Genomic DNA, 139,105 nt, shown 5'->3' on the forward strand with positions numbered 1-139,105 from the left:
AAATAAATGATTAGTGAGGAGTACTTGTAGGCGTTGCATATGTGCAGAATAAAGAAAATAAACACTGAAGAGACTGACTGTGTTTGATTGAATAGTCGGATTTTTGCAGCAAAAAAATTAATTGACATCCTCCAGAGTGTTTTGTCAGTCTCACTGTAGAAACTAATCAGAATGCAGACAGCCAACTCTGCAGCTGCCAAATAACTCATTCAGTTAATTCAAGACAAAGCATGAATTCCTGCTAATGAGGGAACTTCCATTAATTGGGCTATGAGTAAAAACAAATGCAGACTAGCTAGACCATTGAGTGTGGAACAAAGCAGTGTAACTTCTTACTGTAGACATCAGTGCAGCATGGAAAATGTCCACAAGTAATGTAGTTTATTTGAGTGCTGTGGAAAACTGATTCATATTCTGGTCACAGTAGGAAAACCTTTGCAAAAATCTTTCATAATGGGTGTCCTTTGTAAAACTAATTAAAAGACAGTGGAACAAATCTGGCGCTTCTCAGAAATCTCAGCCTGCTGAGGCATTCCCATAGAGTCTGTTGTACTGAGGTGACAGGTACTTTGAAAGAAAATAACAGTCATAGGGGTTGTTTAAAAAGAATAGTTGCAAATGCATTACTATAGCATTGCGTCTGGAGTTTGCATGTATCATGTACTTTATTTGTCAAGAACTCATTTGAGGTGTGAAGAATGCAGAAACACTGATAAGTACAGCAAACGGTGGGCAGTGAGGTAGCAAGCAAAAACTACTTGTGACTGTAAGACTCCATGACTCCGAGAGCCAAGAAGAAGTCTGCAGGCTTGAGAGCAATCTCCATCCGGGCCCCGGTGCTGTGAAATGCTCTGCCTCCGGAGATAAGATCTGCGGCCTCAACGGAAGTTTTTAAATCCTGCCTTGAAACCGTCTTCTATTCAATAGCTAATGATTGATGCCCACCCTAAACTTTTATCTTCCTGTCTTTTCTGCTTGGCTGGTGGTGATTGAGGGAAGTGGATGAATGAAGATAAGTCAGCAGACCAGCGTCTGGACCTGAAGCATGTCAACATCTGCATCGACCAGCCAGCAGATATGGAGAGCCACTTTGTTGCTGTCATGGATTCATTGAACATTTTTACAGGCTCGAGGTGCCATTGCTGTCAGGGACTTTTTGGACAACTTTACATGCTGGAGGCATCGTTGCTGTCATGCACTTTCTCTGCATTTTTTTTCTTATTCAAGTTTTTATGTTTGATGCTGGCTATGTTTTGTGTATTGTCACCAAAAGCTAAATCTATTGCACCCTGGTCATCCTGGAATGGGGATTACCACTTGTGAGGTCAATTCTCAAGGTTTCCTAATTTTCTTATGCTGAGGTTTTTTAGTTTATCCCTGCCCACATGTTGGTTTAAGATCAGGGCATGGTGTAATTGTAACCTGTACAGTCTTTTGAGACATATTCTGATTAAGGGCTGTACAAATAAATGTGACTTGAGTTGACTTGAACAATCGTGATCCAAGTCGTAAACCCAAACAGCAAAGGCGACAGTCCAAAAGTTCATCAGTCAGTACATATGTTCTGGAACAGCAGGTAAGAGTTTGGTGCACTGGAATAACAATAGGATGGGATAAGAGTGCTTGGGACGTGACATAGAAAACAACAAACTAGCACAGTGCCAAGAAGACAGAGTGTTTAAATAGTAAAGTCAAGTCACATTTATTTGTATAGCCCTTATTTATAAGATGTCTCAAAGGACTGCACAGGATTAAAATTACACCATTGCCTAGTGACAAGAAAGAGTTGTGATAGGAGGGGAAGCAAGGCAAGTGCCAACAGCTGTGAGACGGAAACTATCACCTGGAAGTGAGTGACTAAATAAGGTAAGGTATTCTGACCACAGTTCTCCAAAAGAAAAGTAAAAACCTAAGTATATTTGCAATGTTGCAGATAGGGTTCTGACCAAAATATTGTGATCAGAACAAAATATTGGAGCTAGTATGAAGCATTTGCTTTTAAATTTCGCCTGTCCACCTATTGCACTGGATGACGGTAAGAAAATTATGTTTTCCAAATTAACCGATGCAGACAGATATAGGACAGGTTAAAGGGCAAAGACTGTAACACATTTTTGTCTTTATTGCTGCAAGCAATTGGAATAAAGCAGGGGTTGGAAACCTCCTTCAGCGCAGTCCTGCATGTTTGGGGAGTTGCTCCAAGAAAGGTGATTATGAGAAACGTTACTGTGTTCCAGCTGAGTTTGCTTACAAGCTCATCATTTATATCCACATGAAGGACAAGGACAAAGTTTGCCCACTCCTGTAATAAGATATCAACACAAGTGTTAAGTAGGTAAGTGCACGTGAACGATAGCAATGCTCTTCCCTCCTCATACATTAATTAAGCAATTGAGTTCCGAATTCTGTTTTTGACGAATATTTTTTAATCTTACTTAAATATTTTCAATGTACATTTTAATTTCAAGAAGCTTTTATGTACTTGGTCCCCACGACAACAGCCATCCTTGGTCCTAAGTGTCTGATTTTGCTGTAAGGGTAAAGGTTGCACCCACCAATGTAAGAATATAGTCTGAAACCTGTGCTCAAAAAGTTAATCAATACAAATACTTCATAAAGAAGATTCAAAGTAAACTAATATTCAACAAGACAAAGCAGGGTATCAAACATGACCTGGTACATGGGACTGTGGACAACACCAACAAAAGCTGTGACGTAGCAACAGGAATTGACAAGGACAACAGCCTGACAAAGAGAGAACGTAAACCAAGAAATAACTATAAACATACAGTTAATAACCACACAGCTTTTTTAGTAATTTACACTGAAAAACACTTCACTTGTATCCAATTTAGATATTAGTATGTAAAACGTTAAGTAATTGTTTGCTGGTGTTTATTGTTTCAGCTCTCACAGCAAATTAAGGTGACTAATGGTGAATGTGCTACATGCCACAGATTTCTGGTGAAAGTGACAAAAGATATAATTCACAAGTTCCAGTTCTTGAACATCCAAGCATAATGACTGTTCAGAACTTGATGGCAGTTTCATTTTAACTCTGGTTATCTACAATAATATTAAACTTGTATTAATTCAGCATTGCACTTCGACATTCTAGATAGAAGAGGGTGTTTTTGTTGTTGTCTGCCGAAGAAGGGATCTGGTCTTTCAGCACTCTGGTCCGTCAGCCAGTTGCCCTTGAAAATAGAATGGTCTACCACTTATCAACATTTTGGATTTTTTAAATTTAACAATTATCTCAAGAATCAAGTATACACCCGATTCATTTTTTCCTCAAGACACGTATGAAGGAACGTTAAATCGGAATCTAGTTGAAGACCCTACCAAACATCTATTGCAGCCTGGTCATCCAGGAAGGGGGATTACTTCATGTGCGGGGCCTCCTCAAGGTTTCTTAATTTTCTTCAGGTTTTTGAGTTTTTCCTTGCCCTCATGTAGGTTTTAGAGCAGTGGATGGTGTAATAAAAGTCTGTATTTTGCTACAGTATATCATATGCGATCTGTGCAGCCCTTTGAGACTCCTTGTGATAAAGGATGTCACAAATAAACAGAACTTGACTTGACTTGACATATGCCCTATCAAAGTGCTATATGATGATTCAAAGTCATGAATACAAATATACGTAATAACAAAAATCAATAAAGGCTTGTCAGTATTTTAACCAACTCAGTGCAACACAGTGTAGGAGTGCCTTACTTTTCAATAATCCCAAAGCTTCCTGATGACAAATGACGTCAAATGACATTTTAAAAAATTGTTCTGGCTCTGTATTTTGTGTGGGTGTGTGCGAGGTTTGTGATTTGCAGAGGTTACGAAGGCAACAGTTCATCTGTTTCGGCAAATATAATCCCCTAGAAGATTACACAGCAGTTTGATAGACTGTTTTAACATGAGGGTGATTACACGTGGAAGCAAACCCTATCAGTTAGAAGCAAAAATGATGAGATTAGCACAAAGAGAATTATTTTTTACATGACCCGTTTTGACTACATCAGTGCATGGAGCACAGAACGCAATGGATTTTGCAGTAGAAATACCGCCGGTGATGCACATGAGGAATCTGAAGGCTACATCGCAACTACAAAAGCCGATGGAAACATTTTATGCCACAAATAGCAAGAGAAAGCAAATATCTTCATACCGACCGACTATGTGAGTATTAATGTGTGCAAATATGAAACATGCCTTATTAGACCCACCGATACACACATGCGCATGCAAATTTTGTGTCGTGACACACTGACTCACAAACAACCACAAGGGAGCTAGACTCACCCACGAGACAAAGCTACAGGCCAAATGTGTTTAGTGACTCTTTTACCCAGACGCCTTTCCACGTGATATGAGGGCTAATGCGATGTAATTAAGAATGCTTCACGCCGACGCGTTCAAGAAGGCTGACACACAACTTGAGGCAAAAAGTTACACTATTGTGAGGGCAGCATAATATAGTGGCTCTGAATATATTGTTGCAATGGAGCAGGTGCTGTAATATGCAATGTGTTAGTCTGAGGACAGCAAAAGCAGTGAGTTAAACACATTTACGTACTTATGTTACTGAAGACCAAAAACTAGGACTCAGAACGGTGAAGAGTATGAATCATGAGTGTAGTCCAGGTCAGAAGTATGTATGGCTCCTAATTTAGACTCTAAACTCTGGACAAGGAGCCACTAGTTTTTTGCTTCGACTATGGTGTGGCTCATCTTTTTTAATTTTTGTGGTGGGAATAATATTTTCCCTACCAACAGTAGACCAATAAAATTAATAAGAAGTTCACAGAGGTAATGAAATGAAATAAAATGATCTGCATTTATATAGCGCTTTTCAAGTCAAGACTTCCCAAAGTGCTTTACAGTGTGCTTCACATTTCCCAATAGCGGCCGTGCAGCCCTGTAAGGCGCTAACCTGCATATTGCGGGTATTAGGGGTTCAGTGTCTTACCCAAGGACACTTCGACATGTAACACGGAGGAGCCGGGAACTGGGATCTCTTGATCCCAAGACGAGCGCTCTACCTCCTGAGCCACTGCCGCCCCCCTTAAATTGTATGGTTAATCACAACTTCTGTTATTGTAAACCAGGCACTTGTACTAACTCTCATCTCTTTCAGTGATAACAAAGGAAAAAATATGCTTATTCTGGTCCAAATTTTCAATAGGCCAGTTTTGTTCACATTCACTTTCAGTGTTTAAAGAAAAATGTATGTATATTTATACCTTTTTGTATTTTTCAAGTTTCTGGCCCTTTTTTACATCCCATACCAGTCAAGTTATACGTTTTTGTACGATTTTTTTTATCTATTCAAATTGCGTATGTACAACGATTTTTTAAAATGCTTTTTTTAGACCAATAATTTCTTGCCCATTTTGCTTCTGATCAGCTCAGTCACTGGTAGCAGAATACAACGTCATCATGGTCAATCAAGCATTTATTTGGTCAATGAAATAAAGTGGTTTACACGAGTTATCTTTGTTTTTATACGACTTAGTTTGGTCTGTAGATGGGTGCCACAGTAACCCATGATGAATGAAAACGATTGGTTTGAAACAACTGCATAAAGCACTTTTTAGATTGCAGGGAAATATGAACAGAGCGATTATTGAGAATATAGATGGTCCATTTTTTCTGATTTAGTCTGATTAGCTATACACTAATTCAGCAAAAATACATGTAAAATCAGCAAATTACTCGAACTATAATGGGCTTTTCTGATGTATGTTGCTTTTACTACACATGGATTTGTGACTATAAAAGTACATGAAAAACAATGAACTCTCCAAGGATATGTTAGGCAGATGGTAACTGTAAACGCCTGAGGTATGAGATAGTGATGACAGAGTTGGTCTCATATGTTTTGAAGGCCCCTGTCATAGTAGAAACCTTTGAACAAGTTCATGTCCCCCCAAGTTATAGTTGATGCATGGTTGCGTTCTCTGTGTCTTTACCAGTTTCTCACTTTTCCATAAATCTTTATTTCATTTGGTTTTTACTCATTTGGTATTCAACTGCATGACCATATTTTTACCCTCAATTTCATCATAGCTTGTGATATGAAAAGGTTGTGTTCTTCGCGTCTGCTTTCATCCCTGCATTCTGAAGAACAACGTCCACCTGCACACCCCGTAAACATCCCCACTCTCTCCTCACCTGCACCTGTAATGCCACATGGTCCTATTATAATTTCAAAGAGGGACAGAAGGCTATTGCCAGGAGAAGCCGTCGTTGAAATGCCAAGTGCGTTTGAAATGGACAGACATCAAGAGTGTGCCTATTTCATCATGAAAAATGCATCACGGAAAGTCACATCTGGAACATAAGCGGGTCATCTCGGAACAGATGGGGCTCACAAAGGCAAATTCTGCCGGCAAGCAGTGTTGGGCATGTTACTGAAAAACAGTAATTGGCTACAGTTACTAGTTACTTAATTTAAAGAGTAATTCAGTCTCCCACCAGATCACTGACAACAATGAATAGCGCATTCATCTAAAAGTAGATATATAGTTACAAATTACGGTAAATACTCTCATATAGACCACCTAAAAGTGGTTTTAAAAAGCCACATAATGAAAGAAAAGAATTAAAATGTGTACACCAACCTGTTGACATAGTAAAGCCTTCATATTTCTTGGCTTCGGAAATCTTGAGAGCTTGCAAATGAACAAGACTCTTCATATTCATTTTCTCTCTGAGCTTCAACCCACTTAAAAATCTCTTCAATTTCTAGGTACTGTCCAAGACGTTTTCCTTTATTCTTCTGGTATGGTGGATTGCAAAAATAATCGTAATTATAAAAAGACCAAAATTCAGCACACTTGGACCGTTAATTCGGTGCTTGCGTTTGCCCGATTGGTTTCCTGTTGGTTTGTTGTTCCTGTATAAGCCATGCCCCCCTCCTCAAGCACTGCCTACCATTGGTACTGGTGACACACAACCAAATATGCACATGTAATCTAACCCCTTGATTTATTCAGATTGAATTATATACCGTATTTGTAGTCACGACAGCAGAGTTACAAAATTTTCTTAACGTGTAGCAGTACTCGTTTTCGAGAAAAGTTATTGAGTTTCAGGAACCTGTTACCCATGTATTCGTTATCTGGAAGAATCCGAGCACAATTTGGGTTGGCAAAGACTTACGCATAAGACACACAAGGCGACAATTGAACTTTTTTGTGCCATACCCTCGGTGATATAATTTTGTCAGCCATTTACCCCTATGTGTGTTATTTATGGGTTGAGTATTGTTACGTTTAGTGTATACGGAGCCAAGACCAGACTATGGTCAAAGTTAAGAAAGGAGGTTTATTGTGGAAAACAGAAAGAACTAAGGGGGCTCCACAAGAAAAGAAAAACACAGTCGTTAAATGTCACGGATAGCAAAGACAATAAACACAAGTAACCACGCAGTTGGCAAAAGTCCAAAAAGTCCAAGGTCAGTTGAAGGCGAGAATAGGGGAGCTGGCAAACAAGTGCTACGACATATAGCACTCCAATAGCGTTTTCTGTAAGAGGCAGTCGATATGTAGGGATGCTATGATCCAGGTAAGGAGTGCATAGATTAGATGCAGCTGTGCATAATTTTGCCACTCCTCCCAGGTTGGCAAAATAAAATTTGTTGTTCTTGATGAGTTCTTAAAAATACCATTCTATTAAAACTTCAATGGAGACGATAATCTGCTCTGGATTCATTCTGGCTAGCTTAACAGATAGTTAACATGATGTGATCCTTAATCAATAAATTTAAGAGACAGAGTGCAGTGTAGGATTTTTTTGTGAAGTGTCAATAATAATTTTGTATAACAGGGAACATAAACAATCATTTTAAATTCAGTATATACCTATATACAGCATAAACATGCAAGTAGCTATCTAAATAAATGTAGAAAAAATAGAAGTCTATGGTTACCTGTTTAGCATCCAAATTGTTGTCAGTAATTAGCTTATAACAACGCAAAATCCAATAAAAGGAGTCTTAATCTTAAAAATGTACAATTTGTTGAAGCTGTCATACGCCAGGTTCGAATAAATCAAAAACATTCAGGTTTTGTTATTCAGAAAAGGGTGGAATGCATTCTCTGGGCTGGATGTGATCATGTCCCAAGGGGACGAGTTCAAGTAGAGAGGTGCTCAAGGTATGTCCCACAGGCAGGAGGCCCTGGAGAACACCAAGGCCATTTTAGAGAGAATAAGTCTCTAGGCTGGCCTGGGAATGCTCTCGGATGAGGTTTGACAGCTGAGGCTGTTACACACATGAACCAACCCCAACATGGTGCAATAAACAGGATGGATGACATCGGAAACAATACCTAATGCCTCTACCATGTTCTTCACCTATTAAATGGCTACTACTGTCAAGAACGCACTTTTGGTGGCGTGGAAGAAAAGTGAAGAATCATTGATTAGTACAGCATACTGCGGTCTTGTGTTCGGGCAGGGTATCGAGGCATCAATCAGGGTCCAAGATGCAGGCAAGGAGTTTGTTTTTCAGTAACTCCAAACAGTTAAGGCGACAGTCCAAGAGTCCGCGAGGCAGTACTCGTGATCTGGAAGGCCGGGCAAGGCTACTGTGTGCTGAGACAAGCGTGCTTGGCACATAACATAGAAGACAACGAACTAGCACAAAGCCAAGGAGACAGAGTGTTTAAAGAGTGATGAAGGCAGATCATAAGACAAGTGACCGCAGAAGTGAGTGAATTAAACCCCGGAGTGACCAAGTAAAGTATGGTCAGGAGAGATAGCACAGGGAGAGAATGATGGAAAAATGACTTAAGTGCAGGATTATGACAGCTACAATTTATTCAGTACAAATGTGGGCAACACAGTCCTCAAAATACGCATTTTCTGCATGATATTTTGAGGCTTTCTCTTCTTCAACACGGGTGATTCCAATCACCAGGATCATTAAGCTCATGCCAGCCTGCTAATGAGCTAATAATTTCTATCATCTGAGTTGAAGAAGATAAACTTTTAAAAACATGCAGGAAACGTAGCCCTTCATACGGGTTGCCCACCGGTGTGCGAGCAGTTTATCCCATTTGTACTGTATCTTGGAAGAATGAATGCTATATCATGCACTGAATTAGGTAAACATACATTGGAAGTCCCTCAAGTCTAAGAAAAAAGGAAAGCCTCTTTCCCCTTGAAATAAGGCACAGAAACAGATTAATGAAACGTATGTGTAAGCACACATCGTACAGTGGAACCTCTGTTTCCGAACGCCTCTCAGTTCGAACAAATCGGTGTCCGACCAAAAATTTCGAGAAATTCTTGCTTCGCTGTTCGGTCAAAAAATCGGAGTTCGAACGCCGGTAATGCGTGAGTGCGTATGCTAGGGTGCAATGCTGAGCGGCGTACGGGTGTTTTAGCCCCTTATTATGCCTCCGGAGAAAGTCAGTGCAAGCAGCAAAGTTGCTACAGGTGAAAAAAGAAAAGTAGTGCGTACAACTATTGCATTTAAGAAAGAAATAATAGGAAGGAGGTGTGCGAGCGCATTCTGCTGACCACCACAAAGGTAAGAAATCCTATTCATAAGATTACGATAACGCGAACGTACGATTAGCCTGGGTTAGCTTTAAGTTTACGTTAAACATTCAGGGTGTTGAAAAGGAGCCCAACATTGAGGGTGTTGGAACGGAGCCCCCTTTCCAATAAACCGCTTACCGTATTTTCCGCACTATATGGCGCACCATGTTATAAGGCGCACCTTCAATGAATGATATATTTTAAAACTTATGCCATACATAAGACGCAACCCATTATAAGGCGCTATAAGTGCATGCTGGTTTAAGATCAGGTAATTGTGCAATTTTGTAATTGTAATCCTGTGCAGTCCTTCGAGACATTTTTGGGATTAAGGGCTATTTACGGTAAATAAATGTGACGACTTGACTACAGTAGAGAATGTAGTTACTTTATGCAACCTCTAGATGTTGCCACGCTCAAGGGAATGTCAACAAAACATTCAAAAAGGTCAAACTTTATTAACAAACAAGCTTTCCACAACTCCATTCACTCCCAAAATAAATAAACAGCCGTTTTATTATTTTCTCTGAGGTAAAGCATTTTCGTGACACATCTTTGAACAACATCGACATATCATTTTATTTTTTGTCCATTTAGTCAACACGCAAAGAAAAAAACGTCTGATACTGTTATTTTAAATGAAACGTTAGTGCAATCGCAATAAAGTGACACTCGTAATGTGCAAAAACAACGAGTGCAAAGCAATAACATAATAACTGTAAAATGTAAAACGTAAACACACAAAAGAAAAACAAAGATCACTCTATAAGCTCCTCATCGACGAATCCCTCGAATTCTTCTTCTGCTGTGTTCGAATTGACCATATCTCAGTGAATGGGCCATCCAACACGTCCGGTGTTTTTGTGCCAGCGCTGTTGCCTTCATACGTATAGTTATCGTACTGACACTTCTGCTTGCCGCTCTTTGTTGAACAACCCACTGTTCAAGTGTCTCCTCTAACTCTGGCCATCTTGCTTTATTGCCACGGAAACTTTGTTGAGTTTTCCTTACTTGGCGGAGGTTATCTTCATCCTTTCTCCACTTCCGTACCATCGATTCATTTAAGTTTAACTCTCTCGCTGCCGCTCTATTGCCGTGTTGTGCTGCGTGACTGATCGCTTTGAGTTTAAACTCGGCGTTGTACGCGTGTCTCTTAACAGGAGCCATTTTCTTATACAAATGCACGTATGAAAGAGAATCTCGCTCTCTCTCTCTCTCTCGCTCTCTCTCTCTCTCTCTCAAACGTGACATTCTGAATAATTCTGCGTTTGTTTAAGGTAAATTGTGCTTTACATCTTCACCAGTCATAACCCTGGATTCAGACAAATACTGTATTTGTTGAATATGAATTAAGCAGTTTAATGGGGTAGCCATTTTGCCACTTAGTAAACAAATACAACACGAGCCCCGGCAACTACCAATCGTTTAATATTTCCCAGTATGCACAGCGCGAAAAATGGAGTCGGCGGCTGTTTCTCGTAGTTGCGAGACCTTGCGAATTTAATATTGAGCCATATATAAGGCGCACTGTGTTATAAGGCGCATGGTCAGCTTTTGAAAAAAAATAAGACTTTTAGGTGCGCCTTATAGTGCGGAAAATACGGTACTTGTTGTGGAGACCCAGGTGCTAAATGACTTGTAAACGACCTGAATTTTTTATTTTTACACATTCATGTTAGGGGAATCTTTCGTAAGGAACATTACGATAACGCGAACGTACGATTAGCCTGGGTTAGCTTTATGTTTACGTTAAATATTCAAAGTAAACATTCAGGGTGTTGGAACGGATTAAAAGGATTTACATTATTTTAATGGGAAAAATGATTTCGGTGATCGAACAAATCGGTTTTCGAACAGGGTTCTGGAACGGATTATGGTCGAGAACCGAGGTTCCACTGTACATGCATAACTCTCTGACACAGCTCTTCATAGTATGTATTTACAATGACCTGCTTACTCTATGAATGACAAGGAATGCTTTGTGACATACGTCGTCTTAGCCCAAAGCTTCGCTAGATGACCTTGTTTGTCGTCACCGATTTGTTGTCCCCTGCAGCTTGATGATTGCACCGTCGCTTCGATATGACTTGCCCCCAAATGTGTATGCTGAGGACAACTCCCGTTTTTTTTCCCCAACAGACTGAACAGTATGTGACACATTCCCTGGCAGCGAGCACAAGTCGTGTTCATTTGGAATTTTCAATCATTTCTTATCAATCTTTGCTGACCCCGCAGCGATGACGACTGGTGTGTTCCTGGGAGAGAAAATCGAATTTCACCAAACACACACTAGCACATATATTTTGGTGCAGGTATAGGTCGATGAGTGAACACGAGTGCAATCTGCATGTCACATCAGAGTGACAAGCACAAAGGACACGTCAACCATGTCGGGACCCGTCAAAGAATGACATTTAAATGAGCCTCAGATTGATATTATGACCTCGAACTTTAGAAGTACATGCTACACTTTTGGTAAGCAAATACTGAGGGAGGGCAGTATGTTTGATCTAACCTTCGACGTTATCGATACCAAGTGAATGTTTGAATCGGATTGGTACCATTCTCCTGGGATTGACAGTGCCTTTTATAGAAAAATCATTGTTGAATAATTAGTGAATTGGAAGATTGTACAAAACTATTACTTTTGAATTGGATCAATTGTGTTCAGACTTTATTTGCAGAATTTGTAATGCAGAATTTGTTACATTGCTCTCCTTTTTGGTTTGACTGTCTTAAATTTAGTTCTGAAACACTAGTAAAAGTATTTATATAGATTTTTAGACTGTTAGAGGGACAATGTGTATTATATGACCACTGAATGCTGCTGTACTGTGTAGTGCAACATAAGACGATTGCTAAAAGCACAAAGAAGAATACCAACTACGTTGACTCAAAGTGACCAAAATTCATCTTGCTTCTTCTCTTTTGTTGTCCAGTCTTTTTGATATTTTTGGAGTACTCGTAGCAGGAAAATGGCCATGTGAGCTCCATCTAGGTCATGTTTTGTCAAATGAATGAAGATTCCTCAACCTGTGAGTATTTAAAAATGCATTTTTATATGACAGTTCATGTATTTTTGCTTATAAATTAAAACAATATTGTTTTTTCTTTAGCGAATGAAGTTTTTTTTTACCACTAGGAGGCGCTAAGTAATACATTGTAGTTTGCATTGTAGTTATTTAAAAAATAAAATCGTAAAAAACATTTTTGTGCCTCAAATCTTTTTGCCGTGTTTATTGTAATTATAAACTATTTCAAGAGAGGACGGGTTCAATTATTCACTGACGATTCCAAGCAAAAAGTATTGATTCTGAATTGATTGATAATACCATTGTATTTATTCATTCATTCATTCATTATCTGCACCGCTTATCCTTGGTAGGGTCGCGGGGGTGCTGGAGCCCATCCCAACTATCTTCAGGCAGTGGGCAGTGGGCAGGGGACACCCTTTTACAAACCCTGAACTGGTTGCCAGCCACTCACAGGGCAAACCTGTATTTAAGTCAAAATCGAAACCAAAATTCCCAGTATTGCCCACTTCTAACAAATAACTTGATGCTCGCACAACAGATATCTTCCCTTTTGCCTCCTGTTAAACCCAGGATACCCCAGGCAGCATTTTACCATGTACAATAACATGATGGATTTTCCATATGCAGATTTTTACTCCATGTCTGTTTTTATATTCTCCATTTGCCGTTTCCAACTGAGGGTGAAATGGGGATTTTCTGTATCTGTCCGTTTAAGAGCATAAAACATGCTTTGACTTTGCCACGCTCAGCTTGTTTGTGCTGACGATAGATAAAATGTTTCCACAGTTCTATAAATACCCAAAAGAGTGAAATGGTGTGCCGCACTATAAATAGTCCGACATGAAATGGTTTTTGAAATTTGCACAAGCTGTGGGTTTTATTCTTAATTTTCGGGTCATATTCTTCCCATCAAATACACACTATTGTAGATGTTTAATCAATTTTACAGAGGTATTAAGGGCTGCCTGTTTGACGTTGTTTTAATACTAGTCAAGTCAAGTCACGTTTATTTGTGACGCCCTTAATCACAAGGAGTCTCAGATGGCTGCACAGACCACAGATATGTAACGGGTGTAATAATAACTTTTATTTTATTGAAATTCCTGCTAAAATATGTGTATAGTTTTTGGTAAATGTCCTGCAATGCTGAGTCCAACAGTGCCATCTGCTGGTATGGGGTGGGGTTTGGTTTTGGCTTCTAACATGTGACCAGGAGGCGGGGTTTTGTCAGTTTTACCAGAGTACTACAAAGGTAAGACATATCTTTTGGTGCTCCACAAAATAAGTTAATTTTAAACTTTATAACCCCAGCTGACAAATCTCTCACCATGCATAGTAATGTGATTGATATTGTCAAGCTGTTTAGGTTTATTTTCGTTTTGTTTCTGTTTTACTAAATATTAATTCCCCTTGTAGAGATCAAAGAGATCAGACCCAGCAGAAAAAGCTAATGTTGTGACTCATCAATTTGCAGGTAAATTGTACCCATTTTTATACTCATTATTGTTTTTATTCCTATTTTTCATATACATTAAAAAAAAGGATGATGTTGGTTAAAATTCAGAGTAAAGAAAAACATGTTGAATTCATTGTAAACGTTAAAAATCCACTATACGATCTCTTGTTAAAAGTATCTTGTTAAAATGCAAAGATTTATAAATGTATTGTGATATTCTAAAATGTATTTTCTGTAAAGTGAAAAGACAGCTCTTTGATATGCTTTGTTGTCAGTTTTACCAGAGTACTACAAAGAGATCAAAGAGATCAGACCCAGCAGAAAAAGCTAATGTTGTGACTCATCAATTTGCAGAACTGTAATAATAAAAATTTCATCATCCAGTCCAGCGTGAATGTGGATCTTTGGTGGGACACGTACAACGCGGTTACATTGGTGCCGTGACCCGTGACTTCTATCAAACTCGCCGAACCGAGGACTGTCCTACCTGCCACATGAGCTCACAGTATTTGAAATTTTAGTTACATGAGCGATATTGTTTAGCTCATTACAGTGCAGTGTCACAGTGATACGAAGGCTGCTGATTTATTTTGTGATTTTGACTTATTTACATTTTTTTCTGTTAATCTTTGAAACATGTTTAATCAGAGCAATGTGTTAGCTCCACAATTTGACACACCTATTCACTTTGGCAGGGGCAGGGGCATGTTTACCCCCATCCCCTCTGATAATAGTTCTACCCCAGGTGGTGCGACACATAGAGTAGAGGCAAGTTCCAGTGTGAGCACCCATAATGCAGCTGACCAACATGCTAGCCTACCTTCACCTCAGGTCAGACCCACATCTACGCCAAATTCCACGAGTGAAATTTCTGAGGGTTTAGCTGATCACATGACAAATATTATTCAGGAGATAGGACATAAATTGGCTGATAGCATATTCTCAAATATACAGTCACATAATATAGTAGCTCCTAACGCTGCTGCCACACAAGATGTAGCAAACAGATTGAGTCAGGTGGTTACGCAGAGAAAGGTTAAGGAACCGCCGTCATTTATTGGGGATGGCTCAGACTCAATAACAATACATGAGTGGGAAGATCTAATGAGGACATTTATAAAAAGGAGTGATGTGAGACTTGAAGAGCAAGCAGAGGAAATCCTTATACATTTGAGAGGAAAAGCTAAAGATGTAGTTAGGTTTAGCATTAGAAACAGTAATATAGACGTCCATACCCGCCCTGACATGATTTATAGTCTTCTCAGGAAATACTTTAGCTGTACCAAGTACTCTGCTGTCCCTTTAGCTGACTTTTATTCAACTTTGCCCAAAGACCAGGAAGACCCCTATGACTACTGGCTGAGACTAAACAGAGCAGCTGACCTTGCCTCTGAGTGCTTGAGAGAGCAGGGCAAAACATTTGACAACCCTGAAATAGAGGTTACTCGCATGTTTATTAGGAACTGCCCATGCAAGGAACTGTCACTCACTTACAGATCAAAAACCATCGAAAAGTGGTCAGCATGTGAGGTACTAGAGGTGCTGAATGAATACCACGCTGAGAAGAGCTACAAAGCAGATTCCCTACAACAACCTGCGAATAGAGCGGAAATTGCCGTACACAAAGCTGAGGTGAACCATGGTCCAACCCTCGTGCACGAGCCACCTCAGACTTCGAGCCCACAGTATGTCTCTCTAACGGACGTTATTAGTATGTTGGAGAAAGTTCTGATACGTGTTACCTCGAACCAGTTTCAAGAGAGAGGGGGAGCTCCAACCAGGCGACCTGGAGCCAGAATAAATGGTTTCACTGCCAAGCCATGTATCATTTGCAAAGAAGTCGAACACAGTGCTCTCTCTCATTGCCGAGACAAAAACCTTTGCTTTCACTGCCATGCCCCAGGGCATTCTCGACGTGATTGTCCAGTGACGAAAGTTGTCCCGCTGCCTCAGGGAAACTAACTGATCTGCGCTTAGGGGAGAACAGTGCAGATCAACTGAGTATACCTCCCACCACTAATGTGAAGCCTGACATGCAAGACAATAAATCAATTTATGAGTTGTATAGCAACAAGATACCTCCATCGAAGAAGCTGATCTTTCAGGGGTTTCAGAGAATAGCGGAGACTGACGAACTGTTTTACACACCTTTACTTGTGCAAGAAGGCCCCACTTTCAGAGCGCTGTTGGACAGCGGGTCGATGGCTTGTACAGTAAGTGAGGACACAGCTAAGTACCTCCTGCAGCAATTCCCTGATATGATGAGTTACACGGCCGATGATTATGTCATTGTAGGCTGCGGTGGACACCAAGTTTCTCCCAGAGATATGTACGACATTCACGTCACAGTTTACGGGTGCCAAATGATAATACCAGTAATGGTGGTGCCAGGCCAGACAGAACAGATGATCCTTGGCAGCAATGCCATCAAATATATTTTGACTCAATTGAAAAGTACTGATGGCTATTGGAGATTAGTTTCCACTCCTGACAACGGTCTGTCCGATAACCACAGTCAATTCCTGTCAATGCTTTCCAACACAGAGAGATGGAGAGGTGATTGCATTCCAGACAAGGTAGGGACAGTAAAGATCAAGAGTTGCGTGACGCTGAATCCACGGACCGAGTACGTTATTTGGGGCAAGTTACCTGAGTTGGCCGGGGCATCAGCGGGCAGCACAGTGGTCGTTGAGCCAACCCAATCTAAGGCTGCGCCCAGACAAGTCCTTGTCGGACGAGTTGTTACTCCACTCTGGGGAGATGGATGGGTGCCTGTTAAAGTCTTTAATCCCACGGACAGAGTTGTGGTGCTGAGAAGAAACAGGAAAATTGCAGATGTGTCTCCTTGTATCGCAGCGGAAGACCTGCCCAATGCAGAGGAGGTCAAGTGCAACGTGCAGAGTGTACAGAGCAAAGAGGTCCGACCCAGGTCAGAAGAGGACATGATGCGTGCATTGGAAGCTCTGGGACTGCAAGACATTGACCTGAAGTCATGTGAGGTTTCGCTGCAGTGTAAAGACAAGCTCCTTCATATCATCGAACAATTCGAGTCAATCTTTTCTCGCCATAAGATGGACTGTGGAGAGGCCAAAGAGTTTGTACATCGTATCCACCTTGTTGATGATAAGCCGTTCCGTCTACCCTACAGACGTATACCACCAAGTCAGTATGAAAAACTGAGGACGACTCTGAACGAGATGGAAGAGAAAGGAATTATTCAGAAGTCGACTAGCGACTATGCATCTGTGCTTGTTCTCATATGGAAGCGGAATGGAGAACTAAGGGTATGTACTGATTTCAGAAGGCTTAATGCAAGAACCATAAAGGATGCCTACCCACTACCGCATCAAGCTGATGCTTTGGCCGCACTTGGGGGAAATGCCTTTTTCTCCACAATGGATCTGACGTCAGGCTACTACAATGTCCCCTTGCACCCTGACGACAAAAAGTACACGGCATTCTCCTCACCATTCGGCCTTCACGAGTACAACCGGCTCCCTCAGGGACTTTGCAACAGCCCAGCAACATTTATGAGGATGATGATGTCAATATTTGGTGATCAGAATTTCATGAGCCTATTATGTTACCTCGACGATCTGATGGTGTTTGCCCCCACAGAGGAAGTTGCACTCCAACGCCTGCAGATGGTGTTTACTCGCCTTAAGGAACACAACCTCAAGCTCGCACCCAAAAAGTGTTTTTTCCTCAGACGGACGGTGAAATTTCTTGGGCATGTCATCAGTGAGGATGGAATTCGGACTGACCCCGAGAAAGTGAGAGCGATAAATGACGTACAAGTCGCTGATCTAATGGAGTCGGATGGCAAGACGCCATGCCCTAGTAAAATCAGATCTTTTCTAAGCATGGTGATGTATTTCCAAAGCTTCATTGAAGCATGTTCTGCGAAGGCAAAACCTCTGTTCAGGCTCACATCTGAATCTGGTGACAAGCATAAGCGCAAGAGAGCCCGCAAGAAAGGTCAAGTGAAGCTGACGCCTGCAGATTGGTCCGATGCATGCCAGAACGCCTTTGAAACACTGAAGCACGACCTCGTGACAGGTGTCACTCTGGCCCACCCAGATTTTGATGCGCCGTTTATTCTGGCTGTCGACGCATCCTTTGATGGGATTGGAGCAGTCCTGTCACAGCTGCCACCTGGTGGAAAAGTAGCCAGACCAGTCGCCTTTGCAAGTAAGACGCTCTCTCGCTCCCAGCTCAACTACCCTGCACACAGGCTCGAATTTCTTGCCTTGAAATGGGCGGTATGTGATAAATTCAGCCATTGGTTGAAAGGAAGACACTTTACCACGTGGACCGACAATAACCCACTTACATACATTTTGACCAAACCAAGACTTGATGCGTGTGAACAGCGGTGGGTAGCGAAGCTAGCTGCATACAATTTTGCCCTGAAGTACATTCCCGGCCCAAAGAACATCGTAGCCGACGCTCTGAGCCGTGAGCCATTTGTACGGTCATGTGTGGGTCATCGCCTTGTTACCGAGCCCTATACTTCGCTCTTGGACCAAGTCAACAGGGTGAACAACAGTACTGTGCAAGAGGTGTTCAGAGTATCCAACAATTGTCACGCTGTTGTAGACGAGAGTGCTGGGACATCAGACGAGTCAGTAAAAAGGGCAATTCCATCAGGCTCCAATGGTTCTGTGACATCAGAAGAGGTTGCTGCTGTCTTCAGTGCTCAGTCCACTGGTGGCGTGGGTCAAGTGATGGGAACAGATGCCAACTTCAATCTTCTGCAGAAGGGAGATCAGTCAACGGCACTCCCACAGAGTCAGCTTGTTGGTTTACAAGAACAGGACAACACAATAAGCAGAACCATGTACTTTGTGCATAGACACAAGAGACCTACCAGGCGTGAGAGAGCTGTCGAGTCGCCTAGTGTGATGAAACTACTGAAGCATTGGAGCAGACTCACCATACAGAATGGAATGCTCTACAAAATAAGGAAAGATCCTCACATGGCCAAGAAAATCTTCCAGTTTGTGGTGCCTGATTCATTGAAACAGAAAGTCCTTCAAGGTTTACATGACTCAGCAGGTCACCAAGGCCAGAACCGTACTTTGTCTCTGGTGAGGCAACGATTCTTCTGGAATGGCATGGAACGTGATGTTGTGAATTATGTCAAATCCTGTCAGCGCTGTGTAGTAGGGAAAACACCGGAACCACACAACCATGCACCACTCAAGAACATAGTCACCTCTGAGCCTATGGAGTTGGTCTGTATAGACTTTTGGACTGCTGAGCAAGAGAACAAGTCTGTAGATGTCCTGGTCGTAACTGATCATTTCTCCAAGATGGCGCACGCCTTCCCTTGCAGAAATCAAACCGCCAAACAAGTTGCTCGCCGTCTGTGGCAGGATTTCTTCCTTGTCTATGGTTTCCCACGGCGTATCCACTCTGATCAGGGAGCTAATTTTGAGAGCAAACTGATCAAAGAGCTTCTAGAGATGGCAGGGGTGCAGAAATCCCATACCACTCCATACCACCCCATGGGAAATGGTATCGCAGAACGATTCAACCGAACATTGGGAGATATGATCAGAACCCTTCCCCCTCAGCCCAAAGCAAAGTGGCCACAAATGCTGCAGCAGCTCACATTCTGCTATAACTGCACAGAGCATGAGACAACAGGGTTTGCACCGTTTTACCTAGTGTTTGGTAGGATCCCTCGTCTCCCTGTCGATGTCATGTTTCAACATGCTAATACCAATGATGCTGTTGTCAGTTACTCTGACTTTGTACGCCATCTGAAGAAAGATCTACATGAAGCTGCTCAAATTGTACAGAGGAATACTCTCAGAGAACAGACTCGTCATGCCAAGCTGTACAACCGTAGGGCCAAAGGATCACCTCTCGTCGTGGGAGACCGGGTGTTGATCGCCAACAGAGGTGTCCCGGGGAAACGCAAAGTTGCAGATAAGTGGGAGTCAACCCCGTATGAAGTCATATCAGTCAAGCCTGATCTCAATGTCTACAGAGTCAAGGATTGTCTGACGGGCAAAGAGAAGGTAGTTCACAGGAATTTGCTGCTCTCTGTTAGCTTCTTGCCCTGTGAGGATGATCTGGCCAGCGAATCTGAACACTCAGAGTCTGACGCTGCTATGCATGGAAGTGATGTATGCCCTGATCTACCTGACGCGGTTGAAAACAGTGATGTCCGTACAGTAAACTGGGTGATACAGGCAGGTGAAGAGCAAGTTCATCCAGAGGTAGAGGATAACTCACTAGACAGCAGATCTGATGCCCAGTCCGACTCTCGCAGTGTTGATACATCCAGTCGAGGAAGTCAGCACATCCCCGAACAAGATGCTGACCATACTTCAAGTGACAATACGGGAAGCCCATCACAGTGCTCTGAAAACATGATCCCTTTGGGTATGGGTCTCCCAGACGAGACCCCATTGAACACTGACCATCTGGACGCAGACTCCCCTGATACTGACTGTTTAGACTTGACTGCCCCAGACCTTCAAGCTCAGGTTATTTGTGCTCAACCTAACCGTTATGGTCTTAGGGTCCGCCAGTCCATCAGGCCTCCTAGTCGTCTTATTTGTCAGATGAATGACCATGTGGTAGGTGACAATCCTCTGTCCGCAATATCTGCAAGTTCCTAGTTTAAGTTCAGTAGAGATGCAATTTCAGTTTGAGTAACAAAGCTTGAGTAAGAAACAAGAATTGTGCCTATGTGAGCACTTACAACTACAGGAACAATGTTTGATATTTCAGAGATGTAACAGGCATCTTTGAGTCTGTGCTTAGTTAGGAGTTTGATCGCCTCCTTTCTTTTCACACTCCTTTTTGGGAGAGTTTTAGAACTGACATGCACTTCAGTTTGTTCCTTGTAATACTGTACCAGTTTTCGTGTCCTCTTTTTCATCAGTATTTGCTTTTTTGGCATGTGATTTTTTTTTATGTTTAGTGTAGCACTCCCATATTTAGCAGAATTTCAGGGGGGTGTATGTAACGGGTGTAATAATAACTTTTATTTTATTGAAATTCCTGCTAAAATATGTGTATAGTTTTTGGTAAATGTCCTGCAATGCTGAGTCCAACAGTGCCATCTGCTGGTATGGGGTGGGGTTTGGTTTTGGCTTCTAACATGTGACCAGGAGGCGGGGTTTTGTCAGTTTTACCAGAGTACTACAAAGGTAAGACATATCTTTTGGTGCTCCACAAAATAAGTTAATTTTAAACTTTATAACCCCAGCTGACAAATCTCTCACCATGCATAGTAATGTGATTGATATTGTCAAGCTGTTTAGGTTTATTTTCGTTTTGTTTCTGTTTTACTAAATATTAATTCCCCTTGTAGAGATCAAAGAGATCAGACCCAGCAGAAAAAGCTAATGTTGTGACTCATCAATTTGCAGGTAAATTGTACCCATTTTTATACTCATTATTGTTTTTATTCCTATTTTTCATATACATTAAAAAAAGGATGATGTTGGTTAAAATTCAGAGTAAAGAAAAACATGTTGAATTCATTGTAAACGTTAAAAATCCTCTATACGATCTCTTGTTAAAAGTATCTTGTTAAAATGCAAAGATTTATAAATGTATTGTGATATTCTAAAATGTATTTTCTGTAAAGTGAAAAGACAGCTCTTTGATATGCTTTGTTGTCAGTTTTACCAGAGTACTACAAAGAGATCAAAGAGATCAGACCCAGCAGAAAAAGCTAATGTTGTGACTCATCAATTTGCAGAACTGTAATAATAAAAACCTCATCATCCAGTCCAGCGTGAATGTGGATCTTTGGTGGGACACGTACAACGCGGTTACAGATAATAGAAAACAACAGACTATCATTAATCCACTCTCTGATCTAAAACCTACATGAGGGCAAGGAAAAACTCAAAAAACCTCAACATGAGGAAAATAAAGAAACCTTGAGAAGGGACCGCACATGGGGTAATCCCCCTTGGAGGATGTTGCAATGACAAATAATACACAGATATTGTCAACGTGAAATATATTTCATTTATAAGCTATAGAATACAAGTGTGTTTTAAGCCTAGATTTAAACAGTTCCACTGATGTTGCAGATCGAAATCTCAGGGGGCGGAGCATTCCACAACGTTGGGGCCCGAATGGAGAACCCTCTCGAAACCTGCGGTTCTCTTCTTGGCTCTTGGGATCACGAGTAGACCAGCATTTTCAGAGCAAAGGCTCCGGACCAGAACATTGGGGGAAATTAAATCTGAAAGAAAGGAGTGAGAAAGTCCATGCATGATTTTCTGCAGCGAAAGCGGTTCCAAATCAGGACGAAAGAGCACTCCACCTGGACTCATCTGACGTGAGGAAGACCCTGAGAAGGGTCAACACAAGGAAGGCTCCAGGCCCGGACAACATTCCGGGGCGGGTACTTAGGGAGTGCGCCGATCAGCTGGCTTGTGTACTAACAGACATTTTCAACACCTCGCTAGACCAAGCCAAAGTACCATCATGCTTCAAATTTGCCAACATCATCCCAGTGCCAAAGAAACCCCAGATCTTATCACTCAACGATTACCGGCCCGTTGCACTGACTCCTATCATAATGAAGTGCTTTGAGAGACTGGTTAAAGAGCACATCACCTCCAGTCTCCCCTCCTCATTTGACCCCTTTCAGTTTGCCTACAGGACAAACCGCACCACCAGGGATGCCATCTCCTCTGCGCTTCACCTGAGCCTGACACATCTAGAGGAGAAGAACACCCATGTGCGGATGCTGTTCCTGGACTTCAGTTCAGCATTCAACACCATCATCCCACAACATCTGGTAGACAAAATGAGACTCCTGGGTTTCAACACCCCCCTGCGGAACTGGCTGCTGGACTTCCTCTGTGACAGACCCCAATCAGTGCGGATAGGAACAGTTCAGATGTCATCTACCTCAGCACGGGCTCCCCCCAAGGCTGCGTCCTAAGCCCCTTGCTGTTCACCTTGATGACACACGACTGCGTCCCTAGGTCCGCCACAAACCACATCGTGAAGTATGCTGACGACACAACAGTGGTGGGCCTCATCAGGGATGACAACGACCTGGCCTACAGAGAGGAGGTGGAGCAGTTGGTGGGCTGGTGCAGGGACAACAGCCTGGTCCTGAATGTCGACAAAACTAAAGAGATCATTGTCGACTTTAGGAAAAACCAGCCCAACCATGCCCCACTTTGCATCAACAACAAGGCTGTGGAGGTTGTCAGCAGTATCAAGTTCCTAGGGGTGCACATTACAAACAAACTCACCTGGTCCGTAAACATTGCATCACTGGTTAAGAGGGCACAGCAGCGCCTGTACTTCCTGCGGAGGATGAGGAGAGCCCACCTGCCCCCACCCTCCCTCATTACATTCTACAGGGGCACCATAGAGAGTATCCTGACCAACTGTATCTCTGTGTGGTGTGGAGGCTGCAGCGCTACCGACTGGGGTAGTGTGAGGAGGGTAACGAGGACAGCAGAGAAAATAATCGGGACTACACTTCCCTCCATTCAGGACATTGGCCAGAAGCACTGCCTATCCCATGCAAAAAACATTACCGGGGACCCCTCTCACCCCCATCATGGACTGTTCACTCTGCTAGCCTCTGGGAAAAGGTACTGCAGTGTGCGGTGCAGGACCACCAGGCTCCACAATAGTCTAGTCCCCCTGGCCATTAGACTGTTAAATGGTCAATCTAACATATAGTTAACTTAAATCTAAACGGCTGCTAATCTGACTTTTGCACTACTGGCAGTTTTTTTTATAGCTTGCCACTCCTTGCACATTGCTCTCTGCACTATTGTAATTACAGCGTTATTGTTACAGTGTTAATGTTACTGTGTACCTGACTTGTTAACCTGACTGCCCATTTTGCACATCTGGTTAGCTACTCTTCTTGCACTATCGGCACTATGGTAAAATACTACACGTAGCCAAAATACAATAAAACATTATTTATATCTGTACATTCAAGGAAACTGTGGGGGTCAGATGCATCGACATTTCGTTCTGTATACACGTGTACTAGAATGACAATAAAGTAGATCTGAATCTGAATCTGAATCTGAATCTATATCACCAGCAGAACCTTAAAGTCACATCTTAAGCTAACAGGGAGCCAATGCAGGTTAGCTAAAGTCGGGGTGATGTGATCAAACTCTCTTGTCTTAGTTAAAAGCCTCGCTGCAGCATTTTGTACTAGCTGAAGGCTCTTGATTTTGGACTTCAGGAGACCGGAGAGTAATACATTACAGTAATCGAGACGGGAGGTGACAAACACATGAAACATAATCTCTGCATCGGACTGGGAGAGCATAGGGCAAATTTTAGCAATGTTGCAAAGATGAAAACAAGATGTTCTAGTATTATTAATGGAAGAACAGATTGGGGTCAAATGTGACACCTAATTTTTGACTGAGTCACTCTGGGTGATATTACATTTGTCAATGTTGGGGGCAGTTTTTGAGAACAAGTCACGACATTTAGATGGACCAATAATTAACATTTCAGTCTTTTCAGAGTTAAGATGTAAGAAGTTGAGTGACATCCTTTCTTTTATCTCTGTGAAGCATGCCTCCAAATTTCCAGTTTGGTGGGGCCGATTCCTCCATCGGAAGATACAGTTGAGTGTCATCTGCATGTACACCTGACACCTGACGCCAGTAGCATCGCACGTGATTGGTGCTAGGTGTGCACGGGGCTAGTAAGCCCAATAAAAAACCAGTGGGGAAACTTTCTCAGAATCTTCAGTTGTCTCATCTATTGTGTTACAATGGAGGACACGGACGTTGTGGTTGGTTTATACACCAATGTTTGCAAATGTTTTCCCCAAAACCATCAACGTTTTCATGGCATAGTTCCAAGGTTGCCTTTATTCTGAGTTTCTTAAATGGCTGGGCTACAAATTGGGCTATGTCAGTGAGCAATGCATACTAATGTTTGCTTATAGCACCAATCTTGCACTTTGGTGAGGCTGAATCGGGATATTTCAGACTAGTTAACGAAAAAAAAATGGCTGTACTGGAAAATAAAATGACCTAAACTATTGTTTACTTCCTTGGAGCATCATTTAGTGAGAAAATTCACAACGCTATATTTTTGAAGGGTTTTTTTTGTGCGTGAATGTTTTAAAGATGATTCTTTTTAACATTGCAGAAACAACTAATAAGCAAACGATTAGAAAGAGTCAAGTCAAGTCATGTTTAATTGTATAGCCCTTAATCACAAAGAGTCTCAAAGAGCTGCACAGATCAAAGACTATTGCAAACTACAGACTATTATGACACCATCCCCTTATATTGTCAACATAAAATATAGATTATTCATGTTTGAAACACAGTTCTTCAAAACAATTAATGTGTATCCTTTTTTACAGGTTTATAGTTATGTAGACATTAAGAATAAGGAGAGAATATGTCAATTTTTAACTTGAAGGAGTACAGAAGATGACCCAAATTCCAATCTGTTCTAAAAGCCCTCCCTGATCCCTTTCTCTCACGTTACAAAAAGTTTATCCGTCCCAAAGGGTGTGGGTATCAAAGAACAGGAACATGATTTACCAATATTGACATTGTTGTAAACAGTGCATAATAGTCAAAAAAGCAAACAATGGTGAGGTATAATAGTCAAAATAATACACTGGCATCCTATACATTCGCCTGTGCTGGTGTTCAATATTAAAAACAATAGTAAGTGTTAAAAATTTATTTGGTCATCAAATGACTTAATTAATTCATGAATTTATTGTTTGTTTATTTATATTATTATTATCAAAAAATATCTAGTTATTTTAAAGACCTGTGTAAAATCACAAAACTATTTCTACTGTGTAGAATACAAATGGTTTGAACATTGGGATAAAAATAATCAGTAAGGATCGGTTATTTGACTGATAAGGCCACAATCGGCTGATTTACTAACTTAACTCGTTAATACATCAATATGAATTATGTAAACTTTGAGGTAAAGAGAAAAGTAAATGTAGTTGGAGTTGACAAATAACAACTACTCTAAGCCAGTAGATACGAGGATCCCTAATTTTTCATCAAAAACTGCATTATTTGACCGCCACGTATAAAAAATTCATAAAGGTTTCTTTTCATGTGTTGCAATAGTTCAACTTGACACCAATCCAATTCTTTCGTCTTCTTCTTTGAGGTTCAAGGAATTCAGCTTCAAAGTAAAAAACTGCAATGTCCAATGCTTTCTGTCTTCTTTATTTCATTTTTCCTCTCCTTGTGCACTGCGATTTGAATGCATTGGCTGGTACTGTTAAAGCATGTAGTAGCATGTAAATGAAGAGCTCCAGTCATTTCAGTCCGCCTGTCTGCGCATGTAGGAGGGTTTTCCATCATTACCTTGGTGGCAGAGTAGCTTTTGAGTCAGAGAAAGCGAGAATTAGAAGCCAATAAAGTAGAAAAGCACGCTTCTGTATGCTGATGAGTTTTGCAGTCTTTGCAGTAATGGGTGATAGAACGGCACTTTTATCCCTTCTCAAAATGTATCTTTTGTTCATTAATTTTTTCATGAAATAATTTTGAATCTATTACATATTATTATCATATTCTTGTGGAAGGGTGTGCTTTTGCTACCATTTTGAGATCATGACGAAGACGTGCACATATTTACTACTGCGTCAAAAAAATGCGAATGAGGGCTGTGTTCCATAAAATGTGAGCTTTATATTTCTAGAAAAGCGCACGGGGTCCACCATAGTGTGGAGAATAGTGACAAATTGCAACACAGACGTGTAAAGTTGTATTTGGGGCGCATGGGTTTTGGAAAGAGCAGCTTGCCGTGTTCTTCAGTGCCGCTATGGAAAAAGAATACGAATAAACTACACTGTTTTTAAAGACATGTCTTTAAAGTGTTGAAAGAACCTAGCAGCTTGAAGTCTGGAATTTATGGTTATTCATCATGAGATTAAGGAATCACGAATTAATAAATTGAAGTGTTGCTCCTTCAAAATTATGAGACTGATACTTATTAGCGAGCAAAGCCTTGGTTTAGTTTGCGATCTAAGTATGTGGATGGATATGTGTTTGTTTATTCGTTTGTTTGTTTTTCTGTTTGTTTGTGTGTCTGTCTACTTAAGAAAAGGGGGCCGGAGTTTAGAGATGACCACCATCTTACATAGGCAGCAAGGTAGGTTTCCCTAGATGTGAAAAATGCAGAAAAAAAACGGACTCAAATGTTTTGGTTTTGTTAACTCAGCATTCTTTCCGTGAAGACATTCCACTCTTCCAGACAAGAACGACATCGATATTAACACCAATTTTACAGGCAGGTTGACTCAGATGTGAAAATTCCCCCCGAAAAGCTAACTTGGTATTTTTGGTTTTGCTGAATAAGCAGCTTTCTTGGAAGGACACTATATTCTTCCAGACCAGAACAGGTTTGGCCATGATCAAAATCTTTCACAAGCATGCAGTTGGGTCACTCTAAAGGTGAAAATGCCCCAAAAACTGACTCAGCACTTTTGGTTTTGATGACTCGGCAGATTTTTTAGAAAGACATTCATCTCTTCCAGGCCAGAATAACATTCAATTTCAACACAATGTTTTGCAGACAATTTTAAGGGTTGACCTACTGTATGTGTTAAAAAAGCCCCCAAAAAGTCAACTCAGCACTTTTAGTCCTGTTGACTTTTTTCCAGCAAGACATTTTACTTTCCTCGACCCGAGCAATATTGAATATCAACACCATATATTATCGTCAGCCTGGTAGGTTACCCCAGGTGTGAAAAGAGCTGAATGGTTTTGGGTTCTAATATGAGTGATACTCTAATGGAACACAGCCATTCCAGTTTTATAGAGAGGGCATTCAATGGCTTCTTTTGAAAATCTGGGTTAGTTGGAATCGTCTGACTCAGAAATCTGAAAGCGATTTCCCTCCAAATATAAGATAAAAACGCTACATTGATAGGTGATTTCTTAGGAGCTTCTTTGCAGAGTTATGGAAGTGCACGGCATTTGAGGAGACAGAGGTAATTTGAATCATGAATACAATAAATGGAAGAAACTGTGCATACGAGCGTATCAATAATTAAGCCTCACAACTGTTCTACATACATTTCCCTCAGTTGTCACATGCAGTCACCAGGGAGCGGAGACAAGACAATGTCACACTTTGGGAGTTAAAAGAGGGGGCGTGAAGGAAGAATGTGACAGGAAACCTAGCAATTTTCTATCATCAGCACATGTCACATGATCAAACATACAGTATGATTGCGGAGCGCAACAATGTTGTTAACCTTGGCACTGCGTGAACCGAAGGGAACATGTAAAATGCATGGAGAGGCTATTGTTGATTAAAAGGAGGCGCCTTGTTCTCCCTACGTATGTCAAATTCAAAAATCCTGTTTCAACAAAAGCCCATGAAAGGTGTTTCATTGAGGATTTTATGACAATGAAACAAAATTTTAAAAAATGTGAGTCACTTTACAACACACTTTTTGTTAGGGTCTGGTACGCTTACTTCCACCAGAGGGCGCCAACTGGGTTTGGAACTAGGCACAGGTGTGTCCAATCAGTACACACATGTCCCAAATTTACTTCACCCTTTATAAGAACATTTTGGACAGCACACATTGCTGGCTTATTGCATTGACATGTTTGTTTCTTGGTTCTAGTTTGCACATGCTGTTAGTAATTTAGTGCTCACTTGTTTGTTTGTGACTTTGTTCCTTCCAGTTTCAGTCTTTGTTTCTGGTTTGGACATTGTCTGGTTTGATTTTGTTAGGCCATGTCTGTTGTTTTGTGACCTTTGTTTGTTATCTTGTTCCTGGTGTTGTTATTAAAGACCACCCCTGCCACAATTTCTGCTCCACCCATATGGGTCTGCCAACATTTTTTACACTTGGTCTAAATTCTGGCTACTGAATTGAATGTATTGAATATTGTTAGTGCCAATTGTTTTTTTTTTTAACCATGCGATATGTTGCATTATGGGAAGGATACCTAAGTGTGTGCTTTCCAATGTGTCCAAGAAGATATTGCTTTTATTCCTTTTTCTCGATGGCCGGAGACAACCTGAAAAAAACAAAGAGGAAATAAAAATACAGGAGGTATATAAATGTCTTATGGCTGGTAAAAAGACAACTAAGTTTTGCTCTTCTTGCAAGAGACATATCTTTAAAGTAAATGTGCCAATGAACTTTCCATAGGTGAGCAAGTTTTTGTATTTTGAGTTGGATAAGACCAGGGGCAAAGATGAACGTACTAAATCGATATTCCTCTTAAATATGCATGATTCGAGATCTACATATAAATCACTTTATTTGCTCGGCTCTGTTTTTTTTGTGGGATTGAATTCCATCATTTCGTTTTCCCTTTTCCTTATCTTATTCAGGGTCATGAAGAATGCAAGTCCCGGGAACAATTTCATTAAATAAAGGTTTAAAAACTTCTGTATCTAACCTTGACTTCTGAGTTGTGCCACATTCAAACAGAAAGCACTGAGTTGTTGGTTCCGGGACCACTTATTTGATTGAGTTAAATGAAGTCAGTGAAGTTTCAACAGGCTCGACTGGTTTAGTTTTTCTTTATCTTATTTTGGTTTTAGGTTGCGTGGAAATTTTACTATTCGACCGCCAGATATCGCTGTGTTATGTATTGCAACCGAAAACCGGTGCTTCAAAGCACAAGGACCAATCAAGACAAACTGTGGAGACTCAAAGTGACCAAACTACACAATTTTTTTCTCATTTTTTAACCAACTTTTCTCAAATATTTTGGTTTTGGGGGTACATGTATCAGCAAGTAGGCAGATAATTATGTCAGCTCACTCTAGACATGTTGGTTTAAGATCAGGGGATGGTGTAATTGTAACCTGTGCAGTCCTTTGAGACATTTTGTGATTAAGGGCTATACAAATAAATATGACTTGACTTGAAGCCCGCAAAAAAATTCTGAGTATGTCAAAAAAGCATGTCTCTAGGTTATTTCTAATCCAAACCAAATGCTATCGCCGGCCACTACAGGGCCGTGTTGGGTTCGTATAGTGTAGTAAGTTGGTCCGAGTGTAAAAATGAATCAGTCAACTGTTAAAACAAACCAGTTAACACATTCTATAAGAAAAATTATTTTTCCCCATTGTTGGTGAATAAATGTGTTGTGTGCCAACCACATGTCCATTATCTGCTCAGTAGAGTCGCGGGGGTGCTGGAGCCCATCCCAGCTATCTTCGGACAGTGGGCAGGGGACACCCTGAACTGATTGCCAGCCAGTCGCAGGGCACATAAAGACGGACAACTCACTCACTCATTCACACCTAGGGAAAATTTGGACCGACCGATTAACCTGACTTGCATGTTTTTGGAATGTGGGAGGAAACCGAATGCCCGGAGGAAACCCACGCAAGCACGGGGAGAACATGCAAACTCTGTACAGGAAGGCTGGTAGCTGGATTTGTTCCCATGACCTCAGATTTGTACTGCAGACGCACTAACCACTCAGTCGCCGTGCCGCCCAAAAAACAGGATATCCATCCATCCATTCATTGTCTGCACCGCTTATACTCAGTAAGGTCGTGGGGGTGCTGGAACCCATCTTTGGGCAGTGGGCAGGGGACACCCACACGGGGGAGGCTGCGGTACCTGGACTCGACCCCTGAAACTTCACACCGTGGGGCTGCGCGCTAACCACACAGCTGCCTTGCTGACAACTACATGTCAGACACAAAATAAGAAGATAAAATAACACAATTGGCACATTGAGCTTACTGTAACCACCATTTATAAGGGACTCGGAAATAAATAAATGAAAGGATAATTCGACATTAAAATACATTTTTTAATTTGATGGGGAAACACATTTTATTAAATATCTGATCAAAGGACAACATTTCCAGATAAAATTAAGTACCGTATTTTCCGCACTATAAGGCGCACATAAAATCTGTTTTTTTTTTTTAAAGCTGACTATGCGCCTTAAAATCCGGTGCGCCTTATATATTGATCAATATTGAATTGCAAGGTCTCACTTCTAAGAGAAGCAGTCACCGACTCCATTTTTCGCGTAGAAGAAGAAGTGCGCTGTGTATACTGGGAAATATTAAACAACGATTCTCTTTTATTTCTGTGTTTGTATAAAGACCCTGAAATGGCTCCTATTAAGAGACACGCTTACAACGCAGAGTTTAAACTCAAGGCGATCAGTCACGCAGTAGAACACGGAAATAGAGCAGCAGCAAGAGAGTTTAACACTAATGAATCGATGTTGCAAAAGTGGAAGAAGCATGAGTATGAACTGTCTACGTTTTACATTTTACAGTTATTATGTTATTGCTTTATTGTTATTGTTTTGCACTTGTTATTGTTTTTGCACATTACGAGTGTCACTATATTGCGATTGCACTAACGTTTAATGTACCATAACAGTATCAGACGTTTTTTTGCGTGTTGACTAAATGGAGGAAAAGTAAAATGTTATGCCTTGCTGTTGTTCAAAGATGTTAAAGATGTGTCACGAAAATGCTTTGCCTCAGAGAAAATAATAAAACAGCTGTTTATTCATTTTGGGAGTGAATGGAGTTGTGGAAAGCTTGTTTGTTATCTATTAATAAAGTTTGACTGACCTATCTGACTGTTTTGTTGACATTCCCTTCAGCGCGGCACCATCTAACGGTTGCATAACGTAACTACATCCTCTACTGTAGCCAAGTCAAGTCACATTTATTTATATGGCCCTTAATCACGAAAATGTCTCAAAGGACTGCACAGGATTACAATTACAAAATTGCACAATTACCTGATCTTAAACCAGCATGCACTTATAGCGCCTTATAATGCAGTGCGCCTTATGTATGGAAAAAGTTTTAAAATATATCATTCATTGAAGGTGCGCCTTATAACACGGGGCGCCTTATAGTGCGGAAAATACGGTATTTTAATTAGAGAAAATGAATTGTTATTCCTTGTTTTAACAAAGTTCTAGTAAGAAAAACATCAATAGTGAGTGCCGATAGCCACTCTTTATCGTTGCTCACCTTGAGCAGAACACGCAAGCATGCGTAGACAACAGACAGAACCTGCGATTATGATAGCAATCCTTAGCACAACATTGCTTGAATTTAGGAAACTAAATCTCTCCTTTTCCTCATTGACTTCACCTGTGATGGTGAGAGTCACAGTGGATGAAAAACCAGAACTAGACGAATTACAGATAGGTTTTTTTCCCCCCTCCTATCAAAGCCGCGGTAGGAATTGGAATGTTCCTTTGACAGTGGACTCATGAACTCTGAGAAACCAGCAACACCCATGGATTTGGGATTCCCTGAATAGTAAACATTGGAATTGTGATCCTTTTACCTTCATTTGAATTGTCAATAAAATTTGAAGTGTGTTATTGTGTGTGTGAGAAATATTTTGCAAAAGGTAAGGATGTTTATTTGGCTTTCATGGAGTTGGAAAATGCGTATGACAGAGTTAAGAGAGAGGCGTTGTGGCAGGTGATGGTAATGTATGGAGTGGGTGGAAAGTTGATGGAAGCATTGAAGAGTATGTATGTGAACAGCAGAGCATGTGTAAGAGTAGGGAGTGAGAAAAGTGAGTGGTTCCCTGTGTTGACTGGTGTGAGACAGGTGTGCGTGAAGTCACCATGGCTGTTTAATCTGTACATGGATGGTGTGGTGAGAGAGGTGGATGCAAGAGTATTTGGCAGAGGTTTAGAGATGATAGATAACAGTGGAACTGAGTGGCAGGTAAGTCAGTTGTTTGTAGATGACACGGCGCTTGTGGCTGATTCTGAGGAAACATTGAGAAGGTTGGTCATGGAGTTTAGAAGAGTGTGTGATAGGTTTAAGTTATGTGTGAATGTTGGGAAAAGTACGGTGATGAAGTGTTCACGTGATGGAGTGGACATGGCGTTAGAAATAAGTGTGCATGGACAGGTGCTGGAAGGAGTTGAAAGCTTTAGGTACTTGGGTTGTAATGTGGCTGCTGTTGGTAATGGAGTGCGAGGTACTCCACAGATTAATCAAGGAAGCAAGGTTTTTGGTGCTCTGATGAGAATGATGAGCAACAAGAGTATGAGAATGGATGTTAAAAGGGGACTGTATGAGAGTCTGATTGTACCAACTGTGTTGTATGGTGCAGATATTTGGAGCCTGGCCGCAGATTTGAGAAGGAAATTAAATGTTTTTGAGATGAAGTGTTTGAGGAGTATGTTAGGAGTGACAAGATTGGATAGATTGAGAAATTAAATTGTGAGAGACAACTGGAGTAGTAGTGGAAATGAGCAAGCGTGTGGATGATAGAGTACTCGGTTGGTTTGGACACATGGAGAGCATGGATGAAGAGCAAATGTTGAAGAGGATCTACAGAGCAGAAGTCAATCGAAGGAGACCAAAAGGAAGGCCGCGATTGATGTGGATGGATAGTGTTATGAGTGCTCTGCAGGAAAGAGGTCTAAATATAATGGCAGCTAGAGCTCTTGTTGGTGATAGGAATCAGTGTAGAGGTGTTGTGAAAGGATAGTGGGATGTTTGGACGTGTTCTAAGGGATGGGCAGGGCACCCGTGTGATGCAGCAGGGGTAAACCAGTGAAAGCTGTTGGGCCCTGCTGTTGAACACAAGAGTGTGTTGTGTCACCCTGACCCGAGTGACATGGTCGCTTTCTTGTGTCCTGTTTCATCTGGAGGGACGAAAGCATGACCAACTTGGGTGCCGAGGTGCTTAACTTGTTTGGGTGTTTGGGCATTTGGGTTGACCATGGTCCAAAAATGTTTGTGTGTGTTTTTTTACTACTTTTCCCTTTTATCCTTTTATTTTTTAATTTTATTTTATTGTCTTTATTTTTGTATGTGTTGTCTTGCTGTCGGTCACCCCTCTCGAGGTATATGACCAGGGTAGATAGATGGATAGATAGATGGATAGATAGATAGATAGATTGATAGATAGATGGATAGATTATTGTGTGACTTTAAATTTTGACGCGAAACAGATTTAAGTTGATTATAAAACACTACCTTTGCGCACAAATGTACATATTGCAACTAATAATAGGTTATAAACCAAAATTAGAGTAGACGACTGGTCATTAAATTGAAATAAAAATAAAGGGTTAGGAAACCGACATGGACAAAATTTATAATTTCTCATTGAACACCTTAAACCAAATAAGAGTTTCCTTCATATGTTTTCATTATACGTTGTCAATTGTCCTGATCCTTGTTTATTGACGTCTTTTGTTCAAATACATTTTGACTCCTGTGTTTCCGCCATTCGTTTTACCACTCACCAAACATCGAACTAGTTCAGAAGCTTTACTTCCAACTTCTAAACATTATAGGTAATACACTATGAACATATTTCGACCTGCGAAATTAAAGTATGCTGCAAGGTGTCGAGTTAGAAATAAAGAGTCGCCTCAGTAGGAGAGCTATTTCTTACAAGCAATGCTTTCATTTCACCACCTATGAAAGTATCCCCAAAACAGCCTCAATGTTTGAAACGCGACGGGGTTAAAGGTGTGTTTTTATTGGTGCAGTGTGTATAATCGAGACTTAACCAGGCTTGAAAGGCTGAAAACTCTCCCAACCACAGGTTAAACCCCTCCTGCTAAAACTGTCAGCTTATTGGCATCTGCCTGGTGCTGATAACTGCTCAGGTGCCCCCTCCACTTTATAGAAGTGCTGAATAAAGCTCCTACAAGCTTTGTGCAAAGGCATCGAGAAACGCGGCCTAGTGTTTTTACTGGTCTCTTTGAAGCGCCTTAAAATTCAGCTCAGGATTTTCCTGTCGACGAGCTCTCGTGTTTACCTCTTCGAAACATCAGCGCAAAGTCGGAGTAGTTGCCCTTGGGGGTAGCTGACGGGTTATCTGTCTTTGTTGTTTAGTTTGAGGTAGAGAGACTCCTCGCTACTTCGCGCTTCGGTTATCGCCGCTTCATTGCTTTGCGGATTTTTAATTGAATTGTCTTTATTGTCACTGATTTTAGTCTATTGTGCACTGTTTTCTGTGGCAGACAGCACACAACAAATGCTATCACGGGGGAAAGTTGTACGTGTGTGTGTGTGGGGTGCCTGGACTGTGTGCGAGACCGTGATAGGCTAGTGTATCCTGTCAGTCAAACAGCAGGGGGGGCGCATAAGTCAATGTGGCCACCCAAAACAAATTATGGAGCACGGCGACAACTGGGTTTTAGGGGCTTGTTACATTGAAAAAAGATTTAATCAATTAAATCAGACTATAAGGTAATCACAAGAGCGCAAAGAAATGGTGATCGCCAGTGGGGGTTTCCGTGGATCGTTATTGGATCAGGTAAGGGACTAGGGTGGCATCGAAAGAGAAAGCAATAGCGATGCTGAATATTTAGCCTACTGCTAAGCAGTGTTCCCTCTAAGCTGCGCGCGTGCGCAATTGCGCACTGCTCGCACATTCTCAGCGCACAAGAAAATCTAGCCAGTGCACAAAAATGAGGGCTCAAAATTACTAATTAAGAAGCGGCCTAAGTCAAAATTACAGTGCATAAAGGTAAAAATACAAGGGTTCCCCTGATGTTGTGTCCTAAATGCCGTATTTTGAAGTCAATGTCAAACGAAGTTGAAAAGTAAAGTCAGTAGAGTTTGTCGAGAACCGGCTTCTTCGGCTCGGCTCACTAAAAGGAACCGGCTCTAAACGGCTCTTCAGGTTGTTTTTGCGTCTTTAATCCCAACATGACCAAATATTATGTAAAACTATGCACAAAATGACTTAAAAGAAGGGGGGAATAGAACAAAAAAGAAAAAAATACCAAAATGAAAAAGTAGTGAAAAGCTGAGAAAAAAAGAAAAGAAAGAAACGTAGGAAAAGAGTAAATAGAGAACAAAAAGAAAAAAGTAACAGCTCGGAAAAAATAAACACAATGAGACTTTTTTAAAGGAATTTAAAAAAAAACACGTAAAAAAGAAGAAAAAGTTTGTGTTGCATTCAAATAATTTCCAATTATATCAAGTGAATCTTGTTGCCAACATTGTACTTCCACTAAAAATGTGATTAAGTACAGTTCTGTATCTTGCAACTGACTAAATAAGCCCCCCAAAATGTTGATATTATGCGACAAAATATATCAGGAAAAAAAAAGAAATGGATATCTTGTGAAAGAATTGTAAGAACAAACGATGTTTGTCGGCCGTACAACCTTTGCAATAGTACATGAGTCAATTCATTCAAATGAGAAAAATAATTTTGCATTGCCGGAAACTCAGCAAAATGTCAAGTTTTGGACATGTTTGATAATTAATCATCTTGCCACACTTGGGATTATGGTTGCTCACTGTTGTTTCAAGCGTTGCTCACCGACTTTGTGTGAACGCTCAGACCCGTGGAAAATTAGAGGGACCATTGCTGCTAAGGCTACGTAACAAACCACCACTCCCGAGCTTGTATCTCACAATAAAAAATTTCTTTAGGCTTAAACTTTTGAACCCACTGTTAATTTTTAAACTGTAAAACATCAATATATTAGTTCAACCTTTTTGCAATATGCACTTTGGCGCGGTAAATTCTGTGATTTATTTTGAAAGAAATTTCTCGTAAAGAGCATTTGCGTAGCAACCTGTCACGACCAAAACGGAATCAGGACCTAATTGCGTAATGTTAACAAGTTTTATTGATAGAAAGAGGAAGGGCAGCGCCCGCGATACAGTGTTTGCTGGACGCGGGAAGCAAGCCGCTCACACAATCGGATCTTGATCCGAATAGGGAAGTGGAACTTCTGGAGCGGGGATGGCGGTGTCGCGGACGGAAAGACAGGTCGATAGCCGGGACAGGAGAGCAAAGGTGGTCGTAATCAAAAACAGGTCGGAGCCGGAGACAAACGGAGAGATCAGGAACGGACAGGGTGGAAAAACGTTAGCAAAAACGGGACAGGTGGGAGTCAGGGTCAAAATGCTTGCCTTGTAACAACAGAGGTTCGCTGATGGACTGACAACCGGAGAGCGACAGGACTGGGCTTAAAAAAAGGACAGGGAACCAATCAGGTAGCCCGCAGAGGCTGGCGCCATATGAGCGGGCACAGGTGATGCTAATCAGTAATCATGACACAACCAAAATTTTCAATCAATTAAACATTTTTTCCAAAAAGAAATGTCATATGGAACATACACATTTTCCTTTTTACACAGTGATCTGATAATTCCTTTGCTTTGATAATGATTTTTGGACATGCAGACTTTCCCAAACACTGTGGTATCCACAGATGGGATACAATCTTTGTTGGGATCCCTCACCAATTGGATATTTGAATAACGCGCAGATAACAAGGAGATATTACTCCAACATATTTTGCATAGTCACCAGGTAAAATAGTTTGATTGTAAATTTCAATCAATTCAAAAAGGGGGTATAGATGGCCGACCCTATCAAATAACTGGAAAACCATTATAATATTGTTGTCAAACCACTGTTGATTAAAAAGAGATTTATGGTCGTATAAAATGTCCTGATTGTTACATCTACCGTATTTATGCAGAGAGAAATTGTGTTGGAAAACAAGAGACCAAGAAAGAAAACCCTATCTGTGGACGGAAGACATTCTTATCGGGATTTTATGAATAGTGTTATTACAAGCCAAGAAGAATTGTATGCCACCAGGGGTGTTGCCATAGGGGGGCAGTGCTCACCCACAGATATGCTCTGCCCACCCAAAGAAAAGTGGATGTAGAAAAAATGAAACAAAAGAAGAAAAAGCAAAAAAATAAGCATAAAGCTTGGAAAGAAGAAACAAAAGAGGAGAGAAAGCAAAACACAAATAAAAAATAAGGAAAAAAGTAGGACAAAAAAGATCAGTATATTAGCAATAATAATGTAATATTATGCACAAAATAATCAATAATTATTTTTTAAATAAATGAAAAAGAATTACCCTTATATTAAATTATAATAGCATAACAAACTGCAAAATACAAGAATAAAATCAACAGTTTTTTTTTAAAAAGCTTGAAAAACACTGGAAACGTAAAAAAAAAATATTTACAAATCTAAAAATACGATAAAATCCAAACCAATTTAATGACAAGGGGTGGAAAAGGGTAAATAGAAGGGAGCTGACTGTCCACTGTTTTAAATAATTAAATATCAAATATGCATTTGATATTCCCTCCTAAGACTCATGTCTGGTGACGCCGCTGAATCCCACCCAGTTTGGACAGATTGTGGAACGGCATGGTGTTCCAAATAGAGTCAAGATTTGTTATCAGGTGTAACTAACACCAAATAGATCTGTAATGAACAATTTAAACTTCCAAAATCAAGAAATTGCAATAATCCTTTTTCTTATAGTTGTCTGAATCTGGAAGTCTACCCAACGCAGCGTACAATGCATGGTGGACAAACACCCTCTTGTGGTAATATTTGCGAACTACACTCTGATACTCATCCAGCTATACATCATCTGCACAGCTTTTCCTCGGTAGGGTCGTGGGGGTGCTGGAGCCCATCCCAGCCGTCCACAGACAGTGGGCAGGGGACTCTCTAAAATGGTTGCCAGCCAGTCACAGGGCACACAGAGACAGACAACTCACTCGCTCAATTTCAGGGTTGGGTAGGGTTACTTTAACTTGATTACTTTTGGATTACTCCAATACCAAATATGCTAATAAAAGACAAAAGAAAAACCAAATATGAATAAAATGACTCAATTTTGTGCAGGCTTGGGAGGTAACGGAATACATGCAACGGCAAAAATGATGTTGGCAAGCTGTTTGGATTTATTTTCATTTTGTTTCTGTCGCATTTTATGTTAGTTTTGCCGGAGATCAAAGAGATCAAAGCCAGGAGAGAAAGCTTACCACGTGTTGTGAGTCATAATTTTATTCATATTTAGTTTATTTTGTCTTTTATTAGCATGTTTGCTATTGGAGTAATCCAAAAGTAATTGAAAGTAATCAAGTTAAAGTAACCCTACCCAACCCTGTCGCTCATTCACACCTAGGGACAATTTGGACTGGCCATGTTTTTGGAATGTAGGAGGAACGTGAAGTGCCCAGAGGAAACCAACGCAAGCATGGAACACGCCAACTTAGCAGAGGAAGGCAAGTAGCTGGATTTGAACCAGGGACCTAAGAACTGTGCCGCAAACGCTCTAACCACTCATCTGCCATGCCGCCCTTCGTTAATCCCAATTACACAAAAATATTAACCCCTTTAAGAAATTGTGACCATACATGTTTTAGGCGTCACTTTACCAAAACAAAATGTTTCTGTCTGCTTCCATATTCTGGTAGCTGTTAAACCAGAGAACTAAGTTCTTCTGTGGGGCCGGGTCGAGACTTTCTGTTCTTAGTATTGGATACAAATGTTTAGCTTTTTTCGGAATTATTCGTGCTCACACAGCCTAGAATATTAAATAACCCAATATATTACATTCATGCATGAAAAAGGGATCTTTTCTAAACGCAACACACACACACACACACCTGCCAACACTACCGCTTTAAGCATCAGACTACAGCTTTTAGTCCCCTTAACCCAATCGGTGCCATAGAGTATAAATACGTTTTCAGAGGCATTGCCCCTAAATGCCAAACTGTAAAAATATGTTTTTTTCTTATTTTATTTAAAATACAAAAACTATTATAAAGCTTTTGGTGATCCTCATCAGTGGTATTGAGACTCTGGGAATAATTTGGGTATGATAAATCACTCTTAGAGATGGCATTATTGGCTTTGATCATATCTTGGTCCACAGATCATGGCAGCCTAACTTCCTTTTCCCGCCGAATGCGTGTGTGTGGTTGGCCCAATGCAGTGAGTAGACGTACTGAAGCAGTGTGCTGAGATTTGCAAGGCATGGACAAATGGGCAAGAACTTTAGGAGAGCTTTTTCTTTTCAAAAAAAGATGACAAAGTCCCATCGTCATTGTCTGGTCAGAGAGAGGGACCCAAAGCATGCCAACATCTGCATCGACCAGTGGGCAGAGATGGGACTAATTTACAGGCTCCAGGCGTTGTTGCTGTCATACACTTTCTGGACAAATTTCAAACATATTTCCTATGTATTCTTTTATTGATGTTCACTGTGTTTTGTGTACTCTTACCTTATGCTAAATCTATTGCACCCTGGTCGTTCTGGAAAAGGGGATTACCACTCGTGAGTCCCCTTTTCAAGGTTTCTTGTTTTCATCGTGCTCTGGTTTTTGAGATTTTCCTTTCCCTCCTGTTGGTTTAAGATCAGGGGATGGTCTAATTGTAATCATTCAATATCCAGATCCGGCTCACAGCCCATATGATTGACACACCTGAGTTAAACAACCTTCAGCTAATGTTTATAGCTAGCGCTACAAGGCTAAATTACTACAGTTCCGAAGTTTTAGTTCCTACACTTACTTTGTAGGACAGACAGACAGACAGACAGACAGACAGACAGACAGAGTAAGGCAAAAGTGATGAAAAAAGACGAAAAAAGCAATATTAAAAAAAGAAGGAGAACAAACACAGAATTGTCTGCAAAAATGCATATTGAATAATCATAAGAGAAAAAATATCTCGATGGGAACCGGCTATGACAGGGAGCCAACTACCGTTATTCTCTTAGAGGAGCCGGCTACCGTTGTTCACTTAAAAGAGCCGGCTCTCAAAGCCGTTTCGTTCTTGAACGCCACACTCGATTGTCGAGAGTGGGCGGGTGCAGAGTGCGCTCGATATACTGCTCCGTATGACAAGAACCTACTCCAAATGGCAAACATTGGCGAGTTAATCTTTAAAACGTATGGAAAAAATTCAATTGTTACTACAAGTTTATTACATAATGCTTATAAAATCTAGGAATCTCTGAATACTCACCAGAACCCATGGTTTGCGTTTTATATATGGATAAAGGTGCCGCCCGTTTAGACATTAGAGGTAGTGATGTAAATCAAGCCAACCTTCCCGACAGCGTAGCACGCGGTTGATAGTTTGATTTAAGAAACTGGAACATCAGGTGAGTTTATCGGACTGTTTTTCCCAAACCATTCATTCATTATAAGCGCAAATGTGCCTAATTACCCTCCCAGAATCTTTTAAAGGAGAATCCACTACGTTGACGATCTGATTTTTGGAAATGTCCTTCTCTGTGTTGATTAAATGGTAACCAAAACTTTCCAACGTTTTATTTTACTCAAACGCAGCGAATAAACGTGATAGTACCGCCTTTTGTGCAACAAAAAAGTCACGTCAGCGCATTGGAGTAACTCATTTTCCTTCCTGGTATGCTTACGTGGCGGTCATGTTGGTAGGGGCGACTTCTTTCCAAGATAGCGAAATTTAATGAAACTCCGTAATTTGTTTTTATTTTTTTGCGGCTTTAGTTGTTGTTTATTCCAAAACGTGTCGTGTACTTGAACGATTTTACTGTGGTATAAGTGATGAGTGTTCGCGATGGACCCTCGACCAACCTCACATATAATTTATAAAAGACTAGATACGACACGCCTCTTAAAACGACGTGCCTACTGTGAGCCTAAACTAGTCGGGTCAAACTATTCAGAATCGCTCAGTACATGTCGACATAGTGTAAAAGTTAAAAAGAAGTATGTGCTTATATGCTGCCTATGAATGGATTCCACGCCGTAACATTGAGTCCCGGGAAGCTGGAATAACATTTTATAGGCAAACATGTTTTTGCCTCTATTTTTACTTAAAGTGGGTCTCCGTAAATTCAAAATATTCGACTTGCTGACGCCATCTTCTGTTTGAAATTATCATAGCAGCCTCTGTCAAGCTGCTCGCGTACTTGACTTTTAGTCCATTCATCCATCCATTCATCCATTATCTGCACCACTCATCCTCAGTAGGGTCGCGGGGGATGCTGGAGCCCATGCTGTCTTCGGGCAGTGGGCAGGGGACACCCTGAACTGGTTGACAGCCAATCACAGGGCACACAGAGACAGACAAGTCACTCGCTCATTCAGACCTAGGGACAATTTGGACCGGCCATTTAACCTGACATGCATGTTTTTGAAATGTGGGAGGAAAGCGGCGTGCCCAGAGGAAACCCACGCAAGCACGGGAGAACATGCAAACTCCACACAGGAAGGTTTGATCTCATGACCTCAGAACTTTGCCTCACACGCGCTAACCACTGCCCCGCCATGCTGCCTGACTCTTAGTCGTACTTGCAAAATTCACAAACTCTTTTTTTTTTCATTTTGTGTCGAGAGTTCACCTTACTCTCCCCTTTACTCCAGCCTAATGCGCCCCTTGCCTGAAATTAAAAGAAAAAAGTAAGATTAAAGCAAATAGGCGCCGTGAATTCTGTACAAATTTTTAAAAGTTCTTTGAACTCAGTTGGGCTTTGTTATCTGATACCCAATAGAGAAAATATTTCATTTCAAACCTTTAAGGACACCTGAAACTAGGCACCCCACCTTTAATCTTGTTGAGAGCTTCAGTAGCTCCAAAACCTCTTGGTGGCTTACATTGTTTGAATGTTTTTGTTTTTTTTTAATAAGTTTGCACCACATTACCAAACTCTGTTTCCTATATATACATGGTGGAAGTGAGAGATAAAACTCATATAAACCGTTTTACCGCTTTATGCGGCAAGTGACCATCAATTGAGTAGACATCAAAACTAGATACCAGTCTTTATTTAACATTGTTTTTTTTAAGTCACGCATTCTTTTTAAAACTCTTTAAATATCCTCTTAAAAACGTTTTTTGAATTTTATCTTTTTTTTCCAAATGGTTGAATTTCAATGCAGTTGTTTGTAACTTGTATAATTGTTTATACATTGTTTTTGATTTATTTTTTCCCCCAAAAAGCCCATTTTGTTCTTTATATGTGTAAATTAATTTTAGGTTATAACAGCATGTGTTGACTAAAAAGTTATCCGCATGAAAATTGGTTGTAAAATATGCTGGTTATGATTTATTTTTAACAAAAGAAGAAAGCAATTAAAGAAAAAGGAGATAAGAAAAAAGGAAAGCTAGGAAAAAAGAAGTAAACAATCTTTTCCAATTATTCAATATGCACTACAGCAGTACAGTGTCCCTCATTTCTTTGGACAAAAATATTGGTAACAAATAGAGACTGACTTAAATTGACTCATGGACTTTACACTTATTTTAAATCCAGGCTTAAAACAAACTTAATTCTATAGATAGATAGATAGATAGATACTTCAATCATCCCCGCAGGGAAATTCACATTTCCAGCAGCATCCTTTCGTTGAGAACAATACATTAATAAAGCAAAAGAAATACAATATACAAATACCCAATGTGACGTGCTAATACCCACTGTAGCGTGTTGTATAGAGTATTTAAATAGTGCTACATAAAATACACACTGCAATAAATGTACGATAATATGCAATGTAGGGGGTGTGGTTTAATGTGGGCCTTTACTCCGCCGCGTGGAGTTAAAGAGCCTCCTGGCATGAGGAAGAAAAGATCTCTTCAGTCTGTCCGTGGTACAAGACAGTGACAGCAGTCTGTCGCTGAAGCTGCTCTTCTGTCTGGATATAATGCTGTGTAGTGGATGTGATGAATTGTCCATGATTGACCGCAGCTTTTTCAGTGCCCGTCTCTCAGCTACTGTTGTCAGGCTGTCAAGCTCTGTGCCCACAACAGAGCTCGCTTTCCTCGCTAGTTTATTGAGACGAGAGGCATCCTTCTTCTTGACGCTGCCTCCCCAACACGCTGCCGCATAGAAGAGGGCGCTTGCAACAACTGTCTCGTAGAATATTTTCAAGAGCTTTTTGCAGATTTTATAGCTTATGAATGACCTACAGTTCAATGTTCAATGACAATTTCTGTGTATTATTTGTTTTTGCAACATCTGTTGCAGCCTGGTCATCCTTTTTATTTTATTCTTTATTTTTATTATATTATACCTAAATGATTTTATATTTTTTATTTCTAATTTCATTGTTTGTCAATGCAACATCCATTGCAGTCTGGTCATCCTGGAAGGGGGATTACACCATGTGCGGTCCCTTCTCAATGTTTCTTCATTTTCCTCATGTTGAGAATATGGGAGTTTTTCCTTTCCCTCATGTAGGTTTTAGATCAGGGGATGGTCTAATAATAGTCTCTAGTTTGCAATAATCTGTGGTCTGTGCAGCCCTTATAAGACTCCTTGTGATCAAGGGCGTCTCAAATAAACATGACTTGACTTGACTATTGTATTGCATTTTAAAAAAAAATTATTTTGACGGAACATAGTTGATTTATTTAGGCGTGCATTGAGAAATATTTTGAGCGTTCAAATCCACTAATTTGAACCCTTTTTTTAGTGTTAAACTGCTCTTGAATCTTACTTTTTTTCTTTTTAGGTGAGTAGATCATTTTAGCTTAGTTTTTTGTAAGTAGGGCAGCACGGCAGTGCAGTGGTTGGCGCGTGTGCGGCACAGTTCTGAGGTCATAAGATCGAACCTTCCTGTGCGGAGTTTGCATGTTCTCCCTGTGCTTTTGTGGGTGTTTCCTCCGGGCACTCCGGTTTCCTCCCACATTCCAAAGACATGCATTTCAGGTGGATTGGCCGGTCCAAATTGTCCCTAGGTGTGAATGAGCGAGCAAATTGTCTGTCCCTGTGTGCCCTGTGACTGGCTGGCACCCAGTTCAGGGTGTCCCCTGCCCACTGCCCGAGAATAGCGGGGATAAGCGGTATAGATAATGGATAGATGGTTTGAGAAAGTTTAAGAACCTCTAGATCACAGGTGTCAAACGGGCGGCCCACGGGCCAGATCAGGCCCGCTAAGGGATTGAATCCGGCCCGCGAGACAACACTCAGAGAAGCGCAAGAGAAAAACAAGCTGCAGGTTGAAATATGTCAACTTGATGTTGCCAAAGCCAAGTGCCTCTCACAAAGACACTGTACTTGTATTTATTTCTCTCTCTCTCTTTCTTTTCCACCTCTTTTCTCCCACTCTGTCTCAGTCTCTTTCACTCTCTTTGTCTCTTTTTATCTTCCTTTGTTGCTCTTTGTCTTTTTCTCTCTGTGTGTCTTTTAACCTCTTTTGCTCTAACCTCCTTTTTCCCTTTTCTCTCTTTTCCTTTCTCTCTTCATACCCTTCACGCTTTCTTTTCTCTTTTCTCTCCTTCTGTCTTTCTATTTTTCTTTGGATTTCTTTCCTCCTCTCTCTTTCTTTTACCCCTCTCTGACGACTTTTTATCTTTGTTTCTCACGCTCTCTCCCTCTTTTTCTTTATTTGTCCCACCCTCTCTCCTTTTTCCTCCCTCTTTCTCTTATTTCTTTATCTCTCTTTTTCTTTCTCTTTAATCTACTAGTCCGGCCCCCAACAGAATGTTTGTTCTATCGTGTGGCCCCCGAGTTAAAATGAGTTTGACACCCCTACTCTAGATGAAGTCTCGAAAACAGAGGAGCCGCCTGGCAGTTCAAAAAGCTTTTGTGGTGAGCCGAGCTGAAAGATCCGCGTTTCTAAAAAGTGACTGAACATTGCGCATCAACAATGACGTAGTCACGCAGATAGGTGAGGTCACGTAACTACGTAGTCTAATTCTGCGGGCTATAATTAAAATCAACCACACTTGTTTCTTTTATATATTAATGGCTTGGGGATAAAGAAAAACACCAAAATACTAATTTTAAAAAAAATACAATTACCTCAGGGTCATTGCGCATGCGCAAATGTGGCGCTAAGAGCTAGGCTAAACAGCGAGTTCCTCTGTTTTTAAATGAACATTTGGCGCATCAAAATGAACGAGCGAGCGGGACCAAGTAAGAAAAGAAAAAACTATCACTTTCATATAGAATGGGAATCGGAGTTCTTTTTCACAATGTCCTTCTCGAAATGCATTTGCCTCATCTGCCGGTCTACCATCTCGATACCAAAGAAGGGGAACGTGGAGCGACATTTTCGGAGTCTTCATAAAAACTACGACGCCGATTTCCCACCAAAAAGCGAACTGAGGAGGAGGAGGGTGGAGGAATTAAAATCCCAATTATTTGGAGAGCAGTTATCTTTTACGCAATATTCTACGAATGCGAATGTCGCCACTGAAGCATTGATCCGGGTGAGTCATCTTATGGTGAAAAATCAATAGGTCTCTCCAAGACATACATGCTAAGCGAAGCAGCCTTTTTTCTTCTATTTTTCGATTCGATTATCTCGTTTTTTTGTTGTGTTTCGACCTCAAAGTCTTGTAACAGAAAGGGGGAAAATAGGGTGATTGTAAAGGTGGTCTTCTCGTTGTTGTTATCTCAAATCAATTTAGTAATACATGTAAACACAGTTTGTACGAGAGCTTGAAATCCTTAAAATGCTTGAATTCTAACGTTTTTTTCAAGAACGACAAATTCTTGAATTTTGGGTGAAGTGCTTGTAAATGGTTGGAATGGTCAATGACACCAAATCAAACTACTGGGCTGGGCCTACTGAAGCTAAGAAAATACTGGACAATAATTGTCTTCATTAACATGAAACCAGACTGGAAGTCAGCTCTTACACCTTGACTGCTTTCTAGCGGCTGGAAGGAGCATTAGATATGTACGAGTGAAGAGAGGAAACTACGTTACATATTGTGGTGAAGGACAAGTTTCTATGAAATTTGGTCTTTAAATGTAGAATAAACTGCTTGTATGTTGAATAAACTGCTTATATTTGGGGTTTAGTGTAGACTGGTCCTTTTGCCCAAAAGGACACTCCAGTGTTTCCCATACCATATAAAAACCCCGGCGGGCCGCCTGGGTCTCATTAGTCCATGCCAAGGTCTCAAACTTGTATTAACCGCAGCAGCACATTGAGGTAATGCGGGTAGCATGACCTTGGACGCGCCCCCGGGCACTCGCCCGGATCCCCTAGACCAAACTCAAATCACGGGTGCCAAACTAGTTGGAGAGAGAAAGAGAGAGAGAGATCCAAAGAGAAATTGAAAGAGAGAAGGAGAGACAAGGGTAAAGCGAGAGAAAAGAGAGAGCAAAATAAAGTAAAAATACACACAAGAGAGAAAGAGACCAAGCAGGAAAAAGAAAGAGTGAAAGGAGAGGACCAAATAGACCAAATAAGATAGAAAGTGAGATAGAGATAATGAGAGAAATGAAAAAGAGAGAAGGAGAAAAAGGGTGTGAAAGGGAGAGAAAAAAGTGAGCATGAAAAAGAGTAAGTGAGAAAAAAAAGATCAATAGTGACAGACGGATAAAAGAGAGAAATGTAAAAACGGGTGCGTTAGGATAAGAAAGAGAGAAAGGGTGAAGAAAGAAAGATGTACACAAAGTGAGAGAGTCTTCATTGACTTGAAAAGCGCTATATAAATGCAGACCATTTACCATAAAAATTAATAAAAAAAGAACAACTCCAGTTGCTTTGCGAGTGGCGCCTAGCCTTGGCGACATCAAGTGGTCATGTTTAAAACTGCAGCTCATTTTTTTTTTCATGCGCCTCTATCGATGTTGTCTCGCGGGCCGGATTAAAATCCTTCGCATGCCTGATCTGGCCCAGGGGCCGCAATTTAAACACCTTTGCCCTGGACTGTCCACTCACCGGGTCTCAGAAAATTCTATGGAAAACACTGCACTGTGTATGAAGAAAATTAGGACAACAGAAAATTCGATGTACCATTTTGAGTCGACCGATATATTCTGTAACATGTTTTTGTCTTTTCAGATAAAAAGAGAATCTGACATGGCCTCAGAGTTGCGAGTTGGCTTCATCGGTGCAGGGAACATGGCCTTCGGCATTTTGAAGGGAATTTTGTCCGGTAAGTATTTCTAAGATCGCAAGCCAAGTAGGTGGTTGAATGCGAAGGAATTCTTATTTTTGTTTTTGTCACTTAAGGCGATGTTCCTTCGACACATGTCAAAGTTAGTGCACCATCTTCCAGGAACCTCAGACGCTTTCAGGTACTCTTTCCTGCATAGGATACAATTTTATTTTGCAAGCTTTCAGTAATAAACTTATTGTCTACAGACTGCCTATTCTCACATAAAATAGGTGATATGGCCAAAAAAAACCTCGCTTTTGAAAGTAAAATCTCAATTTTATCACTTTTGAATAATAGTACAGTAATAATGACAATATACAATGTATTTTAAGCCAGCTGTCTTGAATCAATTTAATGAAACTATTGCATAATATACTCAGGGTTCGCACAGGTTTTTGAAATCCTTGAAAATGCTTGTACAGTGGAACCTCTGTTTTCGAACGCTTCTCAGTTCGAACAAATCGGTGTCCGACCAAAAATTTCGAGAAATTCTTGCTTCGCTGTTCGGTCAAAAAATCGGAGTTCGAACGCCGGTAATGCGTGAGTGCGTACGCTAGGGTGCGATGCTGAGCGGCGTACGGGTGTAGATCGCTCTTTTCCTGACCAACTGTTATGGCGTGCGGACGTGCTTTGTTTTGCTTTTACTTTTGATATAGGTGTACGAAGTGTTTTAGCCCCTAATTATGCCTCAGAAGAAAGTCAATGCAAGCAGCAAAGTTGCTACAGGTGAAAAAAGAAAAGTAGTGCGTACAACTATTGCATTTAAGAAAGAAATAATAGCAAAATATGAAGGAGGTACGAGTGTCTGATCTTGCCTGCGCCTTCTGCTGACCACCACAAAGGTAAGAAATCCTATTCATAATTCTTTTCTTTATCCTTTTTTTTATTTTTACACGTTCATATTAGCGGAATCTTTCGTACGGAATATTACGATAACGCGAACGTACGATTAGCCTGGGTTAGCTTTATGTTTACGTTAAACATTCTAGGTAAACATTCAGGGTGTTGGAACGGAGCCCAACATTCAGGGTGTTGGAACGGAGCCCAACATTCAGGGTGTTGGAACGGACCCCCCTTTCCACTTGTTGTGGAGACCCGGGTGCTAAATGACTTGTAAACGACCTGATTTTTTTATTTTTACACGTTCATGTTAGCGTAATCTTCCATACCAAAGATTACGCTAACGCGAACGTACGATTAGCCTGGGTTAGCTTTATGTTTACGTTAAACATTCAAGGTAAACAATCAGGGTGTTGGAACGGTTTAAAACGATTTACATTATTTTAAATGGGAAAAATGATTTCGGTGATCGAACAAATCGGTTTTCGAACAGGGTTCTGGAACGGATTATGGTCGAGAACCGAGGTTCCACTGTATTTTAATGAGTGGAAAAGTGCTTGATTTTTGGGTGAAGTGCTTGTAAATGCTGGGAAATTTTGCTATGTTTCTCTGCAGTCTGAATCAATAGACCATGCTTAAATGAAGGAATATAAACCAAGTCTGCTTAAAAACGTTGCCGGCACGCTTGCTCTGGTGGCTTTGCTTTGCCATTGCATTTCTTCTTTCCTCATGATTAACAGCAGTTGGCATTGTCTTATGAGGCGTCATCGCCCCCTACGGGTCAGGCCCAAGAGGACAGGAGTATGCTACACTTAAACAGGGCACTAATAAATGTTTCTTAGCTCAAGGATTGCATACAAATGATGGATATTTATTATGGGCCAGGCAAAAAATAAGGTAGCATTTCCTAGCTATAAAATCTAATGAAGAACTTCCTGTATCTGTGAAAAAAGCGAAATATTACCATTTTTATACAAGCCCTTTATGGAGTTTATGGATTTTTCTAGCCTTAATTTTGAAAATTGTTTGGGTTGAAAAATATTATTCTTTACTGCAATCGGTAATACAATTTGCCTCTAAGTTTTGCTTTAGCTCCACCATAAATCTTCTTTTCTCTGAAGGATGCTGGAATTTCCTACACTGATAAAAAAATAATAATAATAATTACGTTATTACTTTGAGTTCTCATGACTGATCCTAAGAAAATTGAATCAATGAACCAGGGTGTTTGAAATAGCACGCATAATTTATTACCCAAGAGAATCAATGTTAGAAAAAAAAGTGGGGAGGGGAGGCGCTGGAGATTATGGGAGTTTTCAACCGCTGAAAATTACTTGCACAAAAAGAAAGTTTCCACTATAATGCTAATCGATTTGGGGAGATTCCCTTGTACAGAAAAAAACGCTTATTCCCAAGAACCAGCAAACATGATTTTAAATCTGAAACCGTCCTCTTATTCGTTGTTGCTTAGAGACTTGGTCTTGTGCTCTGAATGTCTCCAACATATGACCCATGTACTGAACTCAAGGCCACAGTGCAGGCCCGCACGGCCAACACGCAATGAGTCAGCCAAACATGTAGCAGAAAAGAGAATGGCCATTGTTTAGACAATTCTTTTAATAAGGACCAGTGATACTCGACCACATCACGCCCTCATGGGTGTGATCTTATATATCTGATACTCGCAGTATTGGGTGACGGTGTTTGAAATGGCTAAACTTGTTAGAAAGCCAAGGAAGTGAGAAATTTTCGTATTGTTCTGTACTTTTGAATGTCCCTCCAATCGACATAATTACGTACGGTGAGATCGATGTTATCAGATTTCATTATGGTACATGGTGAATTAGTACATTTGGGAACTGTCCAATAGGGGACGTCGTCGTTCCATCCATTCCAAAGCTCTGAATCACTTTAAACAAAAAATGTGGGAGTCAATTTTGCGCGGGGCTTATTTACTCTGCAGGATAGAGATTTGCAACAAAATATTTACACACCTATTGTTCATGCGGCCATAAACATGGTGTATGAATCGTGAATAGGCATGTATCCATTTTCCTCCACATTTTAAATGTCATATTTTTTCACCAAACTTTTGTGAGATATTGTTGGCTCCTTCCCTTGAATTCCACTTCCCTGTTGCAGATGCCTCCATCAGACCGAAATTAAATCACACCGTACATTAATTTCAGGAGCTGAACATCGCCACAACTCACTCCAACACCGAGGTTGTCTGCAGTTCTGATGTCATCTTTATTGCAGTAAAACCTCATTTAGTTTCAACGGTTCTTAATGAGATCTCGCACAATATCACTGACAGACACATCATCGTGTCAGTTGCAGCCGGAGTCACCTTGTCCACCTTAGAAGAGGTAAGCATGCATCCTGTGATCTGTTAACATTGTTTCTGTTAATTCATTGGAATTATTTCATCCTTTCTTCTCACCTCCTGTACAAAGCTTCTGCCTGTGGGTTCGTGTGTCATCAGGCTGATGCCAAATCTTCCTTGCCTGGTCATGCAAGGTGCACTGTTATATTCTCTGGGAACTCATGCTAAACCAGAGGATGCATCCCTACTGTCCTCCTTGTTGCAGCGCTGCGGTTTAGTTGAAGAGGGACCCGAGGCCTGGATCGACATCCATACTGGTCTAAGTGGGAGTGGAGTTGCCTTTGTAAGTGCTCAGTTAAATGGCTCAGTTTAGTAGAGACATGTCAAACATACAGCTTGTCGAATGATTGAATCCGGCCTGCCATAAATTAATGAGTACATACGCTGCCCTACTTACGAACGAGAGGTTCCGGATAATCGTTCGTAAGTTGAATTTGTTTGTAAGTTGCTTCAGTTCTATATTATGTGTTTTAAAGGTTTATATAAGTATGTGTAAGGCTTGTATAAGTAACCTGTATTGTTTTGTACTAAAAATAAAGATTTCATAAAATAATATGCTCTTTAAAGATAAATAAAGTTAGGTATAACTTACTTTTGGAAGATGGGCTTCAACAGTTAGGCTACTTCCTACTCCTTGATGGAAAGTGGCCGAAAAAAAAACCCCAATCCAACCATATTCCCAACCACATCAAGCTTTCTTATTTTACTTTCATTTCAAATTTAACGGCTCGCCTCTTTACACTTTACGCCAACCATATTGAATGGATGCACGAGATATTAAACAATAAAAATGTCAAAGTTCTTAGCCTGCTGGAGATACAGTACACGTAGTACTGTATGTTTGCACGCGAACTTGGTAGTAGAAGCCGGATTTCTTCTTCGGGGTGGATATTGGGTGACCTCTCAGCACCACCACCCGCCGGTAGCAGCGGAAAGAAGCACTACAGTACTGTCTTGTACTCTGAAAAAGGTGCACAATACAAAATCTTACTCAAGTAATCTCCAGATATTTTTCGACATCTGCAAATTTTTTTCGTATCTACCTTTTTTCTTAAGTCAAATGGTCCTAAGTAGGGGAACGTCTGTATGCTAAAAAAATAAGCAAGTCTCTAGGTTGTGTCTGTTAAAAGTAATACGTTTTTTTAAATTCTCCATTCAAATAAGCAGCAGTGGAATAAAATACTAGTTTCAAGTCAATATTTGTTGTTGTTGTTTACATTATAAAAACAATTTTAAAAAATTACAAAAAGCGTTAAATACGTTGTGTTTAGAAAAGATCCCTTGTCATCCGTGATCATAATATGTAAGGTAGGTTACTAATGTAGGCTGAATGACAAAGCTTAATACTGTAATACAAAGCTAAAAAATTGAGGTTGACATTCTTTCATTGATTCGGCCCAACTGAGAATAAAGTCTAGATCTAGAGCCAAACTGTTTGACATCTCTGCTTTAGTACTATAGTTTACTCTAGGGGTGTCAAAATCCTTTTCACCAAGGGCCACGTTATTATATTGGCTGTCATCAGAGGGCCTGGTGTAACTTATAAATGTAACTAAATGTAATTGGTGTGTCAAATAAATGTAACTACTCCTTCATGTCAAGAAACTGGTGTTATTAAATATTCAAGTCACAAACCTTATAGTTTCATTGAAAAATGTCACTATACGTATAAATATCAATGAATATAGCAAGTTATAAAATACAGTGATGCCTCTGCATACATTATGAACTACGAAAATATTTAGATAAAAGTTTAGCCTGATGGGGGAGAGAAAATCCAAGTTACGAGAATTTCCAAACTTTCAAGTCATGTTATTAACATTTTATATATCTGATTACTATATTTTTATGTTCGATTACTATTTGAATATTTTTATAGATTATAGATAGGATTAACTTGGATGCTTTTGGGAGGCTGGGAAATAAGTCAATAGGTATTCACAAATTAATGTATGTACAGACGCTCCCCTACTTATGAACATTCGAGTTACGAACATTTTTTTGGCGATGTCGAAAAATATTCAGGGTTTGCTTAAGTTCGAGTTTGTATTGTGCCCCTTTTTTCAAGTACAGGACAGTACTGTAGTGCTTCATTCTGCCGCTACCTGCGTGTGACGCTGTGAGAGCTCACGCAGTAACCACCCCGAAGAAGAAATCCAGCTTCCTCTTCCTAGTTCGTGTGTAAACACACTATACTGTATCTCCTGCGCGCTCAGAACTTTGACATTTTATTGTTTATTATATCGTGCATTCATTCAATATGGTTGGTGTAAAGTGTAAAGAAGAAGCGAGCCGTTTCATTTGAAATAAAAGCGGAATATGGAAGCTTGATGCGGTTGAGAAAATGGTTGGATCCCTTTTTTTCGACCATTTTCTACCACGGAGGAGTAGCCTAACTCTCAAAGCCCGTCTTCCAAAAGTAAGTTAAACTCAACTTTATTTATCTTTGTAGAGCATATTATTTTATGAAATCTTTATTTTTTTTTAGTACAAAACAATACAGGTTACTTACATAAACCATAAACATACAAAATATAGCCCTGAAGCAACTTCTGAACAAATTCAACTTACGAACGATCATCTGGAACCCATCTCGTTTGTAAGTAGGGCAGCGTCTGTAGAGGTATCACTGCATAAAAAAATCTTAGACATTTTAGTATTATTTATTATTTAATTCCACATAGCAGCACGGCGGCGCAGTGTTTAGCGCGTGTGCGGCATAGTTCTGAGGTCATGAGATCGAACCTTCTGTGTGGAGTTTGCATGTTCTCCCCATGCTTGCGTGGGTTTTGTCCGGGCACTCCGGTTTCCTCCCACATTCCAAAAACTTGCATGTTAAGTGAATTGGCCAGTCCAAATTGTCCCTAGGGGTGAATGAGCGAGCAAATTTTCTGTCCCTGTGTGCCCTGCGACTGGCTGGCGACCAGTTCAGGGTGTCCCCTGCCCACTGCCCGAAGCTAGCTGGAATGGGCTCCAGCATCCCCGCTACCCTACCGAGGATAAGCGGTACAGATAATGGATGGATGGATAATTCCACATAAGGATATACAGTGGAACCTCGGTTCTCGACCAAAATCCGTTCCAGAACCCTGTTCGAAAAGCGATTTGTTCGAACACCGAAATCATTTTTCCTATTACAAATAATGTAAATCGTTTTGATCCGTTCTAACACCCTGAATGTTTACCTTTGTTTACCTTTAAGACACAAATAACATAAACATAAATGTAACCCAGGCTAATCGTTCGTTCGCGTTATCGTAATCTTCCGTACGAAAGATTACGCTAACATGAACGGATAAAAATAAAAAAAAGGGTAACGAAATGAAAATAATAAAGAAAATAATTATGAATAGGATTTTTTACCTTTGTGGTGGTCAGCAGAAGGCGCAGGTGGACGGTGGAGAGGGATGGAGGAGGAAGGAAAATTATTGTTTGGAAGGAGAGTCCCCTTCCATAAAAACTTCGGGGAGCTCTTCTGTCTGAGCGGTGCTCACACGTTCTAATCTCTTTGCTATGGATGACTCGGCTACAGGATGTTCTTTTCTCTTAAAATATCTATCCAATGACACTTGCTTCTGCCTTCCTTTTAGCACTTTTCGGAAGTGGTTCATGACAGTGTCGTTAAAGTCATTAATGACTGGTGGCTGCAGCTTCATCTGGGTGGTGGAGTTCGACGAAATTCTGTAACTCGGCCCATTTGCTACACATTTGTTTAATCTCGACGTCCACTAGTGTAGTGGAGGTGCAATTGCACCTGAGAAAATTAAAAGGAGTAAAAAAAATGTGAAGCATCCACCCCTAGACGGTACCACTGCACTACAGTTAGCCATAGCTGTATCGTGGAATACTTAACGTGGTTTTGCGACTTCACGTATTTTCATCACCCGTACGCCGCTCAGCATCCCACCCTCACGTACGCACTCACGCTTCATACTGGCGTTCGAACTCCGATTTTTGTTCAAAATACGAAGCAAGAATTTCTCAAATTTTTTGTTCGGACTCCCGATTTGTTCGAACTGTGAGTCGTTCGAAAACCGAGGTTCCACTGTACTAGCATCTCGTGAAGGTGAGCTGTCACTTTGCGAATATCTTAATCAACAAGCACGGCGGGAAATTTAGTTTTTGGGTCAAAGCACTCTTTTGACCCATTTATTCTTATACGCTCAGACAATTTAAGCTCTCGTGGACCATGATTTTGACACATGTGTCATACTTGAACAGTGAGTCACCCAATTTACAACTTCTGTGTTCGACACCTCACCTTCCTGTCCTCTTCATATTTTGCAATTTATCCTGTTCAATACCATATAAATATAATTCGGGGATCTTGTTTTGCTGTTTACAGGTGTACCTGTTTGCAGAGGCTCTGGCAGAAGGAGCTGTGAAAATGGGAATGCCCAGCGCGCTAGCCCAAAGAATTGCGTCTCAGACTATTATGGTTAGTTTCATTGACACTTTTACTTTGATTACAATGGTTCTTTCATGTCTGCTTCCTATTTGTGCTAGTCTCCTAGACTCCTACCAGAATTCTTGACTTGTACAGTGCCTAGCAAAAGTATTGCCCCCAAACCCCCAGAAACGTTTGGACATTTTGCTACATTTCAGACTTTAAGTATAAACCTAAAAATAACCTGAAACGTAGTAGTTGCAAAAGGTTTGCCTCCCTGTTCTTTCAGCTCAGCCAACTGACTCCAGAAGTTCCATGATGACTTCTCAATGATCCAACATCGACCTAAATGACTAATGATGTCCGAGGGCACTTGTGCGTCAGTACATTTCAGTCTAAATGGACCCGCTCTGTGATGGGCACAGAGGTCTGTAAAAGCAGACGCTGGAGAACAGATGGCATTATGAACACCAAAGAACACATCAGGCAGGTCCGGGATAAAGTTGTGGAAAAGTTCAAAGCAGCAATTGGATGAAAAATATTTTGCAACATTTACACATCTCCCAGAGCACTGTGCAAACAATAATATCAAAATGGAGAGCGTAAAACCCCCGCAAGCCGACCAACACCAGACCATCCTTGTAAACCTTTGGCCAAAACAAGAAGAAAACTAATCGGAGAAGCATCCACGAGGCCCATGATCATATTGTATGACCTGCAGGCATACACAGCTGAGGTGGGATAATGTTTGCATAAGACAACTATGTCGTACTCTGCATACAACTGCCTTGAAAGAGTGGCAAAAAGTGGGCCCTTCCTGAAAGACTACCATAAAAATGATGGTTGGCATTTGCAAGAAGCTACATGGGAGAAACGGATAACCTGTGGATATGACGGAAATTGAACTGTTTGGCCTGAATGCAAAACGTTACGTTTGGCGTAAGAGTAACACTGCACCTCAAGCTGGGGAACAAAACGACCCCTCTGTCAAACATGGTGGTGGCAGCATCATTCTCTGGTTGCTTCTGCATGGACTAGGAAGATCGTTAGAGTTGATGGGAGGATAATGGGAGCCAGATACAGGGTGATTCTGACAAAAAAAATCTGTTGGGAGTCTTCAAGAAACCTGAGAAAGGGGCACAGGTTAACTTTTAAACAGGACAACAGCCCTGAACCAAAAGCAAAATCTACAATAGAACGGTGTAAAATATTAGAATGGCCAAGCCAAAGTCCAGACCTCAATCCAATAGAGCATTTTGGAAAGTGCTGAAAAATGCTGTGCACATTCGATCACCAGATAAACGTTTAGGAACTTTTTTAATGACGAGTGGGCCAATTTTTCTGTTTTGAGATGTCCAAAACTTAAATATTGAGTTGTTTTACATTGTTTTGTCTATGAGTTTTAAGCCTAAAGTATGACAATATGTCAAACTTCTTGTGGGGCCAATACTTTTGCACGGCACTGTAAATGGTACTTTTTTTTTTTTTTACTCAAGAAACCTTTTCATCATCATAACTACTATGTAACTACTTTGTTTCAGGGTGCCGGTCAACTATTACTAGACTCCAATAAACATCCCGCACAGCTTCGATCTGAGGTGTGCACCCCCGGCGGGACTACAATTTATGGTCTTCATGCTCTGGAGCAAGGAGGTGTAAGAGCATCCACCATGACTGCCGTAGAATGTGCAACTGAGAGAGCGCGGGAGCTCGGTCGAAAGTCTGCTGCAACAGGAAGAATGAAATGATCATTGTTTACGACCTCTTCAAACTCTGTAAAGTCTTAAATGTAAAATACATTTTATTATTTGGGATGGGTTTTTGGACTCATCTGTTGTTCCTTAAACAGTGTCAGTGTTTAATGGTTTAAAATAAAACTCAGTTAAATGTTGTTGAACTGTTGCACTGATGTCAAACAAAGGATACTGTGTCATAAAGAATAACGGTCAAATGTGAATATGCGCACGATGACTACAGTTTGAAAAGTAAAATGTTAGTTTTAAATGAGTTTTGCAAGATGCTTCAGAATAAAAGCAGCAATTGTATCCAAATAATATCATACTACATTAAGACGTGTAAGAGTGGGTTTAAATAAGATAAAGGTAAAAACTGACCAATTATATACTGAACCGTACTTTCATGTGTGTTTAAATAGGCTATTTGTATTTGGCGACTCCTGGTGGTGAAACTTCATTTAAAAAAAGATTTGAGCTAGGCAAACCGTTAACTGCACGTGCGCTTTTTAAAGTATTCATAGATTAAGAATTTGCAATTATTTTACATAGCTGTAGGCTAAAATATTGGTCTTGAGTCAAATTTTTTATTATTTCGAAAAATCGGTCAATTATTCTAAAAAAATCAATACTCGTTTTTAAGGAGCAAAAAGCGACCAACGTGTAAAGCGGCAATGTTGGCAGGTATGTTAATGTGTCGTGTTCAACAAATGATCCCTTGTCAACTGGTATATGTGGGGTAAGTTACCAGTTTAGGCCGAATGAGAAAACATGATACTGGAAAAACAAAGCTAAAAATTGAAGTTGACGTACTGATCTGGCATGCCTGCGAATACATTTTTTTGGATCCGGCCCCAGAGCCAAACTGAGTTTGACATTCCTTCCCCTAACAGAAGAACAAACAGGACAGATTTTTTTCCCCTCACATAAAGAAAGTAATCTACACGGCTCAGAAGATCATCGGCTGCTCTCTGCCCCATCTAGAGGAAATTGTCATCTTCTAACACTAGCAGAGTCTTCAAATCTATAAAGGACTCATCACACTCCAGCCACCATCTCTTTGACCAGTTTCCTCAAAATAAGAAAATAGAGGCTCGGAGATAGCTTCTTCCCCAGGGCTATCACCACCCTAAACAAGTGCAAAAAAAAAAAAAAAAAACACGTTGTATGACTTGTTTGTTGCTGCTAAATGTTATTGCACCAAACTGTGAAAATGTATTCTTTCTTATTTGGGGGATTTGTTGCTACCATATGTAAGTGCTCTTCATTGCACTTTTTCCGGTGCACTATTCTTTTTCATTCACAAACATTATAAAATAGGCCAGTGTCTAAGCGTTGTTTGGTTTGGTTGGTGTATTCCTTAACCACAAGGGCCCAAGGGCCACCATTCACTGTGATGTGTCTTAGGCAGATATAGCCTGGTGGCGCCCATCCCTCTTCAGGCCAACATGTTTCCACCATTATAAATGTTGTTTTCTGCTTTTTATCCTGAGTCTTTTATTTGTTTTTCTCTTTAAAGACTTTATTACATTTTTACCCTGAAGTGTGTTGGTGTAGACAATCCATGTCCCGCCGCGTGTTCAATTCTGGGATTCCAGCAGAGTATTTGGATGAAAAATAAGAGCTCTAAAGAGCAGTTCAGTTGAGGATTTTTTTTACAAATAATGAATGAAAAAACCATCCATATTCTGCACCGCTTATCCTCAGTAGGGTCACGGTGTGCTGGAGCCCATCCCAGCTATCTTCCGGCTATGGGCAGGGACACCCGGAACCGGTTGACAGCCAGTCGCGGGGCACACAGAGACAGACAATTCACTCGCTCATTCACACTGAGGAACAATTTAGACCGGCCAATAGAATATTCTGGGCTTGAGGCATCAAGACAAAATTCACCCCTGGACGAGCATAAAAGGGGTGTGGATTGCTTTTAACTAAGACAAGAAAGTTTGATCACATTACCCCAATTTTAGCTAACCTGTATTGGCTCCCTGTTAGCTTAAGATGTGATTTTAAAGTTTCCTTGGTAATATACAAAATCATGCATGGACTTGCTCCCTCATATCTTTCAAATCCAATTTCTTCATATGTTCTGGTCCGGAGTCTTCGATCTGAAAATGCTGGTCTACTCGTGATCCCAATAGCCAAGAAGAGATCCACAGGTTTCGAGAGCGTTCTCCATTCGCGCTCCAGTGCCCCGGTAGCTTGTAACTAGCCATCTGCTCTCTAAAATTTCTTACACTGAAAGGAGTAGCCCTCTAATTCTGTTATACTTTTGTATAATATTCTGGTCCGGAGCCTTCACTCTGAAAATGCTGGTCTACTCGTGATCCCGAGAGCCAAGAAGAGATCCGCAGGTTCGAGAGCGTTCTCCATCCTGCAACCTCAGTGGAAATGTTTAAATCTAAGCTTAAAACACACTTCTATTCTATAGCATATGAATAACCTACATTTTATGTTGACATTAGCTGTGTATTATTTGCCCTCATGTAGGTTTTAGATCAGGGGATCAGGTGTCATAATAGCAGGGTTGGGTAGGGTTACTTTAACTTGATTACTTTCAATTACTCCAATACCAAATATGCTAATAAAAGACAAAATAAACTAAATATGAATATAATTATGACTCACAACACATGGTAAGCTTTCTCTCCTGGCTTTGATCTCTTTGATCTCCGGCAAAACGAACATAAAATGCGACAGAAACAAAATGAAAATAAATCCAAACAGCTTGCCAACATCATTTTTGCCGTTCCATGTATTCCGTTACTCCCCAAGCCTGCACAAAATTTAGTAATTTTATTCATATTTAGTTTCTTTTGTCTTTTATTAGCATATTTGGTATTGGAGTAATCCAAAATTAATTGAATCAAGTTCTTTTGGTTTGAACAATTTTATTGACACTATTAATGAAATGAAATGATCTGCATTTATATAGCGCTTTTCAAGTCAACGACTTCCCAAAGCGCTTTACAATGTGCTCCACATTTCCATGTAAGGCGCTAACCTGCTTATTGGGGGTGTTAGGGGTTCAGTGTCTTACCCAAGGACACTTCGACACGTAACACGGACGAGCTGGGATTTGAACTGGGATCCCTCAATCCCAAGACGAGCACTCTACCTCCTGAGCTACAAATAAACAATGTGAGGTTTGAAACAATTTTTCTCGACAATTTTAACAGCAATTGAGCATATACCCAATTTCGTTATATCTGACAATATGATGTTTTAACCGACATTTTTAACATGATTTCATTATATCATATCCCAACAATATGAGTTTTTATCGACACTTTTAAAGTAACCCTACCAAACCTTGCATAATAGTCCGTGGTTTGCAATAATCTGTGGTCTGTGCAGCCCTTTGAGACTCTTTGTGATAAGGGCGTCACAAATAAACTGACTTGACATATTCAGTGACATATTTTAATAGTTCAAAGTGCTACGTCTTATATCGTTGCATACAATGTTGACTACGTTGTTATCAATGAAAATACAGACAATTCAATTCGACTCCAAAAGAAAAACGAAAGCAAATAAATCCAGTTGAGCTTGTGACGCCACAAAGTGACGTAAGAAAGGCACAAACCTGGTTCGTCTGCTGGCCACACGTCGTCGGAAGTGTGTCGCCATCGCGAGGATGCGTCCAGGTCCAGCCTCTCCTTCCAGCCTCTTCTTCCTCCTTCCCGTCGCCACTCGACGAATCTCGCCCCGTCCTCCTCCACAGCCCAAGGCCACCGGTGAGTTCACGCGACCCCCCGAGCGACGTGTGTTTTTTTTTTACCTGTCCTTTAGCCATTTTCCGGAAAACGAGACATGTGAGATTTAAACGCTTGTAGCCAATCCGGGCGAGTTAGCGGCCATGTGTTAGCCTTTGCTAGCATAGAGCTGGAGAGGAAGATCTAAGGAGCATGCTGGGGTACCGGCTCAAGGCTGACAAAGCCCATTTTCGCTTGACGTTTAAAGTCTACCCCGGGGCGACCATTTCATGATGACAGCGCCAGAGGTTGTCATTTTCTTTTCTTTGGCGCTTCTCCCGTAGTATCGTATTGTTCAGTGGTGAGGATTATATGATAGATAGATAGATATTTTATTCATCCCCGTAGAGAAATTCACACTTCCAGCAGTATCCTCGTGTTGAAAATAAAACAAAAATAAAGTAAACGGAATATAATACATAAATACCCAATGTAACGTGTTGATACAGAGTATTTAGTGCCACATAAAATACACACTGTGATAAAAATAGGGTGCAATGTGGGGGTGTGGTTTAATGTGGGCTTTTACTCCCCCGGGTGGAGTTAAAGAGCCTCATGGCATGAGGAAGAAATGATCTCCTCAGTCTGTCAGTGGAACAAGACTGTGACAGCAGTCTGTCGCTGAAGCTGCTCTTCCATTTGGAGATGATGCTGTGTAGTGGATGTGAATTGTCCACGATCAACCGCAGCTTTTTCAGTGCCCGTTTCTCAGCTACAGTTGTCAGGCTGTCCAGCTCTGTGCCCACAACAGAGCCCGCTTTCCTCACCTGTTTATTAAGACGAGAGGCATCCTTCTTCTTGGCGCTGCGCCACAACACGCCGCCGCATAGAAGAGGGCGCTTGCCACAACAGTCTCATAGAACATTTGTAGGAGCTTTTTGCGGATGTTGAAGGTCGCCAGCCTTCTGAGGAAGTACAGTCGGCTTTGGCCTTTCCTGTATAGAGCTTCTGTGTTGGCAGTCCAGTCCAGTTTATTGTCCAGCTGCACACCTAGGTATTTGAAGGTCTGGACAAATTCTACACATTCTCCTTTGATAGTTATATGGTTATATAGTTCAAGACCCAGGTTTGGTTCTTTTCATGAGTACGTATGGCTCGGAGATCAAATCTAGCTCATGCTAATGTTCTCTGCGTCGTTCCAAAGTGTCAACTTGGAGAAGTCATCTGACTTTGCAGTACTTTTAAGCATTGAATATTTCTTCTCTTGCACCATTTTGTGATGTTGGCTCTACATTTCTTTCCTAATCGCTTGCGGATTCCCGGATGTAAAGAAAATTCGTGCAGTTGATTTTTAGAATTGACAATTGCATCTTTCCAAGAACGGTGAGTTAAGAAAACTATGATTACTATTTGTTATTAAGTGCTGGATTTGACTTATCCATGACTCCCTCGAACCAATTGTCAATTAAATGTTTTTGGAAGTAAAAGCATTTCCTGCATTAAGGCAACCCTCATCATAATTGCATGGTCTGCATGATGTCCAATTACAGCATGCACCGCCTATGTATTATTTTTTACTTTTGTTCCATGATAGTCTCAGACCCACATTTTCTATTCCGATAATGTGCACTAGAAACATAATATGGAAAATAGGTAACCAACTGGGCACCAGTTATCCCACTAAAAACGCTTTAGTAGCCTGCAGACCAGTTCTGGGAAAATAAAAAAAAAAACTTTCAAATTAGTTTACTCTTGTCTATGTTAATCTCACTGCCCTTATACAAGGCAGATGGATTATTGGTTGATTGAGCCCATTTTAACTCTACTTCTAATAATTACAAACTGCTTATAACGATAATAGCATAGTAATAACATAAAAAATATATAGCAAACTGTTGCACTCTGCTCTAATTAGTTACAAAAAGCGGCTCTCAGTTTCAAAAAGGTTGTTGACCTCTTATGTAGAGACGGGCCATGTCATTTTAACAACTTTCTAAATAGTTTCAAAAATAAATTGGTCTGTTGCCACAGCATCATTAAAACCTTTTCAGCTTTTCAAAGTTCCCTGTAAGATTTAAATTTTGTTATGAACTCCAATTACAAGTAGTAAATTATTCAAATAGTATATAACACAGACCCTTTCCCCATCTTTGTGCCTTTTGTGATTTACATAAAATGATGCTTACCAGCCGCTGCAACTTCATGATATGAAAATGAAATGCCATCACTCACTTTATCTTTGCAAAAAATGCTTTCTGAGAGGTTGAACTACGATTTTGCGGGATAACATCAATTCATTTTAAACTTGCTATGAGGACCAGGAAAACGTAAAGCTCGCCTCCAAGCCTCCTTTATTTATTAAATCTTCAAGGTTACAAAAAAAAAATCAATGCTAAAGGGTGTGGATATCAATGAGCAGCACTATAATTGGCCGATGGCAACAATGATGCAATGGTATGAACAACAGTGAGTCAACATAAGGAACTGGCATCCAATAAAATCTCCTTTGCACTCGTCCAATTGTAACAAATCTATTACAGAGGCTTATATTTCCATTATTTCACAAATGGAACTTTTTTTTTAAGATTAAAGTTTACTGGGGTATAAGAATTGTAACGCATTTGTTTAGCCCTTCAAGCTCTTATGCATTATTTTTGTTTCATTATCATGTGTGCTGCTTGCTGACTGTTTTATTCTCATCAATTTCCCCCGAAAGTCCTCTAATTCCACCTTCACTTAAGTCAGAATCCAGAGTTTGAAGTCGCTTTCACACTTGTGCAATCAGTTTAAGGAAAATCCCCAACTGGGGCTTTATTTTCAGTTGATTACATCATTCTGAAGAAGTAATAATTGCTCGGTATGAATATTGAATGTGATGAGTTAATTTATTTTTATCGGTGTTATCAAATTTGGCAAATTATGATTTTATTGACACTAGCAACACCAAGCACACTATTGACCTTATTCAAGATAATTGACGTGACTCGTGGTTATTCCCTTCAGGTTTTCCATTTACGCGACTTTGTTATACCACTTATTTTTAATCCAAATGATCTTCCAAATGTGACCACAAATTGAGTCCAGTGAGTTATAGTAGATCTGGAATAAATACATATGTGGGGGGGAAAACCAGACATTTCCAACCGCTTGTGTGAAAGGGTCTTCATTTCTTCCTTTGGCAAGTATGTTTTAGGCATGGGCTGATATCTGATTCTGACTGTATGATAATCAGGAGCTAATTATTTGATCATTTTTTACACACATACACTAATCAAATGAGGACATTCAATGATAATATTCATTTTATGAGCAACCTTTTTCGTCATAGTTTATTTTTAGTCTTCTACATACAAATTAAGACAGCGTATTCCAATGAAATATATATTATTCATTTGTTGCTCTTTTTTCCTATTTAGATAATCCAACTAAAAGCTTGGAACAGTAATCCCTCGGTTATCGCAGTTAATGTGGGGGCAGAACCCTTTGTGAAATTTGGAAATATGCGAAGTGGAAACCTTTATCTAATTATTTATTACTCAAGAACAAACCCAATTTGCAGGCTCAAGTATTTGTTTAACAAATATAAGTACCATACTTTATAAACATTTGTTTTACAAATAACATCTGTACAGTATGATTAGAATTTAAAAGAATGTTGCTGCTTTATTGCACAACTTTATGCAATAAGGACTGATCCGCTTCACTTTACATGATGCTTTGCCGCTGTCATGTGGCAGTTAAGGAATACATCAAACATTTTTGAAAATGTGCCACATAGCCACCAGGGAGTGCCAAAAACCCGCAGGTGGCTCCTGAGCAGGTTTAGCATGTGAAAAGGTTCAAATTTGTTGGCGATAGATGGCATCTTCCTCTGTTTCGCCAATCATAATGCAGAACACAATGCACATGGAAATTCGCGCCAAGTTGTGAGTCGTTTGTGTTCTCTAGACAAAAAACATTTAAAAAGATCACAACACAAGAACATAAAGAAGCATGGCTTGGAAAATATGACTGCAAAGTGGCAATTGTACTTTCCTCCCTTCTGTGTGCTATTGCACGACGTGTGCAGAAGTTAAAAGGAACAAAATTTCTTCAAAGAAGCCGTTACCTGACTCTACAACACCTAATCGCGCAATTGTATTACATAATAATAATAATAATAATAATAATAAAAAGTCTTTCCATTCATCACCGTTGGCAGACAGTATTAGCCGCAATTGAAAACTTAACCGCAGTAAGAAATTTATTGGCCCATGCCTTGTCTGTTTTGCTTTACTCCAACTAATACAAAAGCCTGTACTTGTTTTCTTTTTCCCTGTAACTGATCAAAGATGTCAAAGAAGACCCCTGAGTTTTCTGCAGCAGATACATTTGATCGTAGTCAGGTGAAATCGTCGCCCCCCCTGGTGGCTGAGTTTCAAAAGGAGACCGTCTCCGGACAGCGAAACGGGGGGACGTCATCCTCTCCAGAAAGCGGAAGCTCTAATGGCGACTCCAAGCAGAGCGGAAAAAGACGTCGCAGCAAGAAAAGTTTATCCAAACCCGAGAAGGACTCTGAAGCGAAGGTCAGCCGGAACTCCGGAAGGAAAGATTCATCTGGGCCGCTGGAGCGACACGCCGGACTGCTCGCCATGCAGTCGGAATGCACCAACGTATGGTTTCAACGGAGCCTTTATGAGGAGGCCGAGAGCCTCTACCACTGCTGGTTGACCAAATCTGCCATTGTTAGCGTTGATTTGAATAGGTCGGCAACAACTCGGGAAAAGCACCCTTCTTCCAACAAGGTGCCCAAGAAGAAAAGCTGTCAACAAGCAGAGAAACACTTCAAAGAATCCATGTCTATCACGGAGAATGGCACCAGAGCCGGAATCCCCAACGAAGATCAACGGTTTCAAACAGCAAATCCGGTATCAAGGGAAGGTGTACGTGTTGGCAGTCAGTCTCCCAACGGGCTGTGCCCCGTTTTAGCACAGATGTTTGGGGACGTGTGGTTGGAGAAGCCACGCTACGATCGCGCCGAAGCGGTTTTCTACCAAAAGATCTATGGAAACAATTCCTCTAATAAGTCCTCCAGCCGCTGCAGCCCAACCAGTCGTGAGCCGCCTCAAAACTTCCCCCAGGTGCAAAAAGAACCGGCGGCGGTTCCGCCGGTGGAGGAAAAACGGGCTGCTCACAGCAAAGCAGATGTATTCCACGCCCTGCATCCCATCCAGGAGGAGGAGGAGCCGTCTGAGACCGTCGCCAAACAAGAGAAGATGGATCCTGGATTATACCGGTTCCTTCACCCAGACAGTGAACGGGTGTGGTTAGACAAGTTACGGTACGACGCCGCAGAGATCCGTTTCTATGTGTGTCGTGGAGCCGACGCACCTGTATCAAAAAAAGGACGCGGGCCCAAAACCAACGCCTCGCCCGTCGTCTTCACTGTCCCACTGCGGGCAAAGTATGATTCAACCTGCATCCTGGCCTCACTTGTGACCTTTCACATCCTTTCATTATCTGTTTCCTTTACATCCCCTTCTTTGGACAAATAGACATTTTATTCCGTTTTTTATTCGTTGACCATTTTCAGTTTCTGCCGTTGATTTGACAGTTATTGGAACTTTTCTCCATATCTTTCACTTTTTGTTGTGTTTAGGTTGGTAAGAATACCCTTCAAGTCCAATTGATAGCACCATTTTAGATTTTATTTTGTGTATTAGTCATGAATCATAGTGACTTTGCTCATCACATGCAGGAAATATGAAGTCTACGCGCCCCTTTCAAATTAGTTTTTGCTGTTTCATCTTTTGAAAACCTTAAGTTAAATATGGCGTTAGGGTGGCCAATGGGCCTTTGCAGATTATTTAAGAACAAATGAATGCAACTTTGATCAATAGATAATGTACAGAACAATACATGTCGTAATATATCTTCTCATGCAAACAAGGAAACCAAATCAATAATCACTTGCGAAAATGACACTACAGTACTGTTTTTTGTTTTTTAATGCAAAGAAGGTAAGAAAACCTGTTAATTTTTTTTAACTGCGACTTTGGATTTCCAAACATTTAATAATCCATAATTGATCTGTTTGCATGCGATAACAGTGAAATCCAGTATATTTTTGTTATTGTTTTGTAGAAATTCAGGTGATTCAAGGTGATTACTTCAACAAACTTATTTTGTGATATTAATAGTAATTCAATTGAATAGTCCTTATTGACATTGATATAAACTTTGTGCAAACATTGTAAGCAATGCAATTAGAGACAGCACTCCAAAGTAACATGTCATTAAGACTTTAAATAGAAAAATAAGATACATGGGCAAAAAATATGTTTACAACATGGTGCTTAGGCCTCAAGTTTAATAATAGTGCAAAGTGTATGCGTGAAAAAGAATAGTACATCATAACTATAGTGCAATAATATTTAGCAGCAACAAAAACCCAAATAAGTCACAAGATAATGTTTTCAAGGTTGTGCTTCAGGTGGTGATGGCCCTAGATAAGAAGCTGTCTCTGATCCTGTTTGTCCTAGTTTTGACAGACCTACCAGAGGGAAACGGGTCAAAGAGGTTGAATCCAGGGTAGGAAGAGTCCTTTATTATATTGAAAGTTCTACTGAGGTATCACAAACCGACAATGTCATCTAGACTGGGTCGAGAGCGGCTGTTGATCTTCTGGGCTGTGTTGATTATAAGTAATTGGTGATTTAAAAAGAATAAAACATACTTATTAGGGTGCAACTATTGCAATTATTGCCAGCAATGGCATTTTCGTTTGAGGTTAACGATATTCAAATTTTGTAATAATTCGGTTTAAGTCCAGAATCGGAACCAACATCTGAAGGCTCCTTGGAAAAAGTTTTTGCACAAAAGTTGCAGTTATCAGTTGACAAATGTGTGCATTTTTGCCACATCTTTGCAGCATGCCGATTTATACTTCAAAATAAAAAAAGGCGAATGAAACATTTTTCATTTCAATCGAAGGTGTCTTAACTATGCAATCAGATTACTAACTAATTGCAGATCAAATATGTCTGTTTAGCTGTAGAAAAGCAAAAGTAATGAATTTTTTCTCTTGGTCGCCTTTTTCTCAATGGGACACTTGAGAGGGGTGTGTGGACTTTTTGTTGTTCTTGAATCTGCATTAGGCTATCATATCCATAACTGCTTTTTGTTTTGTTTATTCAGCCCACTGTAGTGTATTCTCTTTCTTTGTAGCAACATGAGCATCATCAACTTTCTGGCCCAGGAAAAGATCTGGTTCGACAAAAGTCGCTATGACGAGGCAGAGAGACGCTTCTTCGAGCACGTTAACTCATCACAACCGACGCGGACAGTTAGCGTAAGGTTTTTTTTTTCCATCCACCTCAAAAGACATCTGGTTTTATTAAAGTGATACATTTTTCTGTAGTTGTGTATTTATTTTGAGAAGATGTGCCTTAATTTTGCGTACACCAACTGTACATCCTCTACAGGATGCAGGAGCAAACGCTATTCTTCAAGACATAGCTCGTGCCCGGGAGAACATTCAGAAGTCGCTGGCTGGAGTAAGTTCTTCAAGTTTTATTTTATGCTTAATGGGGTCCAGAATCCCTCGCAAAACGTGACACTTTAGGTAATTTCATAAAATTCCCTTATAAAAAAGTACAACAAAATTGTAGGGCTTCTCTTTTCAGTTCCAAGAAGCAATTTAGAGGGGGACTGGTTTGCTGTACACTAGTATTGAGTGTCTTCTGGTTAAGCCAGGTGTCAGTGATGGTTAAAATACAACTGTCCCAAATGTAGTGGTTTCCCACGAGTTGTAGCTTTAAGTCATCTGTTGCATAAGTAATGGATCTGGCGTTTGTGTGATACAGGCTCGGCAGGAGTGGCTAGTTAATATTTGTCACGGTATGCTGGACCTTTTTTTTTCTCCCCAATTTTTACTTGTCATTAGGTGACTGAACCTCCTAATGGAGAGTGCCAACCATGGCAAGGTTTGAACCTACCAATCCCTAGGCGGGTGCCCAACCCCAAAGTCACTGAGCTGGTGTGCAGTAGACCTGTGGCACCACTATTGCTTTTTCGCCTGCCGCCGCCTCAGTGTCTTCCCAGAACCGATAACAATCCACGGAGCACCCACTAGTGATCGAAATTTCATTGTGCTCTTTTGATTTTCCTTACAGTCAGATTGAATTGCTATTTTTTTTTTCAATGTAACAAGTCTCTAACATACTAGCTGTTACCCTGCTTAGTAGTTTGTTTATGGTGGACACCCGCCCATCATAACCAGTCAGCCCTTCCTTACCTGCCTCCGTGAATGCATTCGCTGTGTGCCGTCTAACAGAGCACAATACGTCAATCAATGCCGGTTCAAATGACGCAATGCAGTAAACAAGCGATAACCGGAGCGCTGCATAGGTAACGTCTGACTATCGATTGGGATCGATTACGGATAACTGGTTGTAAATGTATCACAATGGTGCCATCTGCTGCCGATATTTCATTTAGTTACTGTGTGCAGTAGAAGATCGCTGTTCCAAAATTTTCATACATGTTGTCCAGTTGCTACTTGCTACGGTGCTGAACAATAAATAAGTTGGAAAAAAATCCATCTGCTGGCTGTTGTCGCAAGTACGGGTGAGTTGAGCAGTCAGTAAGTTGGATTCTTTCCGTCATTTAGAATTTTTTAAAAAGCGTTGAGTTCAAATGCAACATTGTTGTGCTTGTCATTAAGGGCAACATGATCCTGTTTGAGGGTATTATAAGTTCAGATAAGGTTTGTTCAAAGGTAAATTGTGGCAGTTTACTGTTTGTTGAATCAAGTTCATTATTGTCTGGCACCAGTCACTAAAGCGTTGCCAATGTTTGTGTTTGTTCTTCTGTTTTAGAGCACCTGCAGCAGCAGCGCAGCAGATCAAGAACTTATTGGGAGAATCAAAAACCTAGAGCTGGAAAACAAAACTTTAAATAGAGGTGTGGTATTTTCTTAACGATTGTCCAGAAAAAACACACATTTTGGAAGAAAAGTTAAATAGAAATAGTTCAGAATAGAGTAGGACAAACTCATTTTGGCTCTGGGGCCGGATCCAGACTTTCTGTTCCCAGGCCGGATTAGTAAAATAATGTAAATCCCTGACTTTGTATTATTCTTTATCATTCAGTAAACTACTCTACATATTATAGTCACTGACGACAATTGATCCTTTCTAAACACACTAGTTCAGTAATACTAGTGTCTTGTGGACTATAAGGTGCACTTGATTATAAGACGCACCTTCAAAATATTCTGTTGTGAAAGATTTTTCATATAAATGGACCACCGGAGCATAAGGGGGATGCAATTGAAGAGTGAAGTTCGCATTAAAATGAGTCCTAAAATAAAAACACTTAGACACTGCTTTCTGCCGACTTTACTTTGTCATTGTATTTCTCCTTCCTTCATGATTAACAGCAGCTGGCATTAGTTTGTATGACATTGTCATAGTGTCATTGCCCCTACAGAAAGCGCCCAAAAGCACAGCTGCGTGCTACACCTTAATAGGACACAATGAAATATGTATTAGTGCACTACTACATATTAATTATGGACTATTATGAGCCATGCTAAAAATGAAAGAAGTGTTTTCCAGTGGTAAGTTGTAATGGGAAGAACTTCCTGCAACGGAAATTGGAAGATGGAGATTTTTCTCAAAACAAATATATTTGCGATTTTGACAAGATCTAAAAAATATCATGTCCTGATAAATACACACGCAAGATAAGATATTACACACGTAAATCACAGGTATATTTGTGGCTCAGCAAAATGGGAAAATTGGCTTTGAAAGTCTTTAAAAGGGCCTGAATTTGGCCATGAAAGATATACGAACCCAAAAACACACTGCATGTTGAAAACCTGAGAAGTAGCAATAGAGCAAGGGATTAGTGTACATGCTATATTCTGGATGCCACCATTTCTTGAGGGTTCTTACTTGCAACTTCTCATCTTCAGTGGTGGACGACTTGAGGGCCTCGCTTTCCAAACTGGAGTGTCGAGTCCGCGTCTTAGAGACAAGTCCTGCAACCGTAGCAGCGGCTCCAAGTCCATCAGCGCCCTACACAAACGTGAGTTCGGCTACTTGCGTTCACTGGCAACGGTTGGCGTTCTCTTCTCTACAAGATTGTACGTGTGTTCAGGGAACTTCAGCCCAACCGACCGGCGGCACCGCGAAACCGGAGAGCGATGACGACGACAACGTTGACTTGTTTGGGAGTGATGACGACGAAGAGGCCGAGAAACTCAAGGAGCAGAGGTTGAAAGATTATGCAGAGAGAAAGGCCAAAAAGCCAGCCGTCATAGCCAAGTCTTCAATCTTACTGGACGTCAAACCGGTAAGATGTCGCAGCACTCTCTTAAAACAGAAGCGCAAAACCTTGTAGCGGGTTCAAGGCTTCTTGCTCCTCAGTGGGACGACGAAACGGACATGGCCAAACTGGAGGAGTGCGTGCGCTCTGTGCAAGCCGACGGTCTCTTGTGGGGAATGTCCAAACTGGTTCCTGTAGGTTACGGCATCAAGAAGCTTCAGATCTCCTGCGTCGTGGAAGATGACAAGGTTGGAACGGACTTGTTGGAAGAAGAGATCACAAAGTTTGAAGACTATGTAAGTCACTTCATTTCACATCTATGAGAGGCTTTTATGGACTTTTTGGTTTTAAAGAGGCTTTTTATTCCGGACTATTTAAAGTGGTAAAAATATAACTGTATACAGACGCAGCCCTACTTACGAACGAGTGCTATATTTTGTATGTTCAAGCGTTATACAAGTATGTTTTAAGGCTTGAATAAGTAACCCGTGTTGTTTTGTACAAAAAAAATAAACATTTCATAAAATATGCTCTAAAAAAATAAAAGTTGAGTTTGACTTACTTTTGGAAGATGCGCTTCAAGAGTTAGGCTACTTCCTCCTCTGTGGTAGAAAGTGGGTGGAAAAAAGCGAGCCAACCATTTTGTTAACCGCATCAAGCTTTCTTATTCCACTTTAATTTCAAACAAAACGGCTCGCCTCTTCTTTACACTTAAACCAAACATATAGAATGGATGTGCAAGATATCAAACAATAAAAATGTTTAAGTTCTTAGCACACTATAGATACAGTACATGTAGTACTATATATTTACACATGCTATAGGAAGTAGAAGCCAGATTTCTTCTTCGGGGTGGATGCTGTGTGAGCTCTTACAGTGCCACACGCCGGTGTCGGCGGAAAGAAGCACTACAGTAATGTCCTGTACTCGGAAAATGGTGCACACAAAGCAAAATTTAACTTACATCAATGGCCGACTATTTTTCGACATCCCGAAAAAAATGATCGTATCTGCCGTTTTTCGTAAGTCGAATGTTTGAAAGTAGGGAAGCGTCTGTAATTGACCACTAGACGGCACGTCTTGTCTAGTGCAAGAGAGGGCCAGTGCCCAAAGTACAGCGTGGCAGTCCCCCTGCTGGACAAAAGAAATACAAATATCTCGACCTATATCTTTTTTATATAAATTAATATTTGTACGATAGTTTATATACTTTTGCCTTGTATTCTAATAGGTTTTTTTTTACTGAATGAAAGTTGTTTTGTACCACCTGCAGGCACTCAATATTATACACGGAACCTAATTTTTTATTTTGCTTTTAAAGAGTGTTTTCAAATTTGATGAATATAATCTTATTATAAATTAATTTAAAATGTATTACATGTAGTACATGTAAATACTTGAATATTTATCCATTAATGGTAATAAGAATTTAGAAAAAAACGGATAGGTCTACATCGGGTCTCTCCAACGTGGTTCCCAAGTGGCCCCCTAGGGACACCTGAGTAGCCATCAGACAGGTTCTGAAAATAACTCCCCAGTGATGGGTCATTGCGGTTTTTCAGGAAATTTAATTGCCAACTGGCTTGTGTTAGTAGTTGACTGAGCGATTTCAACTCAACTTCTAATTACAACCTAGTAATAACATGGTAATAACATACATCAAGTTGTCATTTTAAAAATGCTTCACGCCAATCGTTAACAAAAAGATACTCTCAAAGGTAGGTTACCCCTGGCCAACATTAGCTTTTTTCCTTCATGTATTGCAGAGATATAAGATTTGAGACTCGGCAGATACAAAAAAATCTTCCTTCCTGACATATTTGGGAACCCGATGTGGCCCGCGACTCGTTTGCCCAACCCTAGATGATATTCGATTACAATCATTGGATTATTCTAGTCCAAACGTTTTCTTGTTTTCGTTTCAGGTTCAGAGTGTCGACGTCGCCGCCTTCAACAAGATTTAAATTGTTTGCTTATTGTTCAATGCCACGCCTTCTTTCATTGTGTCTTCATTAAAGACTTGCACTGAGGTTGGCGTTGGTTGTTCTTTCTAAAGGGAGTGGCTGTATTGCGTTTTCGAAAAAAGAACCGCAGAAACATCTTGAGTGGCGCAATGTTGAATAAGGAACAAGTTCATTATGTTTTTATTTTACATTTAATGCTGCGTCACCTGATTCGGGGTTTGTACGGGTGCTTGCAATCCTTAAGTGCTTGAATCGTGATAGAAAAGTGCTTGAATTTTTGGTTGAAATGCTTGTAAATGCTCAATTGTTCTCATGTTACTCAACAAGTCTGCTTGAAAATGATGCCAACACTTTCCTGTTAGCTCTTGCCATTGCATTTCTTCTTTCTTTGTGATTAACTGCAACTGGCATTAGTTTGTATGGCATTGTTCTGTGAAGCGTCTTGCCCACTACGGGTCGTGTCCAAAAGGACAGGTGCATAAGACACCTCAACAGCTAACAATGAAATGTGTATCAGAGTAAAGATTGTTCACCAATAATTTATTATGGGCCATGCAAAATATTAATGTAGTGTTTCCCAGTCTTATGTAATGGACAAAATTTCCTGCAACTGAAAATGTAATCTACGTTTTTACCCAACACCTATGTGGGGAGACATTTGTCAAAAAAACGAATATTTCTTACTTAAGTTTTAAAAAATCATGTCATGAGAAATGCACATGCAAGATTAAAAGTTGTTGGTTGGATCCCTTAACCACTAGGGGACACACCATTTCCTGTGGTGTGTCTTGGGAAAGTACAGCCTGGTGGTGCCCATCCCTTTCCAGGCCAACATATGTATCCACCCACTTTGGGTACTAACCACATATATATTTGTGGCTCTACAAAATTCATGATTCACAAGAGACTTGCTACTGGACCAATTTGGAAAATTGGCTTTGAAAGTCCTTTAAAAAAGTGCTTGAATTTAGCTATTTTTCATTATATTTTAATCTTAGATTCCGTGCTGCGTCACCTTATCGATAATGTAACATTTCTGCACCAAACAAGTTACTTTTGGTTCGTCAGTCGACGCAACAAAGGCTAATTGCCGTGTCGGCCCCCAACCACATTGCGGGATAGACGGGCTGTGTAAACTGCGTCCTCAGCTCGTGCAGGAGTTGGATTCCCTCCGAAGTCACCGCAAAGAAGCAAAGCAGCCCTTGGTTGTAGTCCAGGAAAATCCCCATCCTGTTGGATTTGGTACTGGAGGAAACGCTTATAGTCTGATTGGCGTGGACGAAGGTAAAAGATAAATTGGAGTAGTACAGACTCCATGAGACAGTGTTGTACCCCAGCCTGCTCTCGTTGGATGATCCCTAGAGTAAAGCACAAAAAGAATACTTACAAAAAGGTGATCTTAAAGGTAGGATGCGTTGTTTGAGATGTCCTTTGAAAAAGTTAATATAATAATAATAATTTCCTTGTATTGTCATTCTGTGTAACAATGTACACAGAACGAAATGTCGATTGCATCTGACCCGATGCAGCCGCAGCCAAGAGAGGGCGCCGCCGACCACTTTTTAAGTCATTACATCTGTATTACCAATAAAAACAAAGTTTAAAGAGCATTTTTGCTTTTTTTAATACCACTCCTATCTGGTTTTATCTTGCATTTAGCAAAGCTGTTCAGTCCGGAACAGATTAGGTAGGAAAAAAGGGGGGACAGGGTTGAATGACATCATGCTCGTCCCCACGTGTTTTTTCTTTGTGTAGCACAAAAAAAGGCTTGCTTCGAATACAGTCCAAGCCCCAAACCCAAGAACGATTAAAAAAAAGGGTTAATTTGAGCGTGACTAAGAAATGCACGTTCTTGCACGCCCCCTGGATCACAGCAACTGCCCCTGGTGCCTTGATTTTATTTGTCCCACCTGCCTATCGAACCTGGACCAAATAAACGACCCATTGTCACCTTAATCCTTCTGCATGGAGCATGTGTGCCACCCCATTGAGTCCCTGACAGAACAAACTGGCCAAGATGAAAGCGGCAAACACAAACAATGTGTGCAACGCCCTCCAGGCTCAGGAAAGGAGACTGTCGCCGCAGGAAAAAACTGGCTTCTCTGAATGCCAAAGTTATGAGGTGGATGGTACACGAGAACACTGTTGGGTTGGACCAAAAAAGGAGATCAAAGCGGAACAAGCAAAAATGTCCACACCCAAGGATGTTGACGGCAATGCTCCAGCTCCCTGAAACCCGTCCACCTCACACCACGTCCACAGTCACCAAGCCCGTCCACGTCAAACCACGTCCACACAACTCATCCACCTCATACCACATTCACACTCACCAAACCCGTCCACCTCATACCGTTTCCACAGTCTCCAAACGCATCTGAAAAATCCTCTGAACCATCTGATATTGTACTGTCCTTCCTGACACAAAATGAGATCCATTTTAGCATGGTGATTGCAGCGTTTCTGCAAGAGCGGTCCAAGGTAGCCTTCATCATGTCCTACCTCACGGGAATAGCAGATACATGGGCTACAGCGAAATGGAGTTCTTTTTCACTGTGAGGAACAGTCCCATCTCCAGAACTCTGATTGCAAACTTCTACAACTGTGCCATCGGCAGTGTACTGATGTATGCATGGTTAGCTGGGTTCTCCAGCTGCACTAAGAGTGACCAGTAGGCGCTCCAGCAGATGGTGAAAGCTGCCGGGAAAACAACTCCTCCCAAGATCAGCACACTACCTACACCACTCGCTGTCAGAGAGGAGTCTACTACATCCTGTAGAATCAGCACCATCCTCCTCAACACATCTTCCACCTGCTGCCCTCAGGGAGGTGATTCCAGTCAATACAGGCCAGAACATCTAGACTGGCCAACAGTCTATATCCACAGGCTGTGAGGCTATTGAACTCTGTATTGTGTTTTTAATCCATGTGTGTTCTGGATATACTAAGGATCTTTGTATTTTCCTTCATCTGGGAATGGATGACTAGATGCTCCAAACAAAGTTCTTTGACTATGACAATAACCATAAATCAGAATCCGCCCTGGTTTATTCCTGGACGCTGGCTATTTCAGCTGAAAATGAAAATCTCCATTCTGATCCCTGTATAACGTGCTACTTTGCGCCTCGGTTATCGCTGGGTTACTGCTTCTATTCTATTCTAATGGATCTTCATTATGCATTGTGTCCTACATTGCGATTTTCTAAAGAGAAAGATGCTTTCTATCACCAACAAAGTTGGACCCCTGAAACTGATTAGATCCACATTCAGGTCTTTGGCGCTCCCTGAAACTTACAAAAAATGTTTCTTTTTTTTTTTTTGACCCGGAAGGTAAATGCAGTTTTCCAATAACAGCCTCATGATGGCGGCAAAGTATCCTAAATTTAAATTCAGATTCAGATATACTTTATTGTCATTTTTGTACACGTGTATACAGAACGAAATGTCGATACATCTGACCCGCACTGTTTCCTTGAATGTACAGATATAAATAAAATGTTGTATTGAGTTGGAGTATTGAAGTACTAATAATATACTAAATAATTATAGCTATGTATAGTATTATACAGTAGTGCAAAGAGTGCAAGAGGAGCAGCTAACCAGATGTGCAAAATGGGCAGTCAAAAATGGATCAGTTCTTTAATTCAAAACAAAAAATGTTAAAACTACATACCCTTGACACAAAGAAAAATATTTTAAAAAATGGTCACCAAATTTAAACATATGATATACCTCGAAGGTACCACAAATAATTAGTCAAAAAACTAAAATGGGGCCAAGAACTGTTTCTCTTTTTAAACACTACAAGTAGTCTGTCGTGAGGCTTTTATATGTTTGCTCAATAAATGTTGAGAAATGCTGCTTGAAGCTTATCGGACTTGGTTAATGGTTATTCAGAAATGCAAAGGCGTAGCTTTGGCATGGCGGGATGGACGTGTCCCCACCAATATCAAGAATTCATTGTTCTGTCCCCATCAATTTTAGGTGATCACGTTAGAAAAAAATGCACTATGTGTCCACCAATCCTAATATCGAACATACAGTCCCTTGCCAAAGTATTGCCCCATGCCATACAAACCTGTTTTTTGTATTGTTTCAGAAATGGCTTTTTTTCTTTCCACATTTCCATTTAGGGCAGATTTATTCAGAGTACGACTAATAGTTGGCTTATGCGCAGATGAACTCGACTCAGCTGTGTACGCCTGCAGGTTGTTCAATGTGATCATGGGCAGGGTTGCTTTAACTTGATTACTTTCAATTACTTTTGGGTTACTCCGATACCAAATATGCTGATAAAAGACAAAATAAACTAAATATGAATAAAATGACTAAATTTTTTGCAGGCTTGGGGAGTAACGGAATACATGGAACGGCAAAAATGATGTTGGCTAACTGTTTGGATTTATTTTCATTTTGTTTCTGTCGCATTTTGTTAGTTTTGCCGGAGATCAAAGAGATCGAAGCCAGGAGAGAAAGCTTACCACGTGTTGTGAGTCATCATTTTATTCATATTTAGTTTTTTTTGTCTTTTATTAGCATATTTGGTATTGGAGTAATCCAAAAGTAATTGAAAGTAATCCAGTTAAAGTAACCCTACCCAACCCTGATCATGGGCTTCTTGGTTGCTTCTTCAATTAGTTTTCTCCTTGTTTGGGTCAAAAGTTTCGGGAGACAGCCAGGTCTTATTAGTTTTGTTGTGCATCTATGCTCTTTCCATTTTGATATTATTGCATGCACAGTGCCCTTAGAGATGTGTAAATATCCCAAATCTTCTTGTACCCCATTACCGGTTTGAACTTTTCCACAACTTTACCCCTGCCTATTGTGTTCGTTGGTCTTTATGACACTATGTTCTTCAGTGTCTCCTTTCACAGACCTCAGCCTATCGCAGAGCAGGTGCATTTAACATGGGACTCAATGACACACAGGTTAACTTGGTCATTGTGAGTCATTGAGGTCAACATCGGAACCTTTTAAGTCATGAGGGAACTTCAGTAGTCAGTTGGCTGAGCTGAGAAAATGGGGGGCAGGGTTGGGTAGGGTTACTTTAACTTGATTACTTTCAATTACTTTTGAATTACTCCAATACGAAATATGCTAATAAAAGACAAAAAGAAACTAAATATGAATAAGATTACTAAATTTTGTGCAGGGTTGGGGAGTAACGGAATACATGGAACGGCAAAAATGATGTTGGCAAGCTGTTTGGATTTATTTTCATTTTGTTTCTGTCGCATTTTATGTTAGTTTTGCCGGAGATGAAAGAGATCAAAGCCAGGAGAGAAAGCTTACCACGTGTTGTGAGTCATAATTGTATTCATATTTAGTTTATTTTGTCTTTTATTAGCATATTTGGTATTGGAGTAATCCAAAAGTAATTGAAAGTAATCAAGTTAAAGTAACCCTACCCAACCCTGATGGGGGGCCAGGATTTTTGAAACCCTTTTCAGTTTTTGTTGTAGATATAATACAAAATGTAGAAATTATTTAGTTCATGATTGTGTCTCACATGTTGTTTATTCTTAGAAAATATTTTCAGTATGCTCTAAGTTAGTTTCTTCAGGGGCCAGTACTTTCGCTGGGCACTGTAACTCCTTCCAGAAATGTATACTGGAGTTAATACAACATAGTATTTAAACAAGTATACTACCTCCCTCTTAGTAATACACCTCAAAATACATATTTTCTCTGGTTTTCGAAGCCAAAGTGGACTCCTGACCTTTCTCTTGATACTGTCATAAGCGAGTCCCACGGCGACCTGCCGGCCATCCCATTCCGTTTCCCAGTAAGCAATTCCTTGAAGACCTTCGCGGCACAAGACCTGAACCCAGCCATCGAAGCGGTCCGGGTGCTCCGAGTAGGGATGCTCTTCCATCGTTCGACGGACTTTGCGGTTCTCGTGGGTCAGGTCCAGCTCCCTGTGAGCCGTGAAGGGGTCCAAAGAAAGAAGGCAAAAGTCTGCAAAGATCAAAAGTGGCAATGTTGAATTACGCTTGCTGTTGATGATATTCTGGGACTGGAGACCTAGCCAATTTTTCTCATTTGCTTTTCCGAATAAATATACTGCAAGGCGCACTTTAAAAAAAGACAAATAGTCCAGAAATTTGAATGTGCTACTTAGGGGAAATAATTGGAAATGCTTTTCCATAGTTGTGTAGTTATTGATCAATTTTAACACAGGCCACAATTGCAATTACGATCAAGGTAACAGGAGTTGAACCGGATGGAATGGTAAGAGTATTTTTGTAGCGTTTCTAATATTTATTTTTTCCAGACTTTACTCACTTAATTTTATATAAAATTTTCTGTAGTAATACAGTAATAGTTTTGTAGTATTTCTGTAGTATTGTTACTGTGGTGGTAGCTTTGTATAATGATATTAATGTAGTATTTTTTTTAGCATTTCTGTAGTTCTTTTTTTCAGAATTAAAGCAAAATAATACACTAATTCGAGTTGAAGCACTAAATCTGATATTTAGTTTTACAGTATTTTTGTAGCTTTTCTCTTTTTTTTCCAGAATTTACTCACTTAATTTTATACCTAATTTTCTTTAGTAATACGGTAATATTTTTTTGTAGTATTTCTGTATTAGTATTTCTATTATAGCATTTTTGTAATGTTACTGTGGTGAAAGTTTTGTATTATGATAATGTGGTAGTATTTTTGTAACATTTTTGTAGTTCTATTTACAGATTTAAAGCAAAATAATAGATGAATTCAATTTTTAATCACTAAATCTGATATTTTGTTTTATGGTAATTTTGTACTGGTATTTTGGTTGTAAACACATACAGCAACAATGGGGACAAGCTGGCACTAATCACGTTTTTTTTTAAATTAGTAGTACTTTACTATTGTTCGGTTCCCCGCCTCCTTAGGGTTAAATGTCACTGAATCCCTAAGGCCCTTGATAAGCAGGTAGTTGCCTTGCATGGCTGACGCTGCTATCAGTGTGTGTGTGTGAATGTGTAAGTGTGAAACACATGGTAAAGCGCTGTGGGAGGTCTTCAGTGACTGAAAAGCGCTATACAAAAGCAGACCATTTACCACTTTTTGTTCGGCAGGCCATATTAAAAAGACTGACGGGCCGCATTTGGCCCGTGCACCGTAGTTTGCCCAGCCCGAGTCTAGGATCACTCACACTGAAGGAGGGCACTTCGGTTATCCAAGGCGGTGATATCACAAATATGTGACTTCTCTAAAAGTGGCGAAAGAATTTCAATCAGTTACGTAGTAATATATATCCTCCGGAATCGAACCACGGAGAGTCTTGTCCCTTCCCATTTTGGCAAACTGACCTTTATCCGTCTTTACCGCTTGTAGAATGCAAACATTTTTGACTGTGAAAACAAAACCCACATTTTCATCATTCCGGAGCAAACATGTTAAGATAGTGAACCCACCTGCACGGGTGATATTGACAAATTCCGTGGCGTAAAATCCCAGCATGTGCTCTTTCATGTCTGAGACACATCGTCTCACTTCACCGAAGGAGACGTGAGGACTGACCGTCAGGGACGCGTTTTCCCCCACTTGGACTGGACTGCGAAGGGACTCGCACATCTGAATTTGGGATTTTGGCTGTTAGATCTCAACATATTCATTAGTTTAGTCGTTACACAGTCTCTACGTAGTTCTGATTTACTGTTGGGAGGAAGGCCTTTGGATGAATTTCACCACCTGCAAGATTCAGTCTGAACAAAGGACTGGTCTTTGCATACGTTTTTATCATTGTCCTGTGTGTTCCACCCCTTTGGTATATCAATCATTGTCAGCCATTTTGAAAGCGCACTTGTCAAGTCATGTTCATTTGTATAGCCCTTAATCACAAGGAGCCTCAAAGGGCTGCTAAGATTATTAAAACTACAGCCTATTATTACACCATCCCCTGATCTAAAACCTACAGAGGGCAAGGGAAAAACTCAAAACCTCAACATGAGGGAAAATGAAGAATCCTTGAGAAGGGCCCGCACATGAGGTATCCCCCTTTCAGGAGTACAAGGCAAAGGATGTTGCAGTTACAAATACACAGGTATTGTAAAACAATCACAGCCTTGTTCTATACTCACAAGCAATGTTCCCTCTAATTTTCCACGGGTCTGAGCGTTCACACAAAGTCGGTGAGCAACGCTTGAAACAACAGTGAGCCACCATAATCCCAAGTGTGGCAAGATAATTAATTATCAAACATTTCCAAAACTTGACATCAAGTTACATTTTGCTGAGTTTTCGGCAATGCTAAATTATTTTTCTCTTTTGAATGAATTGACTCATGTACTATTGCAAAGGTTGTACGACCTACAAACGTTGTTTGTTCTTACAATTCTTTCACAAGATATCCATTTCTTTTTATTTCCTGTTATATTTTGTCGCATAATATTAACATTTTGGGGGGCTTATTTAGTCTGTTGTAAGATACAGAACTGTACTTAATCACATTTTTAGTGGAAGTACAATGTTGGCAACAAGATTCACTTATATAATTGGAAATTATTTGAATGCAACAAACTTTTTCTTCTTTTTTTTCTACTTTTTTTTTTTAATTCCTTTAAAAAAAAAAAATCTCATTGTGTTTATTTTGTCCGAGCTGTTACTTTTTTCTTTTTGTTCTCCATTTACTCTTTTCCTACATTTCTTTCTTTTCTTTTTTTCTGTATTTTTTCTAAATTTTTCCTTGTTTTTTCTCTCTTCCTTTTGTTTCTTTTTTTCTCAGCTTTTCACTACTTTTTCATTTTGGTATTTTTTTCTTTTTGTTCTATTCCCCCCTTCCTTTAAGTCATTTTGTGCATATTTTACATAATATTGGGTCATGTTGGGATTAAAGAAGCAAAAACAACCTGAAGAGCCGTTTAGGACCCGAAAGAGCCGGTTCCTTTTAGTGAGACGAGCCGAAGAAGCCGGTTCTCGACAAACTACTAACTTTACTCAACTTCGTTCTACTTTGACTCGACTTCAAAATACCGCATTTAGGACACAACGTCAGGGGAACCCGTGTATTTTTACCTTCAAGCACTGTTAGTTTGACTTAAGTCGCTTCTTAATTAGTAATTAATTAGTTTAAGCCCTCATTTTTGTGCGCTGGCTAGATTTTCTTGTGCGCTGAAAATGTGCGAGCAGTGCGCAATTGCGCACGCGCGCAGCTTAGAGAAAACACTGCTCACAAGCCCAGAATATTCAGTTTTATCATTTTCAATCTTTTTTTATTATAATCAAGAAACCTCAATAAAAGTGCTCAACCTCAGCGCAGCGCCACCCAGATGTAAGGGGCTCTGGTCTCCATTACTCAAAACGAATGTTCCAGTTTTACTTGCAAGCGACCTCTGAACGTCTGTGCTGACCTGCACGATGTACTGTTGATCCTGCTCGGGCGAAAGCCTCCGCAGAGCGGCGTCCCTCTTCTTCAGCTCGCCTAAATGACGCTCCAAACGGTGAAGCCGGTCCTCAGCTCGCGTGACTTCGGCTTTCTCTTGAGCACGGATGAGCTCCTTCACCTCAACCTGACGTCGTTTGATAAAGTCTTGCAGCTCTGAGAAGATCTTGCCGCTGTCTTTGGTAGCCGCCTTGGCCAAGCTCTGAAGAACGCGAGAAGGTCCATCAGACGTTCTTCAAAAGTCACCAGGTCATTGGCATTCTTTGATACTCACGGGAAAAGACTGTGAGGCGTATTCAAGCTGCTGAAGCTCAGCTTCTTTCTCTGTGATCTGCTGGCTAAGATATTTTTGCGTTTGCGCCAAATGCTTCTGTTGGGAATAAAATCATGGGAGCAAAACAGAGTAAGTCACGGAAATGCAGAAGTTCAATTCAACACTGTGGTTGTATTAGACCAGAGGTCACCAAGCTTGACTTGATAAACACTGCCAATTGTATCATACATAATGCTAGCATGAATTTGACTATCTCCCTTAACTTCTAACAAAAACAAAGTATTTATCAGTCCTTCACTTTCCGCAGATGTTTTGAAAGTAATATTTGATCTTTCAGTTGTTACCTCTGCGACTGTCCTCTGTAGGCAAACTGAAGACACGTCAAAGGTGACATGCTGAAAGCTTTGTGTCCCAGCTTGACCCGGATCTGGCGTGAGAGGTGGTGCGGACGGACTCGTGCTTAAGCGGGCGACACCCAGCCTCTGGATCAATTCGATCAGCAGCTTATTGGTGCCCAGCGTGGGCCTGGGACTGAAAGTGGTCCGGCAGTCCGGGCAGCTGGACACCATTTGGCTGTCCCAGTACCCCATCAGGCACACGGTACAGAAACTGTGCCCACACGGCGCTGTCACCGGATCTTTTAATGCCTCCAGACATATTGAACAGTTGAAGTAGATCCCGTCCAAACCGAGGGGCTGTAGAGCCATTCCAGCTGCAGAGTAAGAACAGGCAGAAGGTCACCAGGCTTGCTTCAAACCACAAAGGCAATACTTAAAAGAAGAGAGAAATGAGAGAGTGCATTCAATTTCCTCTTTGTTCTGCATATTGGTCCAGCAGAGGGTGATTCGAGACCATATTTGAATGCACAGGGTCATCCTGATGAGTGGTTCTTAAGTGGTCTGACTTCAGGACCACTATCCTACCCTAATTACAAGCTGTGATCCAAATCAAGACAAAAATCCAACATATCACATTTATTGAATGCAACAATTGTGTGTTTTGAAAAATGTATAGTCGAATAGACACAAGAAACAAATGACCAGCAAACCTAAAACAACTTCATGTAATCTTCATATGATGCATTTTTGATCATTTCACTCCTTCTTCCTCTTTCCTTTTTCTCTCTGTTGTCTCCCTCTCATTTTCCCTCTATCTTTTTCTTCTCTCTTTGTCTCTCCCCCTCTCTGTTTCACTCTATCCCTCTCTCTTTTTTTCTCTTTCTGTCTGTATCGCTCTCTCTCTCTCTCTTTCTCCCCATTTCTTTTTCTCTTGCTTCCGTATTTCTACTCTCCCCAAATATCCTTTCTCTCTCTTTCTCCTTCTTGCTTTCTCTTTACTGGTCCGGCCGTAGTAAGTTTTTGTTTTTACCACGTGGCACCTGACACAAAATGATTTTGAGACCCGTGGTTTGAGCACTCACCATGCTATATTACAAACATTAGCTCATATTTTTCACATCTAACATCGCTATAGAACAGAATAGAATGGAATGAAATGGAATAAAATAGAATAGAATAGACCTTTATTGTCATTGTTACAAAATGGGTTGAACATATTGTCACAACGAAATTGGACGTGGCACTCCAGTTTCACATTTAACAGTGAGGATAAAAGAAAATAAAGAAGATAAAGGTTATAATTTACACAATATTTACACAAGAAGTGTGGGCATGTAGGATGTTACATACAGTTTTGGGATCGTATTAGTGGAATATGCGGTAGTGCAAAAATAGGCAACATTGTGCAAAGTGAGCATTGGCATGAATACAATTTTACATCTGTATGAGGTAGTGTGTTTGCAAGAGTTTCAGTTTTTTGTGCGGTTTATGTTAAGGGTGGTAATGGCTCTGGGGGAGAAACTGTCTCTGAGTCTGTTTGTTTTTGTTTTGTGTGACCTGTAGCCAGAAGGCAGCAGGTCAAAGAGGTTGTGGCCGGGGTGAGAAAAGTCCTTGATGATGTTTTCTGCTCTGCTGAAGTAGCAAGAGCAGGCAATGTCCTCCAGACTGGGTACACCTCGTTAAAGCGCCCTTGTGTAACATTTGACCACTGGATGGCTCTGCATTGTCTAATGCAAACAAAAACCAGTGCCAAGAACGCAGTGTAGCATCAAGATGCCAGACAAACACGGCAGAAACCCCTAGGTAGGGATTCCACCATGTCAAAAAATTACAAGTGTCTCGACCTGACTAAAAATGAACATTGGTATGATCGTTCGTGTATTCGTGCCTAGAATACAAATCAATGTTTACTTTTGACTGAATGAAAGTTATTTGTACCACTAAGAAGTATTACACACTGTCCCTTTAATAACCGGGTGGTGTTAAGAACACGACGCCCCCTCTCCCGATGGAAAACTGTACCACAAGCTCTTCCAATAATACTTAAAGCAAAATGAAGACAGTTACAACAGTGTTGACTGGACTTTGTTTTCGACTGGAGAAGCAAAACTACAAAAAACAGTTTTTATCCGACATGCATTCAGAACATAACACAGAGCTATTCAACAGACTTACCGCTTCGGACTTAGCTGGAAGGCGAACCAACAACAAGAAGAAGAAGAAAGCAGAAATATTCAATAGACGAGAGGGTGGGGCATTTCCAAAGGCGGCCATGTTACGTTGCCCTTGTTACTATCAAATTATCTTGTTTTTTCCCTAACAGTGCCTAATACACACTCCTCCTCAATAATAAAGAACTGTTGTTTTGACCATTAATATGATGTATTTTTTTTGTGAATTGTAATTGACGTATCCTTAATATTCCTCGTCTTTTTTGCACTCATTTCCGGTTGCACTAAACAACACAGTGACATCTAGTGGTCAAACAATACAGTACACAAAGTCACTTTAACGGAAAACTCACAAATTGGCTTTCGGCTTTGCTTCCATGTGCACAACCTGAGGCAGACAAATATTTAAATACCTGTAGTTAAGTCAAGAGCGTCGTTTTGGCCTGGAAGAGTCCCCACTAAAACAAGCAATCGTAATTACACCCCCCCCCCCCCCCCCCACACACACACCAATTTTATGTGATCACTTTAAAGCAAACCAAACCTAAGACCAAACATTTGTGCGGTATTTAAGTATTATGTGCTTGCTCATCTATTTACTATACAGTCCCCCCTTGCTGTATTATGGTTTACTTATCAGTGATTAACTGATTTTCATCATGCATTGTTTTCTGCATTCTGATGAACCAAAGAAAGGAAGATGCTTTCTATCGCCAACAAATCGAACCTCTCCACCCGCTAAACTTGCTCTGGAGCCACGTGCGAGTCTAGTGTCTCCCTGGCGTTTTTTCAGAATTTTTTGATTGGTTTCCACAAGGACAGTTTTCCGTAAGGTTCACATGATGGCGATAAAGTAATATGCAAAGTAAAGTAGACCTGGACCTTAATTCATAGTTGTTCAACGGAACAGAAAGATTATTTTTAAAATTATAATTCATAATAGGGGCAGCACGGCGCCGCAGTGGTTAGCGCATGTGCGGCACAGTTCTAAGGTCTTGGGAACCTCCTGTGTGGGTTGAAATCCAGCTACCGGACTTACTGTGCAGAGTTTGTATGTTCTCCTCGTGCTTGTGTGGGTTTGCTCCGGGCACTCTGGTTTCCTCCCACATACATTCCAAAGACATGCATTTCAGGTGGATTGGCCGGTCCAAATTGTCCCTAGGTGTGAATGAGCGAGCGAGTTGTTTGTCCCTGTGTGCCCTGCGGTTGGCTGGCAACCAGTTCAGGGTGTCCCCTGCGTGCTGCTCAATGATTGCTGGAATGGGCTCCAGCACCCCCGCGACCCTACTGAAGATAAGCGGTGCAGCTAATGAGATGAGATGAATTCATAATAGTTCAGAAGTTATCGGTAGAAAAAAGTTTAATCAAATACATTCATTTTGTTGTTGTTAAACAAATACTTGAGCCTGCAAATTGGATTTATTCTAATCGTGAGTGATGGAAGAATAATTAAATAAATAAAGGTTTCTACTACGGGGGTTTTGACTCTCACGGGACGTTTTTGGAAACCAACCCTGAATAAGAATGAGGGATTACTGTATATGGCATATATTTGTGTTTTTTTTTAATATGTTTGTTTCGGAGAGGAAAAAGAAAAACAACATCTCAGAAAAATGAATTGAAGCTATATGAGCTGGGCACTGGCAACGCAAAATGACAGCTGATTTATTATGATTACGTCATTAAGGGGCGGTGCCTCGTAGAGTGCAGCCGAAATTGGCCCCGCCCACGCGAAGCAACACCCGTAGCAACTTTCGCGTATTCGCTTTTTTGTGTTTACATCCTCTTAGTTTACGTTAAAAGCGATTTACACCCCCCAGAATAGTGTGCTCATTCCCTTTAAATTTGCTATTGAACAGGTTTTGAAAGGCAAACACGGGCTCATGTGTCACTTGGGATTTTGTGCGCGACACGAGCGGGCAGTTCTTAAAAGTTCAGGTTCAAGTTCAAGAACTTGGCATTTGGACTTCAAATCTCAGAGATTGTCTTAGTCCAGGCCTTCATTGACATGGCGGCCCCTTGTAACGGACCACGTGAGGCCGATCCGGAGAGCCGCGGGATCCTGGGTCGAATCCCGCCGCTTCTCACTGACCTGTACCAGTTCTCCATGGCGTACGCGTACTGGCGCGCTGGTCGCCACAGTGAGCACGCCGTGTTCGAACTTTTTTTCCGGGACAACCCTTTCCGTGGATGTTTCTCGCTCTTCGCCGGCCTCAACGACTGTCTCCTCTTCCTGCAAAGTTTTCGTTTCACGGAGCAAGGTGGGCGACTTTTCTTGACTTATCATCGCGTGGGAATGCTTGCGGACCGGTTGCAGGCACTTAACACGAAATTGTGCAAACCCTATATCCCCCTACGAACTTGTGCAACAGTTCTTCACGTGTCCGCGTGACAGTGGGTATTTTCTCGTACTGTAATGCTCACCTTGGCCCAACAACAGTATGTGTTATTCAAAAGTGGGGATAAGCTCAGAAGTTGAACAATGCCAAAGTTGTGCAACTTGCATTAGATCTTTTCACTTCGGACTGCCAGGAGAAAAAAAATAAACACGCGTGGCCAAGATTAACTCGTTATCTGCCGGACCTTTTCTCTCAAATGCTATTTTGACTCATCTTTGACGACCTAAATACATTTTTGGTTCTATGTATGCACCAAAAGAAAGCTTCAAACCAGAGGAGATTTTAGTTTCAGAGCTCTGGGGGTGCAGAGTACCAGTCATTAAAATTCAATTATGATAACGATTTAATTAAGATATGTTGGTAAATGCTTGGGCAGCACGGCGGAGCAGTGGTTAGCGCTTGTGCAACACAGTTCTGAGGTCGTGAGATTGAACCTCCTGGGTGGAGTTTGCATGTTCCCCCCGTGCTTGTGTGGGTTTCCTCCGGGCACTCTGGTTTCCTCCCACATTCTGAAAACATGCATGTCATGTTAATTGGCCAGTCTAAATTGTCCCTAGGTGTGAATGAGCGAGTAAATTGTCTGTCCCTGTGTGCCCTGCGACTGGCTGGCAACCAGTTCAGGCTGTCCCCTGCCCAGTGCCTGAAGATAGCTGAGATGGACTTCAGGACCCCCGCGACCCGACTGAGGATAAGCGGTGCAGATAATGGATGGGTGGATGGTAAAGACTTTTTATTTTTAAAGGCAGTGTTCATTCTTTAATTGAATTATGGCACTATTGGGTTTCCATAATGACTTGATCTCCCCGTAATACGCCGGAGCCTCCACAGACTCTGCCGCTATGTCGCAGGTGAGACTACCTGAGCGAAAGGGGATGGGGGCGAGAATTAAACAGACTGGACCATTTCAAGATAGTGGAGTATTTCAGATGTGGCCATGTTCACCTTTTTGTTTTGTTTTATATTTTAAATAGCATTTTCATTAAATTTACTTAAATTTGTTTTTTTTAAAGTCCTGCAGCCCCTTAAGAGGTTATGGTATCGCATATTATTTAAACTGATTCTGTGTAGCATCTTTGTAAATATCTTAAATATCATTTGGGGCGGCAGTAGCTCAGGAGGTAGAGCGATCGTTTTAGGATTAAGGGATCCCAGTTCCAATCCCGGCTTGTCCGTGTTACATGTCGAAGTGTCCTTGGGTAAGACACTGAACCCCAATACCCCTAATAAGCAGGTTAGCGCCTTGCATGGCTGCACAGATCACGGCCGCTATTGGGAAATGTGAAGCACAATGTAAAGCGCTTTGGGAAGTCATTGACTTGAAAAGCGCTATTTAAATGCAGACCATTTCATTTCATCAAATTCAGGTCGTCATTTTTATCGAAAGCCAATTTTACACCATCCCTGATCCAGGGATCAGAATGGAGATTTTCATTTTCAGCCGAAATAGCCAGGGTCCAGGGCGGAGCCCGATGGGGGGCTCAGGGGGGCGAAGTCAACAGCATTTATCTTATTTGCTATGTGAAAATTGCACTAGAATGAATTAAATCCAACAAAACAGAAACCATGTATTTTATATATATATATATATATATATATATATATATATAAATTAAAAATAAAATAATATATTGACATTAAAAGCATTCGTAATATTGAACATGATCATGATGATACAAAATAATCTATTTTAATCATGTTTATAACAAATTTTAAATTTTGTTCATCCTGTTCTAAATATTGTATAAACACAAAAGATAAAATCATTTCATAAATAAATAGATTTATAAATACCTCAGATTGGGATTTTCTGTCACACAGGGGAACCAGTGGTTGACTGCTGCTAGTATTTGAAGTGGAAGGATTTGAAACGGCCAATAATGTTGAACCGGTGGCTGCCGATTTTAAATGCGGATCCGAGTGCATAATTTGATCGCCGGCAAGCTATTTTTGCTTTGTGCTTGTTCATTTTAGCATTATCGATCAGTGCCACACAACCTCGCGTACCATAATTGATCAGATCGACACAGTATAGACACTTTGCTTTCCCTGGAACATCACACTTTGCGATGAACTGGCTCAAAGTTTCTGTAACTTCCTCGATCTTTGCGCCGATTTTAACGTTTACTGTGACAGTCTTCTCCAGCCATGACCACTTAAATTTATTCTTGATTCCTTTATCAATCTCGGAGACAAAAGCCTTGTCTTCTTTTCTTAGTATTTTCATATTTACTTTTTCAAACACTCATTTCACCGTTTGAAAAGACCGGAAGGAGCGCCATGTTTGAGAAAGCCAATGCTCTGAACAAAAGCTCCGCTGATTGGTTATCAGCGAACCTATCGACCAATGGTCTAAATCAGGGGTCGGGAACCTATGGCTCGCGAGCCATATATGGCTCTTTCTATGAGTATCTGTGGCTCAGAGACCAATTTGATTGCATGCAAAATTTCTCCATCTTGTTCAAAACCGGAGTTGTCTATCATATTTAGGTACACGTAAAGCCAAACCAAAGCTAAATTCAAAGGAAACACTTTGCAGTATATATAGGGCACGTTTTTCACTACAATTTCCAGTCAAGGTGTCACACAAAAAAAGGGGGAAAAAAAACTCGTTTTGGCTGTACAACGCTAAAGAATCCTTTATTTAAAAGTTCACTATATAATCTGTGTTCAGTGTTCAGATACTTTATGATGAATCCACAGAACTGTAAATACGCCTAAACACCGGAAGAGAACTTAGTCATTTGATTGGGTGAGTGTGAGGGATGGGTGGAGCTATGCAAAAAGTACAAGCATTCCCTCCCATCTCTCGCCAAAGGTAAGCACATAAGGCTCCCTATTCTCAGAATGTTGTGACGTTTTTACAAAATAAATGCTTGCATCTGGTTTTGAAACCAATATGTATGAAAAAAAGGGTCAAAAGGAGTTTAAACGATCTTGAGTAATTGCAAGAAAGAGACAAGTTTAAAGTGGTCTGTTTGTTGAATTTGGGACAGGGGCTCTGGCATTATTCTCTTTTCATAATTTTTATCAAATCATCAAAAATAAATGTGCTGAAGACTAAGCTTTTGTCTGGGGCGCCGGTTTAGCAATTTAGTAAATTTGTCTCATAATATATGGTGTGGCTCTTTCCCCAAATAAAATTAATATTTTTTGTTTTTATGGCTCTTTGAGTCAAAAAGGTTCCCGACCCCTGGTCTAAATGCTAACTTGGGGTGATGAAACAGTCACGTATCATACCACACCCCCCCCAAAATGTTTTCTCATCGAATTTAGACGATTTACGGGAATGACCTTTGGGGTTCAAAAACAGCGTAAATCCGCGGATCCGCGGAAAATTCTGATCCCTGCTGATCTGAAACCAACATGAGGGCAAGGAAAAACTCAAAAACCTCAACATGAGGAAAATGAATGTTTTTTCTTTTAAAAATGTACTGGACGCGGCCTATAATCAGGTGCATATATAGTCTGAATTTGACGGTACTTCCAATATCCAAACAAACATTTCCATTAACACAAGGGCACTTGCTTGCAAAAAATATTTTATTGCAAGAACACTGAACAATGAACATTTCAGCGTCGGATGTTTTCAGTGACTGGGTCACGCGATTTCGCTCATTCAGGGGTCGCCTACACACACTCTCAATTGCTGCATAGAGGAAGCAAAACAACTCAAGGAAGTGGGGGCGCTTAGTGTGGACAAATACCTGATCGAAGCTGATTCTGCCCTCAAGTGGTGTTTTATTTTACTGAATTCATTCCACAAAAAATACATTTGTTTTTGCACTCAGGGACAATGCTTCTGTAAACATATTTACACGATATAACACTAAATGAGTTAAAAACATTCGTAATGATTTATGGCAGACCTAGGCATTCCACTCCCCGAGGCAGCTCGTATGTTGACTTATGACTGTATGTGTTTAGGATTGATAACCGGTAACTCTGGTGGTTACATCAAATGCAACCATTAGTATAAGTCTATCTAGAGGCTACCTAAAATGTGGGAACAGAGGTAAAAACAAATTTTGGAGATATAATTATATTTGTCTAAGCTTGGCAGAGCTTCTTTTATCATCTTTGTCTTCCCTCAGGTGCAAAGTGAAAAACAAGCAACCACGTCCTATTTAAACTTCCCTCAGGCAAAAGGCAGCTTCACAAGACTCGCCTCACATTTCACTTGACGTGGTCATAAAAATTTTCTTTTTTATTTTACATATTTTGTGGGCCAAAATTGAGCATTTTCAGTGCAGAAAATTCCATGCACCCTTAATTATTCTTTTGAATTGTTTTTTTTCCTGTCATATTACTTTTTCGGTTTCTGCAGATGCCGAAGCTGAAATGATCTATGATCTCGTCATTAACTTCTGTAACAAAGCTAAAAAATGATTTTTGTGCGTGACTGTGTTCTGTTTCGAGCAATAGATGTGGACTTTCTACGATCCGTTCTGCCGCCGACGACAGACCCCGCTTTCTTTCAGTTCCTGCGAAGCGTAGACTGTTCCGAAGTCACTCTGCGTTCCGTTCCAGAAGGCTCAGTGGTCTTTGCCCGGGTGAGTTGTAGGTCCAAGGGGTCCCCTTTCCATTCATCTTAAGTCAAGTCAAGTCAAGTCATTTTTATTTGTATAGCCCTTAATCACAAATAGTCTCAAAGGGCTTCACAAGTTATTACATATAAGAAGTTTAGGTTATTCGTATGCTATAGAGTAGAAGTGAGTTTTAAGCTTAGACTTAAACATGTCCTCTGAGGCAGCAGATCGTATCTCAGGGGGAAGAGCATTCCACAACACCGGTGCCCGGATGGAGAACGCTCTCGAACCAGCGGAACACTTCTTGGCTCTTGGGATCACCAGGAGACCGGCGCTCTCGGAACGACGGCTTCGGGCCGGGACATAAGGGGAAATCAGATCTGAAAGATATGAGGGGGAAAGTCCATGTATGATTTTTTTATAGTAATAGGAGAACCTTAAAATCGCATCTTAGGCTAACAGGGAGCCAATGCAGGTTAGCAAAAATTGGTCATCGGAAGACCGGAAAGTAGTGCATTACAATAATCGAGACGGGAGGTAACAAACGCGTGAATTATGATTTCCGCATCCGACTGAGGAAGTATAGGACGAATTTTAGCAATGTTACGGAGATGGAAGAAAGCGGTTCTAGTAATTTTCTTCACATGTGTTTGAAAGGACAGATCGGGGTCAAATATGACACCTAAATTTTTAAGTGAGTCGCTCTGTGTGATGTGGCAATTGTCGATGTTCACAGCGGTTTTAGAGAATAAGTCACGGGACTTAGATGGACCAATAACTAACATTTCAGTCTTTTCAGAGTTAAGACGCAGGAAATTGAGTGACATCCACTCTTTTATCTCAGTGAGGCAGGCCTCCAAATTTCCACAGTTTAGTGTGGCAGATTCCTCCTTCGGGAGATAGAGTTGAGTGTCATCTGCGTAGCAATGGAAACTGATATTATACTTGCGAATAATATCACCTAGTGCAGGGGTCGGGAACCTTTTTGACTCAAAGAGCCATAAAAGCAAAAAATATTAATTTTATTTTGGGAAAGAGCCACACCATATATTATGAGACAAATTTACAAAATTGCTAAACCCGCACCCCAGACAAAAGCTTAGTCTTCAGCACATTTATTTTTGATGATCTGATAAAAATTATAAAAAGAGTATAATGCCAGAGCCCCTGTCCCAAAATCAACAAACATACCACTTTAAACTTGTCTCTTTCTTGCAATTACGCAAGATCGGTTAAACTCCTTTTGACCCTTTTTTTCATACATATTGGTTTCAAAACCAGATGCAAGCTGTTATTGTGTAAAAACGTCACAACATTCTGCAAATAGGGAGCCTGATGAGCTCACTTTTGGCGCAGATGGCGTAGGGCGAGAGATGGGAGGGAGTGCTTGCGCTTTTTGCATGGCTCCACCCATCCCTCCCACTCACCCAATCAAAAGACTAAGTTCTCTTCCGGTGTTTTGGCGTATTTACAGTGTGTTCTGTGGATTCATCATAAGGTATTTGAACACTGAACACAGATTATATAGTGAACTTTTATATAAAGGATTCTTTAGCGTTGTACAGCCAAAACGAGTTTTTTTCCCACCTTTTTTGTGTGACACCTTGACTGTAAATTGTAGTGAAAAACGTGCCCTATATATACTGCGAAGTAACGCCGTAAGACATAGTTCTGGATTGGCTTTGCGTGTACCTGAATAGGACGAACTACTCAAGTTTCGAACAGGATGGAGAAATTTTGCATGCAATCAAATTTGTCTCTGAGCCATAGATATTCATAGAAAGAGCCATATATGGCTCGCGAGCCATAGGTTCCCGACCCCTGACCTAGTGGAAGCATATAAATGCTGAAGAGAAGGGGGCCAAGCACTGAACCCTGCGGAACACCACAGGTAACACTAAAGGGCTCAGATGTCAATTCGCCATATTTAACGCAGTGTGTCCTATCTGAGAGGTAGGATCTGAACCATAAGAGGACGTTTCCTGAGAGACCAATCCATTTTTCCAACCGTTCTAGCAAGATAAATCTTACATGCATGGAACATCTGCAGGAGCCCCTAATGGAGATTGCTGGTCCACTGGCTGTGGTTCAGCTCCTGGAAACCAGTTTACTATGTCTGGTCAACTATGCCAGGTAACTGGTGGCTTGGTCACTTTTCCTTTAACCGCAGCTTGACGGACGGAAGCTTCCTTTTTTGCAGCCTGGTTTGCAGTAACGCCGCCCGGTTCCGACTGGCGTCAGGTCCCAAGAAGAAACTGCTGGAGATGGGTCTCCGAAGGGCTCAGGGTCCGGACGGGGGACTGACTGCTTCCAGATATTCCTACATCGGAGGTATGGCAAAATAAAACACTACCAAGAAATACATTACAGTCCTGACAAATATTGTAGTTCTACTTGATTTTTTTCCCTGTAATGTTGATTATTTTATTCTGCTGGCTTACAATAAAGACTGTAAAGTACACCCTTGCTATATCGCTATTTTTCGCTACACGATTGTATTGTGCATTTTATTCTTCATTGTCATCAGTGTTGGGCAGTCACGTTACTCTAAAAAAATTGGTTTTAGTTACCACTACTTCCAAAAGTAAATAAGTTAAAAACTGAATTACAATAATCCCTCGGTTATCGTAGTTAATGGGGACCAAAACCACCCGCAAAAAGTGAAAATCCGCGAAGTAGCGATGCCCCTTAAAAAGTGCTTGAAAAAAAAAAAAAAAAAAAATATTATTATTATTTTCTAGACCTGCAAAGCTCTGAACCCACGAACGTGGAACCACGAACTAGCGATGTCCCTTCAAAAATGCTTAAATATATATATATATATATATATATATATATATATATATATTTTTTTTTTTTAATCATTTTATTTTATTATTATTATTTTTTAGACCCGCGAAGCTCTGGAACCGCGAAGTAGCGAGGTCCCACTGTACTCTATAATAAAAGTAACTAGTTACCAGGGAAATTAACTATTTCCGTTACTTTAAAAAAGTTCTTGGGTGTCAAAGAATTTGAAATTTTATGAGCAGTATTCGAGCCGATTGAATAGAGGACAGGTAGTTGTTATAGACCCTTGCAATATTTATTTTACCTCATCAGCAACAGATTTATCCTACATTTGAAGTTCAGCAGAAATAAACAGTAAAAAATATAATAAAATGACAATAAGCAGTAAAGAAAATAAAGCGAGTTTAAACAATGAATGGAAAAAAACAAAACAAAGGAAAGATTACAATTACTAAAGGAAAAAAGAAAGCTAAAAGAAGAAAAAAAGAATAACTTTACATTTTCATATCAACACATCAAACCTGAAAAACACAGGAAATAAAATGAAAATCTTTATGATTATACAACAAATTTAAAGAACCACACAGAATCCCCCAGAAAATGCATATTGACCAATCATAAGACAAAAAAGCGACTAGAATGGAACCAGCTGTTGATTGGTGGTTCACTTCAGACTTTTCTTTTTCCGACTTTTCTTATTCGGGGTTTTTTTTTGGTACAAAACTGCTGTAAAATCTGACAGATTACTGTAAATCTGTTTTTACTATTGGACCCATGCAAAGGCGATTGCATAATGTGCCAGGGTTGTTGACTATGATTGTTCACTGTTGCTCATTATTTTGACTATTATGCGCTGTTTACATCAATGTCACTATTGGGCAATTATAATGCTGATGTGGTGCTCTTTGCCTAAGCCGATGCGCTCTTCTCCCAAGGGGTTTCCTCAGCATTTTGTTTTTACAGGCTTCGATCTGACCAGCAATGTTCAGGCTGGCTTGCTCTACGGGATCCCCGTTTCAGGGACCATGGCCCACTCGTATGTTACCTCATTCACCTCCGCTGTGGATGTCTCACCCCAAGTGAGTGTTGGCTCTCACCCGTGACCTGAAAACGGTGTCAAATCTCCCCCTCATTAATTCCCTTTTTTTCAATTAGACCCTCGTGGATTTAAAAGGCGACCACAACTCGGTGGACCTTATTCCGCTGACCAAGAATTGGCTGGGTAAGGTGTGCGAGCTTCTCGGAGCACAGCCTGAGAAGATCCACCAGGGAGAGCTGGCGGCTTTCATGTCTTTCGCCGTGGCCTACCCCAACAACTTTCTTCCAGTAATTGACAGCTACAGTGTGAACTGGTAGGTGTGTTATATTCAGTCATGAAAATCTCTCACCCTTCGGAGAAATGCACGTTTTTGATATGAAATGAAATGATCTGCATTTATATAGCGCTTTTCAAGTCAAGACTTCCCAAAGGCGCTTTACAGTGTGCTTCACATTTCCCAATAGCGGCCGTGCAGCCATGTAAGGCGCTAACCTGCATATTGGGGGTATTAGGGGTTCAGTGTCTTACCCAACGACACTTCGAGATGTAACACGGAGGAGCCGGGATTCCAACCTGCAACCTCTTGATCTCAAGACGAGCGTTCTACTGTTTTGAGGGGAAGTGGTGGGTACATTAGATTTTGCAAAGAGTAAACTGGGTGTTTGAGGTGGTGCGTTTGAATTGAAATCAGTGTAGGCTGGTTTAGTCACCTGTTGGGCTGTGCAACTGTTACGTTGAAAGCGATGCTCACTGCCCATGGAAGGTTCACCAGAGGGTTAATCATACCAAACTTCTGTGTTTCTAGCCAATCAGGTAGGGGAATAGCCAACAACAGCCCATACGCTGGATTACATAGATTACAGAGTAAACAAACTGATCAATCCTTATAGCTATGATCGATCATTGCAGTTCATAGAATCCCTACAACACACTTAAGTAATTTATTTACAGTGTGTATTATTATTTTTTTCTACACACGTGTAACTACGGGATGCTGTTACAATGGCAACCAGAGTGTGTTACAAGGATTTGGCGTGGAGTTGCCCTCGAAAGTGGAATAAAGAAATCCAGGCTAACTGATAGGCAGGGTTGGGTAGGGTTACTTGTACTGAATTACTTTCAATTACTTTTGGATTACTCCAATACCAAATATGCTAATAAAAGACAAAATAAACTAAATATGAATAGGATTATGACTCACAACACGTGGTAAGCTTCCTCTCCTGATCTCTTTGATCTCTGGCAAAACTAACATAAAATGTGACAGAAACAAAATGAAAATAAATCCAAACAGCTTGCCAACATCTTTTTTGCCCTTCCATGTATTCTGTTACTCCCCAAGCCTGCACAAAATTTAGTAATTGTATTCATATTTAGTTTATTTTGTCTTTTATTAGCATATTTGGTATTGGAGTAATCCAAAAGTAATTGAAAGTAATCCAGTTAAAGTAACCCTACCCAACCCTGCTGATAGAGCACAGCTTTCACTCTTCTGGCTGGTGGATTTGTGCTTAATCGGTTGCATGTTTGCCTATTCTTATTTTTTTCCTTTTTATTTTATTTTATCAACCATTCATAAGAACAAACAGCTCTCTTTGTTGAGGAAACAGATGAATGATTGGACCTATTTATACTAAATTACCATTGTCAAAAGCTGTGTTGTGTTTTATATGTAGCTCTATAGTTTTTACATTGTTAGTCCGTAAGGATGTCGTCTTGAGGTAAGTTTGACCCGTGGATGCTATAATAAAGTGGTGACGCTAATTCGCGGATTATCAAGTTGCACGGGTGAGTGAGGGTATTATAACCTGGTCCTCCTTTTTATTTTATTTTGTTATTATACACTGTAATTATTTTTTATTTTATTTTTAACTGTATTGTTTGTTAATGCAACATCAACTGCATCCTGGTCATCCTGGAATGGGGATTACCTCATGTGCGGTCCCTTCTCAAGGTTTCATTTTCCTCATGCTGGGGTTTTTGAAATTTTCCTTGCCCTCATGTAGGTTTTAGATCAGGGGATGGTGTAATAATAGTCTGTAGTTTGCAATAATCTGTGGTCTGTGCAGCCCTTTGAGACTCCTTGTGATTAAAAAAATCCAGGGAATTAAATTGGTATATATTTGCTTAATATTTCCAGAATAATTTTGACCCAATATGAGTGTAACCCTTTAAATGTGTGTCTGTACTTGGCTTGTTGTTCTGCATGTATCACTAATTTTGATCCATTTGCAGGGGACTGTTGAGCTTCTGCGCCGTGGCCCTAGCGCTATGGGAATTGGGCTATGCACCGCTAGGCGTCCGCTTGGACAGCGGAGACCTCTGTGAGCAGTCGGTGGTCGTGCGTGATGTTCTCAGACGCTGCAGTAAACGGTGAGCCAGGTTTAATTTTTTCATTTGTGCGTCGCCGCTGAAAGCTGCCGGCTTCCATATGATCTCACCATGTCTCTTGTTGCTGTTGTTTAGTTTCGGTGCCACTGCCTTTGACTCTCTGATGATCGTCGGGTCGAATAACATCTCAGAGCAAACCATGCTGGAACTTAACAACAAGGTGAACTGCAAAATAAATACTCAATGAATGGCTTTATTGTCATACAGTTAAACAACGGAATTGGAGGGCTTCTCCTTTCGTTGCAAGTAAAACTAATAACATAAAAATGTGTCAAAGCATGGTTCGTACAGGTGCTTGGAAATGCTTGAAATATAATGATGTGCTTTCAAGGATTGAAAAGTGCTTAAATTCTGGGTAAAGTGCTTGTAAATGCTTGAAATTGTTGCCATGTTTCACAACAAGTCTGCTCAAAAATGTCTCTCTGGTGGCTTCGCTTTGTCATTGCAATTCTTCCTTTGTGATTAACAGCAGCTGACATTGTCTTATGAAGCGTTATCGCCCATCGTGGGTCACGCCCAAGTGGACAGTTGCACAGAACAGGGCAGAAGGTGTCCAAGCCCTGAAAATGAATAAAAATGTAAAAAAAAAACAAAAAAAAAACAGCAATATTAATATGTGCATACTCACAGTGGCAGATGTACAGAACATTCTCTTTGATATTTGACCTTTAGATGTCGCTGTATTGTGCCATGCAGGAGAAAACAACTGCTAAAAAGCACAAATCTACTGTCAAATTCGAAAAAATAATCTTGCTGCTTTATTGCAAAACTGTATGGATTAAGGACCTGATCCACTTTACTTTACATGATACTTTGCTGATGATGCTATTTGCGACCATAACACCCTTGGTAAAAAGCATGATCAGGCCTGGTTGGTACTCGGATGGGAGAGACTGCTTCGGAATACCGGTGGTGTAAATTTGTAATTTGGTGCAGGCTCTGCTGCGACAGCACAGACTGTACCCCCCTTGGTACTATCTTTGAAAACAAATTTCCTTAAGGGCACCAATTAAATTGAATAATTATCATGTGGCAGTTATGGAAAAATGCATTTACCTTCCGGTTCAGTCCTACAGAAATCAATTATTCTTGAAAAAGTGCCAGTGAGCCACCAGGGTGTGCCAAAGACCTGCATGTAAAAGTTTACCAGTTGGAGAGGTCCAACTTTGTTGGCGATAGAAAGAATCTTCCTCTGCCTAGCCGATCAGAATGCAGAATGCAATTCACGGCGAAAATCTGCGAAGTAGCAAAACCATGATATGCAAAACACGATACTGAAAGATATTACTGAATGTTTAAAATTGAGAAGTCATCTGCCGTACGAGTTTATTCTTTGCAATGTGAAAGCCACAAACCTGTTCTCGCATTGATCTTTTTGGTTGTCTGTTTTCTGAATCCACGGGTTCCTTCAGGAAAACGAGATTGATGTGTTTGGTGTGGGAACTCACCTGGTCACTTGCACAAAACAGCCGTCGCTGGGTTGCGTGTACAAGGTAGGGGGCGCTCTAAACTTGCATGCTTGCTTGTCTAAGTCACACTGACTCTTGCATTTTGGTGGCAGCTGGTTGAAGTGTGCGGCAAACCCTGCATGAAGATTAGCGAAGATCCGCTGAAGAGCACCGTGCCAGGAAGGAAAGCAGTCTACAGGCTCATCGATGCAGAGGGTGAGCGCTGCCAAGCTGCCCAAGTTCACCTTTTATTTTGGTACTCCCTTGGTTATCGCGGTTAGTGGGGGGCAGAACTTCCGCAAAACATGAAAATCCGCCAAGTAGTGACATGCAGCCCAACGTAGGTTGTTATCCGGCCCGGGAGACAATGTTGAGAGAAGCGCAAGAGAAAAACCAGCTGCAATTGTAAATATGTTGACTTATGGTCGCAAAATCCAGGTGCTACTTGCAAGGTAACTGCAACTGGATTCTTTTCTTCCTCTTTCTCTCTCACTCTTTAACTTTTTTCTGTTTTTCTCTCTCTTTGTCCATCTCTTTATTTCTCAATTTCTTAATTTTTTTCTTGCTCTCCTAGTCTTTCTTTTTACCCTCGTTTTTCTTTGTTTTCCTTTTTTTTCTTTTCTCTCAATTTCAATAAATACATATATATATAAAACATATATATAAAAATGACTTTGACATCCTTCATCTAATGCTTTTTCGTATGTCATTCATACCACTGTTGGTCTTGTGGCAAAGTTCCGGTGCTCTCACCACCACTACCCGCGTCCGATACCAATTGATATCACTTATAGACTGATCAAACATTGCATAAAAAAATATTGGAAGTGAATAGCGCAATACACAGTAGTTCATACTGTCGTCTCAATTTCATGCGCCCTATGTATGAATTACGTATGACAAAAGACTATACTTATAGTGTGAACAAAAAGTTGTTGCAGAATTGTCATCTCTCGTCAGAATATTTGATAAACTTTTAGTTATTTTTCTTGCTGAAAATACATTTTATTGTGTCCTTGTAACACTTTGGTTTTCTTGACCGGATCTTGTGTGCAGGACACCCGTTTGTGGACCTGGTATGCCTGGCAACGGAACCTGCACCTAAGGCCGGCTGCCCACTGAGGTGCCACCCGCTGGCTGGTGACAGCACGCCTCTCTCAGTGGAGCCACTTCAGGTGCTTTGCCTGCGCCAGGAAATGTTCGCCAAAGGGCAGGTGTGTCTTTTACTCTGTTTAGCTTTGCAATGGCACCTTTTGTCTTTTTCTTCAAGTTTAACAGTGGATTGGCACCCTCATTTCGATGTTATGGCGGCACATAACATTTTTTTTTGTCATGAATCCACCCGGAGTGGTGTGTAAGCACAATACAGAACTAAAGGTTAGTCGGATAAAACGGTATTCTTTTACTAGGGCAGGGTTCGGTACATGGAAAGGGAACTCAAGTCATGTCACATTTATTTGTATAGTCCTCATTCACAAAATGTCTTAAAGGACTGCACAGGCCACAACTACACCATTCCCTGATATGAAACCAGCATGCGGGCAAGGAAAACCTCAGCATGAGGAAAATAAAAAACCTTGAGAAGGGCCACACAAGAGGTAATCCCTTTTCCAGAATGACCAGGCTGCAATAGATGTTGCATTGGGTAACATTAACCAAAAGCTAGTCTATATCAACAATAAACATAGGTGATAAGTAAAATTGTCCAAAAAGTCCAGGACCATGACAACACAGCTTACCATCTCAGCTAGCTGGTCAATGCAGATGATGACACACTTCAGGTGCATGTGCTGGTCCGCTGACTCGTACAGGTTCGTCCTTCTCCCTCACTTCCCCACCAGCCAAGCAGCCGGAAAGGACAGGAAAACAAAAGTGTTAGGCCGGCATCAATCATAAGCTATATAATATCAGTGTGTCTTAAGTCTAGATTTGAACACATCCAACACTGGTTTTAGATCTGATTAAGGGGCAAAGGATTCAGAAAGGGAAGCAATCAAGAACCTTCAGATTTGTTCTCGGATCTTGTACTCACAAGTAGCTTAGCAATTTCCAATTGGAGGCTCCGAGCAGGAACTAAATCAGAAAGGGAAGAGATAGCGAGTCCAAGCAAACTTTCAGATGTTATTAACAGAACCTTGAAGCCACACCAGGGAGCCAGTGTAATTTAGCTAAAATTGGTGAGATCATACCCATCAAACTTTTTGTTCTGGTCAAAAGTACCACTACCACATTTTGAACCAGTTGCAATTTGTTGATGCCAGACAACGGGACACTAGAAAGCAATACATTACAGTAATTAAGAAAATAACTAATAAGGGTATGAATTATAATCTCAGCATGTGATTTTGATAGCATCCGGCGAATGTTCTCAAAATTACAAAAGGTGGAAAAAAAACTTGCTCTAGTGATTGTTTTCCACATGTAATTGAAGCGACAGACTAGGAGTAAATATGACACCTAGATTTTTGACCGAGTCACTCTGGGTGATATTAATTTGTCAAGATTCAAAGAATTGTTTGAGAACAAGTAACGGCAATGAGGTGGTCCATCAATCCACATTTTGTTTTCTTCTGGGTTAAGGTGCAAAAAATTAAGTGGCATTCATGTTTTTTGGCAGGAAGTGAGGCAAAAATGATCTAGAACATCAGAGGCAAACAACCGTAATCCAATAGACTAGTGAAATGTTCTGTGATCCAGTAAATTCAAGCAGTGAAGTCAACAATCCAATAATTTGTCAAGCGGTACCTGTGATCTGAGAGGTCATGCAGGGATTTGGTACATAATAACCAGAGGGGTGTGACATGGGTGCTTGAAACGTGGCAAAAGGGCACTTAACAAGCAAGAAACCAATCGGACGGAGTATTCAAATAGCAAAGAGGAAGAGTCGGGATAGTAGAAAAAACAGCTGCAAACTCAAGACAAGCAGCACAACAGAAAACAAAGATACAGTAGAATATAATAGAATAGAATATACCTTTATTGTCATTGTTACAAATGGGTTAACATATTGTGACAACGAAATTGGGCATGACACTCCAGTTTCACACATTCACAGTGAGGTAAAGAAACCAAGAAGATAAGGAACGGAGAAGATAAGGTTATAAAACAAGGAGGATAAGGTTCTAGTTATAATTTACACAATATTTACACAAAGAAATGACGAAGAAAGAATGAAGAACAAAGTACATTGAATGCAGGTTTTTTTTTTCTTTATGCAAGGAAAATGTTTTGCAGTTTTGACTTTTAGTAGCTTGTGGTGGGTAAACCCCCTTATTTTTGTCATTCCACTTCTTCAGGTGAGCCACCCCTTGAGAAGTACAGCAGAAACCAAAGCCAACGCCCAGAAGTCCCTCAACAGCCTCCACCCCAAACATAAGCGCCTGGAAGGGCCTGATTCATACACGGTGAGCCCAGAAATGTCTTCCCAAAAAATGCCGTTTAATGCTTCTTGCATCTTGCCTCCAGGTGGCGCTGTCGGAGAAACTCTACAACTTGGTTACCGAACTAAGAAACGGTAGCACTAGAAACAGCTTGATCTTGGGCAAATAAAGAAAATATTTAATCTTTTCAGAAGATGCTTGGTGTGTTTTTATTGCAACCCACTCTCAGACTTACAAGTGTCATGTAACCCACTTTTGTGTATGTACACCTCAAGGTACTTCAAGGAGCTTGGAGAAACAAAAAACCAAATGGCGCGATTGAAAAATAGAATTTTAGTAAAAACTTTTAAAAATGTACATCTACACACAATATTTACAGAATAGAGACACTGCCATACTTCCGGACGATTGTTCGTTAGTTGAATTTGTTCACAAGTTGCTTCAGTGCTATATTTTGTATGTTTAAGGTTTATATAAATGTTTAAAGCTTGTATAAGTAACCTGTATTGTTTTGTACTAAAAAACATTTCATAAAATATTATGCTTTAAAAGGATAAATAAAGTTGAGTTTAACTTATTTTCGGAAGATGCGCTTCAAGAGGCCCTCCCCCGTTGTAAAAAGTGGCAGAAAAAAGGGTTCTGACCATTTTCTCAACCACATCAAGCTTTCTTATTCCACTTTCCTTTCAAAAGAAACATCTCGCCTCTTCTTTACACCAACCATATTGAATGGGTGCATGAGATATCAAACTGTAAGTTCTTAGCGCGCTGGAGATAGCACAGACATAGTATAGAATGTTTACACATGAACTAGGAAGGGGAAGCAAATTTTGTATTTTCCGGGTGGCTGCTGGGTGTGCTCTCACAGCGCCACGCGGCCGAAAGGAGCACTACAGTCATGTCCTGTACTCAGAAAAAGGTCCACACAATACAAAATCCAACTGACAGTAATGTACGGATATTTTTCGACATCCCGAAAATAATGTTCGTATCTACAGTTTATCGTAAGTCCAATAGACTTAAGTAGGGGAGCATCTACTGTATCAAATTAAATAAAGAAAAAATAGGTGATCCTTTCAGTGGAGTTTTTCTCAAAGGGAAAAATTCAGTTAGGGTCAAGGGAATTCCAGAAAGGAAAATTACTACACCAAGATAACAGGTGGTGAACATTGTTAGGGTTCTATCCTCCAAATGGGTAGCTGTACATGGTTTGCCGTACAAAGTACGTTTATTATGCATTTTGAGACGTGTACGACGTACAACAAAATCTGTACGGAAAAGTTTGTCAATGATGGGTACCATCCAGTATACACCGACTATCACGACACGGCAAATAAATCAAGTGAAACAAGTTCGCCGCGGTAACCTCTATCTCGGTATCGTTTTTTTCCGTCGCAAACGTTTGATGCGTCTGCCGCCTCGGATTTCATGTGGTAGTTTGTGGAGTGAAAGGAAGTCCGTCTCTTTTTAGAGAACCGGCTTTTTCGGCTCAACTCATAAAAGAGAGCCGGCTCTCATACGGCTCACTTGCTTTGATGCATTTTTTTATGAATTATTATGTTGTATAAAGAAGTTAAGAAAAAAAGGAAGTATAACAGGAGAAAATGAAAAAAGACAGGTTTGTGGTTATCCCTTTAATCAGTATATTACCAACAATAATTTAATGCAGAAAATGAATTAATAATTTGAATGGAAAATGTATTATTCTAATTAATTATATTTGCATGTATTTTTCCTTCTCCAGTGAACGTCCAAGCTACTTAATATTTGAACTTTTTTCATAATAAACCTCGTTCATGTCGAGCAACTCGGTATCTCACAACAAAATGTTAATTAACAATATATATGATGTAACGAAACACATGTACAATATAACATGTTCAACTACATAAATAAACACGTTTGAGAAAAAAAAAACTATGGTGTAAGATTATTTTGTAAGGGCATGGAGCCATGGAGGTTGACAGGTATGCACTTGCTACATCTATGCAGTTAGATAATTTTCCATAGGGAACTAGGAGAGCAATGACCACAACAACATTGAGCTGGTCCAAAGTCTCATTAACAAGCTAATTAGCAAAAAACTTGCGTGGGGGAATTTGTGCTACCTCACTGATTAATTGTTTGTTTGGGAGCTGTCCAACATGGCAAAGTGTGTGGAACATGAAATGGCAAGAGTTGCTCACAGCCTTTAGCAATAACAGTATGCCACAGCTGCAATTGGTATTTTATTTGAGTAGTTCAATATAAAACCAGTAGAAGCTCAAATATAGTATGTATGAAAAGTCAGGAAAGTAAGAGTTTTTTTCTGCAGAATAGTTAAAAAAAAAACATCCTGCAGCCAGGAACAGAAATGCTCACAATTTACTAAGAATTAGTATCCCCTGAATGTAACTCACTGGAGAAAGTATTTAACTCGTTCAATAAATGTATTTTCAAAAGCGCTGTCCCTAAATGCCACATAGTAAAAATACACAGTTGTTTTTATATTTGAAAAAGCCCCTGGGAAGGATTTCAGTATAATAAATCACAATTACAGTGCCGTGAAAACGTACTTGTCCTTTCCTGATTTCTGGGTTTTTTGCCTACGTATCACTCACAAAGGTTTTAGGTCATCAAACCAATTTTAATATCACACTGAGAGGAAATGCAAAGTAAGGTTTTGAAATGTGGATTCAATTTCCATTTCCAGATCTTCACCTAAGTGTGCGTTTCGGCTAAAGTACAGAGCTTCGGGTTTACTTCGGGCTGAGTCTCTTAAATCAAGTGTGCACTTTGAAGTGCAGCGCCGAAATGAACACTTTGACGCCGAAGTGCGGCTAAATGAAACCGAATGAAATGGCACCGAAAAGAAAATCATATTCTGCAGATGCTGCTAAAAGTGAAATATTTTTCCAAAACGCAGAAATAAAGTTTGGAATGTTTCTAAGCTCTTGGCAAAAAGCTGAAAGGACGTCTGACGTGAGCGAGGTGGTAGGAGGAAGCGCCGCATATTCTACTGTGACACAGAGGTTAAGAATTTCTTTGGATTTCGTGATTTGGAGTTAAACTGAAGTGGGCAGTTTGGCGTTAAAACGCAGCGCCAGAGTGTGTTACTCAAATAAAGGTACTGTTACATCTGAAAAATACTACTTAAGTCGAAGTAAACAAACAGTCAACTAGATAATTATTTTAGTAATAGTAAGTGCATGCTGTTCAGATCCTCCACGACGGAGAAAAAAAATGAATGCGATTTTAAGATCTTACCTCTAGCATGTGCTGTTTGTTGCACAACACAATGCACGATGCATAGATATCGATGACAATAACGGCAATTAAAAATCGTGAAAAGTAAACCGTGATACAGCGAGGGGTTACAGTACTGCGTCACATATCGGGAAAAGTTGAAGATTATGGAGAAAAAGAGATATTTGTTGAAGGATTTTATACATTTGACAATAAGGGATTTTATACGATTGAATACAAGTTACATTTATTGAGTGCAATGAAGATTTTCACCGAGTCGGCTATAGTTCAATGACAGGTCACGCTGTTCCAAATGCATAATATTTTGACTAGGGAATTTTGACAACAGGACTATGACAGAGGACGGCCGGCATAATTTTGATAAACGCTCTGCTGTTTTGAGTTTTTCCAGACATCGAGGCGAGGTGGTGGAGCCCACGTGGGGGCTTTCCTGGGACGCCCATGGGAGGAGCCGGCACACCATCCTGCGGAAAAACGTGGGCCGAGAAGGGAAGCAGAAGATCAAGAGAGGAGGCTTGACAGACTCGAGCGACACTAATCGGCTAATTCGGCCATATTCGATGGAGTTCACTTAGTTAAATTGTTTAAGAAATTAAATCTACTCCGTGTGGGAATGCCGGTCTCTTGTCCATCTTTTCAATCAAGAAACGAGCGCGCATTGTTAGGTGAATGTAGGTTGTGTTTGGTTAATGGAGTCAGATAACTAATTCGAACAATTTGGTAAACGATACATTATAATATTTAATTCCTAACAGTCTTCATAATGATGTTCTAATTTCCAGTGTTTCCTTTCATAGACCTCTGAGCCCATCATAGAACAGACTTAATGACATACACTTGCATTTGTTTGTCATTCTGAGTCATTTAGGTCGATGTTGGATCAGTGTAAACATCCATCCATCCATCCATTATCTGTACCGCTTATCCTCAGTAGGGTTGCGGGGGGTGCTGGAGCCCATCCCAGCTATCTCCGGGCAGTGGGCAGGGGACAACCTGAACTGGTTGCCAGGCAGTTGCAGGGCACACAGGACAACTCGCTCGCTCATTCACACCTAGGGACAATCTGGACCGGCCAATTCACCTGAAATGCATGTTTTTGGAATGTGGGAGGAAACCATAGTGCCCGGAGGAAACCCACGCAAGCACGGGGAGAACATACAAACTCCACACAGGAAGTCCGGTAGCTGGATTAGAACCCATGACCTCAGAACTGTGCTGCAGACGCGCTGACCAATGCGCCGCCGTGCTGCCCCCAGTGCAAACATGTTTTCTTTATTATTTTTTTTAATGTCATGCCTTCAACAGTGCACAATAATAAGGGGACATTATATCAACTAGCTATGACAACAAATTGTATGCGTCATCGCTGGTGGTAATGAGTCTCTCCTTCTAAAATGGACTGTCTGTTCTCACTATGTAAGGCGCCGCGTCTTCTGCCTGTGCTGATTTATCCAGATGGCACTCGGCTGTACAGACATTCTAACGGCGTCATTATGTTCCATTTAAATCTCTAATATCCCGCGAGCTGTCGTGAATGCATCGACCGTCTGAATTCAAATGTGTGACTTCAAAATCGAGAGTGGAACGACTGACCTTGCGCTCACGTGGCTTTTGGTTGAGCAACCGGTGTAGTAATTAAGACAAAAAAAAGAAAACATGACCGTGAATGACCGAGCATGTCATTTGGCCGAGGAGCGATCACCTCATCCCGCCTAGTTTGCTGCTTGTCAAGAGCTGGTGATGAGCTTCATTTGGCAGCCTGTGTCGCCGTTGGAAAGAAGATAACGAAAGAACATTGGCAATGAGAAGACTGGGCCATTCAGGATGGACTGTTTTCACATCTTTTTTTTTTTGTTCCAAATTACAGTTTCTAATTATAATTGGTGTAATGGCAGCATTGAAAGTACCTGGAGCAGACTTATCATTCCAATGACGTGCCAAACAAATTGAATGCAGTGACTACCAAAAAGTATTGGCCTCCTGAGTAGTTTTCGTCGTATTGTCACACTTCAGGATTCAAAGACTCAACAATGTCTCATCTCATCTCATCTCATCAGCTACACCGCTTATCCTCAGTAGGGTCGCGGGAGTGCTGGAGCCCATCCCAGCAATCATCGAGCAGTGGGCAGGGGACACCCTGAACTGGTTGCCAGCCAATCGCAGGGCAGACTCAACAATGTGTGGCACTTAATTGTGAACCAAACTATTTCAACATTTTCTATTCACAACAAAAAGAAACGTAGGTGTTGGAAAAATATTGGCTCCCTGTTCTCTCAGCTCAGCCAAATGGCTCCAGAAGTTCCCTGATGGCCTCTGAATGATCCAACATCGACCTAAATGACTCACAATGACAAACAAATGCGTGTGTGTGTCATTAAGTCTGTTCTATGATGGGCTCAGAGGTCTGTGAAAGGGAACACTGGAAATTAGAACATCATTATGAAGACTGTTAGGAATTAAATATTAAAACGTATCATTTACCAAATTGTTCAAATTAGTTCTCTGACTCTATTAGCCAAACACAACCTACATTCACCTAACAATGCGCGCTCGTTTCTTGATGTAAAAATGAACAAGAGAAAGCCGACATTTTCACACGGGGGCAGATTTCATTTAAAAAACAATTTAACTAGGTGGCAGCATGGCGGCGCAGTGGTTAGCGCATGTGCAGCACAGTTCTAATGTCTTGGGTACCTCCTGTGTGGGTTCAAATCCAGCTACCGGACTTCCTGTGCGGAGTTTGTATGTTCTCCCCGTGCTTGCGTGGGTTTCCTCCGGGCACTCTGTTTTTTTCCCACATTCCAAAGACATGCATTTCAGGTGGATTGGCCGGTCCAAATTGTCCTTAAGTGTGAATAAGCGAGCGAGTTGTCTGTCCCTGTGTGCCCTGCGATTGGCTGGCAACCAGTTCAGGGTGTCCCCTGCCCACTGCCCGATGATTGCTGGGATGGGCTCCTGCACCCCCGCGACCCTACTGAGGATAAGCGGTGCAGCTAATGAGATGAGATGAGATGAATTTAACTAAGTGAACTCCATCGAATATGGCCCAATTAGCCAAATTAGTGTCGCTCGAGTCTCTGTCAAGCCTCCTCTGAAGTCCTCCAGCCTTCTCCTCTCGGCCCACGTTTTTCCGCAAGATGGTGTGCCGGCTCCTCCCATGGGTGTCCCAATGAAGCCCCCTGGGCTCCACCATTTCGGAGAAGAGCGCCGCGATGTCTGGACCAACCAAAACAACTTCTCCAAACAATGCCTGCCGTCCTCCATCAGAGTCCTGTTATCAACAGAACTAGACTAAATATTCTGCATTCGGATCAGCGTGACCTGTCATTGAACTTAAGCCTACTCGGTGGCAATCTTCATTGCACCAATAAATGTAACTTGTATTCAATCGTATTAAATCTTTTGTAGTCAAATGTATAAAATCCTTCAAGACCTAAAAACATACGAGGCCCAAGAACAGCGAAGTATTACTGTACTGCGTCACATACCGGGAAAAGTTAGAGATTGTGGAGAAAAAGGGCTTATTTGTCAACATGTTTTTTCTATTATTATTTCATATAATGATGAAGTTGTGGAGAAGTTAAAAGCCGGAATGGGATACAAGAAGATTTTGCAACATTTACACATAACCCTAAGCACTGCGTGAGGAATAATATCAAAACCAGAAAGAATAAAACAATTGCAAAACCAACAAGACCTGGTTGTCCCCGTAAACTTAAGGTCCAAACAAGGAGAAAACTAATAAGAGAAGCAACCAAGAGGTCCATTATCATATTGGATGATCTGCAAGCCTACACAGCTGAGGCGGGTCAATCTGTGCATCAGACAATTATTAGTAGTACTCGGAATAAATCTGCTCTTTATGTGGAAAGAAGAAAGGCCTTTCTGACAGATTATCACAAAAAGGCCTGTTTGGCATTTGCAAGAAGCTACATGGGAGACACAGATAACATGTAAAACAAGTGGTTCTGGTCATATAAGACCGAAATTAAACTTCTTTGGCTAAATGCAAGGCATTAGCTTTGGCGTAAGAGTAAAACTGCACATCACCCCGAAAACGGAAAATCCAATGTCAGTCATGGCGGTGGCAGCATCATTCTCCGGGCTTGTTTTTCTTGAGCAAAGACTTTTAAAATTGTTAGTGTTTATAGGAAGATGGATGGAGCAGAGTACAGGGCGATTCTGGCAGTACATTTCTTGAAGTCTTTAAGAGACCTGAGAACAGGGAGAAGGTTCACCTTCCAAAAGGACAACGACCTTAAACATAAAAACAAAAGTAAAGGTTTAAAACTAACATTATAAAGGTGTGAGAATGGACAAGCCTAAGTCCAAACCTCAATCCAATACTTTTACAAAGCACTGTACATTTTGAAAAAAATGAATAAGCACTTAAGGACTCTGTGTTTATGTTTAATGCAAGATGGTTTAGTTTCTTTAACTATGATATCAAGGCCTGATTAATCTGCCTGGTGTAGTTACCTGTTTAATGTCACCTTGTGTTTGTATCCCTGGGGACCAAAAATCCAATTAAAAAAAATAATTATAAAAAGATGGTATTGGCAACGATACCAGGTGTTGGCATAAGTACTAATACCTTTACTCACCCTTTCCTATACATTTTATACACTGTAAACCGGGGTGTCAAACATGTGGCCTGTGGGTCGGATCAGGTTGCAAAGCAACTGGAGCTTTACTCTTTTTCTCTCTCTTCTCTCTCTCTCTGTCTCTCTCTCTGTCTCTCTCTCTCTCTCTCTCTCTCTCTCTCTCTCTCTTGTCCATTTCTCCTCTTTCTTCTTTCTTCCTTTATGATGTATTTCTTTCTTTCTTTCTTTCTTTCTTTCTTTCTTTCTTTCTTTCTTTCTTTCTTTCTCACCCTTTTTATTCCTCCCTTTCCCCCACTATTTCTTTCTCTCTTCCTCTCTCTTTGCCTCTCCTTTCGTCCGCCTCTCTCTATTTCATCGACACCCTCCATCACTTTTGCTCTCTCATATTTATTTCTCTTTTTTATCTCCCCCTTCCCTTTCTTCTTTTATTCTCCCGCTTTGCTTTCGCTCTTTTTTTTCTCTAATTCTATCATCCCCTTTCTTGCTTTCTTTGTTTAATTGTTTCTTTCTTGGTTTCTTTGTTTCGTTTTTGGTTTCTTTGTTTCTTTTTTTCTTTGTTTCTTTCTTTGTTTCTTTCCTTGTTTCTTTCTTTGTTTCTTTCTTTGTTTCTTTCTTTCTTTCTTTGTAACTTTCTTTCTTTCTTTCTCTTTAATCAGCTTTCAGCCCCTGGGAGAGTGCTTTTTCTACCATGTGGCCCCTGAGCCAGATTGATTTTCGACACCCCTGCTGTAAACTGTCCAGTGGGTGTTTGTTTAGCACATCCGGCTTGCATTTCGGAAGCCCCAGGTTACATTCCAGCTACCGTCCGTGTTTCAGGGCAGTCCGATTTACTTCCACAGTCCAAAAACATACATGGCAGGTTTATTGGTGACCTCAAATTGTCCCAAATTGGATGCACAAATGAATGATTGTATGTCTATATGTGCCTTCTGATTGGCTGGCAATCAGTCCAAGGTGTCCCCTGTCCACTGCCCACGTCAGCTGGAATGGGTTTCAGCACCTTTGTGACCCTAGGAGGCTAGAGCAGTTGGGAAAATGGATAAATGACAAATGTCCACACAAATTGTGTTTTTTTTATTATTCTGGATGGCAAAAAATACATGTATTTTCATGTTAGCAGCAGGAGCTCTTTACAAGCATCACACAGACCGCAAATGGAAGTGATGTGAATGCATTTTGTAGGGGATGTTTTCCACAACAGAATGGACATTGTGCTGGCAGAATATGATAATAGAGCATGCAAGTGGTTTTTTTTTTCCATGTGGGCATAATGGAAGTTGTTTTTTTCCACAAAAATGAATATTGACATCATGGCTGGTCTAAAATTGCCTAGAAGCTGAAGAGGTGTTCTGAAGGCCTGACAAACATCAAATGTCATTATCATCAATTCTATGTACCGTTTCTGCATTATAAGGCACACCTGAAAATAAGGCACACTCCCCCCAAAAAGTATTTTGTCATATACTTTTATTCTATACTGGAGAACGGGTACAGTTGTGTAACTCAGGGACAATTGTGACAATCAAAGTCTGACCAATTGGAAGAGAGTTTTATTGCCATTGACATAGGATACTCTCCCTTCAGGTTTGACCTCACGCAGGGACATTGTCTCAAATTTATAGTCAAAGAACACATTTTCAGGTAAGTTTTCAAACTTTTTTTTCTTACTCTTTTATGTCAATTACGCTAAAGATTTATACATTTCTGGCCCACGGCTGTAACGTTCACTTTCTCGACTTCAATCCTATATGTTTTCTTTTTTTGCTAGCTAACAACAGCGTGGAGAAAATGTTAGCTTAATGATGACTGATAGTTACGGGGACAGTTGTGACACCTCCAAAACTTCTGGATTGTCTGTATTGGTAAGACCACGGAAAAGAAAAGAAAGAAAGGGGGAAAAACGTGGGCACATTGTTTTGATTGCAAACATACAAAATCATGCATGGACTTGCTCCTTCATATCTTTCGGATTTAATTTCCCCCTTTGTTCTGGTCCGGAGCCTTCGCTCTGAAAATGCTGGTCTACTAGTGATCCCAAGAGATCCGCAGGTTCGAGAGCGTTCTCCATTCGGGCCCCGGTGCTGTGAAATGCTCTTACCCCTGAGATTCGATCTGCAACCTCAGTGGAAATGTTTAAATCTAAGCTTAAACCACAATTCCGTTCTATAGCACATGAATAACCAATATTTTATGTTGACAATATCTGTATATTACTTGTTATTGCAACATCCATTGCAGCCTTGTCATCCTAGAAGTGGGATTACCTCATGTGCGGTCCCTTCTCAGGGTTTCTTCATTTTCCTCATGTTGAGGTTTTTGAGTTTTTCTATGCCCTCATGCAGGTTTTAGATCAGGGGATGGTGTCATAATAGTCTGTGTGTGCATATGTCGTATTTTTCTGGTCAAATGAAAAGTAATGGTAATGATAACCATTGTCAGGCGCTTATGAGTTTCTATGTCTTAAAATTTAAGGTTTATGATAAGGGTATTAGCTCAAGTGGTAGAGCGCTTGCTTAACATGTAAGAGGAAGTGGGATCAATGCCCACATTCTCCATTTGCTTTTGGACAACTCAGATTGTTGCGGATGTTGCTGCATATGTAATATTTCTCTGGTCAAATGAGAAGTAATTGTTTTGATAACCAATGTTAGGCGCTTCTGAGTTTCTCTGTCTTAAAATTTTAGTTTTTAGTACAGGGGAATTAGCTCAAGTGGTAGAGCGCTTGCTAGGCATGTAAGAGGTAGTGGGACCAATGCCCACATTCTCCATTTGCTTTTGGACAACTCCGATTTTTGAGGATGTTACTGCATATGTAGTATTTTTCTGGTCAAATGAGAAGTATTTGTATTGATAACCACTGTCAGGCGCTTGTAGATTTCTCTGTCTTAGAATTTGGAGTTTAAGCAATGGGGAATTAGCTCAAGTGTTAAAGCGCTTGCTTAGCATGTAAGAGGTAGTGGGATCAATGCCCACATTCTCCATCTGCCTTTGGACAACTCCGATTGTTGAAGATGGTACTGCATATGTAGTATTTTTCAGGTCAAATGAGAAGTAATTTTATTGATAACCATTGTCAGCCGCTTCTGAGTTTCTATGTCTTAAAATGTTCAATCTAAGTACAGGAAACCTAGCTGAAGTGGCATAGTGTTTTCTTGGCATGTAAGAGGTAGTGGGATCAATGCCCACATTCTCCATTTGCTTTTGGATAACTCGTATTGTCAAGGATGTAGTTTTTTTCTGGTCAATGAGAGGTAATGGTATCGATGCCCATTGTATAGCTCTTATGTGTTTCTCTGTCTTAAAATCTTCACTCCGAAAACAGGGAATTAGCTTGCTTAACATGTAGTGGGATTCAATCCCTACATTCTCCATTAAAATATTGATTTCTTATTGTCTAGGATATTTTATATATGTTTTCCTGTCTTAATTTTCCTCACGTAGAGGTTTTTGAGTTTTTCCTTGCCCTCATGTTGGTTTTAGATCAGGGGATGGTGTAGTAATAGTCTGTGGTTTGCAATAATTTGTGGTCTGTGCAGCCCTTTGAGACTCTTTGTGATTGAGGGGGATACAAATAAACATGGCTTGACTACTCCATAGCATATGAATAACCTACTCTTCTCGTCGGCTGAAAAATAGTCTGTGTAATATAGTGTAATAATCTGTGAAGCCCTTTGAGACTCTTCGTGATTTAGGGCTATACAAATAAATATGACTTGACTTGACTTGACAAGGAGTGCACCCCAGGAACTAGCTCGTACATTTGCCACAACTGCATGTCAGATTCTGCTTAGCAATGCTGTCCATACGAAAATGATATATAGGACACAAGCACTTTGTTCTATTCCACAGTAGTCCTATTAAATAAAGAGTACGGGTATGTTTGTAACACTGTGTATCTCTCTGTTTGAGAAACTGTCACAAGCTTTTGGAGCTGTTTAGAACTCTGAAAATTACAACATACTCCCTATTGTTTTCTTTAATAGATGTTCACTATGTTTCTGTCCTGTTACCCAATGCTAAATCTAGTTCACCCTGGTGATCCTGGAAGGGAGATTACCACTTGTGAGGCCCCTTCTCAAGGTTTCTTTTTATCTCATGCTGAGGTTTTGAGTTTTTCCTTGCTCGCATGATGGTTTAAGATCAGGCGATTGACTTGGATGGCAATTAAGCACATAGACTTTTGTACCGTTTTGCTCCTTTACTTAAGTTTTGTCAGCAACCTCCATGCATCCATTTGCAGGTGGAAACTTCTTATATGTAAACACAACTGGTATGCCACTCTAACAGGTGGGATACAAAAACCTTTGTACGAAGGTTCCGTGCTATAACCACTATTGTGTAGGTAAACTACAGTCACTCTACAATACCTACAATTACTGTATGCAATTCCAATCTTAACCACTGTAATCTGCAGTGAATAAGGCGCACCGAGATGTAAGGCACACTTTCAAATTTCTGGCTAAATAGGGTTTTTTAGGTGTGCCTTATAGTTGGAAAAATACAGTAATCATTGTGAAAAAAAATGCCTCAAAAAATAAATAAAATGAAAATGCCCTTTTTTCCCCTGATGGTTCTCATTTCAAACCTGAAAGGACATTGTAGGGCTCTTTGGCAGTCTAGTAAATGTGAAATGTGTTGAGCACTAGAGGACAGTATTTACCAGACAAGAACACAAGGCTGGCACCAGCGAGTGGTTCACAGAGAGGGCTGTGCAGCTTCTATTGATTCACTGTAGGGAAATATAAATGCATGTTTTGGCCCTCAAACTCTCTGGCATTCGAACGAAAGGACACAAAATATAAAATGGGAAAAACAGCACTTGGCAGAAGAGCGCACTAGCGAATGATCCATATAGTGTCGGGTCATGAAAAGCATCACGAGCTCACGTAATTGCCTCTGTCGAGGTGAGAAAAAGCGTTGGTTGGTTTTCAGGATGTAGACATGATTGTCAACAGTTCCCAGGAGCTTCACATGACATCATATCTGCTAACCCGGTATCACACCATGGAAACCTGTGAAAATAAACTCAGTTTACTCATCATTAACAGGGAAAATATGGTTGTTATGCACTGATTATCCCATGATGAATTTTTCTGTTAAACGCCACATAAAATAGGTAACAGTATTCCAGTGGTGGGCCATCAGGGCTTGCTGGACTAGAAAAATATCGGAATCTTGTGATGTAATTAAATCTTGTCCATGAATACTAATTAAATATTTCCAAACAGTCTGTCAGCTTCCTTTCATTGCTTTCCCCTATGTTATGCAGCTTCTAGATGTGTGCTTTCATATTTAAGCATTTAACTAATCACATTACAGCCAATATTTGTCGCCAGGCTCTGAAATCTGCCCGGAGGCCTTCAAAAACTATTCTGAAGGTGGCCCTGTAGCATAACATAGGTGTCGATAACGCTGTTAGTTAAGCCAATCAGATTTCAAGTTGAGGGGTCAGTAATGCACCAAATTCTAAAATCCAACATTTGACTCAATTATAATATAATTTACTTTTTGTACTCGACAATGAACTTTAAACTAATAAACTTTAAACTTTTTAGAAGCAACTTTAACATCAAGCAACTCAGAATCTTTGAAAAGCACCCAAAAAATGTTGATTAAATTGCCCAATTTTATTTTTGTAAAAAAAGCATGCCATCGTTCAGTATCGTTGCTTTCTTCCATTGATCAACTAGTATCTGTACCATTCTACGAATCAGAAGGTGGCAGCAGATTATTATTTTTCCCCTTTATATACGATTTATTTACTCATGATATGGTACAGGGAAATATATCCATCCATTATCTGCACCGCTTATCCTCAGTAGGGTCGCGGAGGTGCTGGAGCCCATCCCAGCCGTCTTCGGGGAGTGGGCAGGGGACACCCTGAACTTGTTGCCAGCCAGTCGCAGGGAACACAGAGACAGACAACTCACTCGCTCATTCACACCTAGGGAGAATTTAGACCGGCCAATTAACCTGACATTCATGTTTTTGGAATGTGGGAGGAAACCGGAGTGCCTTGAGGAAACCCATGCAAGCACAGGGAGAACATGCAAACTGGTAGCTGGATTCAAACCCATGACCCCAGAACTGTGTGGCGGACACGCTAACAACGAGCTGCCGTGCCGCCCAGGGAAATATAATTTATTGACGTATTTTATTTGATGAAGCAGTTTGTGATAGGACTGCAAAATTAACAAAATAAATCAAATCAATTAGAAACCCTGTCACAGGTTCACTCTATTTCACTGGTTCTCAACTGGTGTGATTCAGGCCCCACCATTCCACCCAAATGACAAGCTGCAACTTCAATTGAGAAAACAATTCCACTTCTCCAACTTTTCAAATGAAACGTTTGAGGACTTAAAAGCAGAGTAGAATATTTTCACCTATTTTTTAAAAAACGATGACCAGCAAAACCAAAATGACTTGAAATCCTGTATATACTGGCATTTAAGTCTACATTGCATATAAGCGACCCCCTACAATTGTTTTAAAATAGACACCCACTAAAAGAAATTCTCAATACTATTAAATTGTGTGCCTTAATCATTAAGTCGCGTCCATTCAAGTCATGTTATTTGTCATTTTATTCATCACAAGGAGTCTCAAAGGGCTGCACAGATCACAGAATTTTGCAAACTACAGAATATTATCAACCCATCCCCTGATCTAAAACCTACATGAGGTCTCAAAGTAAAACTCAAAAACCTCAACATGAGGAAAATGAAGAAACCTTGAGAAGGGCCCGCACATGAGGTAATCCCCCTTGCAGGACGACCAGGCTGCAATGGATGTTGCAATAACACACAATACACAGATATTGTCAGAATTCATAAGCTGTAGAATAGAAGTGTGTTTTAAGCCTAGATTTAAACAGTTTCACTGAGGTTGCAGATTGAATCTCAGGGGGCAGAGCTTTCCACAGAAACAGGGCCTGAATGGAGAACACATAAAATATGGAATATGGAATAAAACATGTTAAATTATGTACAAAACAAAGATACATATACTGGTCAAAAAGTTAAATGGTAAATGATCTGCATTTATATAGCGCTTTTCAAGTCAAAGAAGACCTCCCAAAGCGCTTTACAATGTGCTTCACACTCACCCATTCACACACACTCACACACACCAATAGGGAGTCAGCCGTGCAAGGCGCCTACCTGCTTATCTGATCTATCATTATCCAAATCAATGAACTGGAAAATCGATCATTTCAAGCTAAAAATACAATATGTTTAGAGTATTGCTTCCTTCATTATAATTGCTAGTCACAGAATGAGGCTATTTAGAATTAATTTGTGTGGGAAACTGTGAGCACCACCTGCTGGCAGAACCAGTAACCACCTAATTAGAATTCTTTTTAGGTGCACCGTATAGTCCACAAAATATATCAGTAGCACTGACGTATATCCAGCTCAGTGCTTTCGTTTATTAGAATTTTTGTACCATTAAAATAAAATACATTGAAATTCATATTAATTTCAAGAAAAAAATGGAATGTCTATCTCAAACTAGAGTTTATCATTAATTTCAAATAAAAATACTTTTGTATTCGTTTTTCATGTTCATAGTTATAAATCCTACGATTGTCTGGCATGTGTTAGGCATTGTTGCCTAATCACCTTCTTATTTTAAACTGTTATCATGGTCAATTGGTTACGCCCATGCAATTCAATGAGGGTAGCCATTTGTGGGCCTTCTTCGTAGTTTTTGATAAAAACACAACATATTTTCAAACCATTTGTTGGACCTTCAAGCAGGGCCTCAATAGCGTAACCCTTTTCTCCGTTGATTGTTTTGTCATCTCTTTCCAATTTTCCTTCCCCCTACCACTAACTTTCAGCAAAGGAGGCCTATACATTACCAAGTTTGAGTAAATTTAATATTAATAAAATGTGATTGTTATTTCTGCATTGTTTTATCTCATCTCATCTCATCTCATCAGCTGTACCGCTTATCCTCATTAGGGTCGCGGGGGGGCTGGAGCCCATCCCAGCCATCTCCGGGCAGTGGGCAGGGGACACCCTGAACTGGTTGCCAGCCAATCGCAGGGCACACGGGGACAGACAACTCGCTCGCTCATTCACACCTAGGGACAATTTGGACCGGCCAATCCACCTGGAATGCATGTCTTTGGAATGTGGGAGGAGAAACCCACGCAAGCACGAGGAGAACATACAAACTCCGCACAGGAATTCCGGTAGCTGGATTTGAACCCACACAGGAGGTTCCCAAGACCTTAGAACTGTGCTGCACATGCGCTAACCACTGCGCCGCCGTGCTGCCCGCATTGTTTTATCTTTCCTGTAAAATATTTTCATTGAAAGCCACACATCCCTTATTGTTTCTCCCTGAACTCAATGTATTTTCCTCGCAGTTTTTGGAATTCAACAGCGGATGCATTTCATCTTAAGGCCACGAGGAAGCGCTGTTCATCCTAGCAGTGTCGTAAGACGTCTGTTACACTCACCCACCTTCCCCCCTTCCTATTTTTACCGCTTGTGAAAAATGGATGCCGTCTTGCTCGGATCATCGGAATGCTTCTGTTACACTTGACCCAGAAATTCAAACACTCCACAACAAAATGAGTCCCGTGACGCTGACTGATGATGATGATGTCAAACCATAAACAGTGAGCTCAGCAAATGACCTGCCACCATTTTCCCGCCGTTTTTCATGTTATATAACCACCGCGCAATAATTAAATGCCTACTGAGATTATTTCAGGGTACGCTTCCGTTTTCAAAAAGGTGAATAATAGAAAGCATAAAAAGAATATGAGCGAACTTTCTCCTGCAGAAAGGGTACGTCAAATCAAAGAGCTTTTTGAAAAGGCAGCAGAGTGGTTTTAACACTTGATGCGTCTTAAAGTCTCTCAAAAGAGGGCCGCTGAACCTCCCCTCCTGTGAAATTCCATCACCATGGCGACCATGCCGTTTATCAAGATTGCACGCTCTAAAGAGAGGCTACCAGTGTTCTGGACCAACACTTAACTTAGCGCTATGTGCAAGTACACACAGCAAGACGATTGCTTGCCTGTGTAAAAAAACGAATACTGTATTTTCCGGACTATAAGGCACACCTAAAATCCCCAAAATGGCCAGAAATTTTAAAGTGCATCTCATAATCGTGTGTGCCTTCTATACCAAAAAATAGAGTGGATAAAAATTGGAAATGCAGAGCTACAAATAAATGTATACGGTAACTGTTCCGCCATTGAAAAACATTGAGACCTGTGTCTGAGTGCACTCTTTTAGTTAATACTTCAACCAGTGGTGGGCCTGCTGACCTCAAATATTTTAATTGTGATGTTATTCTTACTTTTCCCAATAATGTTTATGAGATAAATCTAAATCGTCTGTCAGCTTGCTTTCATCGCCTTTCCCCTGGTTATGCTGCTTCCAGTGGTGTGCTTTCATATTTAAGGATTGAACCAATCACATTTCAGCCATTAATTGTTGCCAGGGTCTTAATTTTACCCGGAGGCCTTCACAATCAGTTCTGCAGGCCTTCAGGCTTAAAATAAGTCAGGATAAAGCTGTTGATTTAGCCCAGCGCTTCTCAATTATTTTCTATCACGACTCCCTCGGAAGAAGAAATCCACCTTAAACCGACCACACCCTGGATTATCAATATTCTAATTTATCTAAAAAAAAAATTTAAGCACAGTATACTTTGTAAAATCTTTATTGTAATATAAAATAATTATAAAAATAAAATGGGCCGATTTACAATAGCTTAATGAACTGTAACAAAAAAGATTTAAAGTACATCTGAAATTCAAAAATGGAATACAAATCCATAACATGTAAACATTTTTGACCGACCATCTTAAACAAAATTATACTAAAAATGAAAATAGATACTGTAAAAGCAATAAATAATAATGCATTCAAACGTATCACTATTTTTTACTGATATTAAAAACCTGTAGGACAAAAATAAGTAAAATAATGAGTACTGTTTTTATTTATTTTTTATTCAAAGATGATACAACCACCCTGTGGCAGGTTTTTGGCGAAAAAACCCCGAGTGCGTGATTGGGGTTTAATGTCTTGAAGTGACAGCTTTATTTATTTATCTTCATGCTGCCCGCTGCCAACAGTTTTAACATAGCGAGCAATATCATCTATCCTCGTCTACACCTCCGTGGTCGCAATGAACGGCTATGCGACGTCAAACTTCCTTGTCTCAGGGGGGAGACTTTTCTTTCCTCTTTACCCCTTCTCTCTTCATTTCCATGGGGTCACTTGAGGGCAGAGGTGGGAAGTAAGGAGTTACATCTGCTCCGTTACCTTTGCTTGGGTAAGTTTTGGGACATTTTGTCCTTCTGATATATATTTTTACCATTTTTAAATCAATATACTTTTAACTTCTACTTGAGTGTCACGAGACCGGACCGGATCAGAGGCAGGAGGCAGGAAGGATGAACTCAATCGCGTAACGACCAGTTACTTATATTTAGCAAAATAAAAGTTGTCCAACACTCAAGGACAAAACAAAACAAAAACAGGCTTACAGGCAAACAGGAACTCAGACTAGGAATACTCACAAAACAGGCTTTTACTCAGAACGGGCAAACACAGGTTTCCACAAGTCAAACGGCGACCATGCTGGACATCACATGAATAGATTTGTGAAGAAGAAATAGTACTCTTACTCCCTTACATTAGACTACACTGAACCCGTTACTTAAACCCCCTCTATGCAAATTGGCGCATTTCTTCGGATCCTTCACTTGCTTTTTTGTCTTCGCTTGAGTGTCCGACTTCCCCTTTTAAAGGGGCAGCGTCACACAAGTGGGTGGCTGTTTAAAAGCAAACCGGCGGAAATGTTATCAGCCTTGGAGCCCAAAGGTAAAAAGAGAAAAATAATTTCACAGAAATCAAACTGTATCAATGTGATTTATTTTTGTAACTACAAACTACATTTCATTGCACTCTTTTTGTTTGCATTTATTTTATTATATCAAAACAATAAAACATTCCAAAAATTAATTGAAAAACTCGAGGCAATATCATACTACAGAGTAGTCATAATCCAATGTAGTCATTTTGATAATAGGCTAATATTGATACATAAAGCATGTGTTCCTTCCATTTTGAGGCTTATATAAGGCTTTGAATTCTTTTGCAACTCCTAGAAAATATGTTTTTGTTTTCTTTTGCTCCAATATGTCTCTTTCAGCATTTATAGGTACCGACCCCTGGGCTTCATTCATACTATTATAATTTTATTGCTTTGAATTTACCTTGAGTATTTACATTTATTTTGAAATTAAATGCCATTTGTTGTCGATTGAATGGATTTTGATCACCTGATGGTCTGACTAAATGGTGGTTTGAAAAAAAAAATCTATAAATAAGACGTTGCTACAGTTACTTTGAGTACTTTTTCTTTTACACAAGTAATTATTTGTAAGGCTGCTTTTTACTTTTACTTAAGTCATATTTTTTTAAAGTAACAGTACTTTTACTTGAGAGAATCTTTCGCCTACATCTGCTAGAGAGTCTGCTCCAATTTGTGTCTACACTACTCAATGCTTATAGTCTCTATGTAACATGGAGGCACAATGGAAACAAAACACTCTGCCAAGATAGCACCACGTCTCCTCTAGTGTAGTCGAGGTGCAATTGCACTTGATTCTTGGAAATACCCCTTTGACGGAGCCTCGCGCCACCCAGGGGGGCCTAGTATTTAAGACCCACTGGTTTAGCCTATCAGTATTCGAGTTGGCGGAGGCAGGGCCTTCTGGAATGCCAAGGAAAACGTCTGCGGTTTCAAAAACTATGATTGAGCAGGGGGCGGTAACAGGAATATCAAAACTAAAAGTTGGAAAGAAATATCTCCATGTCTACTGCTTCTTTTGAATGGACATTTTTCAGCCCTTAACCGATTAAAGAGTTATACCAGAAATACAAAACGACTGGCTGGACTTCCAGCATTAGCCTCAATGGCGATAGAAAAGAATGTCGTGATGGAACTGAAACGCACATATATTCTGTACGACAGAGCAATTGAAATTGAGAGAAAGGAGGATGGATTTTGTCCACAAATAAATACGATTTTTAGTGGGTAAAATGTGGCTATTTTCCTAAATAACATTGCAATTTTATGAGGTTATTATTGATCTTTTTTATATGTGTTGCTGTTACTCCAGTAAATGTTTTGCTGCTATAAAATAGTTACTGAGATTTGTATTGATTCAGCTCGCTGAAGGCCTAGGGGTGAAACACACGAACCGTTACTGTCTTCAACCAATGATAAAAGGGGTTCTTATAACAACCAAAATTCCACAATAGTATTTTTTTGGTCTTCATCCAATTTTTAGGGCACTAATTTTAGAGCTTTTCATCCATTAGTTTGTATTTTTTGTTGTTGTGTATGTTTCATCAAATTGATATAAACATACCTGTCAACCTGTACGTTTTTGCGGTACAAAGTACGTTTATTATGCATTTTAAGACGTGAAAATCTGTACAGAAAAACGCAAATTTGTCAATTATGGGTACCATCTGGTATACGCCGACTATCACGAAACGGCAAATGAATCAAGTCAAACGAGTTCGCCGCGGAAGCCTCTATCTCGTTATTGTTTTTTTCGTTGCAAACAAAGCGAGCAGTTTGATGCTACTGTGCGCATGCGGCTTCCGTCTGAGGATATCCAATCATGCATCATTCAACATCGGATTTCATGTGGTAGTTGTGTAGTGAAAAGAAGTCCGTCTCTTTTTAGAGAACCGGCTTTTTCGGCTCAACTCATTAAAGAGAGCCGTCTCTCAAATGGCTCACTTGCTTTGATGCATTATATTACAAACTATTACGTTGTATAAAGAAGTTAAGAAAAAAAGACGTATAAAAGAAGAAAATGAAAAAAAGACAGGTTTGTGGTTATACCTTTAATCAGTATATCACCAACAATGATTTAATGCAGAAAATGAATTCATAATTTGAATAAGAAAATGTATTATTCTACTTAATTATATTTGCATATATTTTTTCCTTCTACAGTGAACGTCCAAGCTACTTAATTTTGAACTTCTTTTATAATAAACCTCATTCATGTCGAGCAACTCAGTATCTCACAACAAAATGTTAATTAACAATATATATGATATAACGAAACACATGCACAAAATAACACGTTAAACTACATGAATAAACACGTTTGAAAAAAAAATTGGTGTAAGATTATTTTGTATTTTGTAAGGGAAAATACGACAGTTTGTAAGGGCATGGAGCCGTGGACGTTGACATGAATGTATAAATAATGTTTGGCTCAAAATCCTTTGTGCCATTGAAAAACATATCGAGTGGTCTGAGCGCCCTCTTTTGGTTAACATGTCAACTGTTTGTTGCTAATGGGACAAAAAAGAAATTCAACAGCAGCACAGAAGCCAAATTTTGAATGCTCGTTGCTAATCCTTTTTGTCGGCACGTTCTTCTCTAACTATCTAGCTGGCGAAGAAGGTGATAGAGTATCACATCGGTTTTTGCGGTTATTGGGGGGCAGAACTCCTTGCGAAATCTGCAAATCCACAAAGAAGCAACACTCCACCATAAAAGCCCCGCAGGGTTAAACATACCTTGGGATGACATGCTTACCGACTGAGAGTATACGACTGTAGCAAAATAACAACTATAGATCTACAAATGAAACACAGAATATATAGTTACAGTTACATTCCGATGATCCGAGCAATACGTGTTTTTAAGTGCCATTATACAAAAGTACAACAAAGTTGGAGGGCTTCTCCTTTCAGTGTAAGAAAGTGTTTGAGAGAGCAGCCAGCTGACTGCACACTAAAATTGGGTATCCTCGGATTGGGTCAGGTCTCTGTGATGGTTAAAATTTAACTGTCCTGAATGTGGTTTCCCCATGAATTGTAGCTCTAGGTCATCCATTCAATGGGTAATGGATCTGGCGTTGGTGAGATAAAGTTTTGGCAAGGGTCACAGTAGGCTGGACATGTGGCACCACTAATGCCTTTTCTACCAACACCGCTCAGTCCTATCCCAAAGCCAATCACAATCTACAGAGCACCTGCTGGTGATCACCATTTCTTTGCGCTCTACTGACTTTCCTCAGAGTTTCATTTAATTGATCAAATTATTTTCAATGTTATGAGCAGGTAAAATGCAAGCTGTTGCCATGTTTACCAATTTGTTTCAGAAGACATATTGAGTACTGCGCCCACCCACCCCGGCTTTTTGACCGACAGCATACACCAGCCTATCACAGTCACGCACACAGACAAGACACATAAACCCTCTCTGACGTGCCCCCGTGATAGCATTTGCTGTATGCACTCTTCTGCAGAACACAATGCACGATGATATCAATGACAGTAAAGACAGTTCAATTTAAAATCAATGAAGTAGTGAACCAGCTATAACCGAAGCGCAAATTAGCCTAGTCTCTCTGGACTTTGGAGTGAGGACAGCACAGTAATCTTTTATCAATTAATTAATGAATTTTGATAGTGAAACCAGATGCCTTCATGTTAATTTTTGTTCTAAGAAATACATTTGTTAAATTTTAATTTTAGAAACCCAAGCCATACCACATTCTTAATTCCATTTTTGGGTGGATGTGCCTCATAATCCTGTGCGCCTAATAATGCGGAAAATACGGTACTTAGTCTTTAAAAAATGATCACTCCTGTTTTCTTTTTTTTCTTTTAACTTTGCATCAGGAGTCATAAAAAGACAAGTGTACAGGCTTGCACACATACTCACACTGTACAGGGGGAAGCAGGTGGCAATGTAATTAGAGATTAGCTGCATGACTGGTGGCTTGTAGGTCTGATGGAGAATTTGCACTTTGCAAGTAAGGTGGCAGAGAAAAACACAAAAAAACACATCTAGGGGAGATTCGCGCTGGCTGCAGGACTGCTCGAAGTGAAAACGTGTCACAGTCGCTGCATGTCCTTGCAGTGTTGATAAAAAGCTGTCAAGTGAACACTAAATGGACGCCACGAAACGATGCCTGTTCTGTAGTGATGTTGAGAAATGTGTGAAGAAAGCATCCATGTAATAATTATTGCATCGTTAACAGTGGGTGTCATTTACCTTTTAAAGTGGATGAAAAAGTTACTCAATTTATCTCTAGCATTAATATGGTGTATCATTTTCTCATTCTTATTACCGCAAATTCCGGACTATAGAGCGCACCTGATTATAAGCCGCACCCACCACATTTTAAGAGGAAAACTGCTTTTATACTTACACAAGCCGCACCTGTATATAAGCCGCATGCGCCCACATGAAAACATGTAACAAAATCACAAAAGTAACCCAGACCTGACTTTATGTCCCGCGATTGTAACAGAATATAAAGTACACAGTCCAAAAAACCACAGCCGGCTTAATGAATGGAAAATGATACCGGTACTTAAGGTTTGATGCAGACCTACAGAGTCCGGGTCCCGTTGAAAGTAATCCAAGGAAAAAAAGTATATATTTCCAAAGATAGGGGTGGGAAAAATATATATCCACTATTGTCTGCTCCGTCCACAAACACGTCTCACCTTTACTCCACTTCCCGTCAGCCCCCGTGGTTTTGGCCCCTTCTTTTTGATTCGCCCATGGAAAACATATCGGAATAAGTCTCTAAAATAAATACATTACAAAAAAATACAGTTGCAAATACATATTATAAATGGTTACAAATATTTACAAAGAAAGACGGTACACTGAGAGGGTTTTCAAAGGTGGCAACACGCTACTAGCAACACGCTCGCAAAACAGTAATCGGGTCTGTTAAAAAAATATACCGTACTTTTAAAAATCACAGCAAACCGTCCTCATCTTCCTCCTTATAACTGACGCCATCAAAGTCGTCTTCCTTTCAAGATGGCTGCGCATGGATACATGCTTGCGGCTCGTAGCTCTCCAGCTAATCTTCTATTTATTGCCGTTCTCTTGTCTTTTTTGCTTTCACTTTTGGACACATGTGTGGTCAAAAACACTTACAGTAGGGACGAACTTATTCGGTTGGGTGGGCGTCTAAATTTCGATTTTTCGGGCACTTTTTATACCGCCTATGATATACCGAGCGAACTTCAAAGAGACCCGGCATCCTTGTGGACAGCTATTCCTCTTAATAAACGACGGCGGCGGCGCCGTAAAGAAAGGAAACAGAAGCGTGGTTGCCGTGCAGGTAGATGTGTGAAGCGTGTGAAGTCCAAGCAGCAAGATGGACGCGAGGATGGACGCGAGGATGTAACTAATTCCACCATTCATTCCTCGCCGGACAACCGACGCTTTAAACTCAGTGCTCACGAACGGCCACAACGCCAGGAGCTTTTGAAGATCTCGACAAAGACTACAAAGAGTTCAGCTAAGTCAAACGATTCAGCAAAGCTGAAATTTGGTCTGTTAAATATTAGATCGCTTGCTCCAAAAGCTTTACTTGTTGATAACATTATTCGTGGTTATAAACTTAACTGTATGGGTCTTTGTGAAACGTGGTTACGCCTGGATGAGCACTTAGCGCTAAATTATGCCTCTCCCCCAGACTACGAGAGTAGTCATATAGCACGCACGCTGAAAAGGGGTGGTGGTGTTGCGCTAATCTCTGAAAAATCGCTCAAATTTAATACACGTACCTCTAATAATTTCAAAACGTTTGAGGCTCTTGTGATGCGGTCCCCTCAATTGTCAATTGATGTAATAACTATCTATCGTGCACCTGGGCCATACACAACTTTCTTAGACGAATTTGCTGAACTTTTGTCTGAACTAGTAACCTATGCAGACAAAATTATAATTATGGGAGACTTTAACATTTATATGAACTCCCCACACAGTTCACTTACTATTGCGTTTAGTTCTCTAATTGATGCATTTGGTTTTACTCAACTGGTTGACTTGCCAACCCATAAAAATGGGAACACGCTAGACTTGATTCTGACTCGAGGAGTTTTAACCTCAAACATTATGGTGCTACCGTGTACTACTGTTATCTCTGATCATTATTTAGTGACATTTGAGGTGCTAACTAAATGTAGAGTTAATAAAGCTGAGGGATTTAGCGGACGCAATATAAGCACTGGCACAGTTTCTGAGCTCTTTGAACTCCTTCCTGGAGCAGTTGCGTCCTTTCCTAAATACAATGGCTCGATTGACTCACTCATGAATGAGTTCAATACCACCCTGACTAGTGTGCTGGATTCAATAGCGCCCATAAAACTAAAATCACGTCCTAAAAGACGCACACCTTGGTTTACTGATGAAACTAGAACCCTTAAAAAAGAATGCAGGAAATGGGAGAGAAAATGGCGCGCTACCAAGCTTGAGGTTTTCCATCAAACCTGGTGTGACAGCTTGTTAAAGTATAAAGCGGCCCTTGCCTCTGCAAAATCGGCCTACCTTTCGAAGGTGATTGCGTCTCAAAAGAACAACCCCAAAGCCCTTTTTGACACTGTAGCATCGCTTACAAGGCAACAGGCTATCGCAGACAGTTCGACACACTCTGCTCAGGACTTAATGGTCTTCTTCACTAAGAAGATTCAATGCATACAGGAAGAAATTGCAAAAGATATTGTTAGTACCACACGTATTAAAGGACTGAAATTTACAGATGCACGACAGGGTGGCTGCCCTGGGAAAATGGCCGGTTTTAGTGAACTGTCACTTGATGATCTCAAACAAGTGGTGAATGCGGCCAAACCGACAACTTGCCAGTTCGACCCGCTCCCAGGTTCACTTATTAAAAGTCTTTTTAGCGTCCTTGGGCCTTCAGTTCTAAATATTATAAATACATCACTCTCCTCAGGTGTAGTTCCAGCAGCTTTTAAGTCCGCCGTTATTAAACCCACACTGAAACGACCCAACCTTGATCCAGAAATATTAAGTAATTACAGACCTGTGTCAAACCTACCTTTCCTCTCTAAAGTACTCAAAAGAGTAGTGGCACAGCAGCTGAATGCTTTCATATCGGAGAATAACCTTTTTGAATCCATGCAATCAGGATTCAGGGCTAACCACTCTACTGAGACAGCTCTGATCAAGGTAACAAATGATCTCCTAATGTCAATGGATTCTGGCGCTTCATCACTTTTGCTGCTGCTGGATCTTAGTGCTGCTTTTGACACAGTGCGCCACAATATCCTACTAGAACGGTTGGAAAAATGGATTGGTCTCTCAGGAGCCGTCCTCTCGTGGTTCAAATCTTACCTCTCAGATAGGACGCACTGTGTTAAATATGGTGAAACGACATCTGAGCCCTTTAATGTTACCTGCGGTGTTCCGCAGGGTTCAGTGCTCGGCCCCCTACTTTTCAACATTTACATGCTTCCATTAGGTGATATTATTCGCAAGTACAATATCAGCTTCCACTGCTACGCAGACGACACTCAACTCTATCTTCCGTTGGAGGAATCTTCCACACTAAACTGTGGAAATTTGGAGGCCTGTCTCACTGAGATAAAAGAGTGGATGACTTGACTTGACTTGACTTGACTCAGTATCAGAAAGAAACTTACCGGTATATAGACGTCGTCCCACGCTCCCTTATTCCAAAACATATTCCAAAAGACGCTAGCAACACGCTCTCAAAGTAAAGTTTATGTGCAATTGCTGTTTCCTTCTTTATCGGATTGCTCGATTGCTTTTAGCTTGAAAGCTGCGTCATGTGCCTTTCTTTTTGCAATTTGCATGATGAGGGTTAGTTTACGCTAATTTCATTTGTGCACAAGCTAATAAGTCGCAGTCTTCCTCGGCGCATATATTCCAGCGGTCTAAATCTTACCTATTGTACTCGAGCGCCGCTGGCGGCCATTAGAAAAATTACATAAATTGGCCGCATCACTGAATAAGCCGCAGGGTTGAACGTTTGGGAAAAAAGTAGCGGCTTATAGTCCGTAATTTACGGTATTTAAACCTCTCTCTAGAAAAAGCACAGCTAACATGGCTAAATTAACCATAAACATTGGAGTATGTGAAATCGTCATCCTTCAAAAAAAAAGGGCGGGAGAGCGGATTATGGTCAGGATAATTCGTAAAAGATTGTTCGACAAGCTTCAATATTCATAGGAATTGTTCTCCCAGGTATTCCCACAGTTTTACAACAATTTGTAAATATGTAGTGTATAGAATTTTTACATTTCCGTTGTTTCTATTTCCAGATTTTGTTGTTGCACCCTTTTTGATCAAGAAGAGGCGAAGGAGAAGGTTAGTTGGTGGCATCTTTTAGCATAAACACCATAGTCAAGTCAAGTCACATTTATTCATATAGCCCTTAATCACAAAAATGTCTCAAAGGACTGCACAGGATTACAATTACAAAATCGCACAATTACCTGATCTTAAACCAGCATGTGGGCAAGGAACAATTAAAAAACCTCAGTGTGAGGACAAAAGAGAAACCTTAAGAAAGGACCTCACATGTGGTAATCCCCCTTCCAGGATTGACCAGGGTGAATCACAATTAGCATTACAGTACACAGAATAGTAACCACTAGGTAAGATGTTGAAAATGTCCGGAAAGAGCATGACACCAACGATGCCCCCAGCTTGTAAACTAGTCCAGAAAGTCTATGACGGCCACGACGCAGCTTCCCATTTCTGCCAGCTGGTAAATGCAGGGGTTGACATGCTTCAGGTCAGACGCTGGTCCGCTGACTCATCTCAGTGTGTGTTTGCGCTGCGCCTCGCAGAGGAAAGCTCCGTGTTTTAACCCAGCCAACGAAACACACACGCGCAATAAATGAACGAATCATGACGGCTCCTCGAGTGAAAACATCTCGTTCTTTCCAGCCAGCGTGGACAGAGGAATGGGGCTTTGTGTAAAAAATGACTGTGCTTTTTGTGCATTATGCCTCGAGAGCGTTGTACCTTGCACATCAAGTGTTAAACGTCATTACGAGACAAAACATGAACATGAATTCAAGGATGAGCACAGTGTCCAGCTATGGCCAATAAACACAGACCCTGAAAACCTTTTTCATTGCTAAAAACACCACCACTGAAGCAAGTTATCACATTGCTCATTGCATAGCAAAGCACAGAAAACCATTTACTGATGACAAATATTTTTAAGAAGTGTGTGTGCATGCGCGGGCCTTCTGCTTTGCTGCTGTTATTTCAAGTTTTAATATTTTCTGCAACAAGATATCATTGATGAATTGTATGGTAGCTGTCCATATCATTTGTTTTTTGATTGTAGTTCATTGTTGATGAAGAATGGTTGATTCTGGTTATTCTAGTGTTGGTCATGGATGGCTACAGACATTTTCACTTGTTATTCACATTCAAATTTTAGTTGATTGATGAACAAGAATATTGGAAGATACATTGTTGAGTTATACGATTTCAATGTATATCCATGTTGTATATTTGGACTGGTGTAAAATTACAGCTCTGTTGGATATAAAACACACTGAAAAAAACACACTGGCACACTGATTTACAAGGAAATTTGAAAGTGGCACTCCACACCAAAAAGGTTGCATAGCCCTGGTATGGACATTCTGTTGTTTTGTGAACCCATGCTCGTTTGTCACTTCGTACCTCCTGTCGTAATTCAATGCAATTTCTCTTTTTGAGCACCCCTGCCTCATTCATTGAAAGGCACAGTCTTGATTACTTCTATTATCACCAGTGTTGAGACTAAGGTGTTATGAAGGAAGGTGCTCCCTGAAGATAATTACTTTTCTCTGTACCAAGTACTGTAAGGCATTAATAATAACATTTTGTGGCTATTCTGTCATTATTACATGGTTCATTATTCAACTACTTATTAAATGCATATAATGAATGACATGGTACTTTGATTGCTTAATACTTATGCATCACTTGCGTTGTCTCATTCAAATTTTAATCCACCAGTGTCTCTCAGAGAGGAGTAAAGGGTGGGCATGTTTATTTACCTACAAATGAGTTGGATTTTTGTGGCAGAGTGTGGTATCTCTGAATTTCTACTCATGGAGATATTCTCCCTCCTGGATATACTCGCATCAAAGCTGAATTGACAGCTATACTGAAAAGACTAATAACTACTAATATTGAAATCATAGGGTCAGCAAATCTGCACATATTTGGTTGTGTGTCACCAGTAGCGAACGTTAGGCAGTGCTAAAGGAGGGGGGCGTGGCTTTGACAGGGAAAGAAAAGAATGAAAATCAATTTGTAGTAAAAATGGGCTGAATTTTCGTCTTTTTATTCATATATCTTTTTGCAATAAATCATGCCTGTAAAAAAAAGGTTCTTGGTCAATGTCCAGAAATGGAGAAAGAGATCTTTGAATGGTTTGAAGCCCAGGGACAAAATTGATATGGAGTGTCTTGGCTTAAAGTTTCATTCTTAATTAAAAAACTGAAATCAAGTAACTAGTAACTGTTAGTGATGACTGTTTTTAGAGACCATCCCTAACACTGCTCAGCACACACATAAGATGACCTTCTGATGCATTGGCTATATATACAAGCTGCCCACTTATACTTCTTCACTCTCTAGCGCCAACCCTTCACCCTTTTATGTCATAACGGTGTCTTTTACCATCATGCTGTCCTCTACTGCATCCACCTAACATCAACAACGCACACACACAAAGCATACATGGTTAAAAATAGAGCAGAGCAAAACTGTGTATATATATATTGTCATAAGCCAGAAATGGAGACAGGACCCAATAGCGTTCGTTTTAATCAGTTTTATTGATAAAGAGAGAGCAGTGCTTGCTTCCACGATCAGATGATGGTCGGACCCGGGTAGCTGATGGCAGGAACGCAGAAGGAGCACTTCCGTGTCAAACTAGGGTAATCGTAGGCAGCAGGAAAACAGGTCGATGGCCGGGACGGGCAGAAACGGGTCCAGAAACAGGTCGGCAACAGGTATCAGGCAGGGGAAAACAGGGCAGGAGAATGTCGGATAGTGCAGATCTTGCCTAGCTGAAAGCATAGGTTCGCAGACGGTCTGACCACTTGCCCTTGGGAGACAGGGGTTTAAAAAGAGCCAGGAAGCCAATCAGCGACTAGGGCTGACGTATATATATATATATATATATATATATATATATATATATATATATATATATATATATATATATATATATATATATATATATATATGAGATAAGGCAATATGACATTTTTTCGATGCTAAAAGTTATATGTTGCTTTTTTGCTCCGCCAATCAAATGTTTAATATGATTTACTTTCGTTTATTATGTAAATATAACTGGCACACACAATGTGGATTTTTCAGAAGCGTGGAAGAGCATTTGAACCTGTTCAAAATCAATCGGTTATAGATAAACCTGCAATCATTTACATTTTTGTGAAGTACTTTATAATCTTTAAGACATAATCAATGTTTTCCCTAATGTAGCGAAGTGGCTTGATTCTGTACTGATTTTTTCCCCCTGTTCCAATGCCTGACTGCGTTTTCCAATTGTGCCACTTGAGGGCAAAAAAAAAATCACGACAATGTCAGTTGAAGCATGCAGTGTATATCAAACCTAGCAGTACGGTGCTCATATTACTGTAGTGAGCCAACTTTGTCGCATACAAACAAAGGATTAGTGTTTGCTGTATCCCACCAGGGGCTACATTGGAGTTGAAGCCGCTCATCCGTTTTGTCCGTGGAGATTTCTTTCGCACAACAACACAGGGCATCATTTGGAACAGTACTCAAACACATCAAGGCCTGGATTTTGATCAGGTTATGATACAAAATATTATTGAACTCATTCAATGCCAGACGTTTTTCTCAAATTGGCTGGGCCATTTTTCGCCATTTTGACTCATTTTTAAAGGCTCACAGAAAGTGGTTAACACATTTGCCTTACACGTGAATAGTCCCCGGTTCTAGACCGGGTGGAAACATGTTGGCCTGGAGTGGTATGGGCACCAACAGGCTGTACTTGCCCAAGACACACTACATGAAATGGTGCCCCTGCAATCCCTTGCAGTTAAGGGATCCAACCAACCAACCAACCAACCAACCAACCAACCAACCAACCAACCAACCAACCAACCAACCAACCAACCAACCAACCAACCAACCAACCAACCAACCAACCAACCAATCAACCAACCAACCAACCAACCATGGGACATAAAAGATGAAAGTGAAAAAGAAAGCTTGAACCCTCCTCTTTCATTAGAAAAGTTTGTTTCCAGCCTTACTCCTTTCCAAGATAGTGTCTGAGAAAAACAACTTTTTCATTTCAAGCAGAACTTTCCCTTTGGTGCCTTTTTTTTTTCATTTTTCTAACCTCCAATATCTAAACCATTTTTCCATAGACAATACAAGGGCATTTTGAGTGCAAAATAATTGTTTATTACACTGAACTGATGAATGAACTATGCATGAACTTTGCAAGAGCTTTTCAGCACCTGATATTTTAGGTGAACTGAAGACACAATTTGAGTCACCATGGCATTCCCTTGGGCGACCGCGTAACCTGCGGACGTGCATGTAAAGTCATCCCTCCCTGACCAGACGATGATGATGGGACTCCGTCATCGTTGTATTTTATTTTCAAGGAAAAGCTCTGTTGAAGAGTTAACTGCCAGTATTGGTTCATGTAGTGCGACTCTTATCACACTGCCTCACTACGTCTTCTCGCCTCTTTTACAGGAAGTGGGCTTTCTCGATGAGTGGACAAAGATCAGATCAAAGTCACTCCTCTCTTATGGTGCTTTATCATACTGAAACCATTCCCAGCTTGACACTTTATAATAGATTTTAAAAATAAAATTAAACACATGTTTACATGGGCGGCACAGTGGCTAGCGCGTGTGCGGCACAGTTCTAAGGTCTTGGGAACCTCCTGTGTGGGTTCAAATCCAGCTACCAGCCTTCCTGTCCGGAGTTTGTATGTTCTCCCTGTGCTTGCGTGGGTTTCCTCCGGGCACTCCGGTTTCCTCTCACATTCAAAGACATGCATTTCAGGTGGATTGGCCGGTCCAAATGGCTCTTAGGTGTGAATGAGCGAGCGAGTTGTCTCTCCCTGTGTGCCCTGCGATTGGCTGGCAACCAGTTCAGGGTATCCCCTGCCCACTGCCCGATGATTGCTGGGATGGGCACCAGCACCTCAGCGACCCTACTGAGGATAAGCGGTGCAGCTAATGAGATGAGATGAGACATGGTTACATTTTGGCACAAAGGGACAATGCTTTTGCACACATATCTATACATTTTGGCATTGAATAAACTAAATGATATTCTTTATCTAACGCAATACATGCTTTTTTTCGGGATACGCATTTGTTAATCAATAGCGTAAAGTCGTTGGTTGAGATGCACTTTGGTGTTCTGAATTTCCCGGACTTTTGCTGACTCGGATATAAAGGCATTTGAAGTTGATCCTCTTGCTATATGGCTGAGGCAGTGCATTCTGGAGACTTCTCTCATATAGCCTGCTGACGCCAACAGAAACACAATCGCTCCGATAGTCACTGTGGGCAGCGCTTGTTGTACGCCTCGGCCCATTTCAACAGCGAAACAAAAAAGGCTTAACGCGTGGAAGTTTTATCAGCTCTCCAGCAAAGACGGCAGGGAGCCGTAGGGAAGAGGACAGACCAGGATTTAGTGCGAGTCAGGGTTTTGTCAACGACTGCATTGCTGAGTAGAGGAGTGACACTAAAATGTTGCTGTGGCAAGAGGCACAACATTTGTTTACTGGAGCCTTTCTGGCTTCACACCCATCTTTTCTAAATGGACCAGGACCAGTGGACAGTAACTCTCGTCCTCAAGAGATACCCTTCATGTTTTTGGCCTTAAAACCCGATCGAAATGTTCAAAACCTTGATCAGGCTTTTGTAGAGCTTGTTCTACTACAAAGTATTTTGTCATTATTTCCCTAAAGGTACCATATGGGTTCATGGATCCTTTAACTGCCAGGGTTGTCGGGGCACCGCTTCCTATGGTGTGTCTTGGGCAAGTAACGCTTGGCTGCACTTATCTCTCTAGGCCGAGTTTTTGAAAAAGATCCTTGATCCGGAAAGCCTAAATGATAGACCTTTGTGAAATTCACAGTTTCTACTTAAAATAGTTGTCACAGCAGTTGAAGGACTTATTGTCTGAAAATAATCTTTTTATGCTGTCAGGATTTAAGGTGTTAATAACTTTACTGAGACAGCCCTGATTAAATCACCAAAACTTGTGCCAAGAAAAAATGAAACCTGTAAAACATACTGGTCACTAACAACAGTTAAGTTACAAATTATTATTTATACAGACGCTCCCCTACTTACGACCATTTGACTTATGTAAAATGTTGATACAAAACATTTTTTCGGGATGTCGAAATGTATCTGGACATTGCTGTAAGTTAGAATTTTTATTGTGTGCACCTTTTTCTGAGTACAGGACATTACTGTTGTGCTTCTTTCCGTCGCTACCGGTGTGTTGTGGCGCTGTGAGAGGTTACCCAGCATCCACATTGAAGAAGAATTCCGGCTTCTACTTCCTAGTTTGTGTGTTAAAATACAGTGCTACGTGTACTGAATCTCCAGCGCGCTCAGAAGACATTTTAATTGTTAAATATCTCGTGCATCCTTTCAATATGGTTGGTGTAAAGTGTAAAGAAAAGGAGAACCGTTTCTTTCGAAAGAAAATGAAATAAGGAAGCCTTATGCGGTTGAGAAAATGATCGGAACACTTTTTTTCGGCTACTTTTTTACGACGGAGGAGGACCTCCTGAAGCGCATCTCCAAAAGTAAATTAAACCCCATTTTATTTATCTTTATAGAGCATATTATTGTATGAAATGTTTCTTTTTTGGGTACAAAACAATACAGGTTACTTATAAAAGCCTCAAACAAACTTATATAAACGAACAATTTCGTCCGAAACCTCGCTCGTAAGTAGGGCAGCATCTGTAGTTACAGTACTCGTTACGGAGAAAAATAATTGCCTTGCGGCAACCTGTTCCTTTGTAATGCATTACCCCCAACCCTGGAAAATACCAATGGTAAAATTTGAGCCCAGAACCCTAAAACTGTGCAATAGACATACCGAAACACTTTTTAGTGTCTCCTACTACAACACATAACCGTCGAACTGCCAGTTAAGCTTGATCACATTCTCCCCAAGTTTTTTTGCCAAGTAACTCTCTGGCCTCTCGTTATAGTCTGAGCTACCCTTATGCCCGTTGCATGGCAACCAACCCCGCCTCAGAGATTTAACCTCCCTGACGGAGCTTCGTGGAAATCCAACGTCTTATCTTGGCAGTCTTGCCACCTCAAAGAAGCAGAGTGCGACTCTGCTCTCACGAGGAATAACTGGTATCTCCTTTAATACATAAAGGCTGGCCTAAAGTTGACTATTCTTTGCAAAGGGAACTTTAAGAAGGTTGCTCTTACAGGCTGTCAAACTTGTTTGCATTGTCCTTCTGAATTTATACTACTCATTTTTCAGCGTGTTGTATGCATATCTGTCCAATTTCTCCCCTTATTAAGGATTCAAACCTATCAAACACAATGACGCAGCAAGACAGACTAAGTAGAATACCACGCAAATATTATCAAACTATATTTACAATGTTGTGTACTACCAGTGACCGAGACAATCCGGAAAAGAGCCACAATCGGCAAAACGAGATGGGTCTAACAAAATAAAAATGTCCTGTCCAAAATGTTCTCATACAGCATACACAATTTGAAAATATATTTAAAAAAAAAAAATGCACGGAAAACATTTACCCTATTTTCCGCACTGTAAGGCGCATCAGGTTATAGGGTGCACCCCGAAAAAATAGTTTTTGGTCCTATATTTGACATACATAAGACGCACCGGATTATAAGGCGCTACAATGGGAACGTCGACAAAACAGTCAGATAGTTCAGTCCAACTTATTACCCCCCTAACATTCCGAAAGCTTGCAAAGACGCAAATACGTGTCGAGAACACGTGCGGATGCGGTGTCCGTACGATGTCACTCAAATGCATCATTCCATCATTCGGAAGGTTAAAGTCTTGGGATTCAAGAAATGCCAACCATTCCTTAGTTTCTATTTTCTTTTTCGCTCGCAACTTTACTGTGCATATGACAATAAACACTTGGAATTGAGTTTAATTTAAAAATAGACACTCCATTCCATCCATTATCTGCACCGCTTATCACAGTAACATCGAGTTCAGTCTGAAACAGGATACAGGGAAAATATATAGCCGGAGTAGCTCACAGAAGTCGTTGTGTTCAATAATAATGTGCAACCATGGTCCTCTTATATCCGTGAGTGTAGTAAATCCAGGAGAGTAAAATATTTACAAATACAGTACAGAATAGTAAAATACTGTTTTCTCTATGCCGTCAACCCAACTTGCTATTCACATTCATCTTTTTCGGCCAATTGCAGGCTTTGTTTTGCCCCTTTAGCCTATGCCAGCCTGTAAATGATAAAAAGGATCCGCCCCCTTTACCTCCGAATAACTTTAGCCAATAGTGATCGATTCAACTGATGATTGACACATCTTTTTCGGCCAATTGCAGGCTTTGTTTTGCGCCTTTAGCCTATGCGAGCCTGTAAATGATAAAAAGGATCCGCCCCCTTTACCTCCGAATAACTTTAGCCAATAGTGATCGATTCAAATGATGATTGACACATTGGTTAGCTAATGAAACGCCGGTAAATAAATCCCAGCATACACCGCGTACTACTTTGCGTTCGGGGGAAAATCTAGTCGGCGGCTGCTGCATTAGTTGCAAGACTTTGCGACTTAATATTGATCCATAAATAAGGCGCACTGTATTATAAGGCGCATGGTCAGCTTTTGAAAATAATAAAGGCTTTTAGGTGCGCCTTATAGTGCGGAAAATATGGTAATTTGATGGTTGTGTACAGACACACTTTGCTACTTTGCTCTCTAGTTATCGCTGGTTCACTGCAATGCGGATTTTGAATTGAATTGTCTTTATTGTCATTGATATCTAAGTATCTTGCACAGTGTTCTGAAGCAGACAGCACACAGCAAATTATATCACATGGGTTTTTGTTTTGGGTGGGCATGAAAGTCTGTGTGTGTGATTGTGATAGGCTGGTGTATGCTATCAGTCAAAGAGCAGGGCGTGCGCACAAGTCAATCAGTCCACCCAAAACAAACTGCGAAGCATTGCAAAAGCTAGTATTATAGCGGCTCGTTGCAATAAAAATAAATTCATCCATTACATCGGACTCAGACAAAAGTCAGAGGAGTGAGAAAGAAAGCATGATC

At 40.6% G+C, this 139,105-nt stretch overlaps 4 protein-coding genes and 1 long non-coding RNA gene across 10 annotated transcripts; 3 read left to right on the forward strand and 2 right to left on the reverse strand.

Moving 5' to 3' along the window:
• Positions 1-26,314: 26,314 nt before the first annotated feature.
• LOC148355195 (uncharacterized) lies at positions 26,315-60,917 on the reverse strand. Its single transcript, XR_015852308.1, has 3 exons — positions 60,575-60,917; positions 28,975-29,046; positions 26,315-26,389 (listed from the first exon to the last, which is right to left on the reverse strand). It is a non-coding gene; the product is annotated as an uncharacterized LOC148355195 (long non-coding RNA).
• Positions 40,729-57,152, forward strand: pycr3 (pyrroline-5-carboxylate reductase 3). 3 transcript variants are annotated; one of them, XM_088350317.1, is made up of 8 exons: positions 45,454-45,660; positions 45,777-45,956; positions 47,546-47,639; positions 47,717-47,781; positions 50,672-50,851; positions 50,939-51,151; positions 55,214-55,306; positions 56,797-57,152. In XM_088350317.1, exons 3-8 carry the CDS (start codon positions 47,564-47,566, stop codon positions 57,001-57,003), a joined length of 834 nt encoding a protein of 277 aa, XP_088206443.1. In that variant the 5' UTR covers positions 45,454-45,660; positions 45,777-45,956; positions 47,546-47,563; the 3' UTR covers positions 57,004-57,152. The 3 variants fall into 3 exon arrangements, with proteins under 3 accessions (XP_088206444.1, XP_088206443.1, XP_088206442.1); XM_088350318.1 differs by lacking the exons at positions 45,454-45,660; positions 45,777-45,956 and adding an exon at positions 40,729-40,917; XM_088350316.1 differs by having other exon boundaries at positions 45,454-45,956.
• Positions 60,495-73,027, forward strand: LOC148355197 (uncharacterized). 3 transcript variants are annotated; one of them, XM_088350442.1, is made up of 10 exons: positions 60,498-60,725; positions 62,015-62,066; positions 65,015-66,126; positions 67,890-68,013; positions 68,147-68,218; positions 69,542-69,626; positions 70,645-70,757; positions 70,830-71,024; positions 71,099-71,293; positions 72,923-73,027. In XM_088350442.1, the coding sequence occupies exons 3-10, from the start codon at positions 65,015-65,017 to the stop codon at positions 72,959-72,961; spliced, it is 1,935 nt and encodes a 644-aa protein (XP_088206568.1). In that variant the 5' UTR covers positions 60,498-60,725; positions 62,015-62,066; the 3' UTR covers positions 72,962-73,027. The 3 variants fall into 3 exon arrangements, with proteins under 3 accessions (XP_088206566.1, XP_088206567.1, XP_088206568.1); XM_088350440.1 differs by having other exon boundaries at positions 60,495-60,725; positions 70,645-71,024; XM_088350441.1 differs by lacking the exon at positions 62,015-62,066 and having other exon boundaries at positions 60,495-60,725; positions 70,645-71,024.
• On the reverse strand, positions 69,075-85,353 carry LOC148355198 (E3 ubiquitin-protein ligase TRIM65-like). 2 transcript variants are annotated; one of them, XR_015852307.1, is made up of 10 exons: positions 85,117-85,353; positions 82,948-83,315; positions 82,604-82,699; positions 82,298-82,531; positions 80,363-80,522; positions 80,258-80,299; positions 80,101-80,157; positions 78,678-78,916; positions 70,625-74,319; positions 69,075-70,548 (listed from the first exon to the last, which is right to left on the reverse strand). XR_015852307.1 is itself a non-coding variant. In XM_088350443.1 (9 exons), exons 2-9 carry the CDS (start codon positions 83,308-83,310, stop codon positions 74,026-74,028), a joined length of 1,485 nt encoding a protein of 494 aa, XP_088206569.1. In that variant the 5' UTR covers positions 83,311-83,315; positions 85,117-85,353; the 3' UTR covers positions 69,075-74,025. The 2 variants fall into 2 exon arrangements, 1 of the variants encoding a protein (XP_088206569.1); XM_088350443.1 differs by having other exon boundaries at positions 69,075-74,319.
• Positions 85,354-86,803: 1,450 nt separating this feature from the next.
• Positions 86,804-103,278, forward strand: naprt (nicotinate phosphoribosyltransferase). Its single transcript, XM_088349373.1, has 13 exons — positions 86,804-87,373; positions 91,934-92,061; positions 94,088-94,170; positions 94,238-94,368; positions 95,791-95,906; positions 95,983-96,179; positions 98,102-98,239; positions 98,333-98,417; positions 99,670-99,750; positions 99,819-99,921; positions 100,762-100,919; positions 103,002-103,109; positions 103,171-103,278. Exons 1-13 carry the CDS (start codon positions 87,121-87,123, stop codon positions 103,252-103,254), a joined length of 1,665 nt encoding a protein of 554 aa, XP_088205499.1. The 5' UTR covers positions 86,804-87,120; the 3' UTR covers positions 103,255-103,278.
• Positions 103,279-139,105: the final 35,827 nt, after the last annotated feature.

The sequence above is a fragment of the Urocampus carinirostris genome, chromosome 12 (genome assembly GCF_059441175.1).
Source record: "Urocampus carinirostris isolate Australia breed hairy pipefish chromosome 12, RoL_Ucar_1.0, whole genome shotgun sequence".
NCBI lineage: Eukaryota > Metazoa > Chordata > Actinopteri > Syngnathiformes > Syngnathidae > Urocampus > Urocampus carinirostris.

Excerpts from the sequence above, each read along its gene's own strand:
- pycr3 (XM_088350316.1), top strand. The coding sequence starts at position 45,618 with ATGAACATTTGGCGCATCAAAATGAACGAGCGAGCGGGACCAAGTAAG. Across the intron at positions 47,640-47,716 it reads TTTGAAGGGAATTTTGTCCG|GCGATGTTCCTTCGACACAT; the intron begins GTAAGTATTTCT and ends TTGTCACTTAAG. Across the intron at positions 50,852-50,938 it reads CCTTGTCCACCTTAGAAGAG|CTTCTGCCTGTGGGTTCGTG; the intron begins GTAAGCATGCAT and ends TCCTGTACAAAG.
- LOC148355197 (XM_088350440.1), top strand. The coding sequence starts at position 65,015 with ATGTCAAAGAAGACCCCTGAGTTTTCTGCAGCAGATACATTTGATCGT. Across the intron at positions 66,127-67,889 it reads ACTGTCCCACTGCGGGCAAA|CAACATGAGCATCATCAACT; the intron begins GTATGATTCAAC and ends CTTTCTTTGTAG. Across the intron at positions 69,627-70,644 it reads AAACAAAACTTTAAATAGAG|TGGTGGACGACTTGAGGGCC; the intron begins GTGTGGTATTTT and ends TCTCATCTTCAG.
- LOC148355198 (XM_088350443.1), bottom strand. The coding sequence starts at position 83,310 with ATGGCTCTACAGCCCCTCGGTTTGGACGGGATCTACTTCAACTGTTCA. Across the intron at positions 82,700-82,947 it reads TACAGAGGACAGTCGCAGAG|AAGCATTTGGCGCAAACGCA; the intron begins GTAACAACTGAA and ends TATTCCCAACAG. Across the intron at positions 80,158-80,257 it reads AGCGGTAAAGACGGATAAAG|AGAAGTCACATATTTGTGAT; the intron begins GTCAGTTTGCCA and ends CGCCACTTTTAG.
- naprt (XM_088349373.1), top strand. The coding sequence starts at position 87,121 with ATGGCGGCCCCTTGTAACGGACCACGTGAGGCCGATCCGGAGAGCCGC. Across the intron at positions 95,907-95,982 it reads CTGTGGATGTCTCACCCCAA|ACCCTCGTGGATTTAAAAGG; the intron begins GTGAGTGTTGGC and ends TTTTTCAATTAG. Across the intron at positions 99,751-99,818 it reads CGCTGGGTTGCGTGTACAAG|CTGGTTGAAGTGTGCGGCAA; the intron begins GTAGGGGGCGCT and ends TTTTGGTGGCAG.